This window comes from Taudactylus pleione, unplaced genomic scaffold, assembly GCF_031769625.1.
Source record: "Taudactylus pleione unplaced genomic scaffold, aTauple2 ptg000471l, whole genome shotgun sequence".
NCBI lineage: Eukaryota > Metazoa > Chordata > Amphibia > Anura > Myobatrachidae > Taudactylus > Taudactylus pleione.
Window position 1 is genome coordinate 4,237,033 of NW_028284873.1, and position 144,179 is coordinate 4,381,211.

Genomic DNA, 144,179 nt, shown 5'->3' on the forward strand with positions numbered 1-144,179 from the left:
GAGCGGATCCCTGCACTATCAGGAGTGATGCACAGCACGAGTGGACCTCAGCTCTAGCCGGGACAGACACCGGAGAGGTAAAAAGGTAGTTTTTGGAGTCCGGAGCGTGATACACAGGACCATCAGAAGAACACAAGTCCAGCACAGTAATGAGTGCTGGAACTAGGCAAATTTAAATAGACAGGTGTCAGGTGCAGCATAATTGTGATTAGTAGTGACCACCTGACCCCTAGCCATAGAACAAACTTGGGAGAACAGCACATCTGGAACTTTTCAGAACTGCAGCTCACATAACTAAAGGGCTAGCGGCCCCTGGTGGCAGGGAATCATACTGCAGGTGTACAAAGCAAAATTACAGACTTCTAAAGGTGCGTACACACTGGGCGATTAAAATGAGCGATTGAATGATTACGACATCGTAATTATTCAATCGCTCATTAATTGTTCAATCGTGCAATATAATGTCGAAAACGGCCAGCGATGCGCGCTCCCGTTGGTCGTTTTCGACAACAATCATCACCTGAACATGCAGGCCAGCCTGCCGATAACGACAGGTTCAGCATGTTCGGGGATGAGGGAGGGTTCCTGCACTGAATGACACATCATTCAGTGTAGACACATTATCCCACTGCACAAGAAGATGAACAATTGTACGATTACAATGTGGTAATTGTACAGTTGTTCCTCTATGTCTAGTGTGTACTAACCTTAACAGTTTTCCAGATAATCTGTGGATTTTTTAAAATGTGTCAGTTAGTTATACTCCTATACCACATAGTGGGGATATCGATAAATTCATCATGCCATCCACTCCAGCAAGATCCCAACATGCAAAGGCTGGCAAGAAAGGGAATAACTCTGCGTCAACTGACCATTCAGATTCAGAATCTGAGGTCCCCACCAGTTCTACTGCAACCAATTTGTCAGAGCCCAACCCCTCTTCACTCAAACACAATTCCTCAGCTACACCTGTTTACCCATTAATGTATAAAGATATGGTTCCAGCGATTAAAGATACAATGGATCTTATAATGGAGCAACAGGAGAACAAATTCGTTGAGGCACTTAAGGATATTAATGCGCATCTAGCCTCCATGGACCTGCAGGTGGTCACTAATGAAACAAAAATTTGGGAGCATGCACAAGCCATTTCTGATTTGCAACAACAGTTGCAAATATTACAGAAGCATAATCACCAACTCCTAAACAAGGTAGATGACCTGGGGAATCGCTCTCGTAGAAATCATTTAGTAATAGTTGTACTGCCTGAAAGTTTAAAGGGCCCTGTTTTAACCAAATTCCTCCATACTGATGAGCTTCCTGATTTTGCTATATAAAGGGCACACAGACTGGGACTGTACAGTGGCCCTAATTCCTGATTCATTAGGGATCTCAACTGCGATTGCAATATCGATTACGCATGCAGTCTCACTGCGATAGTATGCTAATCCACTGCGATCACTATGCCGTTGCAGCACTATATAAGGATGGCTACTTTACATTACACACACCTGTAATGTTTATAAAGAATGCAAAACCATCGGTACCATCACAGCCTCACGCACAGGTTGACCTTACTCAGAAATTGCTAACCTCGTCGCACGCAGCGAGTACACAAGCTACATGTGGCATCGCAGTGGATAATTTATGCACGTCCATGCAACGGAGTTCAAACACACTGGCACGCCTGCATTTCACCGGCCACCCCATCACCTCCTACAAATGGGACTTCCTGTCAATCACTCTGTGATGGGTCTGTGTAGTCACTGCGATGGCAGTCCCAATTGCAGTGTCTGGTTCGTGCACATGCACTGCTATGCAAATGCATGTGCAGAATACAACAATTGGCCGATCGCAGTTGGGATCCATAATGAATCGGGCCCAGTGATTCTCAGTGGCCTCGCACTGTCATTTTCTGCTTTCTTCATTTTGCTCACAAAGCTATGATTTGCAAAAAGAAAATATGGTGGTCGCTCACATCAGCTTAATGATATTGCTCAGGAGCTTGTAAAGGGCGGGGTTTATAATGAATCACAGAAAAAAGAAGATTCCCTCCAGCACACTGCAGCAATATTAGCAAAAATACTTGAATCGTACATGATAATAGAAATTCAGAGGTATTGGTTGCATACATTTGCAAATATATGATTAAACGCCAGGCCAGTGCCAAGGCTCCTCTATACCGGCGTCCCTAACATTAAGGGGTTCACGTCCAAGGCGCAGAGCAGCCCAAGAGAACACAGCCAAGGACCACTCCCAGGGCAACGCACAAAAAATGGAAGAAAGATGATAGTGAAGTGTAAAGTATAGATGTGTCAACATAATCAATAAGTGTTAATATAATAAGAAAGAATTAAAATTACATAAATAATAAACAAACAAATGGAAAGGTGATGAAAATATATCTACTTAAATTAAGTAGTGATGCCCTGAAAAAGGCCCAGCCAGAGCCACTCTGGGGGCCCCATGCCGAAACGCTCACCCCAACATAATTATTGCTAAGTTAAATTGTAGCATTCAATATCATAAAAACATTAAATACATATAAAACACATAATCACATTCATTGGCATCAAAAAATCCCCCGTCCTGTTGGTTATTGCAATCAAGAGTAGTTACTTTGTAATCCTACAAATGGATGAATAAATGGATACATTTCTTGTAAAAGAATAAACTTGATATAGTTGCTCCTTTATTGTAGTGAGCTTTGGAGAAATCTTTTTTTATCCAGACGGTATATTATGCTCAGTCCAGCCTTTGTTTATCCCTCCATGAGGAAATTATTTGCAAATCCTTAGTAGATATATTTACTATCTTTTAAAACATTTCCATATGATATTTGGCATCTTCATCACCCAATTGATAAAGAATTCACATTCTTTTCAGTCCCACATTCCACATTTTCTAGGATAGATTATCTCTTGCCCTCTTAATCTAGAATTAACACCTCTGGTATTGAGACCCTGGGCCTAACAGACCGCACCTTCATTTGGTTTAAACTCCGTTCCATAATTTCCACTGGCAATTGCAGACTATGGTATTTCCCATCCTGTTTAGCTTCATCCAACAAATTTAAAGATCTCTTACAGACTGCTTTGAATCATTTTATTTTTCCCAATTCTCAACATTTTAATGACCCTTCTTTATACTGTCAGACTGAAAAGATTGTGCTCAGAGGGAAGATTCTTTCATTTGTATCTCCACAAAAGGCACCAGTCAGAGATGATCCAATCAACTCAATCTGCCTTGACCCAGGCCTATGTAACTCTTTGCCAAATGCCCTTGACGTTAAATAGAACAAGATTTGAGGAATGTAAGGTGACTTTTGATGCATTGGTGCAGCAGGTCAGTGATCACAAGGTCCATAATAACTAAAATGCATTTCACATACACGGTAACTAAAATAGCAGACTTCTATTCACCTTATTTTACATGGAGACAGAACTAGTTCTTGTTATGAGCCATCATGATAGCTCATATCTGCTATAGGTTCTGGTCAGAGCCGAGAGGGTAAACAGGCAAAGACAGTCATGGTGAGGTTTGGTCCAGTCTGATTGTTCCCAGCTGGGAAGCCTCTGTGAACATGCAGCACTCAAGCACTCAGCTGCTCATAGTGGTAATTACCAGAGGCTGGTGTCGTTTGCTCACATGGGATTGGCTCTGACTACTGTCAGCTCATTCCTGCCTTGCCGGAGATAGTTTCTTGTGGAAGTCATGCCATCCGGTCCTTGTTCCTATATCTACTGTTTGGTATTCCTGGTTCCTGCCCTGGCTCTGCCTTGCGTAACCTGTACCTGTTGTAAGTATACTTGGAACGTTCATTGTGCTGCAAATCCACTCTGCAAGCCATTGGTATTGTGTACATTGGCTATTCCATCCTGCAATATATGTACATATCTCATGCTGCTATTATACTCTGCAAAACACACACTGGATAATATATTGCTATTCCATTCTGAAATATACTGTATGTTATGCTACAATCCCATACTGCCAGTTGCATGTGTATCTGAGTTTATTGCTATATCATCTTCCAATATATCTGTTGTTTGTGATTGCCACTATTTTATGTTGTTGTGTTTATATGCAATCGTATTCTGTTATTGACCGCAGTGCACACTGCTCTGTGGTTATTACCCTGTGATATTATTACTTAGTATTGCTGATATTCACGCTACCTGTTATTAGTGCGCATTCTATCTTGCTTGTGTCCATGGCTGCAGGCTGCTCTGTGGTTAATATTACCTTTGTACTACTACTCCAGTTTTACCTTGCAAACTCCTGCTGTTTGTATAAGCCCCTACTGGTTGGAGGTTAAGACCTGGTGGCAACCGTACTGGGCGGTTGTTTATAGGCTGAAGCCCTCCCTAGAGTGACTCTAGAGGACTTATGCAAATACAAGGGAGATTCATTACAGTTCTGCTGTTTTGGCCCTAGTTGACAATAGCGTCTTCTTACAAAATAATGGCCCAGCCATCCTAGATATACTCCATACTTTTTACTCCAAACTGTATTCTGAGGAGCATATTGATGCAGCAAACAAAACGGCTTTCTGGAACAAAATTGCACTCCCACAGTTATCAGATAAGCAACTAGCAACCATAACCCAACCCATTACTGAATTGGAAGAAACTACCGCCATTAAGGTCTTAAGCTATGCAAATCCGGATGGCCGGCATTCTGAGCGAAGGTAAGTGGGGAATCGTAGCATATAGCAGCGGGGGGGGGAGGGTTAGGTTTAGGCACCCCCCGGGAAGGGTTATAGTTAGGGTAGGGGAAAGGAGGTTAGGTTTAGGTTGTGCAGAGGGGGGCTAGGTTTAGGCATCCCAGGGGTCTTAGGGTTAGGCACCACCCTGGGAGTTTTAGGGTTAGGCACCACTAAGGGAGCGTTAGGGTTAGAGGGGGGAGAGGGGAGGGTTAGGGTACTTATCTGCCCCAGTCGGGTTCTTCATGCCTTTCGGCATTGGTATTTCATCCGGCGGGAATAGATCCGGTGGCATTATATACCAATTCCAAAATCTGTACCGTATGTTTACAGAGTCAACTTTTTCATCAGATATTTTAGACGGATCACGAGTAAGAAGTTAGATTGTAAAGGTGTATATGCGCGAATCCGCACTTTGATCGGGACTTCTGAACATTAATGTAATCAGAAGTAAAACTGCATCAAAAGTATAATTGTACAAGTGTATACCAAGCATTACTTGTAAAGGGTGCACTGACTGTTACTGTATGTTGTCTAATAAAAGTTAATAGTGTTCAGGGCTGTCATCAGAGAGTACAGGTAGTATGCCTGTATGGCAATCTGGCAGGCAGGGAGGTCCGATGGTGCCGATGATGTCAGCCACAAACTATTTCTGATACTGTAAATCAGAAGCAGTTCACCACAGGGATCATTGGTGCCTACAGAACTAGCTTATGATAAAGGTGTGTTATCTTGGGTCTCCTCTCTCAGACAGGTCTCACTTAGGTACCTAACCCGATAAGCTTGTCTACCTTGTTGCCCAGCCTGTTTTCTCTAATTCAGTCAGATGTACTAAGCCTTGGAAGGAGATAAAGTGGACAGATATAAAGTACCAACCAATCAGCTCCTAACTGTACATTTTTCAAACAGAGCCGCCTTCTCTTTTTTTCTCCTTCCCACCCTGCTCCCATTGGCAGAGCACAGTGAGCACTGTTCACCACACATAAGGCAATGTGAGACAGCAGGTGCCTCTGCCCTTTTTGCCTTTATAATCTGTACCACAGGCCATTTACTATTCATGCCTCAGCCCCCTCCCATATGTGCCTCTTCCTTCTCTCCATTTCTATGCCTCTGCCCACGCCACATCTGTACCTCTGCCCCTCTTCCCATGTGTGACCCTACCCCACTTGTCTCCATGTTTGTCTCTGCCCCTCACTCCATGGCTGCTGGCTTGAGATCAGGAGAGGCGTGGATAATTGGAGGACCCACTATGTTCAGCTCCACATAATTCAACCTAAGGATAGTAGGTAAGCTCAACTTTCCGTTACTAAATCAGTAGGGATTTTTCTTACTTTTAAACATGCTTTATTCTTTATTTAATCTTTAACCACTTACCTGGCGTGGTCGCAAATGTCAGGCTCTGCGTTAACTGACATGCTTGCAAGCAAGGTGACCAGTCAGAAACGCATCCACCAATGGAAGAGGGACTTCCTGCACTCCTTTTCATCCCTGCACCCTACCCAAGTCTCTGGAGGGCTGCCGATCACACTTGAACTTCTCCAACCTCTTTTCAAGGCCTATAGCTATTTGGTGGTGCTACCTTAGGAAAATAATGTTGAGATGGTAAAGCTAATTTAAAATGTTAGCATGTCTGACAAAGACAAGGGATGACCTTCTCATAAAGGTAACAGGTGATACAGCGGTTCTCAAACTTTGTCCTCAGGACCCCAAGCAGTTCAGGTTTTCCAGGTCACCTAGCAGGTTCACAGGTACATTCATTACTCACTGACACATTTTAAAAGATCTACAGGTGGAGTTAATTATTTCCCATGTGATTCTGTGAGGAGACCTGGAAAACATTAACTGTTTGGGGTCCTGAGAACCAAGTTTGAGTACCAATGGGCTAATATGTGGGATTAGTGTATGTTTGTGTCAAGTTACTGGACCTACACTAGATTAGCTTTATATATATTTGTAATAAATATTAACCCATAGTCCCTAAATAGGTCATGTGTTATTGTCTAATGTGATTGTCATTTATTTTTATAGGTCTTTAGAGTTTGCATTTAACCCAGTTGCCATGTTTGTATTAAACAATATAAAATCAGTCTCTATCATTGGTATCATAATGTATCTTAGAGGGGTGTGCACCATGTAATGTAATATAATGTGATATTTACTTCACAAGCCTGGAAGTATGGATCCTAAGATATGCGTTCCATTATAGAGAGAAATGGACAAATCTCTTGGATGGTTTCTGCACATCTCCTAATTACTTATAATATTTAGTGACCAAAGATACCAATAATTAAGATCCAAAGACATGTGTTTCCCTGGAAATAATTGTGGAACGCATTTGACTTCTGTACTACCATGTGGTAATGAGAAGCAGTGTGGGACGGCTGATGATCTAATAGGAGAGTGACACAAAATCCAGATGTAGAAACTTGTTTTTGCACCTAGAGGCCTTAAATAGTGGGATAAGAGGTGATTGGTTTAGTCACTAATTTAGGGTCTTGACAAAGGTCCTAACAGGAACCCAAATGTTGATATATCATATAATGGTGAGTAAGGATTGATGACTCTATTGAAACCTATACTCGTCCTTATAACTATATAAAAAGATGGAAACCTTTTGAGTATCAAACTGTTCTTTGGGAATATTAAATTCTACCTTGATTAAATTATGTCCAATATGACAGCAGGATTCATATAGATAATCTACCCATATATGAAGGGGAAACAGTCAAAGTAAATCTAAAACTTATAATCTGATTAGACAACAGTGGTAAAGCAGAATTTATATTACCTGCAGGGAGTGTAGTGACATACAGTACAATGTGTTAGAGAATCACAGTCAGATTAGTAGTAGGTGGTGGTTTTTGGTTCTTGGTAAAGCACTAAGCGATCTGCTAAAACTGTGTGTCCAAATCATAGTCAGGGCAGTTAATTATTATCTAGTTCTACATCAATTTGAAAGTGTAGATAAATCATGCCTAAAAGTATGTATTGGCAATGCTAATAATTCAGACTTGCACTGATCCTATCAATAACAGATATTGAGGGGCCCATTTATCAATAATCGAATACTCAATATGATCTAGGCGTGCATTGCCTGGATGTATTAAAGAGCACCCGCAGGGATAGGGGCTCCGAAAGGAGCCCATCCCTGCAATGTGCTGGGAGTGAAGTGACCGTGTCAGCTTTTTCTTCAGTCCTGTGCCGGGACTCCTGTGCATGCGTGGTCTACAGACCACGCATGCACAGTGGCCATTGTCGGGGAAGGCTCCTCCAGAACCCTCTCCCGGCAAGTTTGCGATGCGTAGCCCATAGGCTCTGTAATGCTTTTGACTGTAAAGGTGTGAGGGTTCTCTGCTTAAAGAATATTCCCACATTCCTCTCCCTTTCATACCAATATTTTTATCTCGCATCTGCTCTTCATTCACTAAATATTGACATAAGTAAGTATTAGTATTTCAGCATTCCCTGTGGGCCCCATTGCTCTTGATATTAGCCGCTAGGCTTGGGCATCTATGCGGGTATATCTCCGGTACATATTAAGTTCCCCACATTAATAGCATTATACAGTATTATATTATATAATAGTATTTTATAGAGGTAACATGAGTAGCATGGGCTTTGATAGACCGAATGCGAGACATACCCTTAGCTTATTCACAGTCAAAAGAAAAAAAATAGAATGTAAGCTCCAACAGGGCAGGGACTGCTGTAACAGCCTATATGTTCTCTGTACAGTGCTGTGTATAATGATTGGTACTATATAAATAAATAATACTATGAAAGAAATTGATAAATAACAGATTACAGCAATTGTATATCCTTACCATGAGCTAAACCTGCTTCTTAATGACGTGAAGTTGGACACTGCAATAAATATCTACAGAAGAGCAAAATAAGTTACATACATATCAAATATACTCACACTGAAGCTTCAGAGAAGAATACAATAGCGACGCTGAAACACTTTAATAAAACTAGATGGGGTGCAGTGTGCAGTGATGATCTTATTTCAAAGTTTGTACAAGAAAAAACAGTAAGAATTGAGACTCCCATAAATAGTCTGAAGTGACTGACATAGCAGTCTAATGGGTCAGCTGCAGATCTCTCTGAATATTCTAAATCCAGTATCTTCAGCCATCACTGCATCTGAATCAGACAGTGCACTTCTGTTAGATATTCTATATTGTACATTATGGCACAAATAAAATCAGCTGTTGTTGTGAATCTATTTTCATCTTCACTTACAGGAATAGAAAAATAAAAATAGGTAAACATTTAATTGACAGATTGGGCAAAATTTACTAAGCAGCGGTTTGACGGTGGTTTCTATTCTATTCTAAACCCCGGCGGTTTGGTGGCGAGTTCTATTCTGTTCTAAACCCCGGGGTTTGGTGGTGGTTTTGCAGCGGTTCTAAATGACAGCCCTGTTCTATTCTATTGTACAATGAGTTTTGACTATGGTTTGGCGGCGGTTTTGCTATCTGCAGATTTAATAAGGCCAAAACCGCTGCAAAACTGCCATCAAAACACATTTCAGAATAAAATAGAACAGGGTTGTCATTTAGAAACCGCTGCAAAACCGCCACCAAATCCCCGGGGTTGAGAACAGAATAGAACCCACCACCAAACCGCCGGGGTTTAGAATAGAATAGAGACCGCCGTCAAACCGCCGCTTAGTAAATTTTGCCCATTGTGTTGCCAAGGTATTACATACTTGCCTACTTTTGAAAATGCATTTCAGGGAGATTGCTACTATTTCAGGGAATCTCAGGGAGAGCTGGCAAGTATGGGTATATATGCAACTACATATTTCCTGGATCCAAGATTGTTAGTGATGAAAGCATTTCTACCGAATATGACTTTATTACAAAACAAGCAACCCCCTTAGGAAAGGTACTTTCAGGTGTTAAAGAATGCAGAACATCTTCAGGAGTTTGATCCTGTAGTACCTGATTCTACAAAGTCCCTCCTGCAACATGGCAGGAAGGCATTGCTTTTCGTCTGTAACAGATTCCTGCATACTCTGCAGCACAGGAATAAAAACAAATTGCACATACATCGGGAACATTGAGTAACATCAGCCCCTCAAGCACAATTACACGTCTGACCTTACTCAGAAATTGCTAACCTCGTCGCACGCAGTGAGTACTATAGCTGCATATGCCGGCACAGTGGCTATTTTATGCATGCCCATGCATCGGCGTTCAAACGGTCAGGCACGCCTGCGTTTCTCCTACCACTCCCAATTGCTGACATTCCGTCCCTTGATCTGCGATGGCTTTGTATCTGCGTAGGTGATTGCAGTGTGATTACAATGCCAACTCATGCACGCGCACTGCATTGCATACGCATGCGCAGTATGCACCATCAGCCGATCTGTGTACGCTGTTGCAGATGCGATCCGTAATGAATCAGGACCTGTGTTTGGAAATACCCTCATCAAATAAACTATTGCATGAAAGAGTAGACAATCTTGTCTCCGGGCCTGATTCACTACGGAATTTAATAGCAATTACACACGCAGTTCAACTGCAATAGTATGCTAATTCATCGCCGCAGCACAACATAAGGACGCCCACTTTACCTTACACACATCCATAATGTTTAGCAAGACTGTGAAACTATTGGTACAATCGAGTACCATCGCAGCCTCACGCACACATGCACAAGCCCTGACCTTACTCAGAAATTGTCAACTGCCACACACGCTATCAGGCCTCAGGCTGTGTAAGGCATCACAGTGGCTAATTTATGCACGCCCCTGCAACGGCATTCAAACGCACTGGCACACCTGCGTTCGGCCGACCACCCCCCCGTTTCTACCCACAAACGGCACTTCCTGTCAATCACTCTGCGATGGGTCTGCGTAGTCACTGAGGTCGCAGTCCTGATCGCAATGTCTAGTTCGCGCACACATTCTCAGTACGCAACAATCTGCCCATTGCGTGCATATTAACAACTACGTTCCTTGCTGAATCAGGCCCTCAATCCAGACAATTCTTTTCAGAAGTTCATAGACTGTGAAAATGAAGAAGTGGAAAGTGCCGGTAGCGATAGATAACAAAATTAGACTCATGATACAATGGCTTATTATGTACCAAATGGTTTTAGAAATTGAATCATATCCCACATGTTTTAACTATATAAAAACCTATTTTATTACAGTGCTGATATTGGTTTCTTCAGCAACTTCTAGCTCTATTTGTAACAAAAATGAAAACAGTTTAAAATAAAAAGTAAATTTGTAATTATGTTGAATAAATTAACTTTTGCATTTAATTTATACAATATACCACATGTGATCTTACAGACAAACCAAATTATGCATAATACATTGTTTTTCATGCAGCAGTGTGATTTTAGGTCTAGAAAAGATACAGAGAAAGGAAGTATTTTGGATATAATTTTTTTCCTCAAAATTTTATTTGTCCCCTCCCAAATATTTTTCATGGTTTCATAATTTTCAGAATTTTGTTCGTCATGATCCGCAGTCAGCCATTTCTTTTAGCAAACAGTTCTCCGGCCAGCTATACTGTGCGACTCATAGGCAAACGCAGGGGGGGGGGGTTTGCGTCTGCCTGGAAACCCCCCTCCCCAGCCCAGACCATGACCACAATAGAAATAGTAATATAATAGACTGTTACTAGTGCTGCATGTTCTACTCAGTATCACAAATGAAATAATTAGCACCACCTGTGGATCTTTTAACATGTATCAGCCAATAATAAATATACCTGTGCAGCAACTAAGAGATCTGGAAAACATGCACTGTTATAGATGCACTGCTATAGAGCCCAATATGTACATATATGTCTAGGGCAGTGCTAGGTTCTTCTGCTGCTCCTCCAGGCTCCCAGACTTGCTCCAGTAGTCTGGAATGGTGCCCACATCTAAAATAAATACATTCAGCTCAGACAGGATGGCCTACTGACTCATCTAATGGCTTAGTGTGATCGCTGGTTCTGTATATGCTGGAATTATTACACACAATACACTTTGTATGGTGCTTATTAAAGCTGGTTAAGTACTAATTCTGCCATCTTCATGGACTGGCCACACTTGCTCTAAAATTAAGCATTTGGAAACCCCCCTTTGGAAATCCTCTGTTTGCCACTGCAACTCCTCATCCCCCTTTTCCCATTTACAGGAAGATTCATGAAAGTTATAACAATACGTATTGTATATTTATATTATTTAACAATTTCAATTCTGGACAATTTCCAGAAATGTTTTCTCTAATCTGTTAAATATGGAAATAAGAGATTTAAATAAAAACGTAATCTTCTGAGCACTTCAGCCCCTAGGGCATCATTTGGAATCTGCTGCTCAGAGCAGCCCTGTACACCTGATTTTTTTATTTTTTTTTTAAAGTATGGCTTTTTTGCATTGTAAGATCTAGATCTAGATTGGACAGTTTAGAAGAAACAGTAGTTCTAACATTCTGGTATTATTATTTCAAATTAAAATCTGGATACATTTATACAGAAAGAAAAACTCAGATGAATGCATGAAATATTACCCTGGATGGATAGTTTGCTGAACAATTCTCTTCCTGGCTACCTCATTTCTGATCATCTCAGGTGAGTTCTACATCCTCATTAACAATCCACTTTCTCCTTCTGCCTCCAGACTACGCTCTCTAACCCATTTTGTTGGTTTCTCCAGATAGACCGACTCTTCTGCTCATTATAATGATCTGGTTTTATTTTCCAATTTCTGTGTCCCTTATTGCTCCTTCCCTCTCTATCACCCAATCACCTTCTGTCTCTCATTCTTTAGCCTCTCTGCTCTCTATTTTTCATACAAACAGCAACCTTAGTTCTACTAACTAGTGCACTAGGAGAACCCCCATCGGCTAACCACCATGAACAGCAATCTCCACACCCACAGGTAACATTTCTGCTTCTGGTCAGGGGTGTTTCTAGAGAGGAAGGGGCCCATGTGCAGTCTCCGACATGGGCCCCCTACTCTCTGCCCGGCAGCCAGCAGCGCACTGAGCTGTGCGCGGCTAGCGCCGGAGTTATAGACTATGTGCACTAGACTGCGCCCAGAGTGTATAGACTATGTGCAGGTCACCGGGAAAATGGCAGCGGCGGCCATTTTCCCTGTACTGCGCATGCGCAAACGACGGGAAAATGGCCACCGCGGCCATTTTCCAGTCGTTTTTTCAGCGCCGAACCCCCGCGCCGACGTGGGACCCCGGAGAGGTAAGTAACCTTATGGGTGCAGGGTGTGTGATGCGGGGCCCCACTGGACCCAGGGGCCCATGTGCCCCACACACCTTGCACCCATTATAGATACGCCCCTGCTTCTGGTACAATAACCTTAATAATAGTGTGCAGCCTGTGCAGTCCCTTAGCTGTGGTCAAGTCCCTTTAGTAAATGTCCCAAATGTGGCTTGTAATTGTAGTCCTCCGGTTTTTGTCACGTAAGTCTCTACCTTGTATAGTCACTTGTAGATGTAGCACTCCAAAAGACAATGGAAGGGGATGAGTCCTTAGGTGGGAGGGCTGACGCGTTTCCCTGTCACAGACAGCTTTTTCAAAGGCAGTGTAGGGTCTAATCTCTGTTATCCAAATACAAGCCACATTTGGGACATTTACTAAAGGGACTTGACCACAATCAAGGGACTGCACAGGCTGCACACTATTATTACCCTGCTGGATCTTTGGACATGCTCTATTTATACACCAGGTGGTACCGGTAAATATATACAATCCTACCTCCTATATAAGCACTGTATTGGGGAATACATCCTATCTGATGGTGGATATTTTATCTCATTTCTATTTTATGCACATTTATGCCAATATCAGTTGATATTTGATTGTCTATTGACTATTCTTTTTATATGTCATATATGTATATCTATATGCACCAGTTTTATAGGTACTGTATATATATTTTTTAGGTACTACACAATTTAATAATTTATATCATTGTGAAAGGTTACACAGTCTTTTCTTTATATTTAGACTGTTAGTTATATGCAAGGTAGTATATGCGCCGCTATCTCTATGTATATAGATTTTTTTTACTAACTTTTTTGGTGGTGACTACCCCATACTAGCGGCAGCTCCTTTCCTCCTTGCATATGTAATACATTTTTTATATAATTATCAAAAATAAAAAAATTTCTATATACATTTTTATATTTTATCCACATTCATCTGAGTTGGCACTTACTCAGCGCTTCTATTGTACATTAGCGGCATTTTTGTAGAAATAATTGAACTGTTTTTGCTGTCTTCAAGTAGACATTTTTTGAAAGAATGGATACATAAATGATCCTTGCTGCCAGCCATATGTAGATTTGGTTCCAATATTGACCATTGATAAGAAATTGTTTATGCTGGGCAGCAGACTCATATAGCCTAACTGAATTCCATGTTCCAAGTATTGCATTAGTGTGTCGGACCATGAATAAGATCCAAGTAGTCACAGAGAACCGTAAACAACAAAGCTCCTCTGTCCAAAGAGGGCAGAAAATAAGCCACCACCTGGGCACTAAAATGATTTACCACAGCAGCAAGAACAGAAGGTGGAGCACTCTGATCCAGATTACTTCAGTGTTGTTGTAAGCATCAACTTGTCCTCCAAAGTAGACCCTGGAGTAAATTCTGGAGGACTATGATAAGAGCTTTTTACTAGCAATGTTTTTTAGGCACAGTGGCCTTCGTGATAGCTAAGTATGGAAGACCAAATCGGGTGGACTTGAATGGCCAATACTGAACCTGTAGCGTGCACTCTGGAATCTCATACTGTGCATCAAAAAAGGCAAAGACGGTGTTAATGTGTGCAACAGTAAGACAAATGAAGATATGCCTAAGAGAAAGAAAAAGAGAAAATAACATGCACAATCAGTTACAAATATACATAAAGTTTCTACAAAGTGTGTGGTTCAAACAAGCTCTGCTTCTTTTGCACTCGTGAAAGTGTACTGCATTATACTAATCAAAGAGTAACTTTATTTAGTTTTTTCCTTTTATCTCTTTCTTTTTATAATTTCTATTTTTTCTTTTCTCTATTTTGTTGATATATAATTAAAAAGATGGTATTGGATCTATATTTTCAAAGTAATTGTACTATTTGTTACGGTTTTATCATAATCTTTGAATATATTTTATTGTATTTTCTATTTTGTATTTTCAAAAGTGAGATTGACTGTATTATTTTTGTATGTCCTGTTAATCTGTTTTATTTGTTCTTACAATACTAATAAAAATTGTTTAAAAAAAAAACAAAAAAACTGACAGCTACCTAATGATCATTTTATAGCAGCCACTGGTTGATATCCTTCTTGTACAGGATTCAGGCAGCTCTGTTGTCCTTCACAATGCACAAGCAGTTTAAATAAAGCTCACCAGAGAGGATCACTGCTCGGACCATTAAAGGTAAATTTCTAGTTACAGCCTACTGAGTGTAAGGTGTAAGACAGGCATGTCAAACATGCGCATGCGGCCCAAATAAACATTTTATGCAGCCCGACAGTGTGGGCCCAAACACATATATTATGCGGACCAGACTCTGCCCCAATCAGAGTTCAACTCCGATCAGGCAGTGTTTACTGTATATAAAACTGGGAATGCTGGTCTCTGAAGTGATCAGAGACTAAAGAAGCCTTTGATCGCTTCAGAGGCCAGCGTTCCCAGTGATGCAGTGCACGGGTGATGTCACCCACGATGAGAGGAGCCTGCGCCTGCTGGACCTAGTTAGATCCAAGCAGCATCTACGCAAGTGTGCTGACAGTGTGGACTGGAGTGGTGCCCAGCGGCCAGCGTGAAGAGAGGTAAGTACTGCACAGGGGAGTGGAGCCTGTTCTACAATGGGAGAGGGCACAGCATAATGGGCACAACTAGGGGCATTACTGGTGGCACAACATAACGGGCACTACTATGAGCATTACTAGGGGCACAACATAAGTGGCACTACTAGGGATATTACTGGGGCACAACATAAGGGGCACTACTAGGGACATTACTGGGGCACTGCATAAGGGGTATTACAAGGACCATTACTTTGGGCACTACTGGGGGCACTGCATGAGGGGCTCTAATACAGGGACATTGTATAAGGTGCTCTAATACAGGGGGCATTGCATAATGGGCAAAACTTCAGGGGACACTGCATAAGGGGCTCTCATACAGGAGGGCATTGCATAAAAGGCGCTAATACAGGGGTAATTGCATTGGTTTTTATTAATAATAAACCTTTCAAAATTGCATATAAGACTTTTTTTTCTTGCGGCCCACACACTATTAATATTATTATCATCATTTATTTATACGGCACCACAAGTGTTCCGCAGCGTCTTACAAGGTACATAAACAAATAAGTAACTAGAGACTTACAATACAATACAAAGCAGGAGACGGACATGGTAATAAACATTTTTAGATTAGCAGACTTTACACCTGTCGAAGCCGGATGATTGGCTGAGACCAGATCGTAAATCAATATCGGGCGACGCCATCTTGTGTTGCCCCTGACGACGCCATCTTGCGTCATCAGCATGAAACCATTGTGTGCGATGCTATATGTTATTAGTAGCATAGTGCGTCTGCATTGCTACCGCATATTGTAAAAAGTCCAACCATACCACATACGCAAATTAAATAAAACATAAAATATACAAGACGCACAGCGCACAGTTGCACTGTTTATCAAAGCACTCTACACATAAACGCGCCACGCATATTAGCGACTATACGCAATATTCTCACACTTACACATACCAAAACTTATAAAAAGGTTCCCCCACATTAAAAGCTAAATATTAGAGGTTTTATTAGCAAACACTTATGTTGCGAAATGTAAGGCATACGATATTTAAGGTATATAAGCTAGTAGACATATCATGTTTGGTACCATTCTAAACCACTGTTTATTTGCAGATTTCCGATTCGACCCGCAATGAAATCGCATCATGTGTTCGCAAGATATGAACAATATGAAAATAGTGGTTAGAATGTGAAACTGTATGAAGTGTTTTTTACTAATTTAAACCAGTTCTTAGGCAGGAAAACCACACAAAGCAACATCTGAGGAGCTGGGACATGCCCATGATGCTATATGAACTGTCCAATGACCTGCATCGTACCAGAATGTCCACGAGCAAGACCCAATGGAAACCTGTTAACTAGTTTCTTTGTTCTGGGAGGGTATATAGCTTGCATACTGGTTTTAGTATACAGCCATTCTCTTTGGATGACCACAGGCTTCTGGACTGATGATTGTATACTGGGACCAGTGCACACGCTATGTATTGGGCTGTATCGTATATTCTGTATTTAATTGCCTTTGCGCTAATTGTGCTAGATGAAAGCATGTAACTTTCTTTTATTGCAATAAGAACTTTTTGTGCATTGGAACTACAATTATTGTCTGGACAGTGATTATTTCTCTCTAGCAATTTAAGGGTATTCATAGATGGGGCCTCGCAGTTGATATCACGCCACCGTGATTCACACGATAGCAAACATACCTTGATTCTGCAACAAAGGGTGGTAGGCGCTTTATGTAGGCAAGAACGCACTGTGGGCCTGAGTCAGACCCGGTCGCGAGCACTGAGCACTTGCAACTGGATCGATGGTGGCCCACAGTGCATGCGCACAATGGAGCCGGCTCCGTCGTGCGCATGCGCGAGACCCGGCTAGTGACAGGCAATCCATCGCTCCAGATCTTGCACCAAAGGGGACGAGCTGTCGATGTTGAGTGTCAGCTCGCCCCCCTTTGGTGGGCGGGGCGGGCCGGGGGGGTGGCTGCCCAAACAGAGGCATTCCCATGAGAACGCCTGCCATTTGGGTGCGGCCCCACTGACATCATGAATGATGTCAATGGAGAGATTCCGGCTCTGTTAGAGCTGAAATCTCTATGGGGCTTGCGGCCACAAGACCCTACAACAAGGGTCTCGTCGCATGCCCGATGGTCACGATGGTCTTGAACATCGCGACCATCATCCTGGCCGCTCGCTATAGCTGTGGGTGGTCACCCACAGCAAGGTAGCTTTGCCAAAAGTACAGTTAGTAGTGCAGGTACACCTCCACCACCCTACGTGGTGGAAGGTGAAGATACAGCCCATACCAAAAATTATAAAAAGTTAACATGTAACTTGTACCCTCTCCTGAGTAATTATAAGGAAAATGTTTATGAAGCAGATGATGAACCTGTTGTAATGTCAGCCATTTCTCATGCAGTTCAACTGTTAAATGTTCCTCCACAGCAGGTACAGGAAGTGGCCTCACCAATAGTAGTAGCAGAAGTGCTACCACCCGCAGAAGCCATAGCGGAAGCTGGTGTAAATACTATTATACGTTGCAGTAATAGACTGAACCCCCCAAGTACCAAGGCCAAAGGTAACAGTGTGGTAGGCATGCATCCAGTCCGGACAATAACAGTTCCCAATGGGAATCCGGACGCAGGTGGTGTAGTGCCTACAAGGGAGGTAGCAATGCATTGTCCGTGGACGAGAGCGGAGCTACATTCCATAATGACAGATTTCCCTGACCCTAGAAAAGAGTTAGCAAAGTGTCAGAGATTTGTAAAAGATTTAGGTAATGCTCATGAGCCAACCAACAAAGATTGGCGAGTGGTATTACGTGCATGTCTTCCACACAATACCGATGTGAAAAAATTTATCACGGCTTGTGTATTGGATGGAGATAGTCCCTTAACTGACGAAAGTAATCAGAATAACAAAACCCGCATAATCACCCAATTGGCCATATATTTTCCAGTGGTAGTTAACTGGAGTAAAATTTTTACAATTAAGCAGAAGGAGAGTGAGTCTGCAGAAGATTATTTCACCAGAGCACTGCAGACTATTACCCAGTACACTGGGATAGAGGACATAAAAAATAGCACACACCACAGGGAAATGGTCATCACGGTACTTATGGATGGTCTTAAAGACAATCTAAAGACCGGGGTTCAGATCTCACATCCTGGGTGGAGGGGAATTATGGTAGGCACTCTCAGGGAAACTGCTATTGAACATGACAAAAACATCCTCAGGATGTGTGAAACACTTGAAACAATGCATCTACAGCCACCAGACACCTACTCACCTGCGCAGCTACAAGTTCTCAATACACATCATCCTGCGCAGTCACAAATTACATAGCCATACCACACATATCACACTTGGCAACAAAACATATATCAACATACCTTGCCTCAGAACACATTCCACACACAGCCACAACCCTCATATCCACATTCCCAGCCATTATCTTTCCACACTCCCCAACCCACACAACAACAACCTTTCAAACCATACCCACCACGAAGGTGTTATAACTGCAACCAGAGGGGACACTTAATTAGGGACTGTAAAGCAAGGAAACAGGGACCATTTAACCAGGGAACTCCAAAACACCCCCAGAATGCAGGAAACTTTCAGCAATCGCCTGCTCACATAGTGGCAGCAAATCCTTTATTGGAGCAGGACAGTCAGGTTAACTGGGAGTACTAGGGAAGAACCTGTAATGACGGTTGATGTAGCTGGTACTAAACATACTTTTCTTGTAGACATAGGGGTGACCAGATCAGTGTTAAAATCTCCATCCACTTTACAGGTGACCTGCAAGACAATACCAGCTATGGGTGTAACGGGTAAAGTGCAGCATTATCCTTTAACCAAATCTGCAGAGGTTACGCTCGGGCTACTGCATACCAGGAATTCATTTCTCCTGGCAGTGGCGGCTCCTACAAACCTACTGGGAAGGGATTTGTTGTGTAAAATGGGATGTGTCATTTATTGTACCCCTGATGGTATATTTTTAGATATCCCAGAGAGAGTTGCGCACGAGGTAAGGGATAAGGTTAATGCTTCACTCTACCATTCTGGAGCAAAGTCCATCACAGGTAAAGGAGATGTTATCTCAAATACCAGGTTCCCTTTGGACCAAAGATGGACAGGACACTGGTTTAATGGCAAGTGTAGCTCCTGTAATGATCAACTTAAAGGTGGGAAGACAGGCTTCAAAAATCCCTCAGTACCCTTTAAACCAGAGGTGGAGTTAGAGGTGTATCCCATAATTGAGAGATTTCTCCAGCAGGGGATTTGTCTGTACAGCTAGTGTAGCCAACAGTCCCATCTTTCCTGTGAAGAAGAGTGGTGGGAGGGGTTATAGGCTAGTACAGGACCTTAGAGGGGTTAATAAGGTAGTTGAGAGCCAATTCCCTGTAGTGCCAAATCCAGCTATCATTCTCATGCAGATCCCACTAAATGCAACCCATTTTACTGTTATTGACCTCTGTTCTGCCTTCTTCTCTGTCCCTCTTCATCCTGACTGTCAGTATTTATTCACCTTCACATACAAGGGGGTACTGTCATGGCCAGAGTATTTCAGCATGGCGCTTGGCGGGTGTTACCTGTGAGGTCGTTGTGGCGCGGGCTGTTGGTGGCTGGCGGGGGGCTTTGGCTGCGTGTGTTGTTGTGCGGGCCTGTTGTCACTCTGCGCTGGTAAGGCCTGGCGACATCTCCGTTCCGTTTGGCATGGGCGCCGCCATTTTGCCTTCTGGCCATGTGATGCGGCTGGCCAATCCTGGTGAGTCACATGTTCCCTCCGGCCAGTAACAGCACGGTATGGGGTATTTAGGAAGGGTCAGTGCCTTCTTTCTTTGCCAGTGCAATGTGTATCTCAGCCTAGCTGAGAGGGAGTTCTCTGTGCTTATCCAGTTCCTGTGAAATTCGCTGTCTGCCAGTCTGCCTGTCAGCTCCTAGCTTCCGCTGGACTACCCCGCTTCCTCCACCACCCTTGCCCATACCTGAGTGCCTGAGCCTGCTGACATCCTGCTCATTGCCTTAGTTCACTACCTGCATACCTGGCTTATTATTTTCCTGCATCACTACCTGCATACCTGGTTGATTATTCCAGTCTCACTACCTGCACACCTGGACAGTTCTAATTGTTTCTACTTGGACATTAACCCATTACTCCCACCACAGAACTCTACTGCACGTTTATATATACCTGGACTTTTATTTACTGCCATATTTTATGTCTACTCAAGCACCTATTAAAAAACCTAGTTTTATATTCAAACCCGCTTCTGTGATCGCTCCTGCTACCACCCCGGGCCCACAAACAACCCAGAACATAACAGTTTGCACTGGCCCCATGAACTCTGCCGAGGATTCCTAAATCAGTGTGACATACATTTTACCCTGCAGCCTGACAACTTTCTAACTGCAAGAACTAAAGTGGCTTGTATAGTCTCTCTGTTATCCGGCCAGGCCTTGGAATGGGCTTCCCCACTCTGGGAGCGCTCAGATCCGCTGCTGGATAATTATGCAGGCTTTGTGTCATCCTTCAGGAGGATTTTCGATGAACCTGGGCGTACTGTATCAGCATCATCAAACCTCATGACACTGAGACAAGGGGTCCATCCTGTCAGTCAATATGCCATGCAATTTCAAATTTTAGCATAAGAGCTCAAATGGAATGAGGAAGCCCTCACCTCGCCCTTCTGGCATGGGTTGTCAGACCGACTAAAGGATGATCTAGTCACTCGAGAGCTTCCTACTAATCTGAACGACATGATTTCATTGTGTATCAAAGTTGACCTACGCTTCAGGGAACGTCAGGCTGAAAACACAGAACTGACCGGCAAAGGTCAATTGCCCCCTCCATTTCTACCCATCCCATTCCTTCTCCTACTGAAGAGGAGCCTATGCAGGTGAATCTTACACACCTCTCCAAAGAAGAACGTCAGAGAAGAATGCAAAAGAACCTCTGTCTGTACTGCGGAGAATCCGGTCACCTGCTGATCTCCTGCCCCCGTAAACCGGGAAATGCCAAATCCTAACTGACCCTGGAGACATCAAGTTGGGAGTTATGAGCCCATCTCCAAAAATTAAAGATTTCACGATTACCCTAGCTTTGGATCTTAAACCCAAACCTGTCTTTGCTACTGCTCTACTTGACTCGGGAGCAGTCGGAAATTTCATAACGTCTAGTTTCATAGATAAATTTCAGATTCCTTGTTTGTCTCTCAACCATGCCATCTCTCTGACCTCTATAGATGGATGCCCTCTAACTAACGGGATAGTCACCAAGGAGACTCAACCAGTATTGGTCCGAATTGGGGCACTCCATTCTGAGTCCTTAAAATTCCTGGTGATGTCAGAGGCCTCTCAAGAAATTGTTCTTGGTCTACCCTGGTTGCGTCAACATAATCCCAGGATAGATTGGAGTTCTATGCAGATTCTGTCATGGGGTATGGACTGTCAGAAATCCTGTCTTCCTAAAATTCGACCTGAAAGAAAGACAGTTCCATTACTTTCTTCAGCCATTCCCAAGGAATATCAGATGTTTGCCGATGTGTTCACTGAGCAGCAAGCAAATATCTTACCGCCTCATAGGGAATGGGACTGTCCAATTGATTTGATACCCAATAAGATACCACCTCGTGGTCGTACCTATCTGCTCTCCTTGCCTGAGATTCAAGCCATGACCGAGTACATCCGGGACAACCTGGCAAAGGGGTTCATTCGCCCCTCTACTTCACCTGCCAGAGCTGGATTTTTCTTCATTGGCAAAAAGGACGGTGGTTTAAGACCATGTATTGTTTATCGAGGCCTTAATGACATTACTGTAAAGAATCGATACCCTCTTCCCCTGATTACTGAGTTGTTTGATAGGGTCAAGGGCTCTGTCATTTTTTCTAAATTAGATCTGAGAGGGGCTTGCAATCTCATTCGTATTCGAGCTGGCGATGAATGGAAGACCACTTTTAATACCAGAGATGGACATTTCGAATATTTAGTAATGCCTTTTGGATTTTGCAATGCCCCTGCTGTCTTTCAGAGTTTCATCAATGGGATTTTCCCGGGATCTGTTATATGTTTCAGTTGTTGTCTATCTGGACGATATACTGATTTTTTCACCCTCTGTGGCTAAACATTAAGAACATGTTAAAGAAGTTTTGACCCGTTTGAGAGAAAACCACCTTTACTGCAAACTGGAGAAGTGTGTCTTTGGAGTGCCCAGTGTACCTTTTCTCGGCTACGTTATTTCTGGCTCCAGTTTGGAAATGGACCCCAAGAAGGTACAAGCAATTCTGGATTGGACCCGACCTCAGACACTGAAAGCCATCCAGAGATTGTCGGGCTTTGACAATTATTATAGATGCTTCATTAAGGGATTTTCTACATTGCTGGCTCCCATTACAGCCTTGACCCGCAAAGGTGCTAATCCTGCCCAATGGTCACCTGAGGCAGAGTCTGCTTTTCATCTTCTAAAATAGGCCTTTATATCAGCACCAGTTCTTCAACAGCATGATCTGGACAGGCCTTTTCTGTTGGAAGTAGACGCATCATTTGAAGCTGTGGGAGCAGTCCTGTCTCAACGTTATGAGGACAATCGAGTCCATCCTTGTGGGTTCTTTTCTAAAAAATTCTCACCTGCCGAAAGGAACTACGCCATAGGTGAGCAAGAACTACTAGCTGTAAAGTTGGCGTTGAAGGAATGGAGATATTTACTAGAAGGTGCTAAGTTTCCATTTACTGTATTTACGGACCTTAGAAATCTCCTATTTCTCAAAAACCTTCAATGTGTGAGTCCTCGTTTAGCCTGCTGGGCAATATTCTTTGCCAGGTTTCAATTCACCCTGACCTTCCGGTCTGGAGCACTTAATCAGAAGGCTGATGCCTTATCGAGATCTCTCCTCTGTGATGATCAATCTGAAAATCAAAACAATACCTCTGCCTTGGAATCAAGAGTTTTCGCCACATTACAGGTTCAGCCTCCTACAGGAAAATCATTTGTGGTCCCAGAATTAAGGAAGCGGCTTCTCATTTGGGCACATTCCTCTCGCTTCACAGGACACTCAGGCACTCGGAAGACTTTGGAGTTCCTGAAAAGACACTATTGGTGGCCTTCTATGAAGGCAGATATAATGGATTTTATCTCTTCCTGCTCCTCCTGTGCCCAGCATAAATCATCATGACAAGCTCCAGCTGGGGAATTGCTTACATTACCCACTCCATCACGTCCATGGACGCATCTCTCCATGGATTTCATCACAGACCTGCCAGTCTCTCAAGGCTTCAATACAGTCTCTCAAGGCTTCAATACTATCTGGGTTGTAATAGACCGATTCTCTAAGATGGTCCACTATATACATTTGAAGAAGCTACCTTCTGCTCCTGACCTGGCACAGTTGTTCATCCAACATATATTTCGTCTTCATGGCCTTCCTGCTGAAATTGTCTCTGACAGTGGTGTGCAGTTTACTGCAAAATTCTGGAGGGCTTTGTGTTCTGTTCTTCAAGTGAAGTTAAACTTTTCCACGGCCTACCATCCGCAAAGACACGGCTCCACCGAGAGAGTTAATCAAGATCTAGAGACTTTCTTAAGAATTTTTATGACATCTTCCCAGGACAATTGGGCTGCCTTGCTGCTGTGGGCCGAGTTTGCACATAATGCTTCCTACCACTCATCAACTAACCAAACGCCATTTCAGGTTGTTTATGGCCTTCATCCTCGTGTTCCCGAATTCCGAAGCCTGCCTGTTTTTGGTGTTCCGGCCATGGAGGACATGGTGCAGAATTTTGCTGCCATCTGGACTCAAGTACGGTCTGATTAGCTGAAGGCATCCTCTCGCTATAAGACCCAGGCCGATAAGAAGCATAGAATAGTTCCACGCATGCAAGTTGGAAGCCAGGTCTGGTTGTCCCCCCGGAATCTTCGTCTGAGAGTTCCTTCAATGAAATTTGTACCACGCTTCATTGGTCCCTTCACCATAACAGAAGTCATTAATCCAGTGGCCTATCGTCTACTGTTACCCCCATACCTAAAAATCCCTAATTCCTTCCATGTTTCCTTATTAAAGCCCCTGGTTCTGAATAGGTTCCACAGTGCTCTACCTGCTTCTCCTCGAGTCCAGACGGAGAGAGGAGTTGAGTTTGAGGTCGCCCAGGTCTTGAACTCTCATCTACGTGGAGGTCATCCACAGTATTTGCTACACTGGAAAGGTTATGGTCCAGAGGAACGTTGCTGGAACGATGCTTGTGATGTCCACGCTCCCACGCTCATCAGGAGATTTCATTCTGCCCATCCAGAGAAGCCTGGTGAGTGTCCTGAGGCCACCCCAAAAGGGGGGGTACTGTCACGGCCAGGGTATTTTAGCATGGCGCTAGGCGGGTGTTACCTGTGAGGTCGTTGTGGCGCAGGCTGTCTGGTGGCAGAGCTGGTGTCTGGCGGGGGGCTTTGGCTGCGCGCATTGTTGTGTGGACCTGTTGTCACTCTGCGCTGGTAAGGCCTGGCGGCGTCTCCGTTCCATTTGGCATGGGTGCCGCCATTTTGCCTTCTGGCCATGTGATGCGGCTGGCCAATCCTGATGAGTCATATGTTCCCTCTGGCCAGTAACAGCATGGCATGGGGTATTTAGGAAGGGTCAGTGCCTTCCGTCTTTGCCATTGCAATGTGTATCTCAGCCTAGCTGAGAGGGAGTTCTCTGTGCTTATCCAGTTCCTGTGAAATTCGCTGTCTGCCAGTCTGCCTGTCAGCTCCTAGCTTCCGCTGGACTACCCTGCTTCCTCCACCACCCTTGCCCATACCTGAGTGCCTGAGCCTGCTGACATCCTGTTCATTGCCTTAGGGCCTGATTCAGAGCTGCTCGTAAGCGGCCACTCGTTCATTCCGAGTGATGTTTGCACAACTGCGCATGCGTACAGATCGTAATACGCATGCGCGAACCAGTCAGTGTGGCCGAAAATCGTTTGTTCACTAAATAGCGAATGCCTGCTATTTTGAGTGACAGGAGGAGGCGTATGTGGGTGGTAACAGGGGAAGGTGCTTGAAAACGGGGAGTGGAGATCCGAACGCAGGCATGCTTAAAGGTCAAAACGGGCGTTTTATGGGTGTGCATAATTAATACAGCAGCGTCATTGACCACGTCACTGGGTTATTTTATAGTCAGAACTGCTCGCAAGATTGTGGTAGGAAAAACCAACCACAAGAATAGCGAGCTGTTCACACGCTGGTCGATGTACTCGATTAATCTAATAAATAGCGGACATGACGTAGGATGCGAGTGGCCAGGGGGCGTAGTTTTCCAAAAAACGACCGCATGTGTTGTACGCTCGTTCAGACCTAGTGGCATGAACAGACCGCAAAGAGTGGACGGTTCATTTGAATAGCCACCCCTTTTTTCTGAACGAGCGAGCTCAAATAGCGTTCGGCTCTGAATCAGGCCCTTAGTTCACTACCTGCATACCTGGCTTATTATTTTCCTGCATCACTACCTGCATACCTGGTTGATTATTCCAGTCTCACTATCTACACACCTGGACAGTTCTAATTGTTTCTACTTGGACATTAACCCATTACTCCCACCACAGAACTCCAGTGCATGTTAATATATACCTGGACTTTTATTTACTGCCATATTTTATGTCTACTCAAGCACCTATTAAAAAACCTAGTTTTATATTCAAACCCGCTTCTGTGATCGCTCCTGCTACCACCCCGGGTCCACAAACAACCCAGAACATAATAGGTACAATTCACATGGGCACGGTTACCCCAGGGCTTCATAGACAGCCCCAGTATCTTCTCACAGACCTTACACGACTGTTTACAATCTTTTCAACCTGCCAATGGATCTGTTCTAATACAATATGTAGATGATTTGTTGTTGTTCTCTGATTCGTTTATGTCATGTATAAATGATACTAAACTACTGTTGCTTCATCTCTCACAGACAGGACACAAGGTTGCTAAGGACAAATTACAGCCATGCCAGACCAGGGTTAAATACTTGGGACACTGCCTAACCAAGGGGCTACGACATCTGACTACTGAAAGAATCCAGGCCATACAGACCATGACACTGCCGCAAAACCAACAGCAAATCCGCATCTTCTTGGGCATGTGTGGATACTGCAGATCATGGATCCCAGGTTTTTCTATTTTGGCTTTACCATTGCAGGACTTAGTTTTTCCCTCAAAATCCAACTGTGTCACACACTGAGGAAAAAAAGCAGGCTTTCCTTAATCTTAAGGATAGTCTGACAAGAGCACCTGCATTGGGAATGCCAGATTATGAAAAACCTTTTGATTTATATTGTACAGAAGCTAATGGCTGCACAGCAGGTGTCCTCACACAAAAACACGGTGATGCCAGTAGATCCGTAGCATACTACAGTGCACAATTGGACACTGTGGCAAGATCACTCCCAACGTGTTTAAGAAGTGTAGCAGCAACTGCTCTTTTGGTCAGTAAGAGTGAGGATGTAGTATTAGGCCATGATATGATTGTTTATACACCCCATGCTGTATCTGCTTTGCTGAATTCTGCCCAAACCAGACATGTTTCCTCAGCTAGGTTCATGAAATGGGAACTAGCTCTAATAGCACCTGCAAATATCACCATTAAATGGTGCAGTATGTTAAACCCAGCAACGTATTTGCCATATGTGCCTCAGGTTGCACAAAGGGTAGAGAGAGGTGAGTCGCTGGTGGAAGTGAGTTCTGCAGGTATACTAATGCACATGATTCTATGGAATACTTGAATCAGACCTTTACTGCAAGACCTGATATACATGACACAACTTTAGAAAATGTAGATGTGACTTTTTAAATGGATGGGAGTTGTCATAGACAGACTGACACTGGAGAGTTATGTACAGGTTATGCTGTCGTAAATGACGAGGACGTTATAGAAGCCGAACCCCTTGGTCCACCTCACTCAACCGAAGTGGCGGAGCTAGTGGCACTAAGAAGAGCGTGTGAGTTGGCAGAAGGCAAATCTGCTAACATATACACTGACTCTAGGTAAGCCTTTTGGGTCCTATACAATTTCAGAGCTCTATGGCATCTTAGAAATTTTCTGACAGCAGCAGGCACACCAGTAGCACACTCAAAACATATAAAAGGACTATGGACAGCAATCCAGATGCCAAAGGCAGTGGCTGTCATTAAGTGTTAAGCCCATACATGTGAGGATGATCCAGTGTCACTGGGAATAATAGAGCAGATGAAGTTGCCAAATGGGCAGCAGGGTTAAGAATGAACACACAAATTGATCAAATGATGATATTTCAAACTATTGATATGCAGAAATTAATTGAGATGCAAAATTTGTATTCCATTCAGGAGAGATGGACAAGGTAAGCCGGTGGCTCCCAAGGCATACTACCCAAGCTTGGCTGAGGCAGCGTATGGTCTGACTCACCTAGGTAAACAAGGAATGTGCAAGTTCTTGAGGGCGTACTGGTGTGCACCAGATTTTTCTTCTCAAGCGGAAAAGAGGGCAATGTCCTGTCTGACCTGCTTGATGAAAAACGTTGGAAAAACAATACCAACCGAGCCATCTCACATCCCTCCGACAGACGGACATTTTCAGGTAATACAAATTGATTTCATCCAATTTCCACCCTGCAGGAATCTCAAGTATGTATTAGTTTGTACCGATGTGTTTACTAATTGGGTAGAGGCATATCCAGCTGCCACTAATACTGCTACGTTTACTGCTAAAAAGATCGGTCAGGAATTTGTATGCAGGTATGGTATCCCTAGAATCATAGAAAGTGATAGGGGTACTCATTTCACTGGTGATGTCTTCCAGAACATGTATATTAATAGTAGACTTCACACCCCCTATCGACCGCAAGCCAGTGCCAAGGTGGAGAGGGTAAACGGTGCTATAAGGAACAAACTGAGTAAGATCATGGCTGAAACTGGATTAGGTTGGCCAGAAGCCTTACCGCTAGTTCTTCATAGCATCAGGACAACTCCTAGACCCCCTCTTAATTTGTCCCCTTTTGAGATACTGTTCGGGAGACAACCTCATCTGATTGTAAGTCCACAGGACGATTTGAAGAGTAACAACGAGGTTACTGTAAAGTATCTTATAACAATGAGTAAACAGTTGAAACAGCAGCAGCAGAAACTGAAATTGTTGTCACCTGATATACCAGAAACAAACTGTCATGATGTTGAACCTGGAGAATTTGTTATGATCAGAAATTTCTTATGTTCAGGATGTCTGACAGATCGGTGGGAAGGTCCGTATATAGTGTTGCTGACAAGTACGACATCCTTGAAAGTGGCAGAGAGAGATACTTGGGTCCATTCCACTCACTGCAGGAAGGTCAACTATCCAGTGGAGATACAAGGCAGAGTCGAGGCAGATAACATAGACCTGTCAATTGCGAGCTTGTTCCGAGAGAGTTAAAGACTGCAGTGAGATACCTGAGCTAGGGAAATTTACAGTCCACTATTCCAGCAATGGAATGGTGGGCTGGGTTTGTGTTCCAAATTTCTTCCAGAGTTCTCATCATCCTTGTTTGGTTCGGGATGTCTTGTTTCTGTAATGGTGGATAGATGATGGAGGGAGAGGTCGATGGTGATACAGATGGAGTGGAGTCAGGAGAAGGAGCAATACATTCACAAGGGTGGTATCTGACCAAACTCAGTACAGTAATTAAGAGATCTGTCATTCTAGAAACTCGGAGTCAGTGTGAAGGTCTATTGTCTGAGGAATACTGTATGTGTGCAAACTGTGGATCTCTAATTGATGAAAAGTGCATCCAGCGATGCCAGTCCAAAAGTAACCTGTATTTGGGTGAGCATCCTTTAGAGAATTATCATTCCTTAGTGGGTATGGTCTTAAACCAGCATGAGTGTTGGGTTTGCACTCATGCATACATAACATTACCAATGGAAGATACTTCTGGTATAAGTGTACACTTAGTTCTACCAAGGTAATGGTTGGCAGAGTACCTGAAAGGAACTGTGCAGTTATTGTACAACCTAAAAAGTGTATCAGCCAAATGGGAAAATCTGGGGTAGGATTATTTGTTAAAGAATTGTGCCCGATGATAATGACGCATTCTATCCCTTATGTACTCCCAGATGATGTGTGTTTTATATGTGGAAGGAAAGCGTACAAGTGGCTCACTCCGAGTTCTGAAGGTTTATGTTATCTGGGAAGGGTACTCCCAGAGGTTATGACCCTTATACATGGTGAAATGCTTGGTATTCATAAAAACACACCATCACCATATCTTCATACACAGTATGAACACAGAGACAAAATAAATATGATACCTGGTGATGTACATACAGCCACACAGTTGATTAGCGAAACAACTGGCTTCCAAATTTTGGTAGCATTAGATCCCACCAGGATCGCTCGGGGTACTTAAAATTTTAGTTACATCCTAGATCTTGCTAAATTAATAGATAATATCACCGAGATGTATGATGACACGTTCAGGTACACTGGTAAGGAGCTACAGACCTATAAGAAAGAACTTGTGCAACATAGACTAGTATTAAATTATTTAACAGCTGTTACTGGTGGATACTGTGTGACTCTGGCCACCCAAATTGGTGTCAAGTATTGCACTTATATCACAAATAATACTAGCGATCCCAAGGAGGTGATAGACTGGAAGATGGATGAGATTCTGCAGCTGAAATGGGAATTTCGAAAGAACCATAATGCCTCATTGACTGAGATAGAGGAAAAGGTAGAAGAGTGGTTCTCATGGTTGAACCCTGTAAAATGGTTCTCCGGTCTAGAAGAGTGGGTCCAGGAAATGGTTGCTGCTGTAGGTAAACTCCTGCGCCTCATATTGGTCATCATTTTAGTAATTGGCTAATGTGTCAGATGTGTTTCTGTTGTGTTGAAGTGTGGAAAATGTAATGCTAAGGTAAACCGGGAGAATTAAATTATGATGGTGGCCAGTAGTAATAGTATGAATACCAAGGTAAATGAAGAAATGCATTACAATCCTGAACTAGAATGTACCATCAGATGATGTATAGATTTAGCCAGGCATGAAACGTATTATTAAATATTTTAAACATCCTAAATAATGTAAGTCTCTATCCCCTTCAAGACTTCCTTCATAGGTTAGGTGCATCCCCACATCTTATTGATGGTTTAAAGGCCAAATTGTGCCATCCCCTAATATAACTTTAAATAATATTCATAGTGTATGACTGAATAAATTTAAGACCAGAGTGTGATAGCATATTGTTTGCTATCAAAGGGTGGACTGTCGAAGCCGGATGATTGGCTGAGACCAAATCTTAAATCAATATCGGGCAATGCCATCTTGTTTTGCCCTTGATGGCGCCATCTTGCGTTGTCAGCATGAAACCATTGTGTGCGATGCTATATGTTATTAGTAGCATCGTACATCTGCATTGCTACCGCATATTGTTAAAAGTCCAACCATACCCCATACGCACATTAAATAAAACATAAAATATACAAGATGCACAGCGCTTGCGCTGTTTATCAAAGCACTCTACACATGAACGCACCATGCATATTAGCGACTATACGCAATATTCTCACAGTTACACAAAACTTATTAAAAGGTTCCCCCACATTAAAAGCTAAATATTAGAGGTTTTATTAGCAAATACTTATGTTGTGAAATTTAAGGTATACGATATTTAAGGTATGTAAGCTAGTAGACATATCATGTTTGGTACCATTCTAAACCACTGTTTATTTGCAGATTTCCGGTTCGACCCGCAAGGAAATCGCATCATGCGTTCACAAGATATGAACAATATGAAAATAGTGGCTAGAATGTGAAACTGTATGAAGTGTTTTTTACTAGTTTAAACCAGTTCTTCGGCGGGAAAACCACACAAAGCAACATCTGTGGAACTGGGACATACTCCTAGTGATGCTATATGAACTGTCCAATGATCTGCATTGTACCAGAATGTCCACGAGCAAGACCCAATGGAAACCTGTTAACTAGTTTCTTTGTTCTGGGAGAGTAGTTTGCATACTGGTTATAGTATACAGCCATTCTCTTTGGATGACCACAGGCTACTGGACTGATGACTGTATGCTGGGACCTGTGCGCACGCGTATGTATTGAGCTGTATCATATATTCTGTATATAATTGTCTTTGCGCTAATTATATAGATGAAAGTGTGTAACTTTCTTTTATTGCAATAAGAACTTTTTGTGCGTTGGAACCATAATTATTGTCTGGACAGAGATAATTTCTCTCTAGCAATTTAAGGGTATTCATACACCTACAAAAGCAGCCAAGTGTTAGTTGCACTAGTGGGGAGTAAGAGATTAATGAAATTACAGTAGGTAGAAGCATAAGAGGGTAGAGGGCCCTGCTCAAAAGAGCTTACATTCTTTAAGGGAGAGGCAGACAAACAGGAGTGACACAGATGGGGTAGGCGGGGAGGAAGGAAGATGTAGCAGCAAGTTAGGATGAGAGCTGGAAGGCTTTAATGAAGTAGTGGGTCTTAAGAGCTCATTGAATTATTGTAGAGAGGTGGAGAGTCTGATGTGGAGAGGGAGGGAGTTGCAAAGGTGGGGAGCAGCGTGGCCAAAATCCTGAAGGCAGGAGTGAGAGGAAGTAATCAATTGGCATGAAAGGCGGCGTATATTAAGTGAACGAAGAGGGCAGACAGAAGAGTGAAGGGAGATGAGATCAGAGATGTAAATGGGAGAGGAATGGGTGAGGGCTTTGTAAGTGAGTGTGAGAACCTTGAATTGGGTTCTGAAAGGGAAGGGGAGCCAGTGGAGGGCTTGTAGGAGAGGGGAGGCAGATGAAGAGCATTTGGAGAGGAAGATGAGCTGAGCAGCAGCATTGAGCATAGACTGGATAAGAGAGAGATGGGATTTGGGGAGTCCAGATAGGAGGAGGTTACAGTAGTCCAATCTGGAGATGACCAGTGAATGTATGAGGTTTTGGTGGCGTCCTGGGTGAGAAAGGGTCTGATCTTGGAAATATTCTTGAGATGGAAATGACAAGACTGTGAGAGGTTCAGAATATGTGGTTTGAAGGAGAGGGAAGAGTCCAGGATCACTCCAAGACAACGCACTTTGGGACTAGATGAGATAGTTATGCAATCTATTTATAAAGAAATAGTGGGAAATTAGGTTATGTGGGAGGGTGGGAAGACGATCAGCTCAGTCTTAGACATATTAAGTTTGAGAAATTGTTTGGACATCCAGGAAGAGATAGCAGAGAGGTAGTTGGAGATACGAGTCAGTAGAAAGGGGGAAAGATCTGGCGAGGAAAGGTAGATCTGAGTATCATCAGCATAGAGATGATAATGGAGGTCAAAAGAGCAGATGAGTTTACCTAGAGAGGACATATAGAGAGAGAATAGGAGAGGTCCAAGAACAGAACCTTGGAGAACACCTACTGTAAGAGGCTGTGGGGGGGAGGAGTCATGAGAGGAAACAGAGACGGTACGGTCAGAGAGGAAGGAGGACAGCCAGGAGAGAGAAGTGTCATGTAGACCAAAGGAGTGAAGGATATGCAGCAGTAGAGGGTGATCCACAGTGTCAAAAGCAGCAGAGAGATCAAGGAGAATGTGCAGGGAGTAGTGGCCCTTGGATTTGGCAGCAAGGAGGTCGTTGCTGACTTTCGTGAGGGCAGTGGAGTGGAGAGAATGGAAGCCAGACTGAAAAGGGTCAAGGAGGGAGTGGGAGGAAAAAAATTTGGTGAGGTGGTTGTAAACAATAAGCTCAAGGAGTTTGGAGGCAAAGAGATTGGTCAGTAGTTAGAGAGCATGTTAAGATCAAGGTAAGGTTTATTAAGAATGGGGGAGAAAAGGGCATGCTTGAATGCAGAAGAGACAGTGCCAGAAGAGAGGGAGAAATTAAGGAGGTGGGCAAAATGGGAGCAGGCAGAATGAGAGAAGTAGCAGAGGAGGCAGGAGGGGATGGGGTCGAGAGGAGAGGTGGAAGGGGGGGAGGACTGGATGAGGGCCTTTACTTCCTCTCCAGTTACAGGGGAGAAGGATGTCAGAGCTGGTAAAATGGATGGGGAGGGGTGATCTGGGAAAGGAGGAGGTCGAGAGCTGGGGGTACTGGTTGGATATGATGTCCTGACGTATGTAATCAAAGACAATGGCAGAGAGCAATGAGGGGAGATGAGGAGGGGGTGGGCAGAGGAGGGAGTTGAAGGTGGGAAAGAGACACTGGGGATTTGAGGACTGGGAGGAGATGAGATTCTTGAAATATGAGGGGAAGGGCAGCACTGTAGGATGACAGCAGGAATTTTAAATGGAGAAAATCTGCCTGAGAGCGTGATCTTTCCCACTGTCGCTCAGTGGTTCGTGAACATTTTTGCAGGTATCTGGTGCAATTGGAATGCCAGGTTTGAGGTGTGGACTTGCGAGGGTGAGTAGTGATCACCGGAGCAACAGAGTCAAGAGCAGAAGTAAGGGAGGCATTGTATAGTGAAGCAGCTTGTTCAGGGCAGGAGAAAGAGAGCATAGAGAAGAGAAGTGAGGCAAATAGGGAAGAAAAGAAAGCAGTGTCGACAGCTTCAATGTTACGCTTAGTGATGGTGGCTTTTGGAGGTAGAGGACGGAAAGGAGAGAGCAATAGGTTAAAAGAGAGGTGATGGTCAGAGAGGGGGAATGGGGAATTGGAGTAGGCAGAAATATCACCACGGTGAGTAAATACCAGATCAAGCAAATGGCCACTCGTATGGGAGGGTGAGGAGATCCACTGGGAAAGGCCAAATGAGGAAGTGTGGGTGAGTAGTTTGGAGGATTCTGTGGGGATATCAATTGGAATATTAAAGTCACCTAGGATAATAGAGGGAAGGTCAGAGGTGAGAAAGTGAGTGAGCCAGGAAGCAAAGTTGTCAATGAACTTGGAGGGAGAGCCAGGGGGACGGTAAATGACAGCTATTCGGAGATGTACTGGTTGGAAGAGGCACATAGCATGAACTTCAAATGTAGAGAATGTAAGGGATGGTTCTGTGGGTATGAGTAACCGGGGGATAGAAGTGCCCCAACACCACCCCCATGGCGACCCCCAGGCCAGGGGCTGTCGGAGAAGGTGAGGCCCCGATAGGAGAGAGATGGAGGAGAAGTGGTGTCAGAGGGTAAAATTCAGGTTTCAGTAATGGCAAGTATATTCTTAGACCTTGAATATTCGGCCTGGTTGGTATCTTTCAACAGTGATTTTAGCAGGTCTGTCCCTATTTTGGACCTTGAATGGTACTAGGCCAATTAAAAAGTACTCATGAACTTGGGCGACATGGCTTCATTGGATTGTTAGCTTAATTTGTCCAGATGTTGCTTTTTAAATCTGGATTACCACATAGGATTTTTCCTAAGGCCAAAACCGTGTAGGCTGATACAAACAGTGGTTTATCCTGAGGCTCTACCAGATCTGTTATATAGAACTAGCTAATTAATTTAGTTAACCATCTGTAAATGGCTGTGGAGGGGGTGTGGGAGGGAGGATCAATCACAAGCTGTAATCTCTTGATTACTGTTTATCATTATGATTTTCACTCCCCCCCTTTTGGCTGTTTGGCTGAGGCATTGAAAGAAATAGTTTCTCTGGGAACTTTTCCACCCCCCCCCCCCTTCAAGGTCCATAGTTATGAGGTGGTGCCACCTTAGGAGGGAGTTGGTAATGTTTGAGTTGGTAAAATTAATTTAATTATTGCCATGTCTGGCCCTCCTTGAAGATGTCCAACACTCACCATGGAGACATAACTTCCAACTTTCGATTTGACAACAATTATTAATGTAATAACAGTATTCAAACACGTAGAAGCAACACATGTAATAAACACGTTCCCACACTGGATGGTATAAAGCCCTAGAAATCTTGTTCAGAGTGATTCAGACAACCTGACAAAGCTCCTCTTGAGTGTCTATGTACAAAGCCTTAGAAAGAGATAAAGTGGAAGGCGATAAAGTACCAACCAAACAACTTCTATCTGTTATTTTTCAAACACAGCCTGTGACATGGAAGTTAGGAGCTGATTGGCTGGTAGTTTATCTCCGTTTACTTTATCTCCATCCAAGGCATAGTACATAGACCTCACAGCCTGAAAAGTGACAGTTAGGAGCTGATTGGTTGAAACTTTATCTCCGTCGACTTTATCTCTCTCCAAAGTTTAGTACATAGACCCCTTGGTTACTGATTTATTCAGTCTCTAGTTTTGCTTATCTAGGTTGTAGTCTGAGCACACACCTTACTGGCTTCTAATAGTGTGATCTATGAGATATCCCAATGTTATGCAGTCACATAGCACATTGTCACTACAATATAACTAGTTCTTAAAGTGGTCCTAGAGATGTGGTGTAACTCACTCCCCCCATCCTTGGAGCTATCTTAATAAAGGGACAGCAAGCACTGCAAAAGGGGTCGTGGCCACAATAGTATTTGTAATTCAAATTACGCCACACAGTAGCACAGTCTTATTCACATTACACTGCACATAGTGCCCCTGGTTCACATTACACCACATAGTAGTGTCCCTTATTCATGTTATGACACACAGTAGTGCCCCATTTACACAATGCCCACATTAGGTGTACTGCGCATGTGCAGCCCTCTGTCTACGAGTTCGCTCGCAGAGACTCACAGCTGCAGCCTGATTGACAGGCTGCGGCGTTTAGGAGGCGGAGTGGGGGCATTATTTGGAATCATTCCCGGAAAAGGGGGCGTGCGGCACTCATTTTCCAGGAGAGATGAGGCCAGGGACTGCGTGGGTCACGCAGACTTCCTGGCCTCACAAGCTGCTATGACCCAATCAGGCTGCGGTAAGTTTCAGCTACCACAGCCTGGCCGAAGAGACGACAATTGCGACCGATGGTTCTGATGGTGATCTCAGGCTGCGACCTCGGTCGCAGCGCTGGGATCACGCAGATGCAGCAATGAGGTGTCTGACACCTCCTTCTGTATTTGTATTTTAAATGGACGGAATTGCACCGCCGCTTGTGCTGCTGTGCAATTCCATCCATCTCTGACTCAGGCCCTATGGGAGAGACGTCATGATGTTTCTTCCATAGTGCAAACTGCGCGATCCGGCAGTCAGGGCTCAGGAGTGAACTCCAGCCTCTGGCTGCCACTGTAGGGAAGGAGTCGGGCACCCGCTGGTAACAAAATTTCAGTGAGCACACGGCAACTCCCCGCAGCGCAGTGCTGACAGGCCAGGTTAGGTGGGCTGGAGGAGGGGGAACTGGTTCCGTCTCCAAATAGAACTGATGGAACCCAGTTTCACCCCATTCCTGCTCTCTTTAACCCTTGATTATAACAACCAAAGTATATACTGCAACGGGATGCAGTCTGGATACCGGCGGCCAATATGCCGCCCGCCGATATCCTGACACTGCAAGGCCGACATGGGACTAAAGACAGGTGTTGAAATCCCAATGCCTATCATTAGCCTCACTGCGGAATCCTGACACCCGTCATACCGAACGGAGGTAAGCTGGGTGTCCTGGCTTCTAGCCACGGGGTCGGGGGAGGGTAGGGGGTTGGTTTAGGGACCCCCAGGGGGACTTAGGGTTAGGCACCCCCCCAGGGAGGGTTAGGGTAGGGAAAGGGGGGTTAGGGTTAGGCACCACTAAGGGGGGGTTAGGGCTAGGCAACCCCCCCGGGAGGTTTAGCTTTATGGTGCAGGCTCGGGGGGTTAGAGTTAGATACTAACTGGGGGAGGTTAGGCTCTAGAGGGGGAGGTTAGGGTTAGGCACCACTAAGGGAGGGTTAGGGTTAGGGTAGGGTCAAGGGAGGGTTAGTGTCCTTACCAGCCCAGTTGGGATTTTCCTCATTCGTTCTTCTGGTGTCGGTATATGATCCGGCGACTAGTCAGCCACCGGCATTACATACCGATTCCACCGCAACCATGGTAGATATACAGGGGTTTGCATGCACTGTGCTTAGCAAACAGAGTGTTCCAACTCCATTTTCTACAGGTTCTCACATATAGAAAAGTGAGTAAAGATCTTACCAGAAGCTGTGCAGGTAGCAGAAGTTTAGACTTTTCCAAAAATTACAAAAGAGACGATCACTGAGCCAGCAGGAAATAGCTACAAGCCACAAGCAAAATGAAACACAGGTCAAACTGATAATATCTTGATCCGTGCACCTGAGGATGGAATGCAAAGAGAAAAAGATTTATGTGTGAGAACATCAATATAGCTGTAGTGAATAACATGGATAATACTTGTATCCTAATAATCTTACAAGTGTTTGGAATGTGAACAATGTGAGTTTACAGATTTCAGTGTTCTGATTATACAGCAGAAGCTCAATCAGATCAAAATTAATGAGAAACTGGCCAGTCAACATTGCTGAGAACAGTAACATGATTGCATACACCAATATGCCTGCATATTAGGCAAAAATGGGATGTACATGTCCTAGTGACCAGCCTTTCTAGGGATTTAAAATAAGATTTTTAATACTCTGCAACTTGAACTTTCTTAGTGAACATAAGACCTGATTCAGTACAGATCACAACTGCAAATGCAATAGTGATTACGCACGCAGTCTCACTGTGACAGTATGCTAATCCATTGCGACTGCTATGCCGTTGCAGCACTACATAACGACGCCCACCTTACCTTACCTTACACACATCCGTAATGTTTAGCAAGACTGCGAAAATATCGGTAACATTGAGTACCATGCAGCCTCACGCACACTTGCACAAGCCCTGACCTTACTCAGGAATTGCTAACCTTGTTGCACTATGAGTACACAAGCTGCGTATGGCATTGCAGTGGATAATTTATGCACGCCCATGCAACAGCATTCAAATGCACTGGCACACCTGCGTTTCGCCAACCACCCCCCATCACCTCCCACAAACGGCATTTCCTGTCAATCACTCTGCGATGGGTCTGCGTAGTCACTGCGATTGCAGTCCCGTTCGCAATGGCTAGTTCGCGCACTGCTATGCATACGCATGCGCAGTACACAACAATCGGCTGATTGTGTGTGTTATCGCAGTTACTATCCTTGCTGAGTCAGGCCCATAGAGGCTTATGCAGAGTGAGGATTACACCAGTTTGCATGGCGTAAACTGCGTAAAACCACTCTGGACATACCCAATAAATTGACCTCAAATACATGCGCCTATGCAAATTTGCACCTGGATAGTGAGGCAGACAGGGAAGAGAATTGGTGCTTTGGCATAGACCGTCTACAGTAAGTGCGTGTTTATGCAATTGCGAACACATGCTGTCTAGCACACAGACATACATAGATCTTTGAAAGCCATGCAGATAGTTAAGGCCATGTGCAAATATATGATGATGATGATGATTGATGAAGGTCCATTGTGACTGGCTGATTGTGAATGCACTGCTGACTTGTAGGTGTTTTATTCATTGTTCATGCATATATAAATATTTTTGTGTATGTGTCTAGCAAAATATATTTTCTTTTATACATGAAATGGCTGTGAATGAACTCGGGGTAGTGGTGTTGGGGTCCTGTCAGATTTGCTGGTGAAAGAGAAGGTAGGCACAGGTAGGTCAGAGGAACATGTGCTGAGCTCTTACTGGAGGAGCTCAGCACGTGCTCCTCAGACACCTTTTGCTCAGCAGCTTCACTGGAATGATCTCATCAGAGGCCGCTGCTGTCTTCTGATCATCACCTGAAAAGGAGGCATTAAACAGTAATAAAGCTGACAGAATGTGATCTGAGGGCACAGTGCGTCATACAATGTGAACTGAGGGCACAGTGAGCATATAATGTAAACGGGACACAATGTGGCATACAATATGAACTGGGGCAACAGAGTGGCATACAATGTGAATTGGGAGCACATGAGTGGCACACAGTGTAGACTGGGGACACAGGGCCTGATTCAGAGCCGCTCGTAAGCGGCCACTCGTTCGTTCCGAGCGATGTTTGCCCAACTGCGCATGCGTACGGATCGTAATACGCATGCGCGAACCAGTCAGTGCGGCCGAAAATCGTTTATTCACTAAATAGCGAATGCCTGCTATTTTGAGTGACATGAGGAGGCGTATGTGGGTGGTAACAGGGGAAGGTGCTTGAAAACGGGGAGTGGAGATACGAACGCAGGCGTGCTTAAAGGTCAAAACGGGCGTTTTATGGGTGTTTATAATTAATACAGCAGCGTCATTGACCACGTCACTGGGTTATTTTATAGTCAGAACTGCTCGCAAGATTGCGGTAGGAAAAACCAACCACAAGAATAGCGAGCAGTTCATACGCTTGTCGATGTACTCGATTAATCTAATAAATAGCGGACATGATGTAGGATGCGAGCGGCCAGGGGGCGTAGTTATCCAAAAAACGACCGCAAGTTTTGTTCGCTCGTTCAGACCTAGAGGCGTGAACAGACCGCAAAGAGCGAACGGTTCATTTGAATAGCCACCCCTTTTTTCTGAACGAATGACCGCAAATAGCGTCCGGCTCTGAATGAGGTCCACAGTGTGGCATACAATGTGAACTGGGCGTGTACTTTGTCTCAACATTTTTTGTTGCAGGGCCTGAATAAAAGTGAGCTCCAGTAATATCCAAATGAATGAAGGGGATTTGTGCACATCTAAAGTGGACATTATTTATTTAGCACACACATATTATCCAGACCTCCCCAAATGTCATCAGACCTCCCACATGTCACTTAAATGCCCTCAGACAATCTCACATTTCATCAGACCACTCCACATGTCCCTTATATGTCATTAGACACCTCCATCCGTCCCTTATATGCCATTGGGCCCCTCCAAATTACAATTTTATGCAGTCAGAGCCCTCCGCATGCCCATTATATGCCATCAGACCCATCCACATGCCCTTTATATACCATGAGATTCCTCCACATGGCCATAATATATCATCAGACTCCTTCACATACCTCTTTTATGCATCAAACCCTTCCAAATGCACTGGACATACTCACATGGTACTAACCATACCAATGCATCTCTGGCTACACCCACACCACTTCTCACAAAAGGCCCTTCCTAATTTTAGCTCAGTCCCAGGACCACATGGCCCTTAATCACACCCTGTTTAGGATAAGTTTGTGAGAGGTTTGTGTTCTGAGGAGCAGGGTGAGGTGAGAGGCATGTTTTCTTATGCATGAGTATCAGGACCTACACTATATTTTCCTGTCAATTCATGATTGTAGTGGGTGTAATCCGTGGAGGACAACCTTGAGTAAAGCTTAGGAAAAACCAGATAGAAAATTAATCTACTATTTAGAGCATGTACTGTGATGCTTTTGGGTGTAAGACATAAAGAGTTGAGGTATGTGTTATGATGTATGTCTGTGCCATTTGTTGCATGCCCTTATGAGCATTTCTCTTATAGAGGGCCTTTTGGTATGCGTAAGAAGAAAACTTACTTTCTTATTTCCTTCACCAGTAGGTACAGTATATGGAAAGTAATACTGTTCAAGACATAGGCGTTAATCGTAGGCTTCACAAATGACATCAGTGTGCTGAGTACGGCCACAATAAAAACAACAGCTCCAAATTGGCTCCTGTGTGTATAACAAGGTACAGTATTATTAGCCTAAAAACCATTAGACCTATTTAGTTATTGGTGAATACTACATCATTGTGAGAAAATCCTACTTAGAGGGAAATTAATTCATGCTGATGACTCAATTACCAAATGTAATATAATATAATTTTAAATAATTGAAGACATTGTAGTCTAGACTGACTTTTGCTGCTACAATATGTTTCTTATAATGCTATAGTGCACTTTATGGTTTCCATTTCTATGTGCCTATTAATCTTAGGCTGGGTACATCAGAACGATGTGTATCCCAGCCGACCAGAGGCCTGATGGAATGATATAGCGCTCGGCCGTACACACTGCATGATCTGGTGTACAACCATACAATATAGTCTTCCATCCTCCACTTACCTGCATGCCATCGTCATTGATGTCGTTCTATCTGACGTGCAGCACAGCTGACTGAATGACGTTGCTGACGACATATGGACACGAGCTATTGTGCATACGCCTTAGACAATTTATCCTTCCGATCCGCATCAGAACTTTATATTGTCCAAAATATTGTCTAACGTGTACCTCTTTGGTCATGTGAGATAATAAGCTGTAGTGTAGCACATCTACCCTCTCTTACATACGTTTAGAGTTAAGAACTCTATGATGAGAGAAAATGCCTTTGATGCTATGCGTGTTACTGATCAAAGGTAATCTTTGTACAAAACATGGGTTTCTACAGTTTGAAAATAAACTACTCACCTCTTTGTCTTTCCTCAACCTTATGAACCATTCAACTAAAGTATGTTACATAAACAGCACATAAAATATAAATAAGGCACTGTTTACATTGGAGGTTTGTGCAGTGAATATAAATTACTTGCTATTTAAATATATAAGAACTGATAAATCAATATTCATGAGAATTAATTGGAATCTGAACTTCATCTCAGATGCAATATTTCAAAGTGTAATATATATATGGACACATCGCAGAAGGAAACAGAAGCATTTCCAAGGGAGTGACTGTCCGTTGATGCGCTTATGCAGCATTCAGCAGGACTGTGGGCCTGATACAGACCCGCTCGCGAGCGCACAGCGGTTGAGAACTTCACTCGCTCTGGGGCTCGGTACAAAACGAGGCGGCTGTCGATGTTGTAGGCGGTGAGGGGGGGGTGGCTGGACAAAAACGGAGGCGTTCCCGAAGGAACGCCTTCCGTTTGTGGGCGGCCCTACTGACATCATTTGTGATGTCAGTAGTGAACTTCCTGCTCTATTAGAGCAGGAAGTTCACTCGGGCTTGCGGAAGCCGAGACCCTACCACAAGGGTCTCGTCGCAAGCCCGATGGTCGCGATAATCGCGACCATCGCCAGGCCGCTCCCAAAAGCTGTGGGTGGTCAAATAGCGAGTGCCTCTGAATCAGGCCCTGTATTCAAATGCATACTTTCCTGCAGAATGCATAGCATAAAAACGGCATATCTCAAATGGCTACTCATGAACATCAAGCACATATAATAACACATTTAAAAGATATAGGGCCTGAATCAGACCCACTCGCGAGCGGCTGTCCGCTCGCAAGTGGGTCGATGGTGTGCACTGCGCATGCGCACGACGGAGGGAGCTCCGTCGTGCGCATGCGCGAGACGCGACGAGGGAAGGACTTTCCTTCGCTCGTTGTGTCTGATCAAAGGGGGCGTGCTGTCGATGTTGATTGACAGCACGCTCCCTTTGGTGGGCATGCCGGGGGCGTGCCTCCAAGACGGGGGCGTTCCCAAGGGAACGCCTACCGTGAGAAGCCGGCCCCACTGACATCACTAGTGATGTCAGTGGGTGTGATTTTGGCTCTGATAGAGCCAAAATCACTCCGGGCCTTGCAGTTGAGAAACTCAACCGCAGGCTCCGGCTCGCAGTGGCGATGGTCGCGATGGTCAATACCATCGCGACCATCAACCTGCACGCTCGTATAGGCTGTGGGTGGTGACCCACAGCTATACGAGCGTCCAGGAGGACGTTTCATAATTATGGAGGTGGGCCCTGATTCAGAGTGAGCGCTCTGGTCAGAGCCTCCGGCTCTGAATCAGGGCCATAATATGTGCTAAGACTGTATTGTAGTGATTCTCAAAAGTTTATTCACACAATTATAATGTAAATTTAAAATTGTTTAGAAGTGTTTATATTCTAGATTCATTAGTCTGCAAATACTCAAAAAAAATTGCTGTAAAGCTTAATAATTTGAGGCATTGGTAATTTGAATTTTGATAAGAGGAAACATGGATACTAAGGGCCCTGATTCAGCACGGATTGCAAGTGCTAATTTGGATGATTTTCGCGATCTGTGCATGCATATAAGATGCAGTGCATGAAACAGGCACTGCGATCGGGAATCCGATCACAGGCAGTACACAGACCTATTACTCAGTAATTGCCAGGATGTGCCGTTTGTGGGTTGTGAGTGAAGGGGGGGGGGGTAGTGTGAATGCAGGCATGTCAGTGTGTTCGAACGCTGTTTCAGGGGCGTGCATATATCATCCACAGAGGACCCATACGCAGCAGTACTCATTGCTTGCAGGAAGTTTAACAATTCCTGCGGGAGGGTCAGGTCAACCACTGTTCTGCATATTGGTCCGATGTTTCTGGATTGTACCGATGTTGTCGCAATCTTGCACATTATCACGGATGTGAGTGAAGGTAAGGGGGCGTCTTTTCGCAGTGTCCAGGTGCGTGCGATTGCAGACTTGAGATCCATGCTGAATCAGGCCCTAAGTACACACGTAAATATACTATACATATGTTTTGCTACTGATATTTTTCCTTTTATATCTAAGCAAACTTATTCCAATCAGTGGAGTAACTAGGGTATTTGGAGCCCAGGGCAGGATGAAAAATGGCCCCTATGTGCAAAAAAGTGGGCGTGTCACACATAAAAAAGGGGCGTGGTCACTGGAAAATGTGGGTGTGTCAACATGACACACCACCGTCTCGTGTCACTCTGGGAACATTCCTTCCATTCCATATGCACCTTAATGCCCCCAGTAGTAGTGCTCCTCTTGCAATGCCCACTGGAGTAGTGCCCCTTTTGCAATGTCCCAGTAGCAGTGCACCTTATGCAGTGCCCCATGTAGAAGTGCCTCAGTAGTGCCCCTTATACAGTGTCCCCAGTAGTGTCCCTTATATAGTGCCTCCTTATATAGTGCCCCCAGTTATGCCCCTTATACGGTGCCCCCAGTAGTACCCCTTATATAGTGCCCCCAGTAGTGGTCCCCCTATGCAGTGCCCCCAGTGGTGGTCCCCCTTATGCAGTGAACCCCGCAGTGCCCCTTATACAGTGCCCCCAGTAGTGGTCTCCTCTATGAAGTGCCCCTAGTAGTGCCCCTTTACAGTACCCCCAGTAGTGCCCCTTATACAGTGCCCACCTATACAGGTTCCCCTATGCAGTGCCCCAGAAGTGCCCCTTATACAGTGCCCCTTTTACAGTGCCCCCAGTAGTGGTCCCCTCTATGCAGTGCCCCCAGTAGTGCCCCTTATACAGTGCCCCCAGTAGTGGTCTCCTCTATGCAGTGCCCCTAGTAGTGCCCCTTATACAATGCCCCCAGAAGTGCCCCCCTATGCAGTGCCCCCAGTAATGGTCCCCCTATGCAGTTCCTCTAGTAGTGCCCTTTATACAGTGCCCCCAGTAGGGTCCCTTAAACAGTGCCCCCCTATGCAGTGGCCCCAGTAGTGTTTCTTATACAGTGCCCCTTATGCAATGCCCACAGTAGTGCCCATTATACAGTGCCCCAGAAGTGCCCCCCTATGCAGTGCCACCAGTAATGGTCTCCCTATGCAGTTCCCCCAGTATTGCCCCTTGTACAGTGCCCCCAGTTGGTCCCAATTATGGAGTGCCCCCAAAAGTGGTCACCTCTGTACAGTACCCCCAGTAGAGCTCCTTATACAGTGTCCCCAGTAGTGCCCCTTATACAGTTCCCCAGTAGTGGCCCCCCTATGCAGTGCCTCAAGTAGTGGTCCCCCTATGCAGTGCCCCCAGTAGTGTCCCTTATACAGTGCCCCTATTAGTGCCCCTTATACAGTGCCCCCAATAGTGGTCCCCCCTATGCAGTTCCTCCCAGTAGTGGTCCACAATATGCATTGCCCCCAGTAGTGCCCCTTATATAGTCCCCCCAGTAGTGGTCCCCATTGTGTAGTGCCCCTTACATACACACAAACAACAAAAAACAATACTTACCTGAATCCCCGCTTCTGTGCCCGCCGCTGTCCGCTCCTCCATCCTCCTGGCCCGCTCGGCACTGTGGTAGAGACGTCATGAAGTCTCTACCTTCACCCACTGCGGGAGCCAGAAGGTGGAGCTCAAGAGTGCTGTCTGACTCTCATTGGCTGCTAAAACAAGCACACCGCCGCCGGGTAGTACGAGGTTACTACCTGGTGCCGGCGGTGGTGTGTTTGTTTTACTGTTTAGTGCGGACCGCACTCACTGCGGTCCGCACTACACTAACTGAAACGGATCTGGACGTGGTAACAGTAAAGCATCCTGAGATCATTCATGTGTGGGGTTGCCTCTCAGCCAAGGGAGTGGGCTCACTCACAATTTTGCCTATGAACACAGCCATGAATAAAGAATGGTACCAAAACATCCTCCAAGAGCAACTTCTCTCAGCCATCCAGGAACAGTTTGATAACGAACAATGCCTTTTCCATGATGATGGAGCACCTTGCCATAAGGCAAAAATTATAACTAAGTGGCTCGGGAAACAAAACATTGAAACTTTGAGTCCATTGCCAGGAAACTCCCCAGACCTTAATGCCATTAAGAACTTGTGGTCAATCAAAAGGCGGGTGAACAAACAAAAACCCACAAATTCTGACAAACTCCAAGCATTTATTAGAATGGGCGGCCATCAGTCAGTATGTGTCCCAGAAGTTGATTGACAGCATGCCAGGGCGAATTGTAGAGGTCTTGAAAAAGAAGGGTCAACACTGCAAATATTGACTCTTTGCATAAGCTTATGACACTTATGAAATGCTTGTAATTTTACTTCAGTATACCATAGTAACATCTGACAAAAAGGTCTAAAAACACTGAAGCAGCAAACTTTGTGAAAACCAATGTCATTCTCAAAACTTTTGGCCATGGCTGTAGATCTTTCAGTGCCAACAGTCACACCACTGGCAGCTGGCCTACCTTCAACACTCAGTACGTCATTGATTGCTGTCCTTCCCAATTACAATCCTTAACATAACCAACCTTTCATGGCCCAGAGTGGGTATTGTTATCATGCAGTGGAGGGACCACCAGTATCAGAGAAACCGTGAAGTTGGCCTGGTGGCTTACCATGTATTTGCAAATGCATGCAACAAATATCTCAGAATTTCTATTACCATATAGTTTTTAAGTATTGTTGCAGGTACAATTTAGTGTGTTGGAGGGCACCTGGGGGACACCCCCCTTTATATTTTTTTGTTCAGAACACACCTTGTTAGCCTCAAGCTAGAGATGATATACACCACTCTAAGGTGTTACCACTAACCTCCATCACCGATGACTCATTCAGGGAATCAACCATCAGCCAGCCACTAAGAACCTGCCCAGTGCATTCCTCCGGTGCATGAGTATCTATTGTGTCTACATAGGTGCTCCCCTCCAACTCCAGAACTATACTCTCCATTATAATTTTCTTCCAGTGTTGTTTAAACTTCGCTGTTCGGTGTTCCTCGACAGCAGCCATCCATACCTGCATTTCCATCTGCGGTGTTTTCAGGCCTCACACTAGCTAAGTACTCTGTTGCTTTCATGTGGGAACCAACTACACTGTGTAGTGACCTGGACCTTCACGGAGTAAAGCCCATATCCTCTTGCGAGGATCCCTGGTGAAGTCCAGTGGGGATTTTAGACTCCATGCCAGTGTATTTGGTTGTGCCAATTCCACCTGTTTGCATTTATCATCTGTGTGCGTGTGCTCTGATAAACTTGCTGTCTGTCTTGATCTCCAGGATTATTGCAATATATTCATGTATCTCAATGCACGCTATGCGCTGTTCAAACAATGCCAACACCTCCATATACCCGATTGCATGCTACACGTTGTTCAAACAGTGTCAACATTTCTGTGTACAAACAGTGCCAACATCTCCATGTACCTTGTTGCACAATATGCACTGCTCAACCAGTACCAACACCTCCATGTACCTTATTGCAAGCTATGCAGTGTACAAACAGTGCTAAAGCATCCGTGTACTTTGTGGCAGTCTACCAAAATCCTACACTTTGTGTACTCAGCTGTACCTTCGACATTTGTACCTTCTGTGTTAAACATCACGAGGTATTGGTATTCTGTGCAGGGGCATATAGAGAGTGCCGACGGGCCCCGGTAAAGAGGGTGGGTGGCCTAATCGCGCCACGCCCCCTTAAAAGAAAAGGAAACCCCCCCAAAAAACATACTTTTGCAGCTGCATGCCACAGAGGGGGCGCTGTGAGCCCCTCCACCTGGTGCAAAGCCCCCCTGGCCCAGTGTGATCGCTCCCCCCCTCAGGCATAGGAGCTTGCAGTGACTGCTAAACTGTGACTGCGAGCAATCTCCCACTGCATCCCAGCACAAGCTGTGTGCTGGGCTGCTGCGAAGGAGGGAGGAAGAGAGTGGGGGTAGCACGGAGCCCCTCTGGAAGCCCAGGCCCGGGTAAATTGTACCCGCTCCCCCCCCTTTTGGCGCCCCTGATTCTGTGGCTACCACCTCTTGGAGTGGCACAGCTATACCTCTTTCGGTGTATTCCCCCATAGAAGCAAAATCTCTAAGCCTCACAATAACACATTGGTCCCAGAATATGGCTTTCAGTTATCACACCCAGTGTTTGGCATTCTTCTTTAGCTGGATTGCTCTGCTGTAGCAGGGACTGTGCAGCTTTTGGGTTCTTTGTTGATTGCAGTCAGCTGGCTGATTACGTTTAAAACCGACCTTGCTAATCTAAGCAGCGTTTCATGTACCAGTTGCTGCCAGACTATTAGGTTAGTTACTTTTAGTGATCTTCATTACTGCAGCTTGATTTCTCTGCTCCAGTACTTCTAGGCTCCATTTCTCCATCCTGATTTGGTACTACGCTCCGTGTCTCCAGATCCTGGCTTATTCAGACTTTTTGGCCTCTATCTTGTTAGCATCCAGTGTCCTTCTCTTTGCTAGACCTTGGCACCTCAAACTTTTACTTATTACCTGCTGGCCACATCAAGGTAGGGTTGTTGATCAACGATTGATGTTTAGCAGTCATCAATAATTTTGAGGCTGATGGTTTATCCATCTATGGTTTTTTCGCCATTTATGGTTTTGGGCAATGCATGTCATGCTGGGAATTGTGACAGAATACAGTGTGCCCAGATCAGAGCCTGACTTCATCTGTCCGGGGTCAGGGACAGGTGTTGGATATATGGGATGGTTCTATTCGTGGCTGTGTTATTCAGGGGTAGTGTAATGGGTGGCTGCTGGAACTAACACTCTATTGCACACTCATTTATAGATGTAGTAAGTGAGTAGAGTGCCCCCATAATGCAGATATTCTCTACCATTATATCAATAGAAATCAGGGGTGGGCATTAAGCGGCCCTCCAGCTGTTGTTGAACTACACATCCCAACATGCCTTGCAATAGCTTAAGCTTGGCCAAATAGCAAAACTGTGGCAGGGCATGAGGATGTATAGTTCTACAACAGCTGGGGGGTGGGGCGCTTATGGCCCACTGCTAGTATAAATGTAGTAGTAACATGAAAGATTCCCACTATATGTCATGCTTCGGTCACTAAAAGGCACCTTCTTACCACTCCGGTGTCTTTCCAGGCTAGTGCTGAGGTCTGTTCGCGCTGTGCATTACTCACAGATAGCTCATGCTGCACATCGCTCCCGGCTGATACTGAGGTCTGGCAGTGCTGCTCCTGCCCAGTCCACTCAGTGCCCTGTCACTGAGTATGGAGATGGCTCTCCGTAGCCCCTTCCTCACAGGGTGACACACAAGCTGAACGCCTCCTAAACCACAGAATGGGCGCAGCCATGTTGGACTCTGTCACCTGACGCTCTTCCTCCACTCAGAGCGCTGCTTCTAGACCAGCTGATCGCAGCATCCAATCCCTGGGAATCATTTACTATAAATTCCATTTCCTGACTGGTCTCTTTTGCCAGTACAACGTCGCTTCTGCTGAAGTTACAACTCTGTGCTGAGCTCCCACGTACTCTGTATCTGAATGGTCCCAGGGCCTGATTCAGCAAGGATCGATATTGGCTTTCATTGCGAAAGATATGCTAATGATTGCAATCGCAATGCCATACGCAGCCTAACATAAGGACGCCCGCTTTACCTTATACACATCCGTAATACTTAGCAAGACTGCAAAACTATTGGTAACATCAAGTACCATCGCAGCCTCACGAACACTTGCACAAGGTCTGACCTTACTCAGAAATTGCTAACCTCATTGCACACAGTGAAAGCCCAAGCTACGTATGGCAAAACGCAACAGCGATTACACATGCAGTCTCATTGCGAAGATATGCTAATGATTGCAATCACAATGCCATATGCAGCCTAACATAAGGACGCCCACGTTACCTTACACACATCCGTAATACTTAGCAGACTGCAAAACCATCAGTAACATAGAGTACCATCACAGCCTCACACACACTTGCACAAGGTCTGACCTTACTCAGTAATTGCTAACCTCATTGCACGCAGTGAAATCCCATGCTGCATATGACATGGCAGTGGCTAATTTATGCATGCCCCTGTAACGGTGTTCAAACACACTGGTACGTCTGCGTTTCGCCGACCACCCCCCGTCACCACCCCCAAATGGTACTTTCTGTCAATCATTTTGAGATGGGTCACTGCGAGCTCAGTCCCAATCACAGTGGAGTGTTCGTGCATGCGCACTGTGATGCATACGTATGCGCAGTATGCAACAATCGGCCAATTGCGTGCGTAATCGCAATAGTGATTTGTGCTGAATCAGGCCCCCATGTCTGAAACATTCCAGTTCCAAGTCTGGTAATTAAGTCTCCTATTCCATCTCACACTCCAATCTGGTTTTACCAGAGACTTATTATCTGTCTTCATCCAGCCGTTACCTCCATTCGTTGGTCACATCTGATATCTTCAATCATCGGTCATATCCAATGTCTCCAAAACATCGGTCCATTCATATATATTCAACATCGGTCTCATACTGATCCAGTACTTCAATTCATCATCATCGGTCGGAAACCAATACAGTTCTTCAATTCAATAACATCGATCTCAAACTGATCCAGTTCTTTAATTCATCAACATTGGTCTCAAACCGATCTAGTTCTTCAATTTATCATCATCATTCTCAAACCACTCCAGTTTTTCAATCCATTAACATCGGTCTCAAACTGACCCAGTTTTTCAGTTCAGTATCACCAGTCTCAAACCGGCGCTACTTATAAATCCAGCATCCCCGGTCCCAATCAGATTCTTCTCAACTTTCCAGTATCATCATCATCTCCAGTTTTCATTCCAACAGGCCTATCATCCTCTACAGTTCATCTACCTCCTCATAGTAACAAATGAGGAAGTCCTGGCTCAAGCCACCCAGCTTCATCCATGCCTCCCAAGTCTCCTCTTCAGCCTCACACGCTTGTTCTGACCAATCCCAAACCTCAGGCGTGACACTATATAACATATTTCATAGGAATTATTATACTTATAATGGTATAGGAAACAAAATAGCTGAAATGTAATTAGTTATCAAACCTGCTTTAATTGAACCTTTTTTAAAAAACATTTTATTTGTTATTATTTTGATACATATGCATTTCAAATTGATGTAGAATCTACCAACATACTGTAGTGAATAGTTATCAACTGTCCTAGATTTCCAGGTTTTAGATCACTTCAGATAGAAATACCAATAGCTGTATAATAGACTACCATTCAGAAATATATGTTGAAAAAGCTGCCATACAGTCACAGAACATATAAGCCATTGAAAATAGATGTTGACTCTGGACAATGTTTGGCAATAGAATTATTTGTGACTGGAATTCATTTTATGAACATTACATTACCATCTAGCATGTGCCACTGCACAGCCAATAAACCATTAATTGTTTAACTCATCAATGCTTTTTCAGAGATGATTTCATGCCATTGATGGTGCAGAGTCGTAAGTAGACATTTTGGTGCCCTGTGCCAGAAAGAGCATTGGTGCCCCCCACCATATCGTAAACAGAGCCATTGTGCACCGCAGCTGACAAAAAGAGGCCTTGTAAAGAAAGGGCGTGGCCACACTATAGTACCCCCCAGTTACATTACGCCACACAGTAGTGCCCCTTAATCACATTACATTACATAATAGTGAGCCTTATACAAATTACATTATACAGTAGTAGTGCCCCTTACACATTACGCCACACAGTAGTAATGCCCCTTACACATTATGACCATAGTAATGCCCCACACGCCTTATGCCCCACAGTACAAATCCCCCCATTACACATCATGCCCCACAGTACAAAAGTACAAAGCCCATACCCCATTAGACATTATACCCCCTTGCACATTGTCACACAGTACAAAAGTACTAGCCCACCCCACCTTACACATTATGCCCCCCTTACACATTATCCCACACAGTGCAAAAGTACTAACCACCTTACACATTATGCCCCCCCTTACACATTATGCCACACAGTGCAAAAGTACTAGTCCACCCCACCTTACACATTATGCCTCCCCCTAAATGCAGCACTTACCTGTCAGTGCGCCACTGTCCCCGCCAATGTTGTCTCTTCTGAAGCCTAATGCCAAAGGAATGGCTCCTCGGCGCTGGGCACTGTGGGACTGGATAAGACTTCATGACGTCTCTCCCAGTGCAGAAAGAAGGGTGTGGGGTGGAGCACAGGGGGCAGGCAGCTACAGCGCTGCCCACTGTAATGTGTGTTAGTAGCAGTCCATCGGGCAGAGAAGGAGCCTGGCGCACTGCTACTGTTGTGCATTGCAGAGGGCAGCGTAGATGACAGGCAAGGGGGTGATCACGGGTGGAAGGGACTGGTTCCGCCCACAGGGCATATGCGCTCTGTGCGGGTGCACCGGTTGCACCACCCTAGTTACAGCTCTGGTGGAGTGTCACAAACTCTGTCGATGTGCAACCCATCAACAAGGGGCAGGTCAGAGGGCCACAACTTGGAATCCAATCATTTATCCTGAAACATGACACCATGCCACTGAGAGTGGAGTAGTTTAATGAAGATTGCCAGACTATGAGTAGACCAGGAGATCACCCACTATTTCTCTAAAATTTTGGCAGACAGCAAGTATGCTTATAGGTATGGTATTTTGCTGGATGCAATGTTTTCTATTTCTCCTATGGATGGGTAATGTATTCACTGCTAATTAAAAATATTTTGTTACCAAATATGAACTTAATCAATATGGTAAAATAATTACAACATGCTATGATTAATACATGCCTCCGCAAAAAAGATATTCTGGAATTTGATTATTGAGCAGTAGATCAAGGAGTAATAATCTGCAAAACCATGCAACAATAAATCAAAAGGTAATCAATGATTAGCCATACCAGTAACCAGGGATCGGTAACAAAAAGGCAGACATAAACAACTTCTGTTTAAAAGATCAATCCTACCTGCCCCTGATGAATCTTGGGAAGTAGGACTGGGGGAGCCAGATAGAATAGCCAAGACAAATAACCCACAAAATGGAGACCTCATCCAGTAACTGACCAAAAAAACTCAGGGTCGTGTGATAATACATGGAGAAGAGACCTAAAGGGAAAGTAATATTATTATTCATCCACAGAATATATATATTATACTATTCATCCACAGTATATACACGCACATATATATATATATATATTATTATTATTCACCCACAGTATATATATATTATTATTCATCCACAGTGTATATATATATATATATATACATATATATATACATATTAGGGGTGAGCGGGTTCAGATTTCTGTAATCCGAACCCCCCCCCACCCCCCCCCGATCTGAGGCCGATCCGAGTCAGGCTCGACTTTTCCCGCCTGACTCGGATCTGAAATCGAGGCAAAACGTCATCATCCCGCCTTCCGGGTCTCGCTGGTTTTGGATTCTATATAAGGTACCCGCGTCGGCGCCATTTTCTCACTCGGCTGTGGACAGGGAAGAGGGAGGGTGGGAGTTAGGGCTGGCTGGGCTGTGTAGTGTAGTGTAGTGTAGTGTTGTGCTGTGCTGTGCTGCTGTTGTCCATAGGGGCTGTGTCAACTACTCCAAAGTCCATAGGGGCTGGCTGTGTTGTGCTGTGCTGCTTTTGTCCATAGGGGCTGTGTCCACTCCTCCAAAGTCCATAGGGGCTGGCTGTGTTGTGCTGTGCTGCTGTTGTCCATAGGTGCTGTGTCCACTCCTCCAAAGTCCATAGGGGCTGGCTGGACTGTGTTGTGCAGTCAGTTGTCCATAGGGGCTGTGTCCACTCCAAAGTCCTGTACAGTGTCCCAGTCCTAAAGGGGTGCTGTAGTGTTGTCCAGGGGGTGCTCTGTCCATCAGGAGTGCTCCCCCCAAGTGCAAAAAATAAATATTTTTTCTGTGTTTGTGAATTGTGTGCGCAGTAGCCGCATGTGCATCAACAAAGTAGTGCCAAGTGTGCACCTGTGTCATAAGTAAAGGGCCGGCTTGCTTGACCGTTAAAGAGTGCTGTAACCCCCAAAGTGCACTCCAAACAAAATAAAAAAATATTTTCTGTGTTTGTGAATTGTGTGCACTGTGGCTGCACGTGCATCAACAAAGGAGCAGCGCCAAGCGTGCGCCTGTGTCCCATAAGTAAAGGGCCGGCTGGCTTGTCCGTTAAAGGGTGCTGTAACCCCCAAAGGGCACTCCAAACAAAATAAAAATATATATTTTTTCGTGTTTGTGAATTGTGTGCGCAGTAGCCGCATGTGCATCAACAAAGTAGAGCCAAGCGTGCGCCAGTGTCATAGGTAAAGGGCCGGCTGGCTTGACCGTTAAAGGGTGCTGTAACCCCCAAAGTGCACTCCCAAAAAAATTAAAAAATATTTTTTTTGTGTTTGTGAATTGTGTGCGCAGTAGCCGCACGTGCATTAACAAAGTAGTGCCAAGCGTGCGCCTGTGTCATAAGTAAAGGGCCACCTGGCTTGTCCGTTAAAGGGTGCTGTAATCCCCAAAGGGCACTCCAAACAAAATAAAAAAATTTTTTTTTTTTGTTTGTGAATTGTGTGCGCAGTAGCCGCACGTGCCTCTACAAAGTAGTGCCAAGCGTGCACCTGTGTCATAAGTAAAGGGCCGGCTGGCTTGACCGTTAAAGGGTGCTGTAACCCCCAAAGTGCACTCCAAACAAAATAAAAAAATATTTTCTGTGTTTGTGAATTGTGTGCACTGTGGCTGCAACGTGCATCAACAAAGGAGCAGCGCTAAGCGTGCGTCTGTCTGTTAAAGGGTGGTGTAACCCCCAAAGTGCACTCCAACAAAAATAAAACATTTTCTTCTGTGTTTGTGAATTGTCTGCACTGTACGTGCATTCTCAAAGCAGCGGCGCCAAGCGTGCATCTGTCTGTTAAAGGGTGCTGTAACCCCCAAAGTGCACTCCAAACAAAATAAAAAAAATTATTTTTTTGTGTTTGTGAATTATGTGCGCAGTAGCCGCACGTGCATCAACAAAGTAGTGCCAAGCGTGCGCCTGTGTCATAAGTAAACGGCCGCCTGGCTTGTCCATTAAAGGGTGCTGTAATCCCCAAAGGGCACTCCAAACAAAATAAAAAAATATTTTTTATGTGTTTGTGAATTGTGTGCGCAGTAGCCGCACGTGTATCAACAAAGTAGTGCCAAGCGTGCACCTGTGTCATAAGTAAAGGGCCAGCTGGCTTGACCGTTAAAGGGTGCTGTAACCCCCAAAGTGCACTACAAACAAAATAACAAAATATTTTCTGTGTTTGTGAATTGTGTGCACTGTGGCTGCAACGTGCATCAACAAAGGAGCAGCGCCAAGTGTGTGTCTGTCTGTTAAAGGGTGGTGTAACCCCCAAAGTGCACTCCAACAAAAATAAAACATTTTCTTCTGTGTTTGTGAATTGTCTGCACTGTACGTGCATTCTCAAAGCAGCAGCGGCAAGCGTGCATCTGTCCGTTAAAGGGTGGTGTAACCCCCAAAGTGCGCTCCACAAAGAATAAAAAATTCTTCTTTTTTTTCTGTCTTTGTGAATTGTGTGGGCTGTAGCTGCACATGCATCAACAAAGGAGCAGCGCCAAGCATTCGCTGGTTTCCCATAAGTAAAGAGCCGGCTGGCTCATTTCTTAAGGGGTGGTGTAACCCACAAAGTGCACTAGTCTCCAACAAAAATAAAAAATTATTTTCTGTGTTTGTGTGTGCCTTAGCCGCACGTATATATCAATATAACATAAATGGAGGACCAAACTTTCTCCGATAAAAATAAAATAAGGAAAGATCAAGAACCACTTCCTCCTAGTGCTGAAGCTGCTGCCACTAGTCATGATATAGACGATAACATGCCATCAACGTCGTCTGCCAAGGCCGATGCCCAATGTCATAGTAGAGGGCACATACAATCCCAAATGACAAAGTTCAGGAAAATGACCTTGAAAAAAGCATTTAAATCATCTGAAGAGAAACGTCAACTTGCCAATATGCCATTTATGACACGGAGTGGCAAGGAACGGCTAAGGTCTTTCCCTATGTTCATGACTAGCGGTTCAGCTTCACATGACGATGGAAGCCCTCCTCCCACTACAAAAATCAAACGAGTTAAGCTGGCAAAAGCCCAGCAAAGAACTGTGCATTCTAAGAATATATCACAAATCCCCAAGGAGAGTCCAAGTGTGGTGGCGGTTGCGATGCCTGACCTTCCCAGCACTGGACGGGAAGAGGTGGCTCTTTCCACCAATTGCATGCCCCCTGCAAGTGCTGAAAGGAGCACCCACAGTCCACTTGCTGATATGCAAATTGAAGATGTCACTGTTGAAGTACAACAGGATGAGGATACTGGTGTAGCTGGCGCTGAGGAGGAAGTTGGCGAGGAGGATTCTGATGGTGATGTGGTTTGTTTAAATCAGGCTCCGGGGGAGACAGTTGTTGTCCGTGGGATGAAAAAGCCCATCACGGTCATGCCTGGGCAGAAGACCAAACATTCCACCTCTTTCGTCTGGCAATATTTCTATCCAAATCCGGACAACAACTGTCTTGCCATATGTACCATATGTAAAGGTGAAATAAGTAGGGGTAGGGACGTTGACCACCTAGGAACATCCTCCCTTATACGGCACCTGCAGCGTGTTCATAAAAAGTTACTGTCAAGTTCAGAAACTTTGGCTAAGACCGTAAGCAGTCCAGGGACACCTAAATCCCGTTGTCCTGTTGTATCCAAGCGCCTGCAAACCACACCGTCAACTCCCTCCTCGTCAATTTCCTCCTTAGTCAGGATCGGAAGTAGTCCTGCAGGCCATGTCACTGGCATTACTGACTCTCCTATCCCGGATTCCTCCGGAGGATCCTGCATTGCTACGCCTACTACTGCCGCTGCTGCTGTTGCTGCTGCTGGGAGTCGTTCATCATCCCAGAGAGGAAGTAGGAACACCACTACTTTTACTAAACAATTGACCCTCCAACAGTCCTTAGCGAGGAGGATGAAGTAAGACAGCAGTCATCCTGAAGCAAAACGTATAACTGAGGCCTTGACTGCTATGTTGGCGTTAGATGTGCGTCAGGTATCCGCCATTAGTGCAGTGGGATTTAGACAATTGATGAAGGTAGTGTGTCCCCGGTTCCAAATCCCATCTAGATTCCACTTCACTAGGCAGGCGATACCGAGACTGTACAGAAACATCAGAAAAAGTGTCCTCAGTGTCCTGAAAAATGCGGTTGTACCCAATGTCCACTTAACCAAGGACATGTGGACAAGTGGAAAAGGGCAGACTAAGGACTATATGACTGTGACAGCCCACTGGGTAATGTATCACCTTACGCAGCAACAACAGCAGTGCCACCAGTAACAGCATCTCAGAAACGCCAGCACGTTCCAAGGCAGGCTACGCTGTGTATCACCCGTTTCAGCAAGAGGCACACCGCCAACAACCTCTTAGAGAAACTGAGGGAAATCATCGCCCAATGACTTACCCCACTTAGACTCTCCTGGGGATTTGTGATATCTGACAATGCCACCAATATTGTGTGGGCATTACATCTGGGCAAATTCCAGCACGTCCCATGCTTTGCTCACATAATAAACTTGGTGGTGCAGAATTTTCTGAAAAGTGACAGGGGCATGCAGGAGACGCTTTGGGTGGCCCGAAAAATTTCTGCCCACTTTTGCCTTTCAGTGACTGCGTGCCAAAGACTGGAGCACCAGCAAACACTCTTGAACCTGCCCTGCCATCACCTGAAGCAAAAGGTTGTGACGTGGTGGAACTCAACCCTCTATATGATTCAGAGGATGGAGGAGCAGCAAAAGGCCATTCAAGCCTATACATCCACCTATGACATAGGCAAAGGAAGGGGTATGCACCTGACTCAAGCGCAGTGGAGAATGATTTCCATGTTGTGCAAGGTTCTCCAGCCCTTCGAGCTTGCAACACGTGAAGTCAGTTCTGTCACTGCCAGCTTCAGTCAGGTAATTCCCCTCTTCAGGCTTTTGCAAAAGCTGCTGGAGAAAGTGAAGGAGGAGCTAAGATGGAGTGATTCCGCTCGGCATGTGGTACTTGTGGATGAAGCCCTTCATTCGCTTTGCCAGGATTCGAGGGTGGTCAATCTGTTGAAATCAGACCACTATATTTTGGCCACCGTGCTCGATCCTAGGTTTGAAGCCTATGTGGTGTCTCTCATTACGGCCGACACAAGCCTGCAGAGGTGCAAAGACCCGCTGGTGAAAACACTGTCAGCTGAAGCGGAACGTGACACGTCAACAGCTCCTTCTTCATTTTCTCCCGCAACTGGGGCTGCCAGGAAACAACTTAGGTATCCTAAGAAACCCACTGGCGGTAATGCAGGGCAGGCAGGACCAAGTTTGGACATCTGGTCCGGACTGAAGGACCTGGCAACAATTTCTGACATGTCTACTGTCACTGCATATGATACTGTCGCCATTGACAGAACGGTGGAGGATTACATCGGTGACAGCATCCAAGTAGGCATGTCAGACAGTCCGTACCTGTACTGGCAGGAAAAAGAGGCAATTTGGAGGCCCCTGTACAAACTGGCTCTATTTTTCGTGAGTTGCCCCCCCCTCCAGTGTGTACTCCGAAAGAGTGTTTAGTGCAGCCGGGAACCTTGTCCGAGTAAGGCGTAGGAGGTTGCTTCCACAAAATGTGGAAAAGATGATGTTCATAAAAATGAATTATCAACTCTTCCAGGGAGACCAGCCTCCAGAACGTACAGAGGGACCTGTGGTGGTGGATTCCAGCGGGGACGAGTTAATACTCTGTGAGGATGAGGATGTACCCAACACTGAAGAGGGTGAGGAATCGGTGGATGAGGAGGATGAGGATGACATCTTGCCTCCGTAGAGCCAGTTTGTCCAGGGACAGATTAATTGCGAGCTTGTTTTGTGGGGGCCCAAACGAACCAATCATTTCAGCCACAGTCGTGTGGCAGACCCTGGCGCTGAAATGATTGGTTTGTTAAAGTGTGCATGTCCTGTTTATACAACATAAGGGTGGGTGGGAGGGCCCAAGGACAATTCCATCTTGCACCTCTTTTTTTTCTTTGCAATATGTTCTGTTTGGGGCCTAGTTTTTCAAACTGCCATCCAGTCTGCCACTGCAGTGTCACTCCTAGATGGGCCACGTGTTTGTGCCGCCCACTCGTATCTATTAGCATAGTCATCCAGCTACCTCGGTGCAACCTTTTGGACATAAAAACACTATTGTGAGGTGTGAGGTGTTCAGAATAGACTGGAAATGAGTGGAAATTAAGGTTATTGAGGTTAATAATAGCATAGGAGCAGAAAAACTCACAAATTCTGTGATTTTAGCTTTTTTTCAAAAAAATACAGATCCAAAACACAAAACCCAGAACCCAAAACGCGGAAGGGTGGTTTTGGCAAAACCAATCCAGATCCAAAACATGAAGAAAGATCCAGATCCAAAACCAAAACACAAAACACGAAAAGTGGCCGGTGTGCACCCCTAATATATATATATATATATATATATATATATATATTTTCCATACACGAAAAATCTTCCGGTTTTACATGTCCCATTAAGGCTGTTTAGACATGATCTGAAAATTCACAAAACCTACTGAATTTGTGCCACTCAAACTTCAAAAAGCAATGAAATTGGTGGAGCTGCTAATTCACAGAATTGCGTGCTTATTGGAATACACACATGCAGTCTATGCAACTGATGTCTGAGCACCACTCAGTGCCCGTAATCTTCCCATTCAGTCAACACAAAAATTATTTTCACTCCATACATCCATCTCATTCATTATACACATTCAGCTTCCCAATGGCTAAAACTATAATTCTCTGTCTATGCATGTACACTATCTTCGCCTCCATGCTGCTATAACTTCCCCAATCCCTACAGCTGTGTGTTCTCCCAACTGTGCTAGTCTGCATGCCCTGATCCACACCAATGTCTTTCCCCATGTGCACTGCCCCATCTTCCTGCATCCATGCCACTGTGTTTCCTTCCATCTGCACCACTGCCTTGCCCCCAGCCACATCACTCTGTCTTCCACTTATCTCTGCCACTCTTTCTTCCTCCATCTGTACCACTCTGTCCCCCCAACTGTGCCACTCTGTCTTTCCCCTCCCAGCCATACCACTCTGTCTTCCCCTCATCTCTGCCACTCTTTCTTCTTCCATCTGCACCACTCTGTCCCCCCAACCGTGCCACTCTGTCTTTCCCAATCCCTATTGTTGTGCATTCTCCTATAGTGCTAGTCTGTATTCCTCATCCGCACCAATCTGTCTTCCCCAATCCCTATTGTTGTGTGTTCTCCTATTGTGCTAGTCTGTATTCCTCATCCACACCAATCTGTCTTTACCCATCTGCGCTGCTCTATCTTCCTGCATCCATGCTGCTCTGTATACCCAATTCATGTTGCTCTGTTCCCCCAAACCGTGCCACTCTGTCTCCCCCCATGTACACCACTGTTTTCAACCCATCTGCATCACTTTGGCTCGCCCCCATCTGTACTCCTTAATCTTCCCCTCTGCATGCCTTTCTGTCTGCCCCATCCACAATGCCCTGTCTTCTCCCCCCATCCACTGTCAAAGTCAAATCATTGCGTACCCACACTGCAAGGTAGTGTTACCACGCATAAAGAAGATGGCGCATGCGCACCTCCGCTGCCATATGCAGCCGCAGGTGAAAGTACAGCCGATACCAAAAATAAAAAATCGTAACAAGTAACTTATACCCTGTTTTAAGTAACCTCAAGGAAAATTTTATTGTAGAAGATGATGAACCTACTGTAATTTCAGCCATTGCACATGCTGTTAATATATTAGATGTTCCACAGAGAGGAAAGGCAGTGATCCAACCAGCAGGGGCAGCAGCTGAAATTGGTGAGACTAGTGGAGACTGTAATAGGAGAGGTAACATCCATAGTACCGAAACAATAAGTCCAATTATTAATCCTGAACATAGTGATGTGATAGATGTACATCCTTTCTGTACAATTGCAGTTCCCAATGGGAAACTTGACAAGGATAGTGTAGTTCCCATAAGGAATGTAGCAATGCATTGTCCATGGACGAGAGCAGAATTACATTCAATAGTGTCAGACTTCCCAGATCCTAGGAAACAGTTAGCCAAATGCCAGAAATTTGTTAAAGATTTAGGTAATGCTCATGAGCCAACTAATAAAGATTGGCGAGTGGTGTTAAGGGCCTGTCTCCCTTCCAATACTGATGTACAAAAGTTTATTAAGGATTGTGTATTGGAGGAGGATGAATCCTTAACGGATGAGGTTAACCAGGTACATATAAAATGTTTAATCACGCAGTTGGCCATATATTTTCCAGTAGTAGTGAACTGGAGTAAAATTTTCACTATTAAACAAAAAGATAGTGAATCTGCAGCAGATTATTTCGCCAGAGCACTGCTAGCAATAACCCAGTACACAGGGATAGCAGATATTAAAGATGATGTACACCACAGGGAAGTAGCTGTAATGGTACTAATGGATGGTCTCAAAGATAATCTAAAGACCAGGGTGCAAACCTCTCTACCTAACTGGAGAGGAATTACTGTAGATGCACTTAAAGAATCTGCCATAGAACATGATAAGAACATTTCCAAGAAGAAAGAGGCACAGAGTGAGAGGTTAATGGCAGTGAGCATTCAGGCTTTAGAGGGATTACCTACACAGTCACATAACTACAACATATACCAGCAACAAAGTTATACAGTAAGGTGTTAGAAATGCAATAAAGAAGGACACATAAAGAAGGACTGTAAATCGAGAAATTGGGGGCCACCTAAAAAGGGAACACCTAGGTGCACTCAGAGAGGGCACTCGCAAGACTCAGGAAATTTCCAACAGTTACCTGCTCACATAGTGACAGCAAACGCCCTGCTGGAGGATGATAGTCAGTGATAGGGGTCAGGTCAAACCTGTAGTCTACAGTCAGTCAGGTTAACTATGAATACTAGGAAAGAACCTACAATGACAGTTGATATATCTGGTACTAAACTTACTTTTCTTGTAGGTACAGGGGCGACCAGATCCGTGATAACTTCTCCATTTAATTTACAGGCTACCAACAAAACCATACCAGCAATGGGAGTAACAGGGAGGGTACCGCATTACCCTTTAATCAGACGACCAGGTGTTGATGACGAGTACCACATCTTTGAAGGTAGCAGAAAGAGATACCTGGGTCCATTCCACTCACTGTAGAAAGGTCAACCACCTGAAGGAGGTACAAGGCGAAGTCGAGACAGACAACGTGGACCTGTCGATTGCAAGCCTGTTCCATGAGAACTAAAGACTGCAGTGAAAACACCTGAGCCAGAGACGTATACAGATTATTATTCCAGCAATAGAGTGGCGATCTGTTTCTGTTTCTTTTTCTCATTCCAGGGTTCTTCTCTTTCTTATTTGTTTCAGAATTTCCTATTTCTGTGATGGAGGACAGATGACGGAGAGGGAGGTCGATAGTGATATTGATAGAGTGGCGTCAGAGGAGAGAGCAACAGAATGATCAGGGCAACCTATGGTCAAACTCAGTTCAGGGATTGTTAAGAGATCTGTTAGCCATGTAACTCGGAGCCCGTGTGAGGGGCTATTGTCTGAGGAATATTGTATCTGTGAGTACTGTGGATCCCTAGTTGATGAGAACTGCATCCACGATGCCAGTCCAAGAGTAATCTGTATTTGGGCGAGCATCCTTTAGAGGATTACCATTCCTTAGTGGGTAAGGTCTTAAACCAGACTGACTGTTGGGTGTGCACTCATGTGCCTCAGGGACAACATAATGTAGGATAGGCCTGTGGTGCAGATTGAAGGTCTTAATTGTGGATATTTCCTGGATCACCCCCAGCATCTAGGAACATCAGTGAAGCATCTGGAGGCTTCCATCTTGTGATTTATTACAAGCCTTTATGCAAGGGGACATCTGGTAATTATACACCTGATAACCTTTAAAAAATTTTTGGAGCATAGGACACTGGATTCATTTTTTAAAGAAATTTTCGTGTAATTTTAGATGGTGTTTGAATAAACCATATTTTTAAGTGGATTACACTATGGTTTCCTGTGTTTTTATGTCTTTTATGACACTGGATGTATGAGAAGACAGGAAGTACACAGACGTAGAACCACTTATACTTAAGGAAAGTATTCATCTGATCTTTTTCTTTCCATGAAAATACATATTTTGTCTTCACATTGATACTAGCGCACCCTGGCCTCACCCCTCTTGTTTTATTGTTATATTTTGTTGGAGTTACTTAAGGGTACAACTCTCATTGAGGATAGGGGTGCAGCTCAAAGTATTCTTTGGGCGCCTGGTTTTACGCTATTTTTTTTTGATATCATAATGTAGGATTAGTACCATTCCCATTAAATTTCTCTGAGGTCCTTGAATTATGGGGAGGGAGGTCCATAGACGGGAAGTATAACATCACGAGGTCCCCTAGTGTAAAGCTGCGCCAATACTCCATAGATCGGTCTTTGCAGTGTCTGAACATTTCATACATAGAAAGACTGGAGAATTGGGAATCAGACTTATTGGATCAGACAATGGCTCGCCACACCATTAGTAATGAACACCAGAGACGAGGACATAGGAACAAACCGAATGTGGTATCTATTGGAAAAGTTCCTATGGGTTATTGTAAAAATGTTATTCAGGCTGAAACGTGTCTTGAACAGATGAGGACAATAGACATAGGTAGTTTTGTTAAAACTTTATGTGATATTGTGCAGGAACGTAATATACCATATGTCCTCCCAGATAATGTATACTATGTTTGTGGAAGAAGGGCATATTCTCGGTTATCTCCGAGTTCCAAGGGTTTTTGGTTTATATGTAAATTAGTCCCAGAGGTAATGACCCTTACACATGATAAAATGATTGGTATCCATAAAACTGCACCATCCCCATACATACACACGCAGTATGAACATCGTGACAAAAGAAATATGATCCCTGGTGAAGAACATATAGCCACACAGTTGATTAGTGAAACAACTGGCTTCCAAATTTTGGTAGCATTAGATCCCACCCGGAACACTCGGGGAACTTTAAATTTTAGATGCATCCAAGACCTGGCTAAATTAATAGACAACATCACTGAGATGTATGATGACACTTTCAGGTATACAGGTAAGGAACTACAGGCTTATAAAAAGGAATTGGTAAACATAGGCTAGTGTTAAACTACCTGACAGCTATTACTGGTGGATATTGTGTGACTTTGGCCACCCAATTTGGTGTCAAGTGTTGCACGTACATCACCAATAATACTAATGACGCCAAAAAGGTGATTGACCAGAGAATGGATGAAATCCTACAACTGAAATGGGAATTTCGGAAGGACCATAATACCTCCTTGTACGAGACTGAGGTAAAGGTAGAGATATGGTTCTCGTGGTTAAACCCTGTAAAATGGTTCTCCAGTCTAGGGCAGTGGGCCCAGGAAATGATTGCTAGTGTAGGTAAGCTACTTACTCTTATACTTGCTGTCATCTTAGTAATTGGTTTATGTGTCAGATGTGTTCTTACTGTTTTTAAGTGCGGAAAATGTACCACCAAGGTAAATCATGAAAAGGAAATCCTAATGGTGGTGAGTGGTGGTGGTATAGGTACTAAGGTTGATAAAGAACTGCATTACAATCCTGTAATTGAATGTACCATCAGATAATAACATGTGAATAGGCTTGGTCATGTATAATAAAATATAATGTAAATGTTCCGTTAAACATCATAAATAATGTAGTCTCAATCCCCCCAAACTTCCTTTATTGGTTTGATGAGGTCCCACATTCTACCAATGGTCCAATATAGATCCACTGAGTGTGTATAAGGGTTGTTTTACCCTTTCTTGAAGCACATTATTGACGGTTCAATGACCAAGTTTTGTCATGCCATTTAAAACATTGACTAATAATTTATTATGCATGACTAAGTAGGTTAAGAATAGAATGTGATAGTTTTATGTTTGCTATCAAAGGGTGGACTGTCAAAGTCAAATAATTAGATATGATCGCTGTACAATTATTATCTGACAATATAGTCATCTATGGTCTGTTGATGTTTTACTAGGACGCTACTTTGCGTCAGTGCAATCCGATGCGCTAAAATGCGTATCCACAATACACATACGCTGATGCACATAACACACACATATATATATACATATACACACAGACGCACATACTTACACATGGACGCTCATCTGTATATATTCACATACATACACATAGACGCACATTTGCTATTCCAATACAAAGACGCACATATGCGAACGCACACATATAAAATGGTTCCCACACATTATAGTTAATTATCAGAGTTATTAAAGGTATTTGTTAGCTAATAATTATGATGTGAGATGTACTTAAATGAGATCTAAGGTTCAGAATATAGTGGACATGTCATGTTTGGTATCATACTAAATCCCTGTTTATTTGCAGACATCCGTTTCTATCGGCAAAGAAATCCTATCGTGCGTCCGCTAGTTATGGATGATAGGGAGTTATTCAATAGAATGTTTTTACTTGTATTCAGTGTTGTAGCCAGTATTAACCAGTTCTTCGGCAGGAAGCTACACAATGTGACTGTTGGAAGATTGAGCCATACTGCTGATGACAGCATATGAACTGACCAAAGACCAGATTGTCATACAGGAAAAGGGAAGAAGATTGATTGCACAGGAAAACAGTTAATTCTAACGATCTAATTATAGATTTATTGGATACACGTATCTAGGTATATTTCAAAAACTGGAGGTGCATCCCAGGAGTAAATATTATCAAGGTTTAGAAGAGGAGAGAAAAAAAAGAAAAGACTCCTATCAGGGCACACTCCTGTGCTGTATTGATGGCTACAAAATTAGTATTGGAGAAATAGGACAAACTGATTACATCTAAGTGAGATCATGATCATATGTGAAATTTACATTAATGTCTCAATTAGCAGACAGACCACCATATATTTACCCATTTAATATATCTGAAATAGATGTATTGATGTTGATATCTTAATTCCAGAGGGAGGGGGCATGGTGTTTAAGGGGCTACACCTCAAAAGCTATTGGAGGTACAGAACTGAATTTGGCATAGGCTGGTAGAATTGTCGGTGCTGCATGCCAAATTTCAGGGCAAAAACATAAAAAATTAGGACTTGGGAGTAATCTAAATTTCCAACTGTCAGTTTCTTCTGACACTCAATTAGGACCACTTTTCTGCTGTTCTCTATGGTGGATTTTTGGGAAGGCATAACTCAGGAAAGGGGGCGAAATTAGACTCGGGTTTGTTTTATTAGGTAACTATTGTTCAACGGTAGGTGCTTTTGGGGTTTAGGTAATTGAGAAAGTTAGTTTTTAAACTATTACCTCACGAATCTGCCATTATAGAGATAGGAAGTTTCAACTTGATGCACAGCCTCAGTAGGAGCGTCTATCAGGTGTACTCACTGTGGCTTCACTTGGGTGCACCAAAATGGTAGGTCAGTGTGGGCAGTAGCGGTGGATGGGCTTGGGGGGAGGAAGCAGCTATGAGTTACGTCATCACCTCTGACTGCTAGTTTGCCCAAGCTGGGGATCCCTGGGCAGCTGGGGACCCCCCTAATAAAGGGATCTCCCACTCCAGGGCACCCCAGGCCCAGGCGGGTTGATTATGTAAAGTGTGATGCATATGAAAATATATTTACTGTCTTTTGCAGTAGTACTACAGGTCCAAACAGGCATCCCTGCAAACTGGTACTTGGAGAACCACAAGTACCAGCAGGCGGGGCATTAAGGGCCTGCCAGCACCTATAGTACCCCTGCAAAAGAAATATCAAAAAAAAAAACAAAGACAGTTTTTTAAAATATTTTATTTTGCCGGACCTACACCTGGGGGGCGGCAGCCTTTAAGCTCTTTTTCATGGCTGCCTCTCCCCCAGGACTTTTCACCTGGAGAGTGGCGGCTGCCACCCATCCAGGGCTTCTATGGTTTCTGCACCTGGAAGGCGGCAGCCATTGAGCTCTTTTTCCTGGCCACCGCCCATCCAGGGCTTCCACGGTGTCTTCTTCCTTCAGCTGGTCTTCTCTCCAGCTCCCCGGTCGATGATTGAGTGGATGGCGCCTCGCACTGGCTGTATTTAAGCCAGCTGAGGGGGCAGGGCAATGACGTTGCGAGCCGTGACTAGCTCGCGGTGGCCATCTTTGAATTTCAAAAAGGGCACGCTCGGTTCTCACCATTGAAGTCAATGGTGAGAACAGCTCATTGGCTGAGAGGTGGAAGGTTCGCCTCTCTCAGCCAATGAGCGCTCACACCGGGATTTCTGATGTAAAATGCTGGGCGGAGCTGTCATTCGGGTAGAAGTGTCCTTAGAGGACACTACTAATGTGCAAGGATCTGGGTATGTTGCATTTTGTTGTTTTGCCAAGACCCTGGATTGCCTGATGAAGAGGACAGATCCACGCATAGGAGGAGGTGAGTATGGAATTTTTTACAGGTACTCCATTGGATTGTCTACATGAGAAGAGGACAGATTGGCTACAGGGATACATAGGTGAGTATGTGAGATATGTGCATGTGTGAGTACATGTGTGTGCATGTATGTTTTAATAAAATGTAACTTTTCAATGGTGTTTTTTTTTTTTTTAATATTGCTTTTGCTGTGGAATTACAAGTACCAGCAGGGCCGTAATGCCCCGCATGCTGACACTTGTGGTTTTCCAAGTACCAGCATGTGGGGGAGGCTTGCTGGGAACTGTAGTTCCACAGCAAAAGCCAATATTTTAACTCTTTACTTGCACCACACTTTACACAATCAACCTGGCACCCAACTCCCCAGGGATCCCCGGCCTGGGCTGACTAGGGGTCAGGGGGTGATGCTTCAGCTGGGGGGCCCAGTGAGAGGACTATCCTGGCTGTGGCATCACACCCCTGCTAGAAAGAGTCCGGTGCTGGTTCTGGTAATATTTCCAGAACCAGGGCCAGCTCAGAGCCCAGTGCCGGTTGCGCTGAATACGGGGGACCCCTACATCATTTGTCCCCCATATTTTGGCAACCAGGACTGGTTCTCAAAAGCCTGGTTGTGCTTCATACGGGGGACCCTTACGTCACTTGTCACTTGTATTTTGCACAACCAGTACTAGCTTTCCAAAGCCCGATGCTCGTTGTTGTTTTTTTGGAGGGGGCCATGCCTTTTTTTTTTTTCTTTAAATAGGTTTTTTTATTTAATTAAACACAGAAGCACAGAAGGGTCTCACTGACCCATCCCTACTTCTGTGTTTGTTTTTTTAAACACAGATGCAGGTATTACGGATATTCCAGATCCGAGCCTGCATCTGTGTGCTGCTACCTCCCCTGGGTCCTAACGCCTGCACCACCACCACCCGCACTGCCACCGCACCACCGCCGCTAACGCCCGCTACCGTCCCCGGTTCCCAGCCGCAGCTAACGCCCGCTAACCCCTACCCCCTCTCCCCCGCATCCTGGCCGCAGCAAATGCCAGATTCCTTCCCCTTGGACCAGGCCCCCGCTACCGCCCGCAAAAAACGGCCATCTTGGTACACCCTAAGTGAAGCCACAGTGAATACACCTGCTGGAGGCTCCTACTGCGGCTGCGCAACAAGTTGAAAAGTCCTATCTATTCAATGGCGCATTCTTGAGGTAATACTTTCTAACTTACCTGAACCCCAAAATCACGTACCCTGGCACAATAGCTACCTAAAAAAACAAACCCCAAGTCCAAATTTGCCCCCTTATGCCTTCTCAAAAAAAACCCATAGACTACAGCAGAAAAGTGGTCCTAATTGAGAATGTCAGAAAAATGTGACAGTTGGAACTTTAGATTACTCCTAAATCCTAATTTATTATGTTTTTGTCCTGAAATTTAGCATGCAGCACTGAGCAACAGTTCTACCTGCCTGTGTCAAATTTCAGCTTGGTACCTCCAATAGCTTTTGAGGTGTAGCCCCTTAAACACCCTGCCCCCCCCTCCGGAATTATCTATGGGAGAATTGCAGTTTTTTACATGCCGCCTTAATATAAGGGCACGACTGTGCCCTTATAATGTATCATTAACAATATCGTTCAGTGACATCATCCTGCCACATCCCTGAACAGGCAGTTTCTGACAATATCATCAGAATAGCCTGCATGTTTGCACAACAGCAACATCATTAATGACCCGTTGGAGCGCACATTGTTGGTCTTTTGGTGTATACACACTGGATGATATGAACGATATATCATTAAACAATATCATTATCATTCATATGGTTCACTTTTATCGTCTAGGGTGTATGCCCCATTAGGTTGGTGAGCTACACTGCCAACTCCAGGCTTGTGCGTGGCTGTTCTGATAGACAAATCCTGCTGCAGGTTCAGCTTCACCAGCACTCTCCTAAATCTAGAGAAGGTACGGTATACAGCATAATATTTGTATAGCATCACTTCAGCCATTGGATTCACACTGTATTTGGCAGTGACACCTGTATAGCAGGAGTACAACGGGATCAGTACCCCTTCATCATCGTATAAAATAAATCAGATTTGTCATGTCCCTTACCCGTGATTCCAAGCTCCTTTCTCGGGTGCACGTCATATGTCCCTATTTGAAATATGCAATGCTCTTTTTGGCCCAGGGCACCAAAAAGTCTAGTTATGGCTCTGGATATTAGACTGGTGAGTGCCCTCCTCTTTTTTACATTTATTCTTATGCTGGAGAAATAATTTATTCCTTCCTGCTGCTACAGGATGCATCCCTGCGATGGGACATATGACTGTGAGTGCTGGATTTTTCTAACGCTTGGAGATATATAATATACGTATATAAGAACCCTGGAGTCATCTTTTGAAGAAACCATGCAGATACTTAATAAATATTGTTCATACCAATCATGATGAACATGATCCAGACCAGGTGAACCATCAGGCTTCTCCTGCAGGCATATGGGTGTAAAAGGTACATCATGAGGGGGCCAACCAGAAGAAAGGCAATATTAGTGACCTATGATAAATGTGGAGACAGTGTGAAATGGTAGCCATCTTCGAAAGCATAATTAACCATAAACATGCATAATTAATATTTAACAATTAGAGTGTTGTTTTGTTTTTATAAAAAAAGGACTCCAAATACATAAAATTTATATTATTTGTTATAAATAGATTTTTTTGAAACATTAGTTATTTAATTTTATAAAATTACATTGTAACACCAAAAGTAATCTAGTGACAACATTATTATTACAGAAAGTTTGTGTATCTAATAAATTTGTGTTACTCATAATCATAATAAATGTTGTGCCACAAAGTAAATTTAAAAACTAAAAATTTATTTTTCACCCCCCAAAAGACAAAAAAAGCTGATTATAAACTGGCTTTGTACCCAGGAATAATGTGTTACAAAATATTTTTTTGCACCAGCAAATACTACAAGACTTATATATTTATGTGTTGCTAAATAAATGTTCTGCCCCAAAATAAAATGTTACACATGAGAATATGATTGTGAAATAGAAAATGCTACTGCTGTTATCCTCATATAATTTACACTGTAAATTCATATTGATAATGCAGTTAACAGCACAGTTTAATCATTATTACTAAATATATGTATGATTATAATGCTAATATACTAAAGGATAAAAAGCATCATGCAGTTTATGTATTTAGTATTTAGGGTTAAGGTGGGTACACACCTGACAGATATATCTGCAGATCGAGTGATCTGCAGCTATATCTGCAGATAATGGTCATTCATACACACTGAACGACCATCATATGCTGCTGCAGCGGGTCGAGCCAGACTGGGGGCGGGTAGGGGGCGTAGCCTAATTGAGGAAGGCGTGGCCACGCCCCCTTTGGGGGAAAAAACCCCCAACAATTCCGATGTTGTGAAGCGCGCTGGGGAGGGGGGCGCGATCAGCTTGATCGCTCCCTCCTATGGCATAGGAGACTGCTCTGGCTGCTGCTTTAGCAGCCTCGGACAGTCTCCCAGTGCAGCCCAGCACACATCAGCATGTGCTGGACTGCTGTGGATGGGGAGCTGTGCCGGACCCGGGTAAGTAGTGTCTGCTCGCGGCTCCCCCCTCTCTGCACCCCTGATCGCCCGTACACACTTGCCGATGGACAGATATGTCTGCAGACATATCTGTTTATTGGCTGTGCAGCACAGCCAATGCGATATGTCTGTGAACGACGCTGTTCAGACATATCGTCTGTACACACTGGCCGATCAATCAGCCAGTGTGTACCCAGCATTAGGCTGCGGGAGGGTTGGGTTAAGATAAAGGTTAGAATACCCACCAACATGCATCAGGTTGTTGACCTTCACCATCAGGATTCTGACCACCGGAATCCTGTACCCAACCCATTTGGGGATATGGAATTCTCATAATCCCACACATAATGCCACACTAAACTTCAGTTATTATTTGGGTATGGTAGAATATGTCCATGTACAGAATGTCAACATGGAAGGGAGGTCAACATGTGTCAACATTTACAATGTCAACATTGCCAGAATGTTGACAGTTGGCATGCTGGCCATGCAAATTTAGTTTGCGGAGGTGAGTATCCCTAATCCTAAACCTAACTTTAAATCTAACCCTAACCCTAAAATTGTTAAAAAAACATTTGTAGACATTCTATTGTCAACATGCTGTCATTGTCGAAATATTGAATGCCCACATTCTGAATGTCGACATCCAGATGAAATTGACATTATGAATGTAAACCATCTATTTTGCTAGCATGTATTTCTCAAATTTCATACAGAAAGTAAACAATGTAGCAAGGAGTTGTGGTATTATGGATTTACTAGACACTGCAGATCAGTAATACCCCTTTTCCACCAAAAATCTGGGTCCGACCCGTGTTTTCGAACATAGGGGTGGATTCAGACCCTGATGTTAAGCTGCGCTCTCTCGCAGCCAAAAGGGGTCGGGTTTGTTAATTCCGCAATCGCACTGTCTGGTGTAAGGCCGCCCTCTATGTATTAGAGAGCGACGGCAGAGTGAACGCATGCCGGTATAAAGACGCCCTCTTTTCTTTCTTAACACACGTCATCTCCAGGTAGAGTATGATTAATCAGAACCATCGAGAGCCATCAGAGCTGCACGAAGCGCTTGAGGTAGACCATACCCCACTGCAAGCACTGCGATCACTGCAGGCTGAAATACAACCAAGTGACGTGTACAATGACGCTTCCATGCTAATTATGCACACCCATAAAACTCTGTTTTGACGCCCAGACGCGCCTGCGTTTGCAGCACCACTCCCCCATTCACAAGCACCTTCCCCTGTTACCACCCACAAACGGCGCATTGTCACTCAAAGTAGCGTCCAGTCTCTGTACTACGAACGCACAATTCCCGGACGCAGTGACTGGTTCATGCATGCGTATTTTGATGCATACGCATGCGCAGATGTGCGATAATCATTCATAGCGTGCATCCGCGGCTTAGCGACTAGGTCTGAATTGGGCCAATGGTTCCAACCTTTGTCAGAGCCGGGTCACACCCCGTTTACACTGCATCTTGATCCCGGGTTATTCCTGGGTCGGTCCCATCTATACTTAACCCGGGTCTGCCCTGCAAAATCTTTGTATGTCATTAGAAATTGCCTTTTTCAGGCTCACAAAAATGAGGTCATAAAAAGTGGGTGGGGACTGGTCACTGAAGCTCCAATCAACAGCTTTTTCGCGTGTCCTTTCCGGGTTCAACCCTGGTATCTATCAGGGTTTGATTTTCTGGTCACTTGACCCTAGTTATTTTTTAAGGACCCTTTTATACTAAGCTAGGAGTGGGCAATAAGCGGCCCCCCAGCTGTTGCAGAACTACACATCCCAGCATGCCTTGCCACAGTTTTGCTATATTTCCATGCTAAAACTGTTGCAAGGCATGCTGGGATGTTAGTTCAACAACAGCTGGAGAGCTGCCTATTGCCCACCACTGCACTAAGCCATGATCCGGGTAGACCTGCCAATAACACAGGTTGTTTGGGAAGTGAAAAAGGGTATAGGTGAGTGGCAGGAACCAATAGAACACTAGAGGAAGGCCAGCAGGATTTACTGTTATCAAATAATGGGCAACCTAATAACTTTGTTCTTACTTGCCCATATCCTATCTGCACTGTAACTTTACTGCAAGAAGTGTGGTGATATGCTAATATGTTACACAATGGACTTGTCTAACAGGTCTACTAAACATACCACAGATCACTCCCAGAAAATGGCAGAGATACTTACATGAAATGCAGTAATATGTTCATATCATGACTTAATTATCCTACTTAGGATATAATCATGACAATAATGGATATGGTAAATTCAGTAAGCATGTACATTGAGAGTTTCTGTTTTCTTGAATGTTTCTCTGGAAAGGTAATTTCTGAACAAAAAATGTGGGTCTATAACACTTAATTGTATTAGTGTGTTTAAGTATTCATGAAGGGCTTATCAAGATCACTACCTAGGCTTTCTTTACAACCCCAGTAACCAGTGGTGTAACTACCGTGGGTGCAGGGGGTGCGGCTGCTATGGGGCTCGGACCAACCCGGGGCCCTGCCCTCCCCATGCACCTACGGTGCCAGGCCTCTGTCCACGTCCCTTCCCTCCGCACCCTCCTCAGTCCCTCATCACTGTCCTCACTCCCCTCTACTCCACTTATCTGCTCCATGGTCGCGCCCCCCACCCCTGCTCCGTGGTCGCGTCTTCCCAGTTAGCTCCACCGCCGGCTCTCCCCATTGACTGATACTGGGAGAAGACGTGGTCGCCTCATCCCAGCATCAGTCAGTGAGATTGAGCCTACCGGGAGAGAAGGTGCGCCTGCCCTGCACAGCGCGACCATGGATCAGGTAAGTGGGGGAGTGAGGAGGGTGCGGGGGGGCGGAGCTCAGGCCAAGGGGTTCCACGGGACGAGAGCAGGAGTGGTAGGCTGAGAGGGGGGGCTGTGGGCTGAGAGGGGGGCCTGTACATTTTTTTTACTATGGGGCCCCTGTAGGTATTGTTATGCCCCTGCCAGTAACAGTAGATGTACTTACTTTTGTACAGTTGGAAATGTAAAGTCCAAACTTCTCAGTTTAATCTCATATCTCATTACTTTTTTTACATTGGTCAAAATTAATCCTATTAAAAGAATGGGAACAACCATAGACTAATCATAAGGTGGTTGCACACCGAAACGGCCGTCGGGCCCAGGGCTGCTAAAAATGGTCACCAGGCTAACGCTAAGTATCCAGAATATACTGCTTCCTGTTATGTGATCAACTGCTAGCTTACCAGATTTACTTTTTGAGCATGGCTAATTTTATGATGTAACAATATTACAACTTTTTGCATATTCAGTTGGTGTGCTGGTCTCTTTCTTGTCCTTGATAGGACTTGAGTGTATTGCATTTATCCTTTTGTTTCAAGTGTGTGCGATTTTTCTACTTGGAGGTATATATATATATATATATATATATATATATATATAAAACAAAATATACAGATCATGCGATAACAACTAGCTGATCTGCAAATCCCAGCAACAAGACCAGGTGTTTTGGTCAATTCATCAGATTCTTCATAGACACCAGACCCTTTTTCCTTCATAAACTGGATTGCTGCTCCACTTTTTAATTCTGTTAAATATAAATGGAAAGGGGGCGCTTCATAGTGCAATAACTTTTTTAATTAATAAAATGGTTACATATAAAACACTGCACTGTGACAGTGTCGCTTGTACCTTATATAAAACAGTGTGGACTGGTTACCACATGGTGTTTTTAAAATACTTCCACCGGCTATGACCACCACGTTGTCCCTGGAAGCTGTCAGGTTCACACACCCCGCTGCTCACTGCTTCTCGAGAGGTTGCCGCAGGTCGGACCACGTCGCTGCTAACCATGGAGTTGGGGGGAGCCGATGGAGTCTCAGTGTCACGTCCTAATGCATTTCATCAGAGACTTCGTCAGACGGCTGTCCTCTGTAACGTGTCTTGCTCTTTTTTAACTTTTAAACATGTGTTAATTCAGCTACTTGCTGTCAATCATTACAATTAGTTCCTATGACTCGCAGGTCTCCACTGATGCAAATCTAAATGAGATCCTTAATTGATTAATTTAACATAGGAACAGCGGTCTTATACACAAGCTGCCTGTGTCCAACAATATACATTTTGGTGAATGTACTATCAAGATTGCCGATTTCTATATAAAGAAAGGTGCATCTAAGGATACATCAACCCCTTTTTTTCGAGTTCAGTCACAGCAGTTGCCTAGCCTGTCAAGTCCTAGCCTGTAAACCCTGCAATACCATAGTCCAGGTCAATCCCGCTCTGCAGCTTGTATTCATTGTCTAGGTACTTCTTGCCTGACGACCTAGCTGCACCATAGTCCCAAGACATACCTGAGACCTTCTTCAACTGCCGCTGCCAGTGAGTCTTGAAAAAGTCCTGATAGTACAGGATGAAACGCGTGGACCTTGCCTCCCAGGAGATCCTGAATAGATGAACACTCACCCATATCAGCATTTCCAACCCAAGCCCAGGAACTACATTGCTGACAAGGGCGTTCCACAGCCATTCTAAAGAAACCTGTCTGACTGCTGGAGAAGCTGGAGCACTAATTGTCCAGCAAGCCCTGTCCGTCACTCACGCAGCGGCTGCTGCCGCCTCCAATACAGATAAGTCTACGATCAGAGGAATTGGAGGACTTATTGCCCAGCAAGTCTTGTCGCAGTAGCACCTGACTGCTGGAGAAGCTGGAGCACTAATTGCCCAGCAAGCCCTGTCCATCACTCACGCAGCGGCTGCTACCGCCTCCACTACAGACAAGTCTGTGATCAGAGGAATTGGAGGACTTATTGCCCGGCAAGTCTTGTCCAGCAACTCGCAGTAACACCTGCTGATCCTACCACCATCTGGTGCACACGAGCCCGAATAGTGGCGGAGGAGTCGGAGAATTCACCACTCAGACAGCCTGCCTGTCCACAAACAGCGGTCATCACTGACCTCAACAATACTGACGGGCACTGCAAGGTTGGAATATTATTATTGTGATTCTGCCCACCTATTCACAGGATCGTATGTATGATATACCAGTAGCGTGGCCACGCTATTTGCAATCATATCAGCTGGTAATATTATAATATACTTTTGAGATACCTTTTTATGGTTCAGCGCTGGGATGCCAGCAATCTCTATCCTACTACTTGCTCACTCATTTATGTGTAGACTATATCAAGCTGCTACAGGATTGTTTTTTTAGCTTTATCAGTTATTGTATCAATATAGTCACAGTAAATTGTATCAACAGTACTATCAATCGAATGTGTCTATATTTACTTGTTTTATATTTTACAAAGTGTCCTAATGCATATTAAACCAAGATTTTATATTTCAACAAGTCTCCTATACATTCCATCAGAGAGCGACTAACATCATTTCTATATTTTATTGGTAATTATTCCCACCTTGTGCAGTAACTATATGTTTTGTTGCCGCTGCCAATGAACCTTGTCCTTCATAACTTACCATCTGCTTGCAGCCTCACTCCAGCTAGTTCCAGTAGTGGGAGGACTGCCATCCCTCAACTCTGTCTTGTTTCCAGTTAGCAGTCCTGTGATCTTACACAACTGTGTGAGAACCATAGCAGCCATTAGCACACTGTCAGGGAGCCATTCCACAAAACCAGAAACACTGAATGCAGATTAAGCAGCCTCCTGAGTAAGTGTAAGCTGTCACAGACATAGCGAGCCTCTAGACAGAATTAGGGCTCTCTGGCTGCAAGCAATAATGGAAGCCCAGAAAACAGTCTGACATGCCTGCGTTTCTCTAACCACCCCCATTAGCTCCCTCAACCTGACTACCTGTCTATCACTTTGCAAGTTAATCATTTGTGTGAGCATAATCCCAACTCGATTGCTGCATGTGCGCAGTGCTGTTTACATGCAATGGCTAGCAATCGCTCAATCTGCGAAAATATCAGCATTTGCATCCACATTTGAATCAGGCCCTATGATGTTCCCTGGCACTAGCAAACCACTTGTGATTGGTTGTTTGTGAATGCTTTCCTGAACACGGAGTTCTGGAGTGGCCACCTTATTTCCATCGACAAGATCCCCACTGGTCGGGCTGAGCAACGTAGGCCAGCCATCCGTGGTTGCGGCTCATCTCATTATTACAGTCGGACTACTGGAATACCAGTCAGGTTAGAAGGATTACTTTTCACCTGGAAAGTAACTCTGCAACATTTGTTACTTGACTGTTTGCTATTCATTTTAAACATAGGTACGATCAGATATGTAGGAGGACTGCCAGGAGAAGGCAATGCCATGTAGACCAAGGGAGTAAAGGATTTGCAAGAGGAGAGGGTGGCCCACAAAAGCAGCAGAGAGGTCAAGGAGAATGAGCATAGAGTAATGGCCCTTGGATTTGGCAGCAAGGAGGTCATTGCTGACTTTCATGAAGGCAGTTTCAGTGGAGTGGAGAGAACAGAAGCCAGATTGAAATAAGTCAAGGAGGGAGTGGGAGGAAAGAAAGGCGGTAAGGCATTTGTATACAATACGCTCAAGGAGCTGGAAAGCAAAAGGAAGGAGAGAGATGGGTTGGTAGTTGGAGAGTGTGTTACGATCAAGGGTAGCTTTTTAAGAATGGGGGAGACAACGGCATGTTTGAATGCAGAAGGGACAGTGAAAGATGAGAGGGAGAGATTGAAGAGGTTGGCATAATGGGAACAGGCAGAAGGAGAGATGTATTGGAGGAGGTGGGAAGAGATAGGGTTGAAGGGGGAGGTGTAAGGGGGTGAGGACCAGATGGGGGCCATGACTTTCTCTTCAGAAAGAGGGGAGAAAGATGTCAGAGTTGGTAAGATGGTTGGGAGGGGTGATCTAGGAAAGGAGGGAGTTGAGTGCTGAGGATCTGGTAGGATATGATGTCCTGATGTATAGAGTCAATTTTAGATGTAAATTAGGTGGCAAAGTCAAGGGCAGAGAGCAAGGAGGGGAGGCAAGGAGGGGAAGGGCAGTGGAGGGAATTGAAAGTGACAAAGAGATGTCGGGGGTTTGAGGGCTGGGAGGAGATGAGGTTCTTGAAATATGATTGTTTGGAGAAGGACAGAGCATCACTGTAGGATGACAGCATAGCATACACTTGAAATGGAGGAAGTGTCCCTTAGAGCTTGATTTCCTCCACCGTCGCTCAGCACTTTGTGAACACTTTTACAGGTATCTGGTGCATTTTGAATGAATTTGAATTTGGAATGAACCTGTGTCTACGTTCTTTGTGACTACCTGGATGAGTCATCAAGGCTCTCTTGGAGGAATTTTGGCAGGCTTGCCACTCTTGGGAAGATTCACCACTGTTCCAGCTCTGGGACTCTCACTGTGGTTTGCTGGAGTCCCAGAGCATTAGAAATGGCTTTGTAGCCCTTTCCAGACTTCACATTGCAGGAAAGGTTCTATTTAACTAATGCTTAGATTCAACAGGGCGGGCAGTAATCAAGTCTGAACATATCTAGTCTAACTGAACTCAATTATCAATTAAATTCGGTTCATTGGTTGAATGAAAAACTAAGAGGGCAATTACTATTTTACACCTCGTCAATTGGTGTTGGAATTTTTTTTCCTTCAATATTTGAAATGTCCATTTAAAACTGGAATTTTGGCCCGTATTCAATTTGGGAGCGAAAAGTCCGTGCTGGACTTTTCACTCCACATCGCTGATTCTCCGGGGATAAAGTATAAGGCGCGTGCCCGCTTTATCCCCGTATTCAATTAGGAAGCAGCGAAAAAGGGAGCCAACGGAAAGGTATCGCTAAAAATTCGGGAATTTTTGGATTTTGTTCCTAGGACCCCCCTAAAGATGTCCATATATGGTGGTTCACTCTGGGTACCCCCGTTTAGCCCTGCAGAATGTGTTCTGCATTTTTAAATTGCCACGGCAGGTGTTTTTTCCCGACATTAGAACAATTTATTTTTTAATTTTTTTAAGTGGTCTCATCAAATTTAGGGAATTGATATGAAATACTGTCGGCCGCATGGCCGGCGGTTCGATTAACGTCAGCGGCAGCCCAACAGAAGCAGAGTGCGATGCAGCGGAAGCCCGACAGCGCTGGAAATCCCGATCGTGGATAGGTAAGTATCCACTAACCTAACCTAACCCCCTAACTCTAACCCTCCTTAGGGGTGCCTAACCCTAACTTCCCCCCCAAGTGCCAAACCCTAATCCCCCCTCTAAGTGCCTAACCCTAACCACCCCCTTCCCCACTGCCTAAACCTAAGTCCCCCGGGGGGGTGCCTAACCCTAAGTCCCCCCCGGGGGTGCCTAACCCTCCCTCCCCCTAGCCTAACCCTAAACCTCCCGGGGGGGTGCCTAACCCTAAGTCCCCCCCGGGAGCCCTAAACCTAACCCTCCCCCCCGTGGCTGTCCGCTCGCAGCGCCCGGCATCACTACGATCGTGATGCCGGGCGCCGGTCTCCCGGCGTCGGGGAAATGCGGGCGTCTACATCTAGACGCCTGGCATTTCACCCTTGCTGGGATCCACCGTGCCTCTTTCTTTCTCAGAAGGGGAGGGAACCGTGAATTGCTTCTGAGAAAGAAAGAGGCACGGTGGATCTATTTGCTTGGCACTTTTACTCCAGGTGGTTTAAATGAAAATAATCCGCTTAAGATATTTCTACAGTACTGGTCTTGAATGAAATCTGGAATGTGACTAATCTATAGATTTATAATATATGGAATACGACCTAGAGTTTTTTCAATTTTCTCAAATGTTGTCAATATTTTAAGCTGGGACAAATATGTCCCATTTATGTGTTATGTTGTGATATTTGATGTTTGTCTAATGTTTGTCTTTGTGATTGTTTTTACTTGGTAAGGTGTTGATCCAGACATAATGGTCTGGTTTCTTTAATTTAGATTTATTTGGAGAGGGTATGGTGTTTAACCAATTTTCTCTAGGTGAATATAGCTTTGGGGTCTTTTTTTCTAGTTAGGGTTGATGCTTGTCCATATGTAAAGATCCGGACAGAACTCTTTCCTTTAAAAACTGCTCTGAGAGTTTTTTACATCTTCTATAGAGCTCCTTTTGAGATGTTATTAATATTGGGTGTTTATATAGCTACCTATTGTGTGTTCAGATACATGGGTGTTATCATCCTCCGATAATCCTGTGCTGTCAGATGTCCATGACAACCGTGCCCCTGCATATGTGTAGTGTTAATTATACTGTATTGATTGGTATCCATGGCAATCTTACTCCTGACTTCCGGAGTGCTTAAATTGCATGGGGAAGTGAGAGTCATGGATTATAAGGAGTTTGCTGTGGATGCCCTGATGATCTGAGGTGCTGGGTTAAAGTATACTTGTTTCCCTGTATCACCCTATTAGCCGAAAATGTGTGGTATACATATCACGGTACTTCCGGGTTGGTGACAAACATGGTTGCTGGCTGGTGACACTACTACAATGCACTGACGGGTTTCCATGGTTACCTGGCTACTAGCTTCCGGAGAGCTGACACGCATGGGGTAGTGAGAGCTATGGATCACGGGGAGTCTTGCTGTGGGGTTCGACTCGCGGTGATTCCGGGTGTGACCAGATGGCCTGAGGTGCTGGGACTGAGTGTGTCTATTCCCCTGTTACACACCCCGTCAGTAGTTGGCGTGTGCTATGCTTACCGCTGTACTTCTGGGTTGGTGACACGCATGGTTGCTGGTTGTTGATGTATAGCTATTGAACCAATACGGACCTGTTTGCTTGGTGGGAGTTCCCTCCCCTTGGCCAGATGCACAGCAGGGATGATCGGGCGCAGGTAGATACACCTGTGTATGTGACATCAGTGGGCAGTGATAGGTTGATTAATGTGCTAATGTATATTGATGATGGTATTTAAGGGAGCCTGGGTGGCCTGTTTAGTATGCTATTGGTTAGCGTGCTGAACGGATGACACACCGCAACTCGTCTTGATAAAGACCTGGATGGGTCGAAACGTCTATGATTATGATGACCGTATTGCTTTAGTGAGATGAAGTAACTATATTAAAAGTTAAACCTTTTTTCACTATATTATGGTGAGTGCCCTCTTTTTGACTGAAAAGTCACCAATGGACTGATATATATATATATATATATATATATATATATATATCAACAATATGATATATATGTTATATATGTCAATAACAAATATATTTTATATTATAAAATAATAAAATCTGATAACAACTTTGGTCACTGTATACTCTGTGTGTGTATGATCATAAAGAAAATACAATATCCTGAGGCTCATAAGTGTTTTCTCTGTAGAAAACTTGAATTCATAGCCTGCAACAAAATAACAACACAAAACGGGATATTTCAAGACAACAGCACTAGTACTTGTTGTAAAATAGTTTGCTGATATTATAGCCTGGCATTGTTGGGACACAGATTCAACAAGATTGAGCAAATGTTCCTGAGGAATATTTGTCCATTCCCTTTGTAAAAGCACAGGAAAAAGTGCCCCGGTTTAAGTAGTCTTGAATCTTGTGTAGTTCTTCCCACAAATGCCCAAGTGGATTTAGGTCCAAAATTCAAATAGGGGAGCCACACCAACTGCCATTTAGACCCAGCTGGAGATGTTTGGTAGCGTTTGGAGTGGCAGTTGGTGTGGCTCCCCTATTTGAATTTTGGACTGCACTGCAGCCCCACCTCTGGAGCCGCCACTGGTCAGGACTTTCACTCCAATACATTGATTTGTGAAAAATGAAAGTAGACCTAAATCATTTTCAAACAGCGTTTAGAATAATTTTCAGGGCATGTTATTTTTTGCAAATGGTAGCATTTCTTTTCATCTAAGATTTCTCTGTATACAACCCAATCCATTATACCCTCAACACGGTATCTTTATGTTTAAAAGACATTCTTATCAATATCTTGTGAAGTCCCTGTGCTGAGGTTAAATGTGTGTACTACCGATCAGAGCCAGAGCAGGACTCACAGCTACCCTGTGCTGGCACCATCCCCAAAGCTGTGATATCACATAAGGGGGCAGGGCCACTGGCAGGAAAAAGTATAGAGCTACCAGGTCGCTCTAGGGGGCTGTACACACTGCAGGGTGCGTGCCTGCACACTACTGGCCAAATGTAGAGGCCACAGGATAGCAATGTGCCCAGGGTGATGGCACTGCTCGCAAACCCTTCAATATAGTCCTGCTCCCGATATGCTTTTGTGTGTGAAACCAGATGTTTGCACCACTCTTGCCGGCTCCAAGCATAAAAAATGATGTCAAAAGACATGATGTTATCGCTGCCATTCCTGTGTAACCTGTAGCTATATGCTTACTGGCAGGGGCGTATGTATAATGGGTGCAAGGTGTGCGGGGCACACGAGCCACTGGGTCCAGGGGGGCTCTGCACCGCTCACCCTGCAGCCATAGCATACTTACCTCTCCGGAGTCCCACGTCAGAGCGGGGGTCTGGCGCTCTAAAAATGACTGGAAAATGGCCACCGCGGCCATTTTCCGTTGTTTGCGCATGTGCAGTACAGGGAAAATGGCCACCACAGCCATTTTCCCGGTGACCTGTGCATACTCTATAGACTCTGGGTGCACTCTAGTGCCCAGAGTCTATAACTCCGGCGCTGGCCGTGCACAGCTCAGTCCGCTGCCGGCCGCCGGACAAAGAGGAGGGGGCCCGTGTCGGAAACTACACACAGGCCCCCTCCTCTCTAGAAACACCCCTGCTTACTGGTCATTTATTTCATCATCCTCACTCAGGAAAACCATATGCAAAACCTCATGTGGATTTATGCAATACCAGGTTTGTGGTATATATTGTCATCTGTCCTTGTGGGCTGTATTATGTAGGGATGATAGTGTTCATTCTAACACCCTGCACCTGTCACAACCCGTGCAGTTCCTCTTTCCTGTCTGGGGTGTTGCTGTCTACTTCTAGCACACTGTGGTCTGTATCTCAGCAGTTTGTTGCATCAGCTGAGTGTGCTAGAAGCACCAGAGCAGAGAGCGACAACCCAGGCAGGAAAGAGGAACTGCACGGGCTGTGACAGGTGCAGGGTGCTAGAATGAACACTATATGACATCAAGAACAACATATGGCCTTGCACCGGTCTGCTACAAAAGCTGTCACTGAGAGAAAACCAATGGATGTGGCGGCACACTTTAGAGATGAAGGTCATCAGCTAGCATCACTTCACTATAAGATTATAGACCATGTCCTGGTGCCTATTATGTGTTGGTGATCTGTGAGCGTCTTTGGTCAGATTGGAAGCAACATGGGTTTTATAGACTTAACACTGTAGCATTCCATGGGTTAAATGAAACAATTTCTTGGAACACTCTGCTGTGACTTTCAATAGGAACCTTTGCTCACAATGGGTTAAAATATAATTTTTCTTTTTTACTACCCTTGATTTTCTTATAGTTTTTGAATACTGGGCCTGATTCAGATGCGATCGCTCGCACGATGTGTATGCAAATTGCATAGGCAGTGCTAACGCACAACTCACATGACCATTATTTCTTAGAGAGCGATCACATAGTGTATGCAGACACCCACCAGCCTGTTTTAAGATGCCCACTTGTGGACGTCATGTACAGGTAGTGTATGCAACCATCGCATCGGTACATCGGATGCTATTGCAGCGCTTGAGGTTGACCATACCCTGCCGCAAGCACTGCGAGCACTTCAGTGTAAAAACAAGCCAGGTGACGTGTACTATGATGCTGTCTTATAATTATGCACACCTCTAAAACGCCATTGAGGTGCTCAGGTACGCCTGCGTTTGCACCTCCACTCCCCCGTTTTTAATGGCCAGCCCCTGTTACCACCTACAAACGGCTTCCCCTGTCACTCACTCTGCTGGGCTGTCTATGCGCAGTGAGCGAATGCATTGTGAACTTTAGCTAAGGTATGCGCACGTGCACTGCGATGCATATGTATGCGCACAATGCATACACACTGCATACCATCGGCAGCAGCGAGAGTATGCATCTTAGTGAGCGGGTCTGAATCAGTCCCACAGTTCCATGATTAAATATAAATGTTAGTGTAATATGCATTTTTCTAGCACCATTTATACATGTTATTCAAATAATAGGCTCTAATGCTGGCTAATATAATTAATTATTTTTCTCACTAAAATAGTGACGTGTTATTTGCATAATATAATATGTCTTAATCAACAGGCACTTTATAGGAATTATATTTTATTTTGCCAGCTTGAGTTTTAATGCCTTTGTACCCTCATACTCACTGTTGTATGTTTCATCTTGTGCTCTACTTTAACCATCATCATCACTACTCTTTTTTTTCCCTAGCTATAGAATCCAGCTGCGGGAGAGTGTTAGGTGTTGACATGGCAACCGCTAGGGAACAGAACTGGTGACGTCATCCAGGCGTGCCGCTCACCTCCCCAGTCACGTGGACCTGATGCTGGTGCCAGCTGAGATATACCACACTTGTGGTGGGGTATAAGGTAAGCTCCTTGTTTGCATTCTCATTGTATATGCTTTCTGAGGACAGGGAGAGAAATTGTTTAATCGTCGATGTGAAGTTAAGTTTAATCATTGTTTAAAACCCCCAGTGCCGTGCATGTTTTCTGCTTTTGCAGATTGCGCCTGGACTTTTTATTTTATTTGCAGAGTCGCAGCAGCGGTAATATGCAAATGCTAGATTCAGCCTCCCCCTTGTGTTGTAGCGTACGACGGACTGTGCAAGCTCTGGGACACCCACTGAATGCTCATGGACAGTGCAACTCTGCCAGCGGTTGTATACACTCCACCATCAGTGCACCATTGTCACATGACAGAATATGACTGACGTAGTGTCTCCTTCTGAAAATCCTCTGAACATGGCCTGTATATGACCAAGAGATTACCTTTTTTTAAGGCCACCTCCCAGTAACTGCCCGGGAACGTCCATGGCTTGCTACCACCAGTTGAAATGGGAGCGATCCCATATGCAGCAGGAGTCTCTGCACACACTCAGTGGTATGCACATGCTGTAGGGGTTTCCAGGATTTTTTGTTAATAATTGCTCAGCTGCACAAACATCTGCATTGCGTCCACCTCTAAATCAGGTCCAGAGAAAGGTATTTCTGTTTCAGAGAGGAAAAAAAAAGTGAAAAATTGGTCTGCCTGGGGGTTTGGGAGGGTGGGGTGGGGGGAATATGGGGCAACCCACAAGTACTAAACCTTTATTTTTAAGCTGGCCACACACTAGACCAACTTACATCCAACCAGCCAACTTGTTGATTGGTTGGAATGAAAATCTGGTAACGGATGGGAGTAACTGTTGATCAGCAATTTGCTCCTAAATGCCATAAAACAGATGAAAATGGTCATTAGACAAGTTTGTTAAATGTTTGATCTAAACAATTTGTTCAAACAACAGTTTTTGTCCATTTTCCGGCGTTTGGGAGCAAATTGCTGATTGTCATTTGCTTTCATCCCTTACCAGATTTTCATTCCAACCAGTCAACTAGTTGGCTGGTTGGACAGATAATCTTTAGATGTGTGGCCAGCTTTACACTGCAAATTAGATGTCAGTTTGGACACGCCCCTCTCAAATCTAAGTCTCTCTGCAAATTTTACATCTGGCCACCTGTAGTGCAACATGATGTACTTGCTTTTTATTGTTTACTCCCACCAGTATCAGACCCACAGAGCCGACCCTAGGCATCAGTATTATAGACAAATGCCTAGGGGCATCCCAAATCCCAGCTCCGATCGGGCAGCAGTCAGAATGAGCTTCTGCACATGCACATGTCACGGAGGGATCCAAACAGGGTCAGTGTGATATAAAGAGATCTCTCATCACAACCTGGCACTAGTTCCCGTAGGAAGGAGCAGGCATCGAGACCAGGTGCCATCTGAATACGTCGTCCATTCTTCAAATCAAATTCCGAAAATTAAGTATTTTTGGAGTTTAATGAATCGGGAAATCAGGAGGTCTCCATACTAGTGTGGGGGTCCCAGGGCAACTAACTTGTGGGGCCCCTACCAATAAAATTGTCAATAAGATATACAGTAAAAGTACAACGCAAAATACTCTCGGCACCACAAATGTGTTAAACACACTGTAGTGCCCCCAGTTCACATGTGTGTGTATGTGTGTGTATATATATATATATATATATATATACTGCATATACACAGTATATATATATATATATATATATATATACATACATATGCCATGACAACTAGTGCCCAGAATATTCACATGACCACGGAACCCGGCGCAGCTATTATGATGTCACTAGCTGAGTGCTGATTCAGCCGGTTGGTGATTACCGGAAATGTGTCTGCCATCCACGTGGCTGAAGGGGGAGAGTCTGCATAATTGCTCTGTATTAAAGTAATCTTCTTTGTTATCACCGTTGTGCATCCTAAGGAAGCGGTTCTGTTCCTCGAAGCATTTAATAAAAACATAATTTTATTACACAATATCAAGTCTCTGAGTACCACCTTTATTCTTTGTGGTGTGTGTCTGCATATATATATTTTATATATATATATATATATATATATATACTGTATGTAGATATATATATATATATATATATATATATCTATTATATAGCGAGAGAGAGAGTTAGTTCCAAATTTATATATAAAGTATACAGACAATTGCCCTTTATGAGAAGACATCCCAGGTGCAGGTGGATGGCAGCACTCAGAGGCTTGCAAGCAGGCTAAAGACACAACCTTTATATACCCGAATCATCAACATAATAAGGCTGTGTATTTAGCCTGCTTACAAGTCTCTGAGTTTTGCCATCCACCCGCAATTGCGCAATATATTTATAATCCAATGGGAATGGCTCTTCTCCAAATCACAATGTTACTTAACCATGTGCTCACGTGTAGTGCAGCAGATACAAAATGCCCAAATATCATCTGTACTCTGGGTAGCATTATGATTCAGGAGTTGTGTTTTAATATTTCAGATTTAGGGATCTATGTAACAATAATCACAGTACTGCCATGATTATTGTCGGCCCTACTCGCAGGGGATATTTTCATTTATATAAAAAATATCCCCGATATGTACAAAAAGAAATTCGCAGAGACAGCGGTAACGGTAACTGGTGTCCACGCGAGTTATGTCCGATATCATTCATTTAAATACTGTCAGAAATCTTTCGGCGTTCATCGTTAATGAGATCGTTGGTCAAATCACTGAAATCGTTCATCGTTGGTCTAGCAACTCTAGCCATGTGTATGCACCATTAGTTTCCAACTTTCCCCCCAACTGAACGATAAGTAGGCGGACACTGGCCAACGGTGTTAGCCTACTTTTTTTAACCATCTTTACCTCCATCAAAGTGGCAGGCTGCATCAGTCCATCACTGCCGAGCTGCTTATGTCACCATGGGACTCAGGAGCATCTCTCCCCGGCGGCCGGCAGCCGACTGACGCGGCTGGCCGTCACCGCAGAAGCAGTAGATTCAGGGCACTAGAGTGGCCGCAGCGGCCATTTTCCAGTGTTCTGTGCAGCGCTGACACCCGGTGCGGGACCACAGACAGGTGAGTTTTAAATAATATGGGTGCAGGGTGTGCGGTGCGGGCCCCCCCTGGATCCAGGGGCCCGTGTGCACCGCACACCCTGCACCCATTATAGATACGCCCCTGATGGGACTCCTGACACCAGCGGTGATGGAAAGGTAGAATGATCAGGAGCAAGCTGCAGCATTCCTGCCAGGGCTGTAACTGTCAGCCTATGATCCCTGTTTCTGTATTCCAACTATCGGCGATACGCCACGCCTGACAGTGCAGAGATTTGTGAGCCAGCTCCCACCTCCGACTGCCAGTTCAACATTGATCACAGCTGAGCCTTCTTCATAAGTAGTAATATAGAGGCACATATTATTATCTGGGTGCCCGCCGGTTAAAAGGTCTGTACGGCAGGCAGCACAGCACCTTGGAGGGCTAAATACTTTTAAGAACTGGAAACACCACTACAGGGTGAGAAATGACTATGGCCCTCATTCAGACCCATTCGCGAGCGGCTGTCCGCTCGCAAGTGGGTCGATGGTCCGCACTGCGCATGCGCACGATGGAGGGAGCTCCGTCGTGCGCGTGTGCGAGACCCGACGAGCGAAGGACTTTCCTTCGCTCGGAGTGTCTCATCAAAGAGGGCGTGCTGTCGATGGTGACTGACAGCACACCCCCTTTGGTGGGCGTGTCGGGGCGTGCCTGCCAGACGGAGGCATTCCCATGGGAACGCCTACCGTCTGAAGCCGGCCCCACTGACATCACTAGTGATGTCAGTGGGAGTGATTTTGGCTCTGATAGAGCCAAAATCACTCCTGGCCTTGCGGTTGAAAAACCCAACCGCAGGCTTTTGCTCGCAGTTTCGATGGTCGCGATGGTCAAGACCATCGCGACCATCATCCTGCACACTCGTATATGCTGTGGGTGGTGACCCACAGCTATACGAGCGTCCAGGAGGACGCTCCATATTAATGGAGGTGGGCCCTGATTCAGAGCGAGCGCTCTGGTCAGAGCGTCCGGCTCTGAATCAGGGCCTATGTGTATGGACGGTTGTTAGAAAAACACAAACCACTGCTTTTGGTAATTCTATTGTATGTAAATTTGCTACAATGTGTGGAGAGGCAACAAAATCTAAATAGTAACAAAGTAACAGATGCTGATACTTATTGCAGATCAATTTATATACAGTTACTTGCACTGAGATACACAGACCACTGTGGATTTTTACATAAAAGACAGCTGTGTGTTTTGATTCAGACGATATCAACATAAGTTTTCCAAATGCTTTATTATTTACAAATTGCATGTAATTACAAGTTCCATATACAATCGATAGATAAAAGTATATACGTAAGCAGACGTTTTTTATGATGTAATAATGCGAATAAAAAATTTTTAGAAAATATTTTTATTTTATTGTGATGATCTAATAATACAAATGTTCTCCCTATGTAGACAGCGCTCCTTTCTGTTCTTTTTCAGTATATCTGCAAGTGTAAACTGTGCACTGAGTTGGTACTTCAAGATGAAACATTCCGGAGCTTGGCCTCGATAGAATAACGCAATCTCCAAATGGCGTTACCACCGGATCTCTCACCATCACCCAGTGGCGTCACAAGGGAGGTGTGGGGGGTGCGGGCCGCACCCAGGTGTCACCCGCCGAGGGGTGAAACCAAAGTGCTGACTCCTCCTCAGTGACAGGAGCTGGGTGCTGCACTGTAGCATTACTTGCAGCACTCAGCTCCTGACACAGTGAGGGAGCCTGACACTGACTGGTCCCCGGAGGTAGTCCGCAATCTCCAGGACCCTTGGACTGCCTAAAACGCGGGTTCAGGCCGTGAGGCCATGCCCCAGGCCTTGCCCCTTTTTTGCTGTCACACAGCTTCATTGTGCGCACTACAACCCTCTCTGCACCGATTGTCACCACTGGTAGGGATGCCACTGCCCTCACCCCCCGGTGATGTGTTCGCCGGCCGACGAGGAAGAAGTGATAGTATTACACTATCACACAACGGTTTTAGTAGATTCGTAGGTAGATATGAGCAGAGTTCGATGCAGCGGAAGTCCGACAGCGCTGGAAATCCCGATCGTGGATAGGTGAGTATCTACTAACCCCCCTAACCCTAACCCTCCTTAGGGGTGCCTAACCCTAACTTCCCCCCCAAGTGCCTAACCCTAATCCCCCCTCTAAGTGCCTAACCCTAACCACCCCCTTCCCCGCTGCCTAAACCTAAGTCCCCCGGGGGGGGTACCTAACCCTAAATCCCCCCCGGGAGCCCTAACCCTAACCCTCCCCCCCCCGCGGCTGTCCGCTCGCGGCGCCCGGCGTCACTACGATCGGGATGCCGGGCTCCGGTCTCCCGGCGTCAGGGAAATACGGGCGTCTACATCTAGACGCCCGGCATTTCACCCTTGCCGAGATATGACAGTCGGGAAGCCGGCTGCCGGTATTTAGGCAGTCGGCTTCCCGATTGCATACCGGTTGGAGCACCATTTAAGATTAGTAATGAGTGATAACAAGAATACCACTCACCGATAAATCTGGGCCCTTGTGTGGTCCTCTGCTGCTATTGCCCATCCACTTCATGGTTCAACAGTTACTGCTATTTTGCTGTCAGCTTGAACCAGTGTGGTCTCTTTCCTCTGACCTCTCTAATAACATAACAACACTGGTTACAGGAAATGACACAAGCCTGCGGTATGACAGAATGGTCTCTGTGTTCTCATCACTTCTGGGGTTTGCTCAAACTGATAAGCTCATTTTATGGATTTTAGATATTGTTGATGCACATTGTCAAAATCCTCTCAACTGTTTGCATACAGTATCTCATTGTTAATCATTACAGACATGTAACCAGACTTCTTTTCCCCTTTTCCTGACTAACTAGCTTTGTTGGCATTATTTATTACACATGCATTTATATTTATATTTATTAACCCACCTACATCTAAGTTATGTCTCCTAACAGGTAAAGGTGAGTTCTAATTTGTGCCTGTGTATTTTTATTAATGATTAATAAATCCTTACTATATATTTACGGAATGGGTATGCAATTCCGGCTGTCGGGATGCCTCCTGTCAGAATACCAACAGCGGCATCCTGATGGTTGGTATCCCGACAGGGGTCAGGTAAGTATACTTACCCACCCCCCTTCCCCCCTAACCCTTCCTTCTTGTAGCCTAACCCTAACCCTCCCCATCCCACACCCCGCACCCTAACCTTCCCCATTAGTGCCTAAACCTAACCCTTCCCCCTTAGTTCCTAACCCCCCCACCTAGGGGTGCCCATCCCTAAGCACCCCCCCAAATCTTAACCCTAATCTGCTACGCTCCCGAAACCTAACACTCCCCCCACCTCCCCCCCACGGCGACTAACGCTAAGAGTACCCCAGACTTACCTCGTCCAGGCTGGCGTCCTTTGGCATTCTGGCGCGGAATTAAGGTAGGCATCAGTATTTTGATGCCTATCTTAAATCCCTTGCCGGGATTTCCCTTTCATTATTGAGACCGGTGGCATCACGGCCACCAGTCTCATAACTACATCCTATAGTTACATATAAAATAAAACATATTATACAGTGAGCTATCACAAATTTTAGATATCATTTCAGACTAAATATACTGTATAGTAATTCCAAACTGCGGTAAAGCAAACTTAAGGGGCCTGCACATAGTACGATTTGCAAACTATCCAATCTCATTTCGATCCAATCTCGTTTGTGATCTCCCTTGAACTCTCCCCGGCAGCTCCAGTGAACAATGTGCAGCAAAAGCTGCATGATGTACACCAGATCTATTGTGCACGATCTAATGATTTGCATATTCATTAAATTGTGTGCGATAGGGAGATCCATGATACATGCATCTGTTTGTAAAAAAAAAAAACAGAAGCACGGACATGATCAGTGAGAGCCGTCTGTGCTGCTGAGTTTAAAAAGAATTAAAACCCGTGTAAAATTTAAAAATATAAACGGAGTGCCCTCCCTCCCAAAAGTACAACCAGCACCGGGCTATGGAGACCCAGTGCTGGTTGTGCTAAATACAGGGGACAAATGATGTAGGGGCCCCCTGAATTAAGCACAATCAGCACCAGGCTAATCCAAGCCAGTCCTGGTTGCCAAAATACAGGGGACAAACGATGTAGGGGTCCCCTATAGTTAGCGCAACCAGCACTGGGCTCTTTTCCGGTCCTGGTTCTGGAAATACATGGGAAAAAAATGCGTAGGGTTCCATTGTAAATTGTAGAACCAGCACTATATTTTTTCTAGCGAGGGGGGGGGTTTGCCATAGCAAGGGGAACCCTTTCACCGGGGCCCCCCAGCCAAAGCATTACACCTGACCGCTAGTCAACCCACGCCAGGGATCCCTGGGGAGCTGGGGACCCCTGCATCAAAGGGGTCCTGCTCTCCAGGGCAGCCTAGACTTAGGCTGATGGCCTGGGGCCATCCCCGGCACCCCTGGAGCGGTGGGTGCCGGGTTGATAGTGTATAGTGTGGTGCAAGTAAAGAGTTAAAAATATTGTCTTTTGCTGTGGAACTACAGGTCCCAGCAAGCCTCCCCCACATGCTGGTACTTGGAGAACCACAAGTACCAGCATGTGCATCATTACGGACCCGCTGGTACCTGTAGTTCCACATAAAAAGCAATATTAAAAAAACACAGAACACACACACCGTAGAAAATACAAGTTTATGAAAACATACATGCATGCACACATATACACACTCACACTCACTATTTCACATACTCACCTATGTATCCCATCATGTCCTCTTGTCCAGTAGGAATCCATAGGGTCCCTGTAAAAAAAATCCATACTCACCTCCTCCTATGCATAGATCGCGTCATCTTCGTTCCATGTAGGTATTCTCGGTCTTGACAAAATAAAAAACGAAAATTCTCAGACCCGTGAACTAAGTACTGTACTCTAAGGACGGTACTTCCCGAATGACCGCTCCGCTGCAGGATTTCACTATAGAATCCCGGTGCTGAGCGCTCATTCGCTAAGAGAAGTGAGACTTCCGCCTTTCAGCCAATGAGCGGTTCTCACCAATGAGCGATCAGCACCGGGATTTCTATAGGGAAATCCAGCGGTGAAGCGGTCATTCGGGAAGTACCGTCCTTAGAGATAAAGCAGATGTCTGATGGGCATGTATGATGGATATGGCTCCTTGCAGTATCTATAGATACTTTTTGCCACCCACGTCCTATATTTTCATGTACATATGTACATATAGGAAAGTGCATTTTTGTGTACTGATAGGTCTTTATGTCTCTTTCTTCTCATACTGACTGCTTCTCCTTCATGTCAGCAGCCAGCCCTCCATGTTTGGGCATGATTGGGGAATTACAAATGCTGGATGAGTGACATTATGTAATTCATTCAGTGTTTTAGGTACCCTCTAACCCTTGGGGGTCTATTTACTAAGCTTTGTTAGGAGATAAAGTGAACGGTGATAAGGTACCAGCCAATCAGCTCCTAACTGTCATGTCACAGGCTGTGTTTGAAAAATGGCTGGAGCTGATTGGCTGGTATCTTATCACCGTTCACTATATCTCCTAACACAGCTTAGTAAATAGACCCCTTGGTGCCTTATACAACCATTTATCACCCAATGGTATTTGGTATGAGCTAAAAATATTTAATGTACAATAAATACATATCGAACAACAGTTCTTTTTTGTGTAAGTGACTGATTACCACTGAAAATAAACTGTTTTAGTTGTTTAGAAGTTTGAATTACAATTTGGGGTGAGATTGTAAGGCTCTGAGTGGTTGTCTAAGTAATATCACTACTCCCTAGTGAATCCATATGTTGTATTCTCATAAATATTTATTATTTGTTCTTCAAAAAAGTCCTTCATGTGAGCTTACCGTATTGTAGTATTCTGCCACATATTCAGAATGCAAGTAGTTTGCTTCACACCAGTCAATCTCTGAGCTATGCCTTGCAAATATACTGGGAGGCATTCTGCATGGAAGAGACAACAAAAAATCAAGACTGATTATTAATATTATTATTATTATTATTATTATTATTATTATTATCCTTTATTTCATACTACACAGGGTTATACAAGAAGAGTCATTTCTGAAAGTTTTTTTCTTTTCTAGATGGGATTTTTAACTGACGTCATGACGTCTCTCCCATCTCTACAGAGAGTGCGGGAACTAGGGGAGGCGGAGCTGAGAGTGACAGACAGGTAGGGCTGCAGTGAAGGAGCCGGGCGCAGCGCTACTAATATACATAGTAGCGGGCGCCCGGCAAACAGCGATTGCAGTGGATGGCCGCAGGGGATCTTGCTCTGTGCGGCAGCACCGGCACGTGCCACAGGCACCGAATTTGAGGGGACGCGGCTGTTGGGAGTCTCAGTCTCCCAGAATGCCGGTGCCGTGTGTGACAATATCACACCTCGTGACATCATTGCACATGGCATTATGGGAGACTGACAGACTCTGAGCTCTGCTGCTGGAGGGACACAGGGGGAGGTGCATTACTGTCAAATCGGGAGGCTGGGGACCCCCACCGCCGCAGCTGTGCGGCGGTGCCGGACCCCCAGAGAGTGAATGGATGGGAGAGGACTGGGGGAAGCCCAGCCAGTGACGGAGTGCTGGGCTTCACCCCCAGCCTGACGTTATTTGGAGGCGTGCCATGCGGGCATGCCTCCAAATAATGTCACACAGGGGGCATGGCCTATGGTAATTAGGTCACGCCTAAAATTCAGTTAGGGCACTCTCTCAAGAGCCGGCACAGGGTGCTCAGAACCCTGGAGCCGGCCCTGATTCCACTTCCCCCACTCCCCCCCCGCTAAAACCTGCACTGACACCCATTCCCCTACAGAATCCTCTTCAAATTCCTCATCTACACATACAAGGCCCTCTCTAACTCCACTGCTCCCTATATCTCCAACCTCATCTGCTTCAAATTACTGCCTTACCCTGGGTGACAAAAATCCTAGTTCCAGCCCTGCTTAAAGATTACAAAAAAAACAGATTTGTTTACCATAATAGTGGCCACAGATATGGTTAACCTTTCTTAGGAATCTACATAGGACCAATGGAGCTGATGGAAGAGCTGATTTTTACCTAACTTTACAACTCCAATTTTTTTGAGGAATAGGTGGCTTATGATATCACAATGTAACCAAAAATGTTCTGTTTCAAAAATTCAGGCTCCAGCAGATGGGTTTGCTGTTGTATCAACACATCCATCCCCAGTTTGCACACATATGTCAGGAGCTGCTTTCTCTTATTTGGGATATTAATCCCGCCTACATTCTACACATAGGTGTAACTACCATTGGTGCAGGGGGTGTGGCTGCTATGGGGCCTAACCTGCCTCCAGGGCCGCCTCTCCCCCTGCACCCAGTCATGCAGCACTGTCTGCAAAAGTCAAACTGCTGTTTTGGTGTCTGTTTTGGACATCCTTGGGAGCAGGCAGCACCACGGCAGAGTTGAATTAAGGGGCGGCACTGAGATATGTGTACCAAGCTCCCCTCTCTCAGGTCCACCTGCCCTGCAGCCGTGCATTTGCTGGCTGCTATTATGCACGGCAGAGCAAGAGGAGAGGAGGCAAACTGGACGAGGAGAGGTGGCGGCCCAGATGAGGAGGGAGGAGAGAGGGAGCGGGCAAGATGAGAAGGAGCTGGCTGGATGAGGAAAGGGGGCGGGCTAGATGAGAGGGGGTAGGCTGGACTATCAGATGGGTGGGCCAGAAGAGGAGCAACGGGGGTTTAAAGGTAGAAGAGAGAGAGAGTTACCTGGGAGGGTGGGGGTGGGACAATAGTGGGTGGTTACAGCCAGAACAGAGAGAGTTGGGGGGAAGGGAGGGATCAATCAGGAGGAAAAAAGATGGAGAGCAAAGAGTAAACATAAAGATAAAGGAGCTAAAGAGCCGGAGATATAGGATGGAGGATAGAGCACATGAGACAAACGAGATATGAGGGGATAATGCTGTTTGGTTGGGGAGAGATACTGAGGCCCTCATTTACCAAGGAAGCATAACCCCTTTAGCACTCGCTAAAGGGGTTATGTCTTAATTTTTGCATTTAACAAACAGCCGTAATCTAAGATTACCACTGTGCACAGCATCACTATCGCCATCTTTCAGATAGCAAGAGCGATGCGATCCCCATAGACTGCAATGGGGACCTGGCGCTGCCTTTCCAACTTCAGCAAAGCCTTCCAGGCACTGCCGGGTTCTCGTGCCATGCACATGTGCAGATGGACAGTCGCGCGAGCAGCCCTGCGGAAAGCCTCGATGAGGACTTCGCTGTACATCGCCGGAGGGGTAAGTATTGGTAAATACCAGTGAATTTTTCGTTAGTATCACAGTGATACTAAACGAAAAATTCTGTTATTTGCCTTCATTGGTAAATGGGGGCCAGAGAGTCTTGGATGGTGAAACATGCAGCTGCAGGCCAGCTCCAGGTGTTGCCGCACCCTGTGCGGAGAGTTACTCCGATGCCCCCTCACCCTGCGTGCGGCTTCACCGCGCGCATCTGAAAAGGAGGTGTGGCCTAATTACATAGACCACGCCCCTAAGTGGCAGCACGCCTCCCATTTAACATCGGCACGCCTCCCATTTAACATCAGGCTGGGGGCGATCCCAGCACTCCTTCAGTAGCTGGGCTGCCCCCTGCCCTTTCACTGCACTGAATGTTTCCTCTTCTCCAGGGCCGGCACCACCGCACAGCTGCGGTTTGGGGGTACTCAATCTCCAGACCACCGGCTGGGCACTTCGGGCCGTGAGTTGAACAGCGGGGCAGTGCCTAAAAAACGGGACTGTCCCGCTGAAAATCGGGATGGTTGGGGTGGTGCGCCCTCTATGGCGTTGCGCCCCTGTTCGACCGCACTGGTCAAACATGCCTCGAGCCGGCCCTGCTGCTGGCAATCCGGTGTGCCAGTATAGAGTATGGTGAGAGTAGGGCTGCAGATCAAGTTTAGCAGAACAAAATGGAACTACATCAGCCGACAGTGCTGGAACCTGTGCAGCCAACGGTCTCAAGGTTAGTGCGTGCTTATATGAATGTATAGTTGTTTTTAATTATTAGATCTTACAATGTATGTAAATGATACCTCAGCCTCTGGCTTTCCGGCTCCGCCCTTCACTGTCAGGCCCTGCCCCTGTTGCTTTTCTGACTCCCCCCACCTAGCAGCTCTGTCTACCCCCCTCCCCCCCAGTGACTTTGGGGAATCCAAATTTTGCTATAGGGCCCTCACAGGTCTAGTTACTCCCCTGATTCCACGCACATACTTTCAGAATGTCCATAACCAAAGATTAATAATACTCATACAATAATACACTAATAATACCATGTGAACGGAAAGTAAGCCTACTCCCACAGAGTGATACAGATTAGATTAGTATAACTGGGCTCTCTGAGGGCCACATTTATCAACAAGTTTTATCACTCAAAACGAGTGATAAAACTCACTGCATATGACAATGGTGCTCCAGCCAATCAGCTCTCAACTGTCATCTGTTTGAAAAATGACAATTGATATGCTGGAGCACCATTTATCATATGCAACGAGTTTTATCACTCGTTTTGAGTGATAAAGATCGTTGAAAAAATGAGGACCTGAGTATGGTTAGTAGATAAAGAACATTGAAATAAAGTGGGGGTTTGAGTTATGGGGCTCTGAATAAAGACATGTAATGGTAAGAAAAATACCAGACAATACCATAAACAACACAAAGACAAATAGGCGCTAGTCAAAAAAAAAAAAAAAGAGAAAATATATCAATTTATTACACAGTCTAAAACAAAAACAATAAAAGAAAAGAAAAACGATTAATAAGCTTAAATTTATAGATAAAAAGACATTTTAAAGTCTATAAAAATTAAGCTAATTTGTGGGATTGCAATTCCTGGATAGTTGGTACAACATGATAAAACTAATAGATCAGCAATCTGCTGAAGACATGGAAGATAGATACCAAACCGATTAAAATACAATGTAGCAAAGATGTTTACCAGTATAAATTGTAACAGAACTAGATATAGTATCTTTGCAAGGAGATTCCCACTACAGATATATTAGTGTTAGAATGGGTAAAAAACATAAACTACATATGATAAATATGACAAATGAATGGAAATCACACGATCCAGCTATAACTCATATAACCCACGTGGTCAGTGTGTCGTTTGTTAAAAAGAAACACCAATTATTTCTTCTTTGTATAGAATTTCAGAGATTGCTTTGAATAGATATAATGTCCAGAGCCAAATAAATGTATGGTTAATACTCATACAAATAGTGGTAATAGAGGCATTTGTCTTGATAAAAGTTATCACTCAAAAAGCACACGGATGGATTAAACTCCTTAGTTCCTGGGGATATCAGTATGGTGGAGGATATTCAATTATCAACAGGAGATTTGGAGAAAAAATGATGATAAGCATGCATGCAGGAAAAAAAAGGTTATATAACCTATAATTTTGTGGTTATTAGCTTTGATGGCTTACGTGATCGCCCAAATATCCACTGTCAATGCGTGTACTTTGTATCCTTATCCCCGACTGAAATACTGCTGCTCTCGGCTGGCCGCTTCAGGTACGCACGGGTGACGGTGTGTAGGTGTAAATACCCCACTTCACATGTGATAATTGCTGGCTGAAAATCAGCCTCCTTCCGTGTTCCTCCTCCTGGGCCGCAATATTGATTCTAAAGTAATGCAGTATAAAGTAGGTAAACCACGCAATGTTTCTCCTTCTCCCGGATTATAGGCTCTCCACCCCATTACTGGTCAACGCGTTTCTCCGCCTCCTGGAAATACTCGGCGGCTTCCTCAGAACAATGTGTGTACTGCTCTCTCAGTGACTCTTTAAAAGTCCTGCTGTATTGATTTAAAACAGCGGCAGCTGTTTCATTAACCCATTAAATGCCTCCACATGCATTAATGCTGAGTTGTCATTAGCTGCTTATAGTCAGCTGTTACATGGATATGCAATGGTATTTAAAACCTTTAAACAAATATATATACAGGTGTTAATTTTGTTAATATAACTTTGTTGGTACAAACTACAAAGCATCTTGCGACATAGCTGTATTAAAAAACAAAAGATATTTTCATTTCTATTGTCTGCTTTTGAGCATCAATACTCCTTATCCACCATTTAATCTTAAATCATCTTGACATATCAGGTATCATACCATTTGATGAAAAACACCTGATCTTCTATACAATATACTGAATTGGTATACCTTAAATATGGAATCATAATAGTAAAGTATATCTATAGAGATGAACGACTGAAGCCGTCATAATCGTATATGTGTAGTGGTTTTAATATTTCCACCGTACAAATCAGCATCAATCTCAATCAACAAAAATGTAAGGTAAAATAAAATATATATCCTTAATGATTAGGAAAGAAAAAGGAAAAATAAAAATAAAAGAAACCTACTCAGTGCATCATTAACCCATCGTTGGGACAGATATACAATTCATGGGTCATAGAGAACAATAAAGCTATGTAGCTGGAGTTTGTTGGGTCTCCCATTAAGTAACCAGCCACCTAGGAACCCACTTAGCTTTACTTCATTACCCTTTAACTATACATATATGCTTCTGCCTAGTATTGCTTAATGTACCCAGATTCCTCCAGAGGGAATCTATAAACCATGCATAGATAGGCAAAAATCTCAGTACACTCACGAATACTTTCAGATATCATGTGAAAAAATTATAATCAGATACAAATACACGTAGATTAGACAGGGATTAATATTGCCCAACATATCTACATCTCAGGGAACATAACGTCGACACCAATGGGGAATAGGTGAATAATTAGCCATCTCATTATTATATGTTTGACTCACAATTCTATATCTATACATAAGTATAGGTTAGTACATATTAATACACGCACTCTTTAAAGCGAAATATATAGACTGGACTTTTTGTCAAGAACTTATAAGTCAAAAGGAACATATAATGATATGCCCAAAAAATTATAACATTTGGACAATCAATCTACTAATGTATATTTCAATATTCCTTTATACTGCATACTCCAAAGATGATTGTTCCTAATACCCATGTAAGAGGGAGAGAAAAAAAATGAAATATCGATATTATATTTTATTTCATATTGAAGTGAGAGGCGCCAATGTAAAATAAGTGGGGATATCACTAGTGAATATATACCTATGTGTAACCAATAGTTAAATCCCAATCCATATGCGGTAGAGTTTCTCATACCCAAGGATCAATAATATCCCTACATGACCTGAACTTAAGATACCATAGGAAGATATCTAATACATCTACCCAATATTATTTAATTCCACGGTGTCATTCAGACCTTGTGGTATAAGAGTCCTGAGTCTAAAAATCCAGTACGCTTCTCTTTTACAGAGATTTCTATACCAAGCCCCACCTCTAACAGTTGGTTTCACTTGGTCAATAGCTTGAATTGTAAAACCATCAATCTTATCTCCTTGACAGCCCACCACATGTTTGGATAATGAGTGCATATTAAATTTTCTCAGGATATTCCTCCTATGCTCCATAAAACTGACATGTAGAGGTCTAGTCGTACGCCCGACATATTGAATGCCACAGCCACATTCCACTAGATAAATCACGAATGATGACCTACAGTTTAAAAAATCTTTGATAGGGAATATCTCTTGTGACACAGAGGAAACAATCTTTGTAATCTTACTTCCTTTGGTGTGTTTACCTGTAGTGCAATTGGTTTTGCTGCATCTGAAAAAACCCATAGGCTTTGGAGGTAGCCAGTCAATATGATTGGTAATCTTGGGTGTTGGCCTCTTAAAATGACTGGGGGCTAGCTTCAATTTGAGGTTTTCAGACTTTCTGAATATCACTGCTCTATTTTCAGATATAGAGGGTCCTAAATATTGATCTGAATTCAATATAGAGATATTCTTCTTAACATTCCTTCTGATGTCTCTGCTATATTAATTACAGGTGGTAACAAAGGATAATGTTCGATCCATGGTATCATTCACATCGCTCTTCCTTTTCATGGTCAGAGCTCTGTCTGTGGCATGGACCTCTCTATATGCTTTATCCAGTAGTTGTGCTGGATAGCCCTGTTCGATAAAGGAGTCACAAACTACACTAGCTTGTTTCTCAAAGGTCTCAAGTTTTGAGCAGTTCCTTCTAATACGAAGGAACTGTCCCTTTGGAATATTGTCTTTCCAGGTGTTGATATGGTAGCTTCTGTAATGAAGGTACCTACTCTGATCTACCTCCTTAATATATGTGCTAGTAATAATACAGTTGTCCCCTTCAACTGTCAATGTGATGTCTAGATAATTAATAGATTGTGCACTAATAATATCGGTAAATTTCAACCCATAATTATTAGCATTAAACTCTCCAAGAAAGATTGTAGTGCATTCCCATCACCATCCCAAATGAAAAAAAGGTTATCTATATACCTGCCATAGAGAACCAGGTTCGCCCCATAAACAGATTAAAAAATTTAAAAAGTGGTAAGAACACAGAAGTAAAAAGCGTGGGGAGGGAAAGGGGGAGCAGCAAGTCATCAGGCTACATAAGCTAGACTTTCTAAAAAAGCAGTAAAATAAATATAGCAATAAGGAGTCATCGGAGTCAAAGGCTAAGGAGGGCCGCAGCAATAAGTATAGAACAATTCACATGTGAATCAGAAAACATATCAATATACAGTATAAGTTGAACAATTTAGCAAATTAGAAGCATAAATGCAGTAATGAGCCAGCAAACATATATAAATGCTAACAGTAAATATGCAAAGTATAAGTGAAATATGAAATATAAGAGGCTATTATATAAAACTATACCAAGCAATTACAATACAGCAGAGAAATACACAGGGCCTGAATCATTACGAATCACTATTGCTAAAGCGTGCGCAAACGGGTGATTGTTATGTACTGCTTGCATAAATTAGCCAGTGCTATTGCATACGCAGCTTGAGTACTTACTGCATGTTACAAGATTAGCAATTTCTAAGTAAGGTCAGGGCTGCTGTAATTCTGCATGAGGGGCCGATGTTACTCAATGTTACCAATGTTTATGGAGGTTTGCAAGGTATTGTGGATGCGAGATAGTGGTAGTGGGAGGCAGTGGGCGTCTCTATGCTGGCAGTACGATAGCAATCATTAGCATATTTTCGCAGCAGACCTGCATGTGATTACAGAGCTGTGATCGCAATAGCAATCCTTAATGAACCAGGGCCTCAGTTCATGCTTCATTGCAGGGACTGCGAGTGACATTGGGCAGATATCAAGTTGGGATGCATATTGGCGAAGAAGACGGCTCCTAGAGTCAGGAAGCAGCATCTTCCTGTAGATAGACTGCTTTATCCTCTGGTGAAGTAAAGTCCATGAAGGTACCATCAGTAAACAGGCGTAGACGGGCTAAGGGCGAAGCAATATTCCTCTTTAACCAGTCCTGGACAAACCACAGTAAAGGCCTTTCCACCGAATAACCTTAAAATACAGGAGGGGGCAGCCAGATCGGCAAAGCAGGGGGCTTGGCGGCAGCAATGGTTGGGTGGTGTGAAGGGTGGTGACTTGATCGCATCATCGTGGCCCCAACCCCGCTATACAATGCCAAGATTTCCGTCATTGTAAAGCAGGGGGCGGAGCTACGATGATGCGTTTCAGTGCAAATCATTTCATCTGACCCCTCCGGACTGCCCACTTTTGTCAGGTAAGTTTGGGGGGAAAGGGGGTAAATGGTGGGGGTGCAGAGGTGGCGGCCAAAACCTTTCCTTCTCCTGTGGGGGCCGAGAGCATCATCTAATTTTCGGGCGCCTCACGGCCATTGTGGGAGAGTTCACAAGTATGCTTCTAATCAGGGCCAGATTAATGGTGGGGGCGACAGGGGCGGTCGTCCCGGGGCCCCCTCACATAAAGGGCCCCCACACCCACCAGGGGTTAAAGTGGGCCAGAATGGGAGATGGAAACAGTTCCGCCTCCTCCGGCCCACCTCCGCAGTGAGGCTCCATTTCAATCCTGTGCTCCGGCTTGCGGCTCCTGCAGTGTGCAGTGCACTATTGGAGAGACATCATGACTTCATGACGTCTCTCCCATAGTTCCAAGGAGCAGCCTGATGAAAGGACGGGGGTGCAGGAACGGGACTTGATGTAAGTATTGTTTTTTTTTTTCCCATTTAAGCGGCTTCGCTATAGGAGGCGCTACTACAGGGGGGCATTACTACTGGTGGCATTACTATTGGGGGCACTACTACAAGGCATTACTACTGGGGCATTACTATTGGGGGCACAACCACAGGGGCAATACCACAGAGGGCTTTACCAGGGCCGTAACTAGGGTGGTGCGACATGTGCCATGGCACAGGGCACCGCAGAGCAGGGGGGCCTGTTTGGGCCTGTCATTTTTCCGTTTTATTATCATTCTCACTTGTAGCTTCCTCTTCTTTTATCCCCAGTATCTCCTGGCCTCTTATATATCTTCCCTGGCCCTTCCCCATGAAAAATGGGAGGGAGGGGGGGGACGCCAGTGCTCTTTCTGGCACAGGGCACCAAAAAGTCTAGTTATATCTCTGGGCATTACTACTGGGGGCATTATTACAAGGGGCACTACTACTGGGGGCATTGCATAGGGGGCATTGCATAAGGGCACCACTACTGTGGGCGCTGCCACTACTGTGGGCACTGCATAAGGGGCACCACTACTGAATAATGGGCACTACCACTACTGGGACATTGCATAAGGGGCACCACTACTGGGGGCATTGCATAAGGGGCACTACTGGTTTGGGCATTGTATAAGAGGCATTACTACTGTGGGCATTATGGGGGTCATTCAGACCCGTTCTCAAGCAAATGACGCTCGCAAACGGGTCAATGTTCCCCTACTGCGCATGCGCACGATGGAGGGAGCTCCGTCATGCGCATGCGTGAGACCCGGACTACGACAGCCAAGCTGTCGCTCCGGGTCTCGCACCAAAGGGGGCGTGCTGTCGATGTTGATTGACAGCACGCCCCCTTTGGTGGGTGTGCCGGGGGCGTGCCTGCCAGACGGAGGCGTTCCCATGGGAATGCCTACCGACTGGAGCCGGCCCCACTGACATCACTAGTGATGTCAGTGGGAGTGATTTTGGCTCTGATAGAGCCAAAATCACTCCTGGGCTTGCGGCAGCGAGACCCTACCGCAGGGTCTCCGTCGCAAGCCCGATGGTCGCGATGGTCAAGACCATCGCGACCATCATTATGGACGCTCGCATATGCTGTGGGTGGTCACCCACAGCTATGCGAGCGTCCAAGAGGACGCTCCATTTTCAGGGAGGAGGGCCCTGATTCAGAGCGAGCGCTCTGGTCAGAGCGTTCAGCTCTGAATCAGGCCCTATGTGTATTAGGGGCACAACTACTGTGGGCATTGTGTATAAGGGGTGCTACTGTGGGCATTGTGTAAAAGGGGCACTAATGTGTGTCATAACATGAATAAGGGACCCTTCTATGTGGTGCAATGTGAATCAGGGGCACTATGGCCCTGATTCAGAGCCGGACGCAATTAGCGCTCGCTCGTCCGTCCAGAAAATAGGAGTGGCTATTCAAATGAACCGTTGGCTCTTTGCGGTCTGTTCACGCCTCTAGGTCTGAACGAGCGAACAAAACTTGCGGTCGTTTTTTGAAAAAATACGCCCCCATGCCGCTCGCATCCTACGTCATGTCCGCTATTTATTAGATTAATCGAGTACATCGACCAGGGTATGAACTGCTCGCTATTCTTTTGGTTGGTTTTTGCTACCACAATTTTGCGAGCAGTTCTGGCTATAAAATAACCCAGTGACATGGTCAATGACGCTGCTGTTTTAATTATGCACACCCATAAAACGCCCGTTTTGACCTTTAAGCACGCCTGCGTTCGGATTCTCCACTCCCCGTTTTCAAGCACCTTCCCTTGTTACCACCCACATACGCCTCATTCTGTCACTCAAAATATCAGGCATTCGCTATTTTGCGAGCACATGAATTTTGACCGCACTGACTGGTTCGCGCATGCGTATAACGATCCGTACGCATGCGCAGTTGGGCAAACATCGCTCGGAGCGAACGAGCGGCCGCTTACGAGCGGCTCTGAATCAGGCCCAATGTGCGGTGTAATGTGGATAAGATTGCGCAAGTGATGAGTAATATTCCATGTGGGTGCCTATATGTGTTTTTTCTTCCTGTGGGTGTATATTGTATGTTTTTTTCGTGTGTGTGCTTGTGTTTTTTTTTCATGTGGAGCCCATAGGCCCCATTTCACAATGAGACATAACCCCTTTAGCACTCGCTAAAGGGGTTATGTCCTCATTTCAGTATTTAACAAACAGTGCTGAGCTTAGCTTATCGCCTGTTTGTCAATGTACCTTATGAGCAATACGGTCCACATTGCGCATACACCCATTTCATCCATATTTAATATGGGCCCCACATGTTTGTTGCCCAGGGGCCCCCACATGTTTGTTGCCCAGGGGCCCCCACAGACCTTAATCCAGCCCTGCTTCTACTGCACCTGCACCTTGCAGAAACTAGCTTGGAGAGGAAGACCAAGAAGGTGCGCTTCTACCACTATAGGGATGGCTACATCAAGGGGCTTCCCTATCTACGTGGAGCGCTTCAGGCCTTTGACATGCTGCTGTCTCACTTCCTGCTTGACAATGTCAGTCTCCAGGAAGGGGTGCGCTGGATCTACATGCTGGATGGCAGCAGGAAGATCACCAACCTTAAGAAACTGCAGGAAGGTAAGGACTACTGACACCATCATCATTTATTGCATTTTGCATACACACTAGTCTGGTAATCTCTATACTGTGATTTATCATTCAGTCATATCCATTCACTCACCACCCAGCTGAAGGTGTTCTTTCACTAATGGATTTGTGGTATCTTGCGCTCCCAATATTTGTGTGAGCAGCTGTCTATTAGTTTAGTCAGTAACACTGACTAAAATACATGTTGAATGCAATTTGATAGATGCGTTTGTATTTAACTAAATAAAATCTATACGGTGCTTGGCTGATCAATGCATCTAAGATGAAGATCATGTACAATAACTATAGATATGGGTATGGAAATGTCAGAACTGCCAACATTAACAGCGGCTCTCTGCTTAGAGCCTTGGAGAGGACACAGTCTGGACGAGTGAAAGCAGAAGTCAGACGGGCCATTTACACAGCAGACTGAGCCCATTCCGACTGCTGCAAGACTCCAGCAACCATCAGCTCATACCGCCGCTAGGGAAAGGTAGGGTGTAAACCAGCCGGTTTTCCGGACACAGCCCCATTGTCAGTTAGGGGAGACCTGGACTAACATGCATATTTTCACAAAAAGAGCTATAAACACCCTTATTTCATGTTATATATTGAGTCCACTGTATATTCAGACATTGCTGGTCCTAGACACATTTTTTTATAATTTTTAATTACTTTCATTTATTTATTTATGTTTATATATTATTTCTTTTGATATCAGTTCTGACATTTCCATACCCATATCTATAGTTATTGTACATGATCTTCATCTTAGATGCATTGATCAGCCAAGCACTGTATAGATTTTATTTAGTTAAATACAAACGCGTCTATCAAATTGCGTTCTTTCACTAAAATGGCTCTGCGTTGGGTTTGGAGAGGGGAGGGCCCCATACCAGAATCTTGCCTAGGGTTCCATGACGTCTCCATCCACTCTAGGCAGCGCCTCTCCTTTAATAAATTCAGGTAACCAACTATGCAAAAGTTATTTTGCCTTGACCTATTTTCTAGATCATCCAATTTATTCAGGAGCTGGAGGTGTTGATTGTGGAGATCAGTATACAGTTGCTTTAACTGAAAAATGTCCTAAAAAGTCTAACAGCGGTGTTATTCATTGGTTAGGACCGGCTGTGTGTGCTGTAAAATATCGGAATTTATCTCTAACAGTGCCTGCCTGAAGGAGTCAGTCTGCTCCCTCATCAATGGCGCCATAGTTTCCTTAACGGCCTTACAATATTCTGTTCAGCTGGCTGTCCATCTTGCTGGGAGGAAACCATCATAGGGGGTGAGGATTATTTATTATTATTATTATCCTTTATTTATATGGCGCCACAAAGGTTCCGCAGCGCCTTACACAGTACATAAATGAGCACACAAGAAAAACAGTTAATAGTAATACAAAACAATGCAGGACAAGGACAAGGTTATAAACTCAGCTGCAAAACACAAGCAGCAGGACATGAGCAACCAGGTGGTAGGTGCCATTGTAGGGAGTTAGGAGTAAATTATACTATAAGTAGGGGGAGGAGAAGCACGTGAGGATGAGGGCCCTGCTCGTGAGAGCTTACATTCTAAAGATGGATGGAGAGGCCCTGTTACTGTCTGCTTGTAATGCAGGCGTGGGTGCGGCTGCAGGTGCTGCCGTCATATTGGATCCACACATCTGCTTCCCTGGGCACTGGTGCTGCTGTTTGGCAGGCATTGAGGTTAGGAGAAACTATTCCATGTATTCAGGGGGCAATCACCTAGTAAGCAGTGGCAGAGTGCTGGGCTTGGAGACACATGAAGGGGTTGTTTGATAGGAGATTGCTTCAACCTCAGTAGAGCAGTGTTAAGTTGCAGCCATCAGAGTACTGGAAGTCCTAATGTCTTTCTTATTTTTTCTGTCAAACATTATTTCTTCCTCTGCAGGCCCTGGCCGTCTATAATCAGTGGCTGCACTGCCACCAACCTTTCAGTAGGCAGATGCATATTGGAAACCAATGGCTTGCACCAGGGGCGTCTTAAGAGAGGAGGGGGCCTGTGTGCACTCCCAGTGCAGGGCCCCCTCCTCTCTTCCCGGTGGCCAGCAGCCGACTGACGCGGCTGGCCAGCCACCGGAGCATTAGTAGACTCCGGGTACTAGAGTGTGCCCAGAGTCTACTGCGCATGCACAGAACACCGGAAAAATGGCCACCGCGGCCATTTTCCGGTGTTCTTAGCAGCGCTGACACCCGCCGCGGGACCACGGACAGGTAAGTTTAAAATAATATGGGTGCAGGATGTGCGGTATGGGGCCCCCCTGGACCCGGGGGCCCGTGTGCCCTGCACACACTGCACCCATTATAGATACGCCACTGGCTCGCACTGTGCATGTTTTGATTTGTCAGTACAGTAGCTGAAGGTGGTGGCAAAACAGCCAATGTGTGTGGGAGGAAACAATACATGTAGAGAGGAGTGTAAATGTGGCTCGGAGATTTACTGGTTGGGTGGGCAGTGTGTGTATGTGTGTGTATGGGGGGGTTGTATTCATTCTTGGCGATATGCTTCTGTGTCGTGCACGTAACATGTGAGATGCATGGCACATGCCAAAGTGATTACATCATTTTTCTCAGCACTTTTTTATGATATAGATATGTAAACAAAAGTCAGCTAGGTCTGACACATATTTCCATATTAATGATACTTACTTTGTTCACCTATATTGCAGTCCGGATCCTATAACCTGTTCATGTTTCAGTCTGATTACCTGCTTGTGTATTGACCTTACTGTTATTCTGTGGGTCTGCATGGTGTAAGACCTGGAATACGTCTGATTACCCTCTCTTTATACCAACCTCCTACTGTGCAAGAGCTGGCTATTATCGGATTAGCAGACCTGTGTACCTAGACAGGCTGCATGTTGATTTGTGTGTACTATTCGATGGTGGTAAGCAGAGTATATAGTATACACCAACGGAATCACCAGATAAGCAGAAGACCAAACTGACGGCCATCTTGGTAAAGGTCAAATGCTTACCTAAAAGAGCACAATGGAGACAGCGCAGTAGCGCACGCCATATTTCAACACTAAGGAACTCCATAATCCTTTTCTGATATTACTGCAGATTACTGCATACAGTATACTGCTGCTGTATATGATGCTACAATAAACAGAGAAGTTTATTATTATACCTTTGATTTGTATGTTCCTTTTGTATATGGTACAGTGCAGCAGAGAATAGAGTGAAGATTTACAGACACAAATACAGTAACTGAAAGAAATCAGAAAGCCTCCAATAAATAGTGTGTATTTGTTGGGTGAACAATATTTGTGAAAATTGTTAAGGCAAGAATCTTTCAGAATTGTAAAGTTTTGCCCACTATGGCCTAGACAGGGTTGGTGTGGCCAACAGGGGAAATTTCCAGTGGGCCCCATTACCTGACGGCCCACCATCTCCTTTATAAGTTGGTCCGGACTGTGCAATCAAATTATACATTGTTAGGGGTCTATTTACTAAGCAATGTTATGAGACAGAGTGAAACGTGATAAGTCTGTGATAAGGTACCAGCCAATCAGCTCCCAACTGTCATCTCACAGGCAGTGTTTGAAAAATGACAGTTGGGAGCTGATTGGCTAGCACCTTATCACAGACTTATCACTTTTCACTCTGTCTCCTAACACTGCTTAGTAACTAGACCTAACAGTCTGTTAGAGGGTCAGTTACCTGTTGGAGATGGACCACTGATGAACATGGATGCTTGGTTCGCTTCTATAGAAACTACACTAAGATTTGCTCTCTTGCCAGTAAAAGTAGATGGTCACAACACAACCCTGTCCCCTCATATTGTTGGCTGTGGGCTTTAACATAATGAACACAGCACAGTCAGGGGCACAGAGAGGGGGGGGGAGTGAGTACAAATTATCCGGGCCCAGGCTTCCTGAGGGGCCCGGGTCCGATGCCGCCCCCCCCCTCCCTCACATCAGCCCAGCACACAGTGTGTGCTGAGCTGCAGTGAGAGACTGCTGTGGCTGCTGAGCAGCAGCCACAGCAGTCTCCTATGCCTATGGGGGGGAGCGATCACACTGATCACGCCCCTCCTGGCTTTGTGCCGGGCTGAGGGGGCTCAGAGCGCCCCCTCGCCAGTGCGCAAGCGGCACTGAAAATCTTTTTTTTTTTCCAGAAGGGAGTGTGGGCATGCCTCCTGCAAATAGGCCAAGCCCCCTGTTACCCGGGCTCGCCGCTGCTCTTGGCAGGCCTGAACACAGCTCCTGCCAGTGATTGGAATGGCATTGTAGCACTGCATTCATTCACTAACCTACAATTAACTCATCCCGATGGTAGGAGCTTAGATAGCTGATTTTTTTTTCACAGTGGCATGTATATTGCCTTTACCTAACATAATGCAGCTCACATTGAGTTTTAGACACTGGCCGGTCAGTGTCGGGGGTCCCCTATTCCATGTATAGTGCCTTAATGTGACCTATTTGGACAGGATCACTATCATGTGCTTAATAATTATCCATATGTTACATTATACTGAATTTCCACGCTATGTATTCAGTACAGTGTACTGTTGTTATCAATCTAGTACAGTAGTTCCCAAACTGAGTGCCTCAGAGCACTTGCAAGGGTGCCTCGGGTTGGTGGTCCAGTAACAAATAAATTATTTTTAGTCAGTGTGATAGGCAAAACCAGGGCTAATGACTGCCAATCAAAAAATATGTGGACAAAAAGAAGCACAGCCCTGTCAACCACCACCAGAGGCGTAAATAGGGTATTTGGCACCCAGGGCAAGAGGAAAAATGGCACCCACCCAACTGTGTGCGTGTGACAAAAATGGGCCACTAGAAAACAGGGGTTATCAACATGAAGGCCATCATTTCAAGTCACTCTCGAAACATTCCTTTCCATTCCAGTTTGAATCCCAGGTATGACTGTATTTCAGATATTGGTGAATGTGAAGTAGCTTGATATAGTTAGAATTTACAGGTTTTCTTTGTAGTAGCAAATGGCTCCATTGGTAAGGTGATTGACTACAAAGCATGAATGTGCTAAGTTCAAGTCCTAGGTATGATTTTATTTTAAATTAAGGAGAATGTGAAGTAGTTGGATATAGTTAGAATTCACAGTCTTCTACCATAGTAGCAGGTGGCTCCATTAGTAAGGTAACTGACTGCAAAGCATAATAAGGTGCTAAGTTTGATCCTAGATATGTCTGTATTTTAGATTAATATGAATGTAAAGTAGCTTGATATAGTTAGAATTCACTGGCATTCACTGTAGTAGCAAGTCGCTCCATTGGTAAGGTGTCTTACTGCAAAGCATAATAAGGTGCTAAGTTCAAATCCTAGATATAACTGTATTATAGATTAATAAGAATGTGAAGTAGCTTGGTATAGTTAGAATTCACAGTTGTCCCTCATAATAGCAGATAGCTCATTGGTAAGCTGTCTTACTGCAAAGCTTGAAGTGACAGGTTCAGTTCCAACTACGATTTGAAATGTGAATATGACTGAAGGGAGGAGATGTGATCAGACACATTGCATGTAGTGTAGCTATGTTGCAGAGGGCAACTTCTGGATTTGCTGGGCCTGACACGGTGCCCAGGGCATGTGCTCTGCTTGACCTACCCTAGTTATGACACTAACCACCACATAAGTGGGTGACATATAAGCACAATTTACTTAATTGAATTTCTCAATAAGAAACTTTTGTGCCATGGAAAACATGGTGCCGTGATTCGAAAATTTTGGGAACCAGGGGCTCTACCACTAACGTGGGCTCTGCATAAAGGGCACCAGTACTGGATGCACTGAATAAGGGTTACTGCATAAGGAGCACCACTACTAGGGGCACTGGATAAGGGGCACCACTATTGGGGGCACTGAATAAGAGGCACTATCACAATGGGCACTGCATAAAGGGCACTACCACTACTGGGGGCACTGCATAAGGGGCACTATCACTACTGGGACCACTGCAAAAGGGGCACTACCACTACTGGGGGCACTGCATAAGGGGCACCACTACTGTGGGCACTGCATAATGGGCACCACTACTGGGGGCACTGCATCAGGGGCACCACTACTATGGGCATTGATTTGCCTAAGAGGCACTACTGCTGTGGGCATTGTGTATAAGGGGCACAAACGTGGGCATGGTGTAAAAGGCACTGCTGTGTGTCATATATGAATAAGGGACACTACTATGTGGTGTAATGTGAATCGGGTGAATCAAGATTGTGCTACTGAGTGGTGCAATTTGAATTGGGAATACAATTGTGTGACCACGCCCATTTATTTTGTGATCATGCCCGTTTATTTTGAGCACCAAGCCCCTTTTTTTGCCGTGCCCCTAAGGCGTGCATTGTAATTTTTTTATGAGGAGGAGGGTGAGTTCCCCCACTTCTCTAGGACCACTTTAAGCACTGTATATATACCTTTCAGGTCCATAAATATTGGGACATTGACAGAAATTTCAGATTTTGGCCTCTATTCACCACCACAATGGTTTTGAAATGAAACAAACAAGATGTGCTTTAACTGCAGACTTTCAGATTTAATTTGAGGGTAATTACATCCAAATCAGGTGAACGGTGTAGGAATTACAACAGTTTCAATATGTGCCTCCCACTTTTTAAGGGGCCAAAAGTAATGGGACTATCAACTCGAAAGCTATTTCATGGACAGGTGTGGGCTATTCCCTCATTATTTCATTATCAATTAAGCAGGTAAAAGGTCTGGAGTTGATTCTAGGTGTGACATTTGCATTTGGAATCAGTTGCTGTCGACTCTCAATATGAGATCCAAAGAGCTGTCACTATCAGTGAAGCAAGCCATCATTAGGCTGAAAAATGAAAACAAACCCATCAGAGAGATTGCAAAAACATTAGGTGTGGCCAAATCAACTGTTTGGAACATTCTTAAAAAGAAAGAACGCACCGGAGAGCTCAGCAACACCAAAAGACCCGGAAGACCACGGAAAACAACTGTGGTGGATGACAAAATAATTATTTCCCTGGTGAAGAAAAACCCCTTCACAACAGTTGGCCAAATCAAGAACACTCTCCAGGAGGTAGATGTATATGTGTCAAAGTCAACAATCAAGAGAAGACTTCACAAGAGTGAATATAGAGGGTTCACCACAAGATGCAAACCATTGGTGAGCCACAAAAACAGGAAGACCAGATTAAAGTTTGCCAAACAACATCTAAAAAAGCCATTACAGTTCTGGAACAACATCCTATTGACAGATGAGACAAAGATCAACTTGTACCAGAGTGATGGGAAGAGAAGAGAAGGAAAGGAACTGCTCATGATCCAAAACATACCACCTCATCAGTGAAGCATGGTGGTGGTTGTGTCATGGCGTGGGCATGTATGGCTGCCAATGGAACTGGTTCCCTTGTATTTATTGATGATGTGACTGCTGACAAAAGCAGCAGAATTAATTCTGAAGTGTTTTGGGCAATATTATATGCTCATATTCAGTCAAATGCTTCAGAACTCATTGGACGGCGCTTCAGAGTGCAGATGGACAATGACCCGAAGCATACTGCAAAAGCAACCAAAGAGTTTTTTAAGGCTAAAAAGTGGAATGTTATGCAATGGCCAAGTCAGTCCCCTGATCTGAATCCGATTGAGCATGCATTTCACTTGATGAAGACAAAACTGAAGGGAAAATGCCCCAAGAACAAGCAGGAACTGAAGACATTTGCAGTAGAGGCCTGGCAGAGCATCACCAGGGATGAAACCCAGTGTCTGGTGATGTCTATGCGTTCCAGACTTCAGGCTGTAATTGCCTGCAAAGGATTTGCAACAAAGTATTAAAAAGTGAAAGTTAGATTTAGGATTGTTTAGTTTGTCCCATTACTTTTGGCCCCTTAAAAAGTGGGAGGCACATATAGAAACCATTGTAATTCCTACACCGTTCACCTGATTTGGATGACAATTACCCTAAAATTAAATCTGAAAGTCTGCAGTTAAAGCACATCTTGTTTGTTTCATTTCAAAGCCATTGTGGTGGTGAATAGAGGACAAAATCTGAAAATTCTGTCAATGTCCCAATATTTATGGACCTGACTGTATATATATATATATATATATATATATAAATATATATATATATATATATATATACATATACATATACAGTATATGTAAAGGGGCCAAGACCACGCACTCATTAATGGTTAGCCAAGCCCCTGTGACCTCTGGTAACTGACCACACAGTGTAAACTTGACCCTCTACCACTGCATTCCCTGGTGGGTCTTCATTCCCCAATCCGACATTGGGCCCAGAAGCCACTGTGTGCTGGTACTTGTAGTATTACAAGCAGCGCCATAATGTGGCAGTGTGTCCTGTGCTGGCCCAGCCCCCTAATTCATCTGGTGATATACCAAGTGGACCGACTGTTAAAACAAATACTATCGATTGTTCCTCTGTGGACATATGAGATTGGATAATAAAAATAGTGGTATTCAATTACCTTTCTTTTATCGGCAAAGTATGATCCACCATGATTTATAATGTGATTTAGTGAGCATTATATTTAGTGCCTTTTTCATATGTATCAATTTGCAGTGATTTATTTTTAACTTGACATCAATGATTTGTTAATTTTTCAGTTGGTGTCTTGATCGTTATTCCTGCCATGCCCAGTTTATGTGTGTTTTTATTGATGGGATGTAATTAGCACAACACCATTTCTATATATGTATTCTTAGTGACTAGTTTTTAGTCTCTTTGTGAGCTTACACAGGCTCACGGGTGTTTGCAGCTATATATTATAAAATTATTCTATTAGTGCCCTGCTTGGTGTTTCTGTTATCCAATATATATGGTTGGCATATGGTTCTCTCTGTGTAATAGATAGCAGAAAAAAGGGCTAATTCTGTGTAATATACAGTTATCAGATAGCGCTGTATTGCAAATGTATGTCTGGCAACTAGGGGAACTGTCTGCAAAATATAACTAGCAATTATGGTATAACCTCTGCTATACAACAGCCTCATACTCCCAACATAATAAAATAATTGTTGTCTAATTAATGTGGAGAGCACGAAAAACTGGTTAATCTTAAGGATGCTGTTTGCCATGTATTTTAATGGAGACTGATTCATATGATGATAAGCAGTTGCTCAGTAGGAGAATGGTGGTCATTTTTGACATAAAACAGGATTAGTACATTTTGTGCAGAGAATATGCAAGAGTTTACTTTAGATATAATGGTGGCTAGTAAAAAAAAATCTATAAAAAGTTGGCTAGTATAAAGAGATATAAAGGTGGCTAGCATAAAGAGATATAAAGGCGACTAATATAAAGATATATAAAGTGGCTGGTATAAAGAGATATAAAGGTGGCTAGTATAAAGAGATACAGTATAAAGTTGGTTAGTATAAACAGCTATAAAGGTGGCTAGTATATAGAGCTGTAAAGCTTGCTAGTACAGAGATAAAAAGATGACTAGCATAAAGAAATATAAAGGTGGCTAGTATAGAGATATACAGTAAATGTGACTAGCATAAAGAGATAGACATGTGGCTAGTATAGAGATATAAATGTGACTAGCATAAAGAGATAGGCATGTGGCTAGTATAGAGATATAAATGTGACTAGCATAAAGAGATAGACATGTGGCTAGTATAGAGATATAAATGTGACTAGCATAAAGAGATAGACATGTGGCTAGTATAGAGATATAAATGTGACTAGCGTAAAGAGATATAAATGTGACTAGCATAAAGAGATATAAATGTGACTAGCATAAAGAGATAGACATGTGGCTAGTATAGAGATATAAATGTGACTAGCGTATAGAGATAGACATGTGGCTAGTATAGAGATATAAATGTGACTAGCATAAAGAGATATAAATGTGACTAGCATAAAGAGATATAAATGTGACTAGCATAAAGAGATAGACATGTGGCTAGTATAGAGATATAAATGTGACTAGCGTATAGAGATAGACATGTGGCTAGTATAGAGATATAAATGTGACTAGCATAAAGAGATAGACAGGTGGCTAGTATAGAGATATAAATGTGACTAGCATAAAGAGATATAAATGTGGCTAGTATAGTGATATAAATGTGACTAGCATAAAGAGATATATATGTGGCTAGTATAGAAATATAAATGTGACTAGCATAAAGAGATATATATGTGGCTAGTATAGAAATATAAATGTGACTAGCATAAAGAGATATAAATGTGGCTAGTATAGAGATATAAATGTGACTAGCATAAAGAGATATATATATATATGTGGCTAGTATAGAGACATAAATGTGACTAGCATAAAACGATCCCCAAATGAGAATAGTAGCATACATGGCTGATAAATTGCTAATACAAACCACTGTTGTAGTGCATACCTGTACTGTTACAGCTCTACCATTCATACAACATACCTTGTAACTATAGTAATTCAATGCTTGAAGTGACACAGGCAACAGGACTGATCGGAACAGGAGCAGATAGTGTGAGAAGCTGAGATGGGGAAGTCACAGTGCGCAATGAAACAGGTTGTGTAGGAGGCTTAATGGGTGTGACAGGGATAATAAAGGATTGTTATATGTGATCCTGTGTGTGTCTGTGTCACAGGTCATGCTGGAGATAGCGTGTGTTTGTCGCTGCCTTAGCAAAGACATATGTGTGAGGAGATACCGCCGGGCTGGGGGCACTCGCTGGAAGGAGATAGGAATTGGGGCTAGATAAGTTACCCTTAAATTAGTAGCAGATGCTTAGAGCAAGATAGACAAACGCAGCGTATGTGTCTTACTGCACACCTAGCTTTCTAGTGGCTGATTGCACTGTATGATCTCTCATATTAGTCAGCAAGGCAACCCTTATCTTCCCCTATCTTTACCTTTACCCCAGCAATAATAAGCCATAAACTCCCTGGCTGATTTGTACAATCATTGACTGGAAGCCATCTGCATTTAAGCATAGTATATTGCATTTTATATTTGTCCATCTGTTTAATTGTATTTGATATTAACAGTTGCAGAATCTACTGTTCTGTGTACTGTATAATAATACATTTATGGTGCTTCACTAACGTATAGCCGAATATAATTTTATGTTGTAAAATTTGATGTTAATTAAACCTCTGGCTGTGGACAAAATAGACTATAATCATGCTTTATTTTCATGCGTTACCACCCCGGTGAGGGTCACATTCCTTATAGTGTGGGGATTATCAATATTGTATATCTGCAAAGATTAGACAGCAATTTCCAAACAGTGCTATGGTATAATCTGGCGAGAATGTTTCCCCAGCTTGTGTATTCTGACAAATTGTTACCCTAGTGCTGATGAGCTGCATTTTGCCTCCTAGCCACCCTCTTTGCTCATGAGTGAGATTAGGGGGTCTATTCAGCAACAGTGACGATGTTGCCCAGAATATTAACGGGCAACATCGTCACAAGTTTTTATCAATAATGATAATTTATTGCTGCTATTCAGCAATATTTTGTGCAGGGACAGCGGTTGCGGTAACACGCTGTCCCTGCGATGTCACAGAAGGCATTGTTATCGGGATTCCGAAAACAATCCTTTCTGTTTGTTCCTTTGCACATGCTCAGTCATGTGCTTGGGAACAGTCTCCGTCGCTGCTTGCGGTGACCACCAACGGGGTAAGTACAGCTCCAGCCTGTCCAAATTGATTGACATGTGTATACAGGCTTTATACTAGCCTGTATACATGTATATTTATGTGCTTTTATATTTATCATTTATATATAAATGTTATATATAACTGCACATAAATGTACATCTATACAGACTAGTATAAAGACTGTCAATCAATTTTGGGAGGTTTAACAGGCTCTAATTGGACTTACCTGTCGGCAATCACCGGGAAGCAGGCATGGAGACTGGGCGGGCTTACAAGATGCTGCAGGGACTTATGGGAAAATTTCCTCTGTCACTGCAGTTTTCATTTAACGCCATTCTGAAATTACGTTATATAAAGTAAATATTTATCGATTGATGTAACACTTTTTGCTATGCTGAATAGCAAAATGCATTAAAGCACTGTAGAGATCAACGGCATGAACCCTACAGTGCGGTACTCAGCGATATGGGAATTAGTGGAGAAGATAATTGCATTATCTTCTCCATTAACCCATTGCTGAATAGGAGATTTACATAAAAAATATGGAGATCATAGTTTCCGTATTTTTAATGTAAAAAAATCAATGCTGAATAGACCCCCTTATGTGCACATTGCACAGTCACCACTGCTGTGCAGAACACAGGTAACCTGCCGATATGTGAAAAAACAAAAGTGCGATTATGTATTTTTAGTAGCATCTGAATGATTTATGTCAGCAAAATTGTTTAGATGTTTGCAGATACCGTAGAGAAAAGTGAATTTCTCTGTGTTATTTGCTTTCATTCATGTGGATGTTCGGATGTAAGGGCTTTATTTTTGAAGCAGCGGCTTTTGTAAGTTGCTGTTTCCCAGCGGGTTGCAAGTGAAAATTTTAAACGGCACCTGCAGTCACTGTGAAGCCCTGCATGATGACTGCGGGTGCCATTAAAAATTTTCACCTGCAACTCGCACGGAAGTAAGCCGCTGCTTGTAAATAAAGCTCTAAGGTATCAAATAGCAACAGGTTAAATGTATCTTTTTGCTCTAACTGAAAGTCCACGTTGTACAGTACAAATGGGGATGTAGTTAATAGACCAGCGGACTAAATGCAGCCAGTCTATATCCCGACACCAGAAGACCGCCAAGGGACAGAAGATAGGCGTTGTAATACCGATGCCTATCTTCATCCCGATGCCGGAGTGCTGAAGGACGCCGGACCGATCGAGGTGAGTCCGGCCCTCCATAGCATTTAGCCATGGGGGAGAAGGGGGGATTTAGGCTTAGGCACCCCCGGGGAGGGTTAGGGTTAGGCTAGGGGAAGGGGGGGTTAGGATTATGTGCTGCTGGGGGGAGGTTAGGGTTAGGCACCCCTTGGGAGGGTTAGGTTTAGGGTGCGGGGGAGTGGGGGTTAGGTTTAGGCACCCACGGGGTGGGGGCGACATAGGGTTAGGCATCTCCCCGGGAGTTTAGGGTACGCACCCCTAAGGGAGGGTTAGGGTTAGAGGGGGGAGAGGAGAGGGTTAGGTGACTTACCTGCTGCTTGTGGTATTTCCTCATGTTGGGCTGACGCTGTCAGAATTTCAACAGCCGCCGGCATTTCAATCCCATTCCGTATAAATGTATATCTTTCAAGTGATCATAGCTGAATATGCAGTCTTGTTCAATTCAAACTATACTCATACATGGAGGCCAATCTATTTATACGCAATGTACTCACAGGTGCGAGTCATTGCAACAACGGGCGCACTTGACGGCAGCCCAAATTAGCATAAAAGTGCTCTCACCCCATAGGGCTCCGAGCAAAATTAGGCGAATTTAGGCTCGGAGCGGTTAATTGTATTGAGCCCTTCATCTGAAACTATAGCTACTCATGTAACTACAATTTGTCATGTGGAGATTTAATCTGACATGTATCAATTCAATCTGAATGTAACAAAGGCTTATTTTTCACAAGAATGCAGCAGAATTGCAACATTCATTATATAATAGCAGATTTTAATAAAAAAAATGCACAAGTGCACCTTCACATTGTCGGATAATTGGCTGAGACAGGATCGGTTAAAATTAAATCTGCACAACGCCATTTTGCGAATGGCAATGAGGTGCCCTTTTGCGACTGGCCGCACAAGCGCCATTTTAGTGAATCTCGCCCATTATAAGTACATACGGCAATGCTATTATTTAGCGTCGTGCGAATCCCACACAATAGAAATAAGTTAAAAGTCCTCATCATATAAATACACACAGTCACTAAAACATATAAAATGATCAACCCTGCAAAGCACGTACCATGGTGTACTCCACAAACAAGTAGTCGCACAATGCTAACTAGCGTCTTTTCTCAATTCCCCAATACTTACACACTGCACACTTAAATAAAAAGGTTCCCTAGCATTAAAGTGTAATATTCAAGGTTTATTCTGTATTTTTAATGTTGTGAAATAAATGTAATTTGATATCTAAGGTTTAGTACATGGTAAGCAGACCATGTTTGGTGTTGTACTGATCCACTGTGTCTTTGCAGATTTCAGGTATCATCGGTGAGAAGATCGCAACATGTGTCTGCAAACTATGGACTATAGAGAGTTAACATTAAAATGTACTCTGTAATGTAACCAGCTTAGATTTATTATGCAGCAGGGGAAACAGGACACAAAGAGCTGTTGGAGGCTGGATTGTGTCCAAACGAATTGACCTATGAACTGTACTGTAACAGAAGAACCAGGAAGAAGAACCAATGGAATCATGCCAAACTGTTCTATTGTATTGCCTATCCCTGCTAAAGTATATATGTGGGCTCTCTAAACCTGGATGCCAGTCTTCTTACTTTGCTGTTGACGGAGGTTTCATCTTTGATGCCGGGATCTGGGTCCAGAGCGCGTGCGTATGTAACGATTGTACCTTGGGTCTGTATAATTTATTTGTGCTAATTGTATTTAGATCACACCGTGTAAACATCTGTTTTATATTGAATAATAACTTTTTGTGCTTTGGAACCACACTCAAAGTCTGAAAGCATTTATTTCTTGTGCAACTCATAACGCTAAATAGCGACAATTTAAGAAGGTATAGACAGGTAGCAATCGATAGTTGGCGGCTCGCAGTGAATCACGCTACCGGTCACTTGGTAACACTCGGTCAGCGATCTCTCAGCAAAAGGATGGAGGCGCCATAGCAGGAGAACGCATTGTGCCTTCGAAAATCTGCTACCACTTTGTTGTTGAGAGTCCGCTACCCGGTATTGTGGCTTAAGGAGCGCTGATTAGAATCCAGGGACAAGGGAGGAAAAAGTTTGTTTTCCTTCATTGATAGATTTTTATGTTAAAAAGGGAAAGTCGCACAATAGCATAAGGGTAATAATACGTTTTGTGTAGTAATCACATTATTGTATTTGCGACTAGTTGCACAATAGCGTTTACGTATTTCCTGTATTGCTGCCACGTGTTTTAAACAAAGCCGTTGATATTGCATTGATAGATAGCATTGTTGTAAATATCTTGATCAGTGTTGCCATAGTCTGGGAAAACTATATATATATATATATATATATATATATGTATTTTTCTGCGCAGGAAAAGGGTGTGTAACAGTGAATATTTGTTGGTAGGAGTAACATGCTCCCTAGTTAAGGGTATTGTAGGACCCTTAAGTGCTAGGCGCCTGGTGTCGGCCTAGTGGCTCGGTAGTAGATACCACAGTCTATACACATAAGCAGGTATAGTTGTTGTCTTTGTTGTAGTTTCAGCTCTCAGTGTGATTACGGTATTCAGTGATCAGTTAGGGTTATTTGAGCATTGCAATTGAACCGCACAGTTGTGGCTAAATTGTGATTATGAACTGAGTAGAGGGTGGACGAAAACACTGAAAAGGGTAGATGTTATTGGAATGCCTACATGCTAGCAGTTGAAAGGTAGTCAAAAAGGGATTAGGTGCGTGGAAGCAGCCTGATTATTCTTCCATAGGTGTGTGGGCGCATCCTGTTAATATCGTCCACAGAAAACTGAAAGTATATTGACTTTCTTTCACCAGTCTAAATCTCTACTGAAAAGCTTAGGGTTCTCCCAAGATGGGAGCCAAGCATACGGTAGAGATGTTAGATGATGTGCTGCTGTTGGAAGCACCGCTTGAGTCGGCACGGCATATTATGCATACTAGGTACGGTGCTTATGCAACTAGGTACTGTGATGTAGGTACTGTGATGATGAAGAGTGTTTGACCTTTCCCCAGAATTGGCAGCTTTGATAAAGAGGTATTGAACAATGATCGAGATAGCATCTGTATGGTGCGCTCTTGAATGAAAAAGGTAAAATATAACGAGTGTTTAAAGTTGTGGCAGCATGAGGGGGATGCATGGCTTAAAGGTGTGCACGCGATGCAAACTAGCGCCACGAGCACGAAATAGCGCGCACGTGCAGCAAGGTAGCGTTGCAGAAGGTATTGTCAGTGGTTCACGTGTACCACCACCGCCTTATGCAGATGGGGGTGGAGGTACAGTCGATGCAAAAAACCCATAAAAATGTAACAAGTAACTTGTACCCTCTCTTGAGTAATCACAAGGAAAATGTTTATGATGCGGATGATGAACCTGTCGTTATGTCTGCCATTTCCCCTGCTGTACACATGTTAGATGTTCCATCACAACAAGCACGAGTGGTGGCCCCATCTTCATCAGTGATAGTACAGGAAGTGTTAACATCCACTGCACCCGTAGAGGAAGTTGTTAACCACATACTTAGCAGTAGTAGACTAAATCCCCAGCCAGGTAACAAGGTCAAAAGTAGCAGTGCGGCCAGTCTGCATCCCATCCGGACAATAACTATTCTGAATGGGAATGCAGATGCGAACGGTGAAGTGTCCACAAGGAAGGTAGCAATGCATTGTCCTTGGATAAGAGTGGAGCTAAATTCCATAATGAATGATTTCCCTGATCCTAAAAAGGAATTAGCCAAATGCCAAAGATTTTTGAAAAATTTGGGTAGTGCTCACAAGCCACCCAATAAAGATTGGCGAGTGGTGTTAAGGGCTTGTCTTCCCCACAATAACAACTTGAAAAAGTTTATCACGGATTGCGTATTGGATGGAGATGGTCCCTTAACAGACAAGAGTAACCAAGGTAACATTACCCGCATAATAACTCAATTGGGTGTATATTTTCCAGTAGTAGTTAACTGGAGTAAAATTTTCACCATAAAACAAAAAGAGAGTGAATCTGCAGAGGATTGTTGTACCAGAGCTCTGCAGGCTATTACCCAGTACACTGGGATAGAGGATATTAAAGATAGCACTCATCACAGGGAAATGATCATCACGGTACTTATGGATGGTCTAAAAGACAATCTAAAGACCCAAGTTCAAACCTCACTACCTGGCTAGAGAGGAGTTACTGTAGACACACTCATAGAATCCGCTATTGAACATTATAAAAACATCCTCAAAAAGAGAGAGACCCAGAGGCGAAAAGCTAATAGGTGTTAGTATTCAAGCTCTAGAAGGAATGACTGTAACATCACAGCCACCATACACACATGCACCTGCACAGCTACACGTCCTGACCAATCCTGCACCACTGCAAACACAACCCTACCCCACTTATCACACACAGCCAAAAAACCCATACTATCCACAGCAACCATATTACCCTCAAAATCCTTACCCACACCCACAATCTTTCCCTACCGCTCAACCCACACAGCAACCCTTTCACCCACCCCACTCATGAAGGTGCTTTAACTGCAACCAAGTGGGACATGTAAGTAGGAACTGTAAGGTGTAGAAGGTAGGACCCCCTAACCAGGCAGTACCTGGATATCCACATAAGGGATAATCACAGAGTACAGGAAATTTCCAGCAGTTACCAGCTCCAATTGTGGCCTTAAATGCTCTATTGGAGAGTGAGAGTCAACGCTAGGGGTCAGGTCATACCTGTAGTCTACATATAGTCAGGTTAATGGGAAGTACTAAGGAAGAACCGGTGATGATGGTTGATGTAGCTGGTACTAAATATCCTTTTCTTGTAGACACAGGGGTGACCAGATCAGTGATAAAATCTCCAGCTAATTTACAGGTGACCAGCGAGACAGTACCAGCAATGGGTATAACGTGTAAAGTGCAACATTATCCTGTAACTAAATCCACAGAGGTTACTTTCGGGCCATTACATACCAGGCATTCTTTTCTCTTGGCAGCAGCGGCTCCTACTAACCTACTGGGAAGGGATTTGTTATGTAAGATGGGATGTATCATATATTGTACCCCTGATGGTATATTTCTAGATATCCCAGAGAGAGTTGTGCACGAGGTGAGGGATATGTTGGACACTCCCCAAAGAATAATGTATCACTCTACCGGTTCAGGTAAAAATCCATCTCAGGTAGATCAAATGTTATCCCAAATTCCAGATTCACTTTGGACCAAGGATGGACAGGACACTGGATTAATGGCAAATGTAGCTCCCGTAATGGTAAATCTAAAAAGCGGTAGGCAAGCTCCAAAAATTCCCCAGTACCCATTAAAATAGGAGGTAGAGTTAGGGGTTTGTCCCATAATTGAGCGATTATTACAGCAGGGAATTTTAGTCCGTACATTAAGTGTAGCCAACAGTCCCATATTTCCTGTGAAGAAGAGTGGTGGGAGGGGTTATAGGCTGGTACAAGACCTTAGAGGGGTTAATAAGGTAGTAGAGAGCCAATTTCCCATAGTGCCAAATCCAGCTGTCATTCTTATGCAGATCCCACCAAATGCAACCCATTTCACTGTCATTGACCTCTGTTCTGCTTTCTTCTCTGAACCTCTTCATTCTGACTGTCAGTACCTATTCACTTTTACATACAGGGGTGTACAATACGCATGGACACGATTTCCCCAGGGATTCGTAGACAGCCCCAGTATCTTCTCCCAGGCCTTACATGACTGTTTACAATCTTTTCAACCTGCCAATGGATTTGTTCTAATACAATATGTGGACGATTTATTGTTATGTTCTGATTCGTTTATGTCATGTTTAAATGATACTAAACTTTTATTGCTTCATCTCTCGCAAACAGGACACAAGGTTGCTAAGGACAAACCACAGCCATGCCAGTCCAGGGTTAAATACTTGGGACATTGCCTAACCCTGGGGTTATGACATCTGACAAATGACAGAATCCAAGCCATACAGACCATGACACTGCCACAGAATCAACAGCAAATTCGTACCTTCTTGGGAATGTGTGGATACTGCAGAATGTGGATCCCAGCTTTTTCTATTTTGGCCTTGCCATTACAGGACTTAGGACCTCATTCAGAGTCGGTCTTTGCGGCCGCACGGTCGTACGCATACGATGTTTTTCTTTCTGCGCCTGCGCACGGCTAGCAGTGTGCATGTGCGTATGAGCTCCACCAATCAAAGATACTGTCGGTCGTAGGGCTTCCGACACGGAAGTGGATTGGTAAAGTTGATTGACAGGAAAGACCATTTGTGGGAGTATACGGGGGTGGTGGTCTGCAAACGGAGGCGTTCTTCAGCGTTTCCAGGCGTTTTAGGGGAGTGCATAAATTACCTGCTTCGTATGACCAAGAATTGCGGATGCATGAAAACGTCACTCTACGAACAGGCTGATCGTCCAGGCTAAGGTAGGCAAGAAGCGTCTGTAAGCCACAACAGTACAATCGTTAATCTGATGTTACGTTCGATGTTTCGATTTGGAACCACACAAACCAAGCCGCTAAGATTGCTGCATTGTAACTATTAACACTGCTAATTACCTTGTAACTCATTTCACTTGCGTGTGCTTTATGGAATTTGTAACACAAATGTTTCTTTGTGCTTTTTAAACAGTTTTTGGATAAAACAGTTTTTAAAGCATCTAGCATTGTGTTTTGCGTAGCAACCTTTTCAGATACCACACTTTTTAAACCTTGTATACATTGATATAGTTAAAGATAGACTTTTTTTTATTTTGAAATTTGCCTTTCATCACAATGTAAATAAAAATTGTTTCGGCAACATTTGCATATAATTAATTTTAAAATTTTTAATAACAATTATTAAAAAATTTGTTGTACCAAAAAAAAAGAGCTTGAGACATTGGTGACAAGAAATATGGGGACTGGACAACAGGTGAGGGAGGAGATATCCAGGGCTACTTGCGTCATTTGGCCCGGCTCGGAGGAAGAGGTAAGCTACGGACAGCCGACTGACGTGTAACACGCCGACTGGCCTGGCCAGAGGTAGATGGGATTTCCTCTGGCCTAGGCATATGGCTCTCCATACTTGCGGGGGTGGCTGTTGGGCTGCCAGAGGTGGTGGTCCTGGGAGGAATTGAGTCTCGCTCCATCATGGCAGGTGGGTTGGCCTGCTCCTGGGTATTGGCCAAATGATCTAGGGCCCCAGCAATGGTCTCCTGGGCCACCGCCATCCTCACCAGAGTGGTCTCCATCCTCAGAAGAACACATCTGTTCTCCTGAGTTTGGGAGACCAACCTGGTGAGGAGAGGCACTGCTCGGTCTGATGGTTGCCCTGGAGTAGACTCCACAGGGTCCCCAGATGGAGTACTTGGATCCTCCCCTGCAGAGTCTCCATCTGTGCTGTACCCAGACCTGACCTCAGGAGCAGGCACTACCTCCTCTGAGTCTGGAATATAAAAAAATTTTTTTATTTGTTTTTCCCCCCCAAAAAAACATAGACGTTTCAGCTTTATACTTTTTGTCTAACAAAATTAAATTACCTTCTTGCACTTGTGGAGCGTTGAAGTCGGCCATGTCAGTGTCCATAGTGGACATGCCGACTATCTCCTCTTCCGTCACACATCCCTGAGCCAGCGTCTCCAACCTTGTCAAGGCCAGCTCCTCAGGGATGGGACCACCACCTGTCCCCGCAGCATGGTCCACCCTACTCCGCAGCTTCCTCTTCAGTTGGTACTCGAAATCCGTCCAGCTATCAATGTTATTTTTGAAATTTAAAGTGTTAGTTTTTTTAAATAAGATCAAGCTTTGGACTTCAGTACACTCACAATATCATTTTCTTACCATTTTTTTACGACTTTCTGAGTTCTGTAGGTTGGCCCCACAGCATTAACAGCCTTGGATATCTCCTACCAAATCCTATCTTTGGCTCCAGCCCCCATATTTCTGGGTGCATTGACTAGGTTCTCCATTGTCATGGTCACCAATGTCTCAAGCTCGATCCGTGAAAATGGAGGGTTTCTTGGCCATGGCCTTGGCCTGCTTGGGCCCGCCTCCTCCTCCTCTACTGGTGGACTTTGATTCCAGCACCTACAAAAATGTTTAAATTTTAAACAATTTATTACATTTTTGAAGGGAAATATGACCAGTCCTTGTGTTGTGTCAAATATGTGATTTGCACTTACCTGGCTCAGTTGGCCTCTGCTCACCATGCTCCTCGCTTGACATTCTGGTAACCTGTGAAAGAGCATGAAAAATACTGCTTGTGCAGACTTTTTATAGATGTGATTGCATCCCTGGATTGGTTACCCGTACATCCTTATTTCCCTAACTACAAATGCACACCTTTCCTGCATGTTTCAATAATGGGGTTTGGTTTCTTTATTTAAGGCAAAGCCAAATGTTCCCTTACTTGTGGGTTGTAGTTGGAGTGTTTGGTGGTGCAGGAGGTGTTTGCTAGTAGTTAAATAGTTTGAAGTTGATTCAGAGGTGCTTGTGTGTGTTGTTTGAGAGGTGCTTGTGTGTGTTGATTGAGAGGTGCTAGTTTGAAGTTGAATGAGAGGTGCTTGTGTGTGTTGTTTGAGAGGTGATTGTGTGTGTTGATTGAGAGGTGCTAGTTTGAAGTTGATTGAGAGGTGCTTGTGTGTGTTGTTTGATAGGTGCTTGTGTGTGTTGATTGAGAGGTGCTTGTTTGAAGTTGATTGAGAGGTGCTTGTGTGTGTTGTTTGAGAGGTTCTTGTGTGAGTTTTTTTTTTTTTTATTTATTTTGGTTGTGGGTTTTTTTGGGGGGTTATTTTTTTTGGATTTTTTGGGGGGGTTGGTTCTTTTTTGTGTTCCTTTCTTTTTGGTGTTTGTTTTTTGTGCTCCTTTCTTTTTGGTGGTTCTTTTTTGTGTTCCTTTCTTTTTGGTGGTTTTTTTTGTTTTCCTTTATTTTTTTTATTTTTTTTGTGGTGTTGGTTTTTGTGTTCCTTTTTTTGTTTGTTTTGTTTTTGGTGGTGGTTTTTGATTGTCAAATTTGATTGGTTAGGACTTTGAACAAACGCCGTTAATTTTTGTGCTTGAGCCGGTTACTTGTTTGGTTTGGTTGGCCGGGCTTTTGTCTTCTTCCAAAATCCAACGTTATTCGAAGAATCAAGTAAGTGTGCCAGCCTACTGCATTTTTTTTTTTTTTGGATCAACAATCCTAAAAAACTTTTAAATTTTTTTTAAATATTTATTAAAGGTGTTTAACACTCCATTTTGGACTTGAATCAGGTAAGTGTCTATTTATTCAAACCTACACTTATTTATATTTTTGTTTTAAATTTTCGTAAAAATTTTAATTGGAATATTGTTTATTGATCTATTTTTTAAATGTCAATTTGTACATATAACAACAATTCATATTGGCGATTTTAAAAATTAAGCATGGTTTTAACACTAAAAGTAGTAATATTGGTTTACCCTCAAAAAATCAAATTTTTTTTATTCCCTCTAATTTTAAAAACGTACAACAAATACACAAGTAGTGATTTCCGAAGATGGCACTGCCTGACCCTGTAAGAATATGCACCATTATTATAAAGCTAAGTATTTTTGCACAAATAATCAAAAAACACTCTGTAGATCCAATTAAAAATATTAATTTAACTTTACAGAGCGATGTTGGACAGCTAATAGTGGCCATGTTGACCCCCACCAACCTTCCTCAGCCTCCTCCTGGGCGTAGGCATAGGAGGCGTGCAAGGGCCAAGATATATAGAACACGTGTCACCCTTTTTGGAATGCCTGATGATGTGGTTGTAACCACTTATCGCCTGCCTCCAAATATTATCCTAGACACTCTTTCAATAATAAAGAATGATCTAGAAAGTCAGATTAACATTCCTACAGCAATCTCACCACTTACACAGTTGTTGGCAGTGTTACATTTCTGCACCTCAGGGTCCTTCCAAGCCACTGTGGGGCTGGTGGGTGGCCTCTCCCAGCCCTCATTTTCACGGATCCTGAGGCGTGTGCTAGATGCATTTTTGAATCATCTAGCACATTTTATTAGTATGCCTTTGGATACGGGAGCCCTTGATGTGGTAAAGCAGAAGTTTTTTGAAATTGCAGGCTTTCCACACGTCATAGGGGTAGTGGATGGCACTCACATAGCATTTCAGCCCCCTGCATGCAGGGAACAAATATATAGGAACCACAAACATTACCATTGCCTAAATGTAATGGTGCTATGTGATGCCTCCCTCCAGATCCTCTCCCTGAATGCAAAATTCACAGGCTGCAGCCATGATGCGTATGTGATCCAGCATTCAAGGATTTGGCCCAAATTAAGCACACTGCAAGCTGGTGACGCGTGGATTCTTGGTAAGTAAAAATCCAGTATGTATTTCTAGTAATAGTGTAAACAGGTTCTCATGGTAAATGTATGTATCTTTTGGTGTCCAATTTCCATCAGGTGACAGTGGATATCCTTGCATGCCCTGGCTGCTGACTCCTTATTTGACTCCCACACCAGGGCCCCAAACTCACTATAATGCTGCGTTTACTGCCACCAGGCAGGTGGTGGAGCGCTGTTTCGGCCTTTTAAAAGGCCGGTTCCGGTGTCTCCATCACTCTGGTGGTGCACTCATGTACTCGCCGGATATGATTTCTCACATTGTGGTCCTGTGTAGGATTTTACACAACATTGCAATAAGGAGTTGAGTACACATGCAGCCAGAGGAGGCCTTGCCAGAGGATGGCCCCCCGGAGGAAGGTGTTGTGATGCTGTCGGGGGGGGGCCAGATGCGATGATGTAATTTCACTTTTTTTAGGTAGGCATATTTACATTTTTTGTAAAGAAAATACAATTTTGCCAAATGTATTTTAATGTGTACCTTTTTCTTTTGTTTTCTTTTCCTACCAACCAAATCACAACACTTTCCAAAACCTGCAAAAAAAATGGAACCCATTGGCAATACCCTGTATGTTTTTGGACAACTAACACATTTTGCACGGATATCCCCCAACATGTTTAGTTAATTTGCCTTTTGTTTTAGTAATTTATATGTTTCCCATTCAAAAATCTGTTTGATTTTTACTATAGTTGTTTATGTTTGACTAAGCCAGATGTTTTATTTGCCCAAACCATGAGGACATTTGTTATGTGTGAATCTGTTATGAAATTTTTGTTACCATTAAAAGCCTATTGGCAACATATTTGTTATAAATGTTTTAAATGAAATACCATTGTTGTTTTTGGTTTGTTTTAAAAAATTGAAAGCCATTTTGAGGTGGATAATGTATGCCAACCCATAATTAAAAAATATTCAACATTACTGCAAATGTTCTTAAGGTTTACTAATACATTTTTTAAGTTCTTACACTATGGAAAGGCACCCACCTTTGGTCCCAAATTTTTTTTACATGCAGAATTATACCCTTTAATGTGTGGCAAAAAAAGGACAAATGTTGGAAATACAAAAACTTTAATTTTTTTTTATAGTGTCATAAAAATGTAAAAAAATAAAAAAACAAAAACAAACTACACATCCTCCAAACACCCCACTAATCTTTGTAGGCAGCAGTAGGCCTGCATTAAATAGCCTGAGGTCTCTCTCAGCTTCTCCCGAATTTCCCTCAGGATGTGGGTTAGATCTGTGGAAAATATAAACATTTTGAGGATTAAATACTTCATTACAATTAGAAACATTTGAACATTATACATTATTCAATGTACCAAAAAGTGTTTAAGCACACTGATGTTACGGTGTGTTTGAAAGTATCAGACACACAGCATTATTAATAGGTTACTACTTTTATGTTGTTAAACTAATTTGAAACCCTAACTATGTGGCTAAGCCAAAATCCACTATGATGATGTTACAAATAATGGGAGGTGTATTCTTAAGTCATGATGGCCATATCCTTAAAGCACAATGCACGTATTCACTTCTAGAATGTTGTTGATAAACCAAAAATAGAATGTGTTTGTTTGCTATGTTAAACATCACTTTGCCTAAGTGCATTAGTACATTTTAAACAGTGTACACAACATCAACAGGGTAGTCTGGTTCCTAGCACCTTGCCAAGTTTGGTGACATGTTTTTTTACATTGTAAAATACTAATCCAAATGTAATCATTATTTCCTAAAGCTCCAAAACATTTTTAAAAAACCACTAAACCTATATTTTTGTGGTCCCCAATAAAAAAAGGGCCAGCCACTAAACATAAGGTCGTAATTCTGAAAAACAGCATTACTGCACGATGATGTTGAACTCCATACAGCAAATTTTTAAACCAACAAAAAAGGTCAGAAATTTGTACAAATACATGGATAACAACAACACCCAAATAAAAAAACACATACCCTCAGAGTGTTCCGACACAGCAACAGATGGTGCCGGAGATCCTTTGGGTGAGGGAGAATATTCGGGAGTGGGGGGAATGGTTGAAGGGGAAATGGAGCAGGATAGATCACAGGGAGGGGAGATTTGAGACATTTGGGATGAGTGGGCAGGGGAGGGAGGGAGACTTGGGGAGGATTGGAAGAGGGAGGGAGGGTTACTGGGGGAGTATGGTTGTGGGGAGGGAGGGCTGGGTTGAGGAGATGCAGGTGAGGGCTGCTGGTTTACACTAGCATGTCTTTGCACTCTGCATGCCCTTCTCTGTCTCCGCTGTGCTTCTAAAATGTAAACATAAAATTAAAAAAAAAAAGTTTAGAATTTCGGCTACACAATACAAGTACACATTCTGGACAATAGGGACAACATACAGGAGGGTTTTTTAATATTGACTAAAATAATTGGCAAAGGAACATACTTTTTTAACAGTCCACTAATTAATACTTTTAAACAAACGCATACTTACGTCTGCGTATTTGCGCCCACAAATTCATGAGGAGCGCAAGTGGCCGGCGGCGCAGGTCCGACCAGCGCCTCTCTAACTTTGCAATGTTTCGCCTATACCCCGCTGATCGGAGGGCTCGCCTCACCTCCGCATAGGCCGCCCGCTTTGTGCAGTTCGAAATGGGTGGCACAGCCTGGGTAATACGCCTGTCCAGGATGTTTACCAGGACAAGCAACTCTCTCCTGGTAAAGGCTGCGGCTCTCATGATGGCAATGGCCGATTTTACAGAAAACATGAAATATACATGGGGTACAAAAAATATGATTGGCTAAAATATTTACACTTTACTAAAAAAAAACACTATTGGCCAATCCTTTAATCATATGTCCTGAAAAATAAGGTCACATTTGATTGGCTACAACATGCAGTGTGCAATTGCAAACATAAGAGTGCAAATGATCCTAACGCAAAATGCACATGCATTTATAAAGTTAACACAATTAGCAAACGTACATTCACAGTTAATAAACCTTACTTTGTTTTTCAAATTGTGTGAAAAAAAAGGAGAAAACAACCACGAAATGAACAATAAAGTTTATTGACACGTGAAAAAAAACTTGTTTTAAAGAACAGCAAGAGTTAAACACTTAATTAGATAATTGCCAACAAGCTAATAACAAGCTGATGATCAATAGTCCATGTAAACATGACATGTGACCATCAAAACAGCACATATGGCCGCAAACATCAGAACATAATTAGCATACAGCGACTGACAGCGCCTGACTATGATTGACTCGATCGTTCGTTCAGATCAGTCGGTAGCTAGAGGTGGTGCAGTGCTAACGAATGGGCGTCACTTTGTTTATGATCGCCCTGCCGTACACTCAGATTTTGCGGTTGTTGGTCATACGACTGTGCGGCCACAACGACCGACTCTGAATGAGGTCCTTAGTCTCTTCCTCAAAGCCCGATCATGTCATACCCACAGAGGAATCAGAGCAGGCTTTCCATAATCTTAAGGATGTTCTGACAATAGCACCTGCATTGGGAATACCTGATTATGAAAAACCTTTTGATTTACATTGTACGGAGGCTGATGGTTGTGCAGCAGGTGTCCTCACACAAAAGCTTGGTGATGCCAGTAGGCCCATGGCATACTATAGTGCAAAATTGGACACTGTGGCAAGATCACTCCCAACGTGTTTAAGAAGTGTAGCAGCAACTGCTCTATTGGTCAGTAAGAGTGAGGATGTGGTACTAGGCCATGATATGATTGTCTATACTCCCCATGCTGTATCTGCTTTGCTAAACCCTGCCCAAAGCAGACATTTCTCCTCAGCTAGGTTCACAAAATGGGAACTGGTCCTAATAGCACCTGCAAACATCACCATCAAAAGGTGCAGTACGTTAAACCCAGCTACGTATTTACCATATGTGCAACATGATGCACAAAGGGTGGAGAGAGGTGAGTCGCTGGCGAAAGGTGAGTTCTGCAGGTATATTGATGCACATGATTGTATGGAATATTTGAATAAAACCTTTACTGCAAGACCTGACATACGGGATACACCTTTAGAAAATGTAGATGTGACATTTTACACGGATGGGAGTTGTCATAGACAAACTGACACTGGAGAGTTATGTACAGGTTATGCTGTGGCAAATGATGAGGACATTATAGAAGCCGAACCTTTAGGCCCACCATACTTGGCTCAGGTGGCGGAACTGGTCGCACTAAAGAGAGCGTGTGAATTAGCGGAAGGTAAATCTGCTATTATCTACACTGACTCTAGGTATGCCTTTGGGGTCGATTTCGGCGCTCTATGGTGTCTGAGAAAGTTTATGACAGCAGCAGGCACACCAATTGTATATTCCAGACATATAAAAGGACTATTGACAGCAAACCAATTGCCTAAGGCAGTGGCGGTAATTAAGTGTAAAGCTCATACATGTGAGGATGATCCAGTGTCACTGGGCAACAACACGGCAGACAAAGCTGCAAAATGGGCAGCAGGGTTAAAAATAAATATACTGATTGAACAAATGATGACTTTTCAAACGATTGATATGCTGAAATTAATTGAGATGCAAAATTTGTGTTCCATTCAGGAAAAGGCAGTCTGGAAGTCCAAGGGATGTGGGCAAGAGTCTTCCTGACTCTGGAGAGATGGACAAGGTAAGCCAGTGGCTCCCAAGGTGTACTACTCAAGCCTGGCTGAGGCAGCGCATGGTCTGACTCACCTGGGAAACTAAGGTACATGCAAATTGGTGAGAGCATACTGGTGCGCACAGGGTTTTTCTTCTCAAGCGGAGAAGAGAGCAATGTCCTGTCTGACCTGCTTGAGGAAAAACATTGGGAAAACGATCCCTACCGAACCATCCCACATTCCTCCGACTGACGGACCTTTTCAGGTAATACAAATTGATTTAATCCAATTACCACCCTGCAGGAATCTCAAGTATGTATTAGTGTGCACTGATGTGTTTTCTAATTGGGTTGAGGCATACCCAGCTGCCACTAATACCGCTGCGTTTACTGCCAAGAAAATTGTTCAGGAGTTTGTATGCAGATACGGTATCCCTAAAATTATTGTGAGTGATAGGGATACTCATTTCACAGGTGATGTTTTCCAAAATATGTGTAAGCTGATGGGTATTAATAGTAGACTTCATACCCCCTACTGACTGCAAGCCAGTGCCAAGGTGGAGAGGATGAACGGGACTATTAAAAACAAATTAAGTAAAATCATGTCGGAAACTGGACTGGGCTGGCCAGAAGCACTACCACTTGTCCTTCATAGTATCAGGACAACTCCTAGACGCCCTCTCAATCTGTCCCCCTTTGAAATACTGTTTGGTAGACAACCTCATTTGATTATAAGCCCACTGGAGGACTTGAAAAGTAACAACGAGGTAACTGTAAAGTATCTTATAACAATGAGTAAACAGTTAAAATAGCAACAGCAGAAACTGAAATTGTTGTCACATGATATGCCTAAAACAAACTGTCATGATGTTGAACCTGGAGAATTTGTTATGATCAGAAATTTCTTGCATTCAAGTTGTTTGACTGATCGGTGGGAAGGTCCGTATCAGGTGTTGCTGATGAGTACAACTTCATTGAAGGTGGTGTAGAGAGATACCAGAGTCCATTCCACTCACTGTAAGAAGGTCAACCAACCAGTGGAGAAACAAGGCGGAATCGAGGCAGATAACGTAGACCTGTCAATTGCGAGTCTGTTCCAGGAAGGTTCAGGTTACAGTGAGATACCTGAGCTAAAGAAATTTGTAGATCCTTGTTTTCAGCAATGGATTGGTCTGCTGTGGTTATCTCTGTGTTTTTTCCCAGAGTCCTCATTATTTTGGGTTGTTTCGGGATCTCTGGTTTCTGTGATGGAGGACAGAGGACGGAGAGGGGAGCTGATGGTGATATCAATGGAGTGGAGTCGGGAGAAGGAGCAATACAGTCACAAGGGCAGTATCTGACTAAACCCAGTACAGTAATTGTTAAGAGATCTGCTATTCTGGATACTCGGAGACAATGTGAAGGTCTATCATCTGAGAATTATTGTATGTGTGAGTTCTGTGGGTCCGTAGTCAACGAGAGATGCATCCAACAGTGCCAACCTAAGTATAACCAGTATTGGGGTGGGTATCCTTTAGAGGATTATCATACCACGGTGGGCAAAATTTTGAACCAAACTGATGGTTGGGTGTGCTCTCACGTTCCCCAAGGACAGCATAATGTAGGATTAGTGCCATTCCCATTAAATGTCTCTGAAATTTTAGAATTACAAAAAGGGAAGACACTGGATGGAAAATTTCTTAACACCAAACCACCCCATTTTAAACTCCACCAGTACCAAGTAGATAAATCACTTTTATGTTTAAACATCACCAACTCCAATGAACCAGGAAGTTGGGAGCTGACCTGGAATAACCAGATGATGACCTTCTCACTAAGAGCTGATCGTGAGCCTATGAATTATGAACTGTTACACACAATTAGCTCAGGTGGAAGACACTTCCGATATAAATATACACTAAGTTCCACCAAAGAAGTGATTGGTAGGGTACCAGAAGGGTATTGTGCCAAGATATTACAACAAGAAACTTGTATGAGTCAAATGGGAGAACCTGAAGTAGGATCACTTGGCAGGGAAATGTGTGCGACGATAATGATGTTTACTATTCCTTATGTTCTCCCCGATGATGAATATTTTATATGTGGAAGGAAAGTGTATAAGTGGCTCTCTCTGAGTTCTGAATGTTTGTGTTATTCGGGAAGAGTAGTTCCAGAAGTTATGACCCTTACACATGATAAAATGCTTGGTATTCATTAAAACACACCATCACCATATCTTCACACACAGTATGAGCACAGAGACAAAAGAAATATGATACCTGGTGATTTACATAAAGCCACACAGTTAAATAGTGAGACAACTGGCTTTCAAGTTTTGGTAGCATTGGATCCCACCAGGATCGCTTGGGGTACACTAAATCTTAGATATAGCCAAGATCTTGCTAAATTAATAGATAATATCACCGAGATGTATGATGACACATTGAGGTATACAGGTAGGGAGTTGCAAGCTTACAAGAAAGAACTTGTGCAACATAGACGTGTTAAATTACTTAACAGCTGTCACTGGAGGATATTGCGTAACTTTGGCCACCCAATTTGGTGTAAAATGTTGCACTTACATTACAAACGATACAAGGAGGTGATAGAACGGAAGATGGTTGAAATTCTGCAGCTGAAATGGGAATTTCGAAAGAACCATAATGATTCAGTGGCTGAAGTAGAGGAGAAGGTAGAGGAATGGGTTTCTTGGTTGAACCCAGTGAAATTGTTCTCCGGTCTAGGAGAGTGGGTCCAGGAAATGATTGCGAGTATAGGTAAACTCCTGATCCTCATACTGGTTGTCATCATAGTAATTTGCCTATGTGTCAGGTGTGTTCCTACTGTGTTGAAATGTTGAAAATGTAAAGATAAGGTAAATTGGAAGAATGAAATTATGATGGTGGTCGGTAGTAACAATATGAATACTGAGGTAAATGTAGGACTGCATTACAACCCTGAAATAGAAGGTACCATCATATGATGTATAAGATTTAGACAGGCATGAAATGTGTTATTAAAATGTTATTTTAAAACATCTTAAATAATGTAAGTTGCTCAATCAGCTTAATAATATACTACAGGTGCTTGTAATGGGCGGGGTTTACACTGAACACAGAAAAAAGAAAATTGCCCCCAGCACACTGCAGATAGATCAAATCTACTTGAATCCTACATGATAATAGAAATTCAGAGGTATTGGTTTACATACATTTGCAAATATATGAATAAGCGCTGGGCCGACGTCAAGGCTCCTCTATACCAGCGTCCCTAACATTAAGGGGTTCACGTCCGAGAAGCAAGGCACCCCAAAAAATTCCAGCCAAGGACCATCCCCAGGGCATCACATGAAAAAGGGGAAAAAAGGTGATAGTGAAGTGTAAAAGGATAGATGTGTAAAGATAAATCAATAAGTGTTAATGAAATGTAAAAGAATTAAAATGACATAAAAAATATACAAACGAATAGAGAAGTGAAAAAATATTCTATGTGAATTAAGTGGTGATGCCATGAGCAAAGTCCAGCCAGAACAACCCCGGGGGCCCCACTCCCAAACGCTCACCCCAAAATAATTATTGCTACATAATAGTAGCACCCACTCTGGGTCATATAATTACAAATTGATGTACTGCATGATAACAGTACATGTATGAGCTGAGAGCTAACTTACTTGGAGGTACCCCATAAAACCTCCACATGGCACTATAAGGATCAGCAACTCCTCCTAATGCTTACTCCCTTCATGCCTCCAAACTGCAAGCAAGGGTGCTACTATTATGTAGCAATATTTATTTTGGGGTGAGCATTTGGGAGTGGGGCCCTCGGGTTGTTCTGGCTGGACTTTGCTCATGGCATCACCACTTAATTCACATAGAATATTTTTTCACTTCTCTATTCGTTTGTATATTATTTATGTCATTTTAATTCTTTTACATTTCATTAACACTTATTGATTTATCTTTACACATCTATCCTTTTACACTTCACTATCACATTTTTTCCCCTTTTTTGTGTGATGCCCTGGGGATGGTCCTTGGCTGGAATTTTTTGGGGTGCCTTGCTTCTCGGACGTGAACCCCTTAATGTTAGGGACACTGGTATAGAGGAGCCTTGACATCGGCCCAGCGCTTATTCATATATTTGCAAATGTATGTAAACCAATACCTCTGAATTTCTATTATCATGTAGGATTCAAGTATTTTTGATTTATCTGCAGTGTGCTGGGGGCAATTTTCTTTTTTCTGTGTTCAGTGTAAACCCCACCCTTTACAAGCACCTGTAGTGTATTATTAAGCTGATTGAGCAACTACCATATTTTTGCTTGCAGTTTGGAGGCATGAAGGGAGTCAGCATTAGGAGGAGGTGCTGATCCTTATAGTGCCATGTGGAGGTTTTTTGGGGTACCTCCAAGGTAAGTTAGCTCTCAGCTCATACATGTACTGTTATCATGCAGTACATCAATTTGTAATTATATGACCCAGAGTGGGTGCTACTATTATGTAGCAATAATTATTTTGGGGTGAGCATTTGGGAGTGGGGCCCCCGGGGTTGTTCTGGCTGGACTTTGCTCATGGCATCACCACTTAATTCACATAGAATATTTTTTCACTTCTTTATTCGTTTGTATATTATTTATGTCATTTTAATTCTTTTACATTTCGTTAACACTTATTGATTTATCTTTACACATCTATCCTTTTACACTTCACTATCACCTTTTTTCCCCTTTTTTGTGTGATGCCCTGGGGATGGTCCTTGGCTGGATTTTTTTGGGGTGCCTTGCTTCTCGGACGTGAACCCCTTAATGTTAGGGACACTGGTATAGAGGAGCCTTGACGTCGGCCCAGCGCTTATTCATATATTTACAAATGTATGTAAACCAATACCTCTGAATTTCTATTATCATGTAGGATTCAAGTATTTTTGATTTATCTGCAGTGTGCTGGGGGCAATTTTCTTTTTTCTGTGTTCAGTGTAAACCCCACCCTTTACAAGCACCTGTAGTGTATTATTAAGCTGATTGAGCAACTACCATATTTTTGCTTGCAGTTTGGAGGCATGAAGGGAGTCAGCATTAGGAGGAGGTGCTGATCCTTATAGTGCCATGTGGAGGTTTTTTGGGGTACCTCCAAGGTAAGTTAGCTCTCAGCTCATACATGTACTGTTATCATGCAGTACATCAATTTGTAATTATATGACCCAGAGTGGGTGCTACTATTATGTAGCAATAATTATTTTGGGGTGAGCATTTGGGAGTGGGGCCCCCGGGGTTGTTCTGGCTGGACTTTGCTCATGGCATCACCACTTAATTCACATAGAATATTTTTTCACTTCTCTATTCGTTTGTATATTATTTATGTCATTTTAATTCTTTTACATTTCGTTAACACTTATTGATTTATCTTTACACATCTATCCTTTTACACTTCACTATCACCTTTTTTCCCCTTTTTTGTGTGATGCCCTGGGGATGGTCCTTGGCTGGATTTTTTTGGGGTGCCTTGCTTTTCGGATGTGAACCCCTTAATGTTAGGGATGCTGGTATAGAGGAGCCTTGACGTCGGCCCAGCGCTTATTCATATATTTGCAAATGTATGTAAACCAATACCTCTGAATTTCTATTATCATGTAGGATTCAAGTATTTTTGATTTATCTGCAGTGTGCTGTGGGGCAATTTTCTTTTTTCTGTGTTAAATAATGTAAGTCCCTATTCCCCCTCAAGACTTCCTTTATAGGATTGGTGCATCCCCACATCTTTCCCATGACCTCCCAAGATCTGCGGTGTGCGTATAAGGGTAGTTTTATGTCCCCTCCTATAGACACATTATTGATGGATTAAGAACCACCTTGTGCCATCCCATAGATTAACATTAAATAATATGTCATAATGTAAGCCTAAATTAATTTCAAAATCAGAGTATGATAGCATGTTGTTTGCTATCAAAGGGTGGACTGTTGAAACCGGATAATTGGCTGAGACAGGATCGGTTTAAAATTAAATCTGCACAACGCCATTTTGCGAATGGCAATGAGATGCCATTTTGGGACTGGCCGCCCAGCGCCATTTTAGTGAATCTCGCGCATTATAAGTACATACGGCGATGCTATTATTTAGCGTCGTGCGATTCCCATGCAATAGAAAGAAGTTAAAAGTCCTCATCATATAAATACACAGTCACTAAAACATAAAATGATCAATCCTGCAAAACACGTACCATGGTGTACTCCAAAAACACGTAGTCGCACAATGCTAACTAGCGTCTTTTCTCAATTCCCCAATACTTACACACTGCACACTTACATAAAAAGGTTCCCTAGCATTAAAGTGTAATATTCAAGGTTTATTCAGTATTCTTAATTTTGTGAAATAAATGTAATTTGATATCTAAGGTTTAGTAACACGGTAAGCAGACCGTGTTTGGTGTTGTACTGATCCACTGTGTCTTTGCAGATTTCCGGTATCATCGGTGAGAAGATCACAACATGTGTCTGTAAACTATGGACTATAGAGAGTTAAACATTAAAATGTACTCTGTAATGTAACCAGCTTAGATTTATTATGCAGCGGGAAACAGGAAACAAAGAGCTGTTGGAGGCTGGATTGTGTCCATATGAATTGACCTATGAACTGTACTGTAACAGAAGAACCAGGAAGAAGAACCAATGGAATCATGCCAAACTGTTCTATTGTATTGCCTATCCCTGCTAGAGTATATATGTGGGCTCTCTAAACCTGGATGCCAGTCTTCATGCTTTGCTGTTGATGGAGGTTTCATCTTTCATGCCGGGATCTGGGTCCAGGCGCGTGCGTATGTAACGATTGTACTTTGGGTCTGTATAATTTATTTGCGTTAATTGTATTTAGATCACAGCATGTAACCATCTGTTTTATATTGAATAATAACTTTTTGTGCTTTGGAACCACACTCAAAGTCTGAAAGCATTTATTTATTGTGTGACTCATAACGCTAAATAGCGACAATTTTAGAAGGTATAGACAGGTAGGAATCGATAACACATACATCCTTCAGGTCAGTATTTCCCTATCTGTCAGAGCCAGATTAACAAGAGGGCAACTGGGGCGATCACCCAGGGGCCACCACACACTAGGAGGCCCCCACACATAGCTACATCACCAGCATGTGGGCACTGTGGGTGATACATATGTAAACTGGGGTTTCTGATCTTTTTAAAGTGGATACAATTTAATTATTCACAGCTGTCAATTAGCAGCCATGTTTGGGTTAGGATATAAAGCACATCTTTTGGGATTTATGGATACACCTTTGAGAAATCTGCCAGTAGGAGCAGCAAAACGCATCATGTGACCTACCCAGTCAGCAGCACTTACACTATAAGGACTATAGTGTGGTATCTTCAACTGGCCCTACCTTATCAGAAAATACTAGCAAATTTGCTGTGTCTAAAGGGGAGCCATCCACTGTGTCTTAATCTTCATTGCTAAACCAGGACCCCAATACTATCCTCACGGAACTGGTAACAAATGACCTTATGCTGGATAACTTTTTAATATTTAAATGGCCATGCACCTAATTTGCGTGGGGGCACTCTGGCATATATGAACTGGGGTTTCTGTGTGGCATAATGTGAACTGGAGGCACGTCAAAGTGTTGAACACATGTGGTGTTGGGAGTATTTATGGGATTTAGTTATCAGTCCGGCGGACGGCATGCCACCGGTCTAAATCCCGACACTGAAAGTCCGACACAGGATTTAAGATATCTTAATCCCGACGCCGGAATCCAGAAGGAGGTAAGTACGGGGCGCCCTTAACTGTTAGCTGCCGGGGGAGTGTTAGGTTTAGGCAGCGTAGCGCTGTTAGGGTTAGATTTTTTTCGGGGAGGAGGTTAGGGTTAGGCACCCCTAGGGGGGAGGGTTAGGGTTAGGCACCACTTGGTGGGGGTCTGGGTTAGGCACTAATGGGGGAGGCTTAGGTTTAGGCACAAAGGTGGGAGATTTAGCTTTAGGCATTACAGAGAATGTTAGGGTTAGGGTGCAGGTGGGGAGGGTTAGCATTAGGCTTGAAGAAGGGAGGGTTAGGGGGAAAAGGGGGGATGGTAAGTATACTTACCCAAGCTCTGTCAGCAGGGCTGGATTAAGGCTTGTGAGGGCCCCAGGGCAACTAAATTGTGGGGGCCCCCTTCAAGCCACACTCCCTGCAGGGGAGGAGACTCATGGCACCATTATGCAGAAGCAATTTTACTACCTATTGTTAATTTACTCAGACAAAACAAAGCTACAGCTGCAAATATGAAGGATTACAAAAATAAATCCTTTCATAATTAACTAAATTGGCACTGCAGAACCAGGTCATAGAAAATGCAGAGTGCTGGTCGGAGCAATAGCCAGCGCTGTACTTATACTGTTAGTTCTGCAGTTAAAACACAGTAAATGTCCATTGATCTGCTTTTAATACTACTTTACCGCAGTGTTCCCTTTCATAATAAATATCGCAGAAAGACTATGATCTACTACCCCTTCCTCCTAGCCACCGTGAGCCTACCCCAAACTACATGGAGCCTATTGCTCCACCGCTGATTGCTTACCTGAGTGACGGCGAGCATGCGTGACCACCCAGCAGAGCTGCTCCCTGGTCCTCTCATCGGCGTCGCGGATGTAATGTGTCACATGGCACCGATGAGAGGACCTGGGAGCCGCTCTGCACTGTATGCAGCAGCACTGACTGTGCCGCTGCATACAGTAACACCGGATCGTAGCAGTGAGCCTCAATCCGGGAACAGGTGCCACTGGACACCTGTTCTCGGCAGGGTCACACCAACCCTGTGTGGGGGCCCCTCCATGTGTGGGGGCCCAGGGACGACCGCCCCTGTCGCCACCCCCCCTTAATCCGGCCCTGCCTGTCAGGATACCAACCATCCGTATTTTGACAGGAGGCATCACGACAGCCGGCATTACATACCGATTCCGTATTTACTCATTATATAATAATGTCACCAGCAGGGCCGGACTGGGACTAAAAATAGGCCCACCTCGCGTCGACATCTGGCTCCTACGTAATCTCCTCCCCTTACTATTCCTGACTCCTCCTACTTAGTCTATGCTCTTACAAATATAATTAATAACATCATTAATAATTAACAACATACAAGTATACATAATTGTCTGTATTAAAATACACACAACAGAGCTCATCCTGCAGGGTATTCAAACATGTGCCATAATCAGACATTTGTTATTTGGTTGTTTTTGTTAGGTAAAGCTGGCACTTCATTGGTTTAGGTCACACACAAAGAAAAGGTAAGGCATTTTCCCAATTGGCCAAGCCCTAGCTTAGCAGTTGTAGAGGATTAGATAGTGTTTACTGTAGGAATCTTTAGGATAGGAGTGCTCAGCCCAGAGGAGCAGGGCTGTTGAGAGCCTGGCCGGGCCTGGGTAATGGAGGGGGAGTGGCCTAATTGCCGGAGGCGTGGCCACGCCACCTTGAAAAAAAAAAGCAATAATGACCACTTTTTCAGCGCAGCGTAGCAGCGCTGCGAGCCAGGCGGGCGCTTTAAGCCCCCCATCCCAGTGCTAAGCAGGGGGGAGGGTGCGATCAGTGTGATCACTTTCCCCCCACAGCCATAGGAGTCTGCTCCGGCTGCTGCAGCAGCCGCGAGCAGTCTCACACAGAAGCTCAGCACAAGCTGTATGCTGAGCTGCTGTGAGGGATGGGGGCCCGGGTAAACTGTACCAGCTCCCCCCCCTCTCGGTGCCCATGCAGAGGAGGACACATCTGTGCACAGCAAAGCAGAGGCTTAACTACAATTTTGGTCCACTGTGTATATAAAGAGCACTGGTGTTTCCCTATACATTGTAAAGTAGAGAGAGCACAAGCCAAAGGTACGTGGTCTTACTGGGAAGGGCTGTGACCACACAATAGTACCGCCAATTCAATCTTAGTCACATTACATCGCAAAGTAATGCCCCTTATACACATTACACCACACAGTAGAAGTGCCTTATAACCCATTATGCCACGCAGCAACAGTGCCTTATAACACATTACACCACACAGTAGTAGTGCATTATAACACAGTAATAGTGCCTTATACCACACAGTAGTAGTGCCTTATAACCCATTATGCCACGCAGCAGCAGTGCCTTATAACACATTACACCACACAGTAGTAGTGCCTTACAACTCATTATGCCACGCAGCAGCAGTGCCTTATAACACATTACACCACACAGTAGTAGTGCCTTATAACACATTACACCACACAGTAGTAGTGCCTTATAACACATTACACCACACAGCAGTAGTGCCTTATAACCCATTATGCCATGCAGCAGCAGTGCCTTATAACACATTACACCACACAGCAGCAGTGCCTTATAGCACATTACACCACACAGTAGTAGCGCCTTATAACACATTACACCACACAGTAGTAGCGCCTTATAACCCATTATGCCATGCAGCAGCAGTGCCTTATAATAACACATTATGCCATGCAGCAGCAGTGCCTTATAACACATTACACCACACAGTAGTAGCGCCTTATAACCCATTATGCCATGCAGCAGCAGTGCCTTATAACACATTACACCACACAGTAGTAGTGCCTTATAACACATTACACCACACAGTAGTAGCGCCTTATAACACATTATGCCATGCAGCAGCAGTGCCTTATAACACATTACACCACACAGTAGTAGTGCCTTATAACACATTATGCCATGCAGCAGCAGTGCCTTATAACACATTACACCACACAGTAGTAGCGCCTTATAACACATTACACCACACAGTAGTAGTGCCTTATAACACATTATGCCATGCAGCAGCAGTGCCTTATAACACATTACACCACACAGTAGTAGCGCCTTATAACACATTATGCCATGCAGCAGCAGTGCCTTATAACACATTACACCACACAGCAGCAGTGCCTTATAACACATTACACCACACAGTAGTAGTGCCTTATAACACATTATGCCACGCAGCAGCAGTGCCTTATAACACATTACACCACGCAGTAGTAGTGCCTTATAACACATTATGCCATGCAGCAGCAGTGCCTTATAACACATTACACCACACAGCAGCAGTGCCTTATAACACATTACACCACACAGCAGCAGTGCCTTATAACACATTACACCACACAGCAGCAGTGCCTTATAACACATTACACCACACAGCAGCAGTGCCTTATAACACATTACACCACACAATAGTAGTGCCTTATAACACATTACACCACACAGTAGTAGCGCCTTATAACACATTATGCCATGCAGCAGCAGTGCCTTATAAAACATTTAGCCACACAGTAGTAGCGCCTTATAACACATTATGCCATGCAGCAGCAGTGCCTTATAACACATTTAGCCACACAGTAGTAGTGCCTTATAACACATGCCACACAAAGTAGTAGAGTCCCTTATAACACATGTCACACACAGTAGTAATGCCCGTTATACTTTATGCCACACAGTTTTCAATCTCTGTTCAACTAAAGCAACAATAACCTTTAATCTAGGTAGATTTAATTGCTACCCAAACCCAGAGATGCTGTAGTAGTGTGTCAACGTGGCCTACTCGGCCATGCGATGTCTCACCTCCTGCATTGCCTAGCTGTCAGAAAGTCAGCAAGTATGTTCTCCTATTACCTACACATCAATAGAAGGATTGTGATGTTGAAGCACCACTGTTCTCTTTGTTGACACAGGATCAGTGCTTGTCAATAAGACA

General features: G+C 44.0%; 2 protein-coding genes across 2 annotated transcripts; one reads left to right on the forward strand and one right to left on the reverse strand.

Moving 5' to 3' along the window:
- Positions 1–14,352: 14,352 nt before the first annotated feature.
- ACER1 (alkaline ceramidase 1) lies at positions 14,353–93,018 on the reverse strand. The gene is made up of 6 exons (XM_088448892.1): positions 92,923–93,018; positions 69,462–69,576; positions 52,561–52,699; positions 40,807–40,944; positions 37,429–37,566; positions 14,353–14,530 (listed from the first exon to the last, which is right to left on the reverse strand). The coding sequence occupies exons 1-6, from the start codon at positions 93,016–93,018 to the stop codon at positions 14,353–14,355; spliced, it is 804 nt and encodes a 267-aa protein (XP_088305018.1).
- LOC148504030 (uncharacterized) lies at positions 60,144–66,687 on the forward strand. Its single transcript, XM_088448895.1, has 4 exons — positions 60,144–60,189; positions 60,589–61,313; positions 64,145–64,195; positions 66,517–66,687. Exons 1-4 carry the CDS (start codon positions 60,144–60,146, stop codon positions 66,685–66,687), a joined length of 993 nt encoding a protein of 330 aa, XP_088305021.1.
- Positions 93,019–144,179: the final 51,161 nt, after the last annotated feature.

Excerpts from the sequence above, each read along its gene's own strand:
- LOC148504030 (XM_088448895.1), top strand. The coding sequence starts at position 60,144 with ATGCCCTGTCTTCTCCCCCCATCCACTGTCAAAGTCAAATCATTGC. Across the intron at positions 60,190-60,588 it reads TGTCAAAGTCAAATCATTGC|TTCCCAATGGGAAACTTGAC; the intron begins GTACCCACACTG and ends GTACAATTGCAG. Across the intron at positions 64,196-66,516 it reads AAAAGGAAATCCTAATGGTG|GACTTTTCACCTGGAGAGTG; the intron begins GTGAGTGGTGGT and ends CCTCTCCCCCAG.
- ACER1 (XM_088448892.1), bottom strand. The coding sequence starts at position 93,018 with ATGCCTCCCAGTATATTTGCAAGGCATAGCTCAGAGATTGACTGGTGT. Across the intron at positions 52,700-69,461 it reads GATCATGTTCATCATGATTG|GTCTCTTCTCCATGTATTAT; the intron begins GTATGAACAATA and ends CTTTCCCTTTAG. Across the intron at positions 14,531-37,428 it reads TGCTACCTGCACAGCTTCTG|GCATATCTTCATTTGTCTTA; the intron begins GTAAGATCTTTA and ends TCTTTCTCTTAG.